We start from the raw sequence: 144,179 nt of genomic DNA on the forward strand, positions 1-144,179 counted from the left end.
TTGCTAGCACGCAGAAATTATTACCAAGTTTCCTTTCTTGCAGGTAATACCTCAGCTGGTGTCCAAAAGGAGAGAATAGACTAAACAGTGTTATTTATTGAATTCTTTTATGTTGTGTCCCACGTTTCCCATTTTCCTTTCATTTGTGCGACCTGGACGGTATAAATGAGTGAATGTGTGAACTAGCGGAAAGCTTAAGGCACAGATTGTAACACTGCATGAATGGTCGTCCTGGCTTAGGGTAGTACCAACCCCCCAAGCGTGAACAAGTTTAGCAGAGACCAAGTTTGCAGGTCAGGGCAAAGATGACACGTAGGCGCGCGTACTGGCTCTGTCAGGTTGGCGCGCCACCCCCACCACGTTTGTAAGCGGAACGGTTAGGCGAATCCGGTTGGAAGAGCACTTGTTTCTGGGTCGTGGTGCTGGACAGACATGGAGACGCAGCTCTCGTTTTGGTAATGTTGACATAGGTATTAGGGTTGTCTCAAATCCGCTCTGTAATGAAGTCCAGATGTTGAAATCAGGTGCGAGATTACCACTGAACCCCATAAGGGAATTGATTTTCTTAATTTACTCGAATTTCAGTAGGCCTTGCGTCAGTGCCCTGTTCAGGCAACGCACCATGTGCCTTAAGCTCACGGTCACGTTACTGCTCTGTGCTTAACGGAAATTCACTCATTCAACGTATTTTAATCTGCTCTTCCATTTACAGTAATATTTTTGGGGATTTTTATTTATTTTCCGTATGTTTTCTTTGTGAATTGGTTTCGCGCCACGTGGTCGGTTGGAGCAACCGCTGCATTGCTAAATTGTAGTTTCGATCTGAAAATATATTGTGCACGATGAATAATCATACGATAGTGAGCGAGTGTGAAATAGGGAAGGGATAATCGTGTGTGTCCATATTTTTTCTGGGCTCTGTTGGCTACTGAAACTTGACCATGTGGGTTGAACTGCGTTGCAGTGATGTTTCTTGTGCACCCCCATAACGATCTGATTTGTTGGCGATGTTATGCGTTAAGTAAAATACTCGTGCCACTAGGAAAAGTATCGGATTTTAATGCCCACTGATTTTACTCCGTCCATCATAAAAAATAGGTGGCAGTGAGCACCCCAGTCGAATTGTGGGTCATGAAAGCAAATAAAAGCTGTATACTGCCTATTAAGCCCTGTATAGGTGCCTTCTGTAGTGGTTTAAAAAAATGCGTTATCCGTTGCGTTCCAATTTTTACCGGTTCATTAAAACCTTCCGCTAGAAATTATTAATACCCTGCAATAACTTGCAGGGGCCAGTAATATCGTGGTCCACACGAATTTAAGAAACCATTTACTGCAGACGGTAGCTTGCAGGAGCGGTTGGACAGGTCATAGCGACGGTAACCTACCTACTTAGGTAGACTTTTACCACCACCAGTACTGGATGGTTACGTTGCACTATACCAAAGAAGACAGTAGCTACAAAATGTGAACAGTACCGAACTGTAAGTCTAATATCACATGCATCAAAAATTCTCATAAAATTAGTTCTGAAGAGAACTGAAGAGAAGGTGGAGGATATGCTGAGTGAAGATTAGTTTGGTTTCAGAAGGGGATTGGGAACAAGAGAGGTGATTCTGGCACTAAGACTCCTTATCGAAAGGCAATGACAGAAAAATAAACCAACTTGTATTGCCTCTGTAGACCTGGAAAAGGCATTTGTTAACGTTATCTGGCAAGAGATGTTCAGAGTGCTGAGGAAAAGTGGAATAAAGTACAAAGACATCCGTGTGATGCTCAGTTTGTATAAGAGTGAGGTGGCGGAGATTAGGGACTGTCACCAGGAACAAGAAGCAAATATTAGAAAAGGGGTAAGACAAGGATGTGCTCTGTCTCCTCTTATATTCAAAGCTTACATCCAGGAAGCTATAGACCAAGTTCGAGAAACTGCTGAGGTGGGTATCAAAATTAGTGGGCTGAAGATAGACATGGTACGTTATGCAGATGGTATTGCTATATTCACGGAGACAAAAGAAGATCTAGAGGAAGTCCTCAGAACAATGGAAAAAATTCTTTGCAATCAGTGTGGAATGAGAATAAACAAGAAAAAGACTAAAGTGATGGTATGCAGTACAGGAGCAGAATATGAACGTCTGAGAATGAGAATTGGAAGAGAGGAGCTGGAAGGGATAGTGGAATTTACTTACCTGGGAAGCAAAATCACAAGGGATGGTAGAAGCTGGAAACAAATTGCGACCAGAATACAAAAGGCCAAAATTGCATTTAATTGGCGGAGGAACTTACTCACCAGCAACAACATCAGTCTGAAAATGAGGAAACGTATCATGAAAGCTTTCGTTGGGAGTGTGGCCCTATAAGGGTGAGAAGCTTGGACAATTGGAAGAGTAGAGAGAAGACGGCTAGAGGCCCTGGAGATGTGGTGCTATAGAAGGACGATGAAGATCAGCTGGAGAGACAAAAAGTAACAAATGAAGAGGTGCTTGGAAGAGTACAGGAAACCAGATGTCTGTGGAGGCACATCTAAACAAGAAGAGACAAACTTGTAGGGCACGTCCTACGACACAACAAATGATTGGAACAATAGCAGAAGGAGCTACTGAGGGAAGGAATCGGCGGGGGTGACCAAGGACATCACACATGCAACACATCATGAATGACGTTGGATGTATCACATACGTGGAAATGAAGACAAAGGCAGACAGAAGAGAGGAATGGCGCTCTGCTGCAAACCAACCTCAGGGTTGAAGACTAAAAGAAATGAAGACCAGTGTTAGAAGTCCGGGTGGGACAGTGGGTCCGTGTGATCCTGTGCACACTACAGGTGAGGGCAAAGGTGCACCGACTCCACCAGGGCCACACCTATGAAAGAAGTGTGGTTGCGAAAAGCATTACTTGGCTATTGGCCACTGCACAGTCGTTAAAAATTCTCTTCGTCTACATCTCCATTCCATACTAAAGATGAAAATGCATTTGACGTAATTGTCAGAACATAGTTACACTTTGAGGATGTGAGCTGGATGGAGACACAGTAAGTTAGTTTGGCTGTACAGACTCACTTCCAAGTGATACAGTGCCATTAATATCTGCAGGTGCATATAATATTTAGAGAAAAAGAAACTGTTTGGCTGGTGGATATTGGGTTTATTAGCTGGAACATCTTTCTTTCCATAATAAGAAAAGGAGTTTGTTATTAATTGCCTTTGTTTAGTAAAGAATTTGCAGAAATTTTACTCCTCACTGTATGATGAAGCCGTAGTATATGCGGAAATGTTCTCCTTGTGTGACTGTAAAGTTATACAGTGTGACTAAGACAGAATTTCTGTTTTGTCTGGATGAATGGCCGTATTCTCTAAACGTAGAAAAATGTAAATTAATGCAGATAAGTAGGAAGACAAATCCCGTAATGTTTGAGCACAATGACAGTGCTGTGCTACTTGACAAATTCACATTGGTTAAATATCTACACATGACATTGCAAAGTTATATGAAATCTAATGAGCACATTAAAACAGCAGAAAGGAAGGTGGATTTTCAGCTACAGTTTACTGGAAAAGTTTTAGGAACGTGTAGCTCACCTACAAAAGGAGACCACATATACAACACTAATGCAACCCTATTCTTGAGTACTCTTAGAGTACTTGGTATCCTCAGAAAGTAATACTAAAGAAAGACATTGAAGCAATATAGAAGCATTCTGCTAGATTTGTTACCAGTAGATCTGATCATCATGAGACCGCTACTGAGACGCTTCATAAACTCAAATGGGAATCCCTAAAGGGAAGACGACACACTTCCCATGAAATAGCCACAGCTGCCTGCAGAAAATTCTACAGTGACCAACATATATTTTGCATAAATATTACAAACACCAAATAAATTAGAGTTCTTGCGGAGGCATGTAAGCAATCTTTTTTTCCCTCGCTTCGAGTGGAATAGAAAAGGAAATCGCTGGTAGTGGTACATGGTATCCTCCACAATACAACATACAGTGGCTTGCTGACTTATGTACATAGATGTAGATGTAACACAGAGTTTTCGGAACAGTATAAGAATGAACGCATTCTCTTGTTGGGTCACTGTAGTGAAGTTGTCACGTGCCAGTGGTGAACTGGTTCAAATGGCTCTGAGCACTATCGGACTTAACTTCTGAGGTCATCAGTCCCCTAGAACTTAGAACTATTTAAACCTAACTAACCTATGGACATCACACACATCCATGCCCAAAGCAGGATTCGAACCTGCAACTGTAGCAGTCACGCGGTTCCAGGCTGTACCGCCTAGAACCGCTCGGCCACCGCGGCCGGCAATGGTGAACTGCCATGTTTCATTATTTACATCAGTGCTATGAGGAATAAATACAAAATCAAATAGGGGTAATGCAGGAGTAGGTTTAATAATGAATAAAAAATAGGAGTTCGGGTAAGCTACAACATAGCCGGCCGCGGTGGTCTAGTGGTTCTAGGCGCCCAGTACGGAACCGCGCGACTGCTATGGTCGCAGGTTCGAATCCTGCCTCGGGCATGGATGTGTGTGATGTCCTTAGGTTAGTTAGGTTTAAGTAGTTCTAAGTTCTAGGGGACTGATGACCACAGTAGTTAAGTCCCATAGTGCTCAGAGCCATTTGAACCATTTGAAGCTACAACAAACAACATAGTGAACGCATTATTGTGTCCAAGATAGACACGAAGCCCATGTCTATGACAGTAGTACAAGTCTATATGCCAACTAGCTCTGCAGATGACGAAGAAATTGAAGAAATGTATGATGAGATAAAAGAAATTATTCAGATAGTGAAGGGAGACGAAAATTTAATAGTCATGGGGGACTGGAATTCGATAGTAGGAAAAGGAAGAGAAGGAAACGTAGTAGGTGAATATGGATTGGGGGTAAGAAATGAAAGAGGAACCCGCCTGGTAGAATTTTGCACAGAGCACAACTTAATTATAGCTAACACTTGGTTCAAGAATCATAAAAGAAGATTGTATACATGAAAGAAGCCTGGAGATACTGACAGGTTTCAGATAGATTATATAATGGTAAGACAGATATTTAGGAACCAGGTTTTAAATTGTAAGACATTTGCAGGGGCAGATGTGGACTCTGACCACAATCTATTGGTTATGAACTGTAGATTAAAACTGAAGAAACTGCAAAAAGGTGGGAATTTAAGGAGATGGGACCTGGATAAACAGGAAGTGCAAAATGGCTGAGCAGGGATGGCTAGAGGACAAATGTAAGGATTTAGAGGCTTATCTCACTAGGGGTGAGATGGATACTGCCTACAGGAAAATTAAAGAGACCTTTGGAGAAAAGAGCTCAGATAGAAACCCAGTTCTAAGCAAAGAAGGGAAAACAGAAAGGTGGAAGGAGTATATAGAGGGACTATACAAGGGCGATGTACTTGAGGGCAATGTTATAGAAAGGGAAGACGATGTAGATGAAGATGAAATGGGAGATATGATACTGCAGGAAGAGTTTGATAGAGCGCTGAAAGACCTAAGTCGAAACAAAGCCCGGGAGTAGACAACATTCCATTAGAACTACTGACGGCCTTGGGAGAGCCAGTCCTCACAAAACTCTACCATCTGATGAGCAAAAGGTATAAGACAGGCGAAATACCCTCAAACTTCAAGGAGAATATAATAATTCCAATCCAAAAGAAAGCAGGCGTTGACAGATGCGAAAATTACCGAACTATCAGTTTAATAAGTCACATCTGCAAAATACTAATGCGAATTCTTTGCAGACGAATGGAAAAGCTGGTAGATGCCGAGCTCGCGGAAGATCAGTTTGGATTCCGTAGAAATATGGGAACACCTGAGGCAATACTGACCCTACGACTTATCTTAGAAGGTAGATTAAGAAAAGGCAAACCTACGTTTCTAGCATTTGTAGACTTGGAGAAAGCTTTTGAAAATGTTGACTGGAATACTCTCTTTCAAGTTCTGAAGGTGTCAGGGGTAAAATACAGGGAGCGAAAGGCTATTTACAATTTGTACAGAAACCAGAAGCCAGTTATAAGAGTAGAGGGACATGAAAGGGAAGCAGTGGTTGGGAAGGGAGTGAGATAGGGTTGTAGCCCCTCCCCGATGTTATTCAATCTGTGTATTGAGCAAGCATTAAAGGAAACAAGGAAAATTCGGAGTAGGTATTAAAATCCATGGAGAAGAAATAACAACTTTAAGGTTCGCCGATGACATTGTAATTCTGTCAGAGACAGCAAAGGACTTGGAAGAGCAGTTGAACGGAAGGGACAGTGTCTTGAAGGGACGATATAAGATGAACATCAACAAAAGCAAAACGAGGATAATGGAATGTAGTCGAATTATGTCGGCTGATACTGAGGGAATAAGATTAGGAAATGAGACACTTAAGGTAGTAAATGAGTTTTCCTATTTGGGGAACAAAATAACTGATGATGGTCGAAGTAGAGAGGATATAAAATGTAGACTGGCAATGGCAAGGAAAGCATTTCTGAAGAAGAGAAATTTGTTAACATCGAGTATTGATTTAAGTGTTATTTTTATTCAATTAACTGGAAGGAAAGTGATTTTTTAAATTTTTATTCCACTATCACGTTACTTTAATCAATGTATTAATTGTTTCAGTTGTAATTACTTCTTCTCATCATTCTTTTTCCACTTCGAATCTTTGTGCATGTGAATTTCATTATTTTCAATTTATCTATCATAATATTTAAACGCTTTAAAATGCCATTTTATCATTCAAAAAAACAAAATTGTGTCAAAAACATATTTTTTGTTACAAGGTGCATAGCTTTTTTGGATGGCAAGTGCCACATTGACATTTACAAAAAAATTCTTATTGCACTATGCACAAAACAACGCAGATGACGAAAGAAGGGTTATAAGTAAAACCGTATGTAGCAAAGTCAGGAATAAAAATAATGAAGGCGATAACATGGACGAGAATATAAGATGATAAAAGGAAAGAAATTAAATCGTAACCAATAAATCACAATAATTAAATTCACATGCACAAGTATCCCAAGTGGTAGAAAATTTTAGGAAGAAAAAATGAGAGCAATTGAAAGAATGAACAGTGTAAATAAATTGACGTTACAAAGAAATAAAAAATGTTATATTTAAAACTGTTATTTGAATAAAAATAACGATCAAAGTGATTTCAATAAAGATTAAAAAATAAAAGAATTCTAAGTCTGTAACGAGATACGAATCTACTCAACGCTCTAGTAGAGATACTCACGAAATTCAGAAATTCTTTTCATCGATCACTCACAGACGAGGTCCCACCTGTGTGAACGACTGCAGGGTGTGACGCCTTGGACCATCACTGCATAATGGTTACAAAAATTCGAGCCCACTCTTGGAGACATCTTCTAGTCAGAGACTCTTCAGTGCTGTGACGTCACGTTGTATCATAGCGACAACTCCTACCGATTTGCGCACACAACAGAAGCGATACAAAGTGTGCAGACGCGACTGTCGATGATATGTGCCACTCTATTGTGTTGAATGAACACCGAAAGATCTGTTTGCGTGGAGATGTGACAGAAAGCTGCTGCCGTGTTTGGAGCTGCCAATAGCTACACGGTGAATGAAGTTGCCTGATTTGTTGGCGTATCAAGGCGTATTTTACAACATGTCTGCAACGAATGATTTCCATCTCGCAAACATGTAATACGGCACAAAATTGCTACAGAAATGTCAGCTGTTAGTCAATGCTTGTCCTTCCCAATCAGTTTCTCAGCCATGATTGTGAAGGGAACTCCACGCAGTGGCAAACTGGAGTAGGAAACCTCGCTAAAGTCCATAAAGTCCATCCCTCGCAACGGCATATAAAGCTGCACGTCTTCGATTTGCCACACAACGGCGCAACTGGACGTTACATGACTGTAGGGAGTAGCACGTTCCGACGAGTTTCGACTTTGCCCTTTTCAAACAATGCAGGCCGTTGATTGGACCGACGGCTCTATGAGGCGTGTAGCCTGCAGCGTGTGGACGGTATAGTTGAGGCTGGAGGTGGTTGTGTGATGTTTTATGGGTGTTTCTCGAACCATAGATTGCGACCATTCAGTCACATTACCTCGAACACCAACGCTGATCTTTATTTCAACATAATCGATACCAAGTTTTGCACTTTCTCCTACACCTTATGATGAGCACATGGTGCACCTTTGCATATTCCAATACGGCAACACATGTTTTCCCAGGGCAGGCTCATGGTTTTCTGGTTTCTTGAAGTTCGGCAGTGTGTCGTACCTCGAACTGTCCGCTACGTTACACGATAACTGTCCCATAACACACGTCTGTAGCTGTTTGTGCAATCATCATTCTCGCAGTCTCACAGCTTTTGGCTCCCAAACATCAGTGAATGTCTCTAGCTTGATCTAGTACACCCGAAGAAACTCTTGGAATCTCTCCCTTGACGAAATGAGGTGGTGCCACACAGTATTGGCTATGAGTCTACGGGGGTCACTAACATTTTGTTCAGTGCCCTTGAAAGCCTACCAGCTTCAACATTTTTTTTTACTGAGCAGTCATTACTTGTGTTATTAGAGTGAACGAACGTCTCTGGAAGATCGCCATAGTTTGTACGCTGAATAGATAAAAAACTGGTACACCTGCCTAATATGGTGTAGGGACCCAGCGAGCAAGCCCAAGTGCCGCAACACGACGTGGCAGGGACTCGACTAATGTCTGAAGGGAACCGACACCACGAGTCCCGCAAGGCTGTGTAAGGGGGTGGAGATCTCTTCTAAACAGCACGTTGCAAGACTTCCCAGATATGCTCAGTAATGTTCATGTGTGGGGAGTGTGGTAGCCAGCGGAAGTGTTTAAACTCAGAAGAGTGTTCCTGGAACCAATTCTGGACGTATAGGGTGTCGCATTGTCCTGCTGGAGTTGCCCAAGTCCGTCGGAATGCACCACGGACATGAGTGGGTGCAGGTGATCAGAGAGGATGCTTACATACGTGTCACATGTCAGAGTCGTATCTGCACGTGTCAGCGGTCCCGTATCACCTCAAATGCACACGCCCCACACCACTGCAGAATCTCCACCAACCTGGTCCCCTGCTGACACGCAGGGTCCATGGATTCGTGAGATTGTCTCCATTCCACTACACGTCCATCAGCTCGATACAGTTTGAAACGAGACTCGTCCGACCAGCCAGCACGTTTCCAGTCATCAACCGACCAATGTCGATGTTGACGGGCCCAGGCGAGGCGTAAAGCTTTGTGTCGTACAGTCATAAAGGGATCACAGTGAGCCTTTGGCTCCGAAAGGCCATGTTCATTACGCTACGCTGACACTTGTTGATGGCCCAGCTTTAAAATATGCAGCAATCGGCGGTAGTGTTGCATTTCTGACACGTTGAACAATTTTCTTCAGTCGTCGTTGGTCCCTTACTTGCAGGATCTTTCTCTGGCCGCAGCGATGTCTGAGATTTGATGTTTCACCAGATTCCTGATATTCATGGTACACTCGTGAAATGGTCGTATGGGTAAATCCCCACTTCATCGCTACCTCGGAGATGCTGTGTCCCACCGCTCGTGCGCTGACTATAGCACCACGTTCAAACTCACATCTTGATAACCTGTCACTGTAGCAGCAGTAACCGATTTAACGACAGCGCCAGACACTTGTTGTCTTATACAGGCTATGCCGACCGCAGCGCCTGTTTACATATCCCTGTATTTGAATACGCATGCCTATACCAGTTTCTATGGCTCAGTGTATTACGGACAGCCAGTCAGTTATTCATATGTTCCATTGACCTCATTCACAAAGAAATGAATAAGATTAAAACTTATTTCCTGAGCTGTTACGAAGTACTTATTGAATGAATTGTGTGTAGTTCTTTTACTTCCAGACATTTATTGTTGTTATGGATCATCTATCGTTTAGCAGTTGCTGAAGGGAAGCATCATTTGGCTGTTAGAAGCATTTCCCTGCCTGCCAGACGGTTTTGTTTCATTCATATTTTACTTTGTCCTATAACGCTGCAAGTGAAGAATGTGTTAGTGTTGGTGTACTGCCCTGTATAACATTATCACTGTATGAAATGACAGTCTTCCTGTCGATCTGCTTCAAGAGCTGGAGGATGGTTCATTTCTATCAGAAAAGGAACACAGTTATATCAAGGAACGAACTTGATACCGTAAGTGAACAGAAACACTTTCAAAAATCTGATACTGAATTAACAACACTTGACATCAACAAGAAATCAGTTATTTTACGTATGTCTTAATCACCCAGTGTTAGTGTGGGCCCTTTCTTCAGTGAACTAACACAAGTTGTAGATAATGTCTCAATTACAAGAGCCAATATGCTGGAATTCAGTATGATGTTGGCCCACCCTTAGCCGTGATGACAGCTTCCACTCTCGCAGGCATACGTTCTATCAGGTGCTGGAATTTTTCTTGGGGAATGGCAGCCCATTCTTCGCGGAGTGCTGCACTGAGGAGAGGTATCGATGTCGGTAGGTGAGGCCTGGTACGAAGTCGGCGTTCCAAAACATACGAACGGTGTTCTGTAGGATTCATGTCAGAGCTCTGTGCAGGCCAGTCCATTACAGGGATGTTATTGTCGTGGAACCACTGCGCCACAGGCAGTACATTATGAACAGGTGCTCGATCGTGTCGAAAGATGCAATCACCATTCCCGAATTTATCTTCAACAGCGGGAAGCAAGAAGGTGCTTAAAACATCAGTGTAGCCTGTGCTGTGATAGTACCACAGGAAACAACAAGGGATGCAAGTCGCCTCCATGAAAAACACGACCACACCATAACACCACAGCCTCTGAATTTTACTGTTGGCACTACTCACCCTGGCAGATGACGTTCAGCGGGCATTCGCCATACCCACACCCTGCCATCGGATCGCCACATTGTGTACCGTGATTCGTCACTCCACACAACGTTTTTCCACTGTTCAATCGTGCAATGTTTACGCTCCTTACACTAAGTGAGGGGTCGTTTGGCATTTACCGGCGTAATGTGTGGCTTATGAGCAGGCGCTCCACCATGAAATCCAAGTTTACTCAGTTCCCGCCTGTCATAGTACTTGCAGTGCAGCTTGATGCAGTTTGGAAGTCCTGTGTGGTGGTCTGGATGGACGTCTGCCTATTACACAGCACGATCCTCTGTCAGTCAGCAGACGAGGTCGGCCTGTACGCTTTTGTGCTGTACGTGTCCCTTCACGTTTCCACTTCACTATCACACCGGAAACAGTGGACCTACGGATCTTTAGGAATGTGGAAATCTCGCGTACAGACGTATGACACAAGTGACACCCAATCACCAGACCACATTCAAAGTCCATGAGTTCCGCAGAGCGCCCCATTCTGCTCTCTCAAGATGTCTAATGACTACTGAGATCGCTGATATGGAGTACCTGGCAGTAGGTGGCAGCACAATGCAGATGTGAAAAACAATGCAATATGGAAAATGTATGTTTTTGTGGGTGTCCGGATCCTTTTGATGACATAGTATATCGTCCAATGTTTGGAAAGAAAGAGATCTTATAAACCTGTCAGAATCTCTTTCAATGTGTATATACACCTTCATAAACACACTGTAAACTGCATGATGGGGATATAAATTATATTAAATTTTACAAATCTTTCTGGTGTTTGGAATCCGTAGGACATTTTATGGACTGTGAATTTAAACATCGTGGCTTGTGGGATTGGAGCAGCACTGAAAACAATCGAGACTATCAACTTTTATTTATTATAAAGCGAATACACTGTAGCTCCTTACTTCAGCTGTACATAAGATGCTACGCTAGGCCACTATCCGTGTACAACCTTTGCTGAACTACCTGCTGATCACCCTCGGCCCCATGCAGAACCTGTAAACAACGTAAGCATCAGCATTTACGATGACGAATATGTAGCAACTTTTCCCTTAATAAAACAACGGATATTGGTATGGATTTTAAAAGTCAAAACTGTAAAGTTCGGGCACATGTGTTGTTACTACCAAAAAATTCTGTACCAGAGAATTAAGCGACATTGAGGTCGCATCCATGATCACATCCATTTGAGTCTCCGCCGTGGCATCCAGACTCAACTTGTGAAGTAACGGGCGAGTTGTGGCGCCCTGGAAATATTCTGTGGCCGGAGTTGGGGCGGCCGCACAGGATGCTCGTCAAAGCCGCGGCCCGGCAGCAGCCACGTGGTCCAAAACGTTAGCTTAGCTACCGCGTATGGTTCACAGCGGCCGGTCCAGCCGCGTGGCTGGGAATTTCTTGGTGACGCTCTGCGCCGGGAGGGCCAAAGATGGCGCACTTCGTGAAACCTTAATGGCAGACATCTCACAGTTCGTATAGAAATTAATAGTAGCCAGATGAATCATGATACGTCAAAAAGAAACGTGTACATTACTATTATTTGCACGTCGATTCTGACGGTGTGATCGGATTTTCAATATCTTTATTAGTTTGAAGTTTAGTACTGACCGTAAATTATACACGTAACACCCAGTAACGAATTTCCAAAATATAAATGCTTCTTACGAATTTGTCGATCGCCGTGTCTTTAGAATCGTATGAGTGTAAACCTAAATTCGTATGATTTACAGGCATGTAACTTGAATAGTACATGAGTTATTGGAGGTCAAAGTGGCCGATTACTATCGATCGCGTCAGGCCATAAGTACACCACAGTTACACAAATAAACGGTATCAGCATGTTTATAAATATATTTATTCACCTATGTCTTTGTTTATATCCGATATGTACTATTCATGAAGAAATTGCTTAAATATTTAGTGTGGTTTAGAAAGCACAGAGACATTAGGCTACTGGCCTACCTTTTGTTGCTATTACTTTGATATATGTTTATTTAATTTGTTTATGTATCTAATAATGTGTGTTAGAGCGTGTTTATGGTCCAGCCGTAGGAATATTTATTTAATTTCAAGTTCTTAAATGTAAATCCAGTATTTCGCATGTGCTTTAATATGTGTGTGTGTGTGTGCGTTGGTTTGCAGACATGGCGCGTGCGCTCGTGGATGGGGAGACTGGATGGGGGCGTCGTCTCCGGAGAGGACACGGGGCAGCTGGTGAAGGGTGCGGCGCGAGGGACGGTCGCACGGGACACGGCAGTTCGGAACAGGACGGCGACGGGCGCGCAGTCGTGGCAAAGACTGGGAGAGCGTGGAGCGGTCTGCGCGTGGTCGCGGCGGGTGGAAATACTCCGTAGTGCCCACTTGTGCACTTGTGAGATTTCCGTGGCTTCTACAGTGGAGACGTAGCGTGCGTTAAGAAGTGAATATCTCGCGAGCTATGCCGTTGTTCGTAACTAATTACGTGCAGTAGGAATCTATTGTTTCCCTGTTATTCAACTTATATTTTATTTAATTGCTGCACCAACGACACCAATAAGTCTTTTGCAGAAATATACCGCATTCTCAAAAGTACTTCTACTATCGTACTCCTCATTTAAAGTCGTTAAGATAGTACCTGCAGTTTTTATTTAATTGCAATCATTCTTTTATAAATTTATATGTTACTTTCATAATTCGCAATTGCCGAGTGATAGAAACCTTCGACCATTCGATTCATGTGTGTATTCTTGTAGTGTACTGTAGACTCAGCAGTATGTGGCAAGCAATGCGGCAACTACGTATCCCAGCCCCTACACAACGAAACCGGCCAAAACTTTTAATATTTCAACTCTGAGTCGGAGGGCGCGTAGTTGAGGGCCACCAACATCATTTCATTTCATACTGTGGGCATGTTTCCCTGAAACTGGACAGAGCCGATTTACTACTTTTTTTTTTATTCATCAGTCTTCTTACTGGTTTAATGCGGCCCGCCACGAATTGCTCTCCTGTGCTAACCTCTTCATCTCAGAGTAGCGCTTGCAACCTACATCCTCAATAATTTCCTGGATGTATTTCAATTTCAGTTCTCCTCTACAGTTTTTGTCCTCTAGGACCGTGGAAGTCATTCCCTTATCTCTTAACAGATGCCCTCCTGTCCCTTTTTCTTCTCAGTGTTTTCCACATATTCCTTTCCTCTCCGATTCTGTGCACAACCTTCTCGTTCCTTATCTTATCACTGCACCTAATTTTCAACACTCGCCTGTAGCACCACGTCCCAAATGCTTCGATTCTGTTCTGTTCCGGTTTTCCCACAGCCCATGATTCACCACCATACAACGCTGTGCTCTCAGAAATTTCTTCCTCGAATTAAGGCCGATGTTTGGTTCTAGTAGACTTCTCTTGGTCAGGAATGCCCTTTCTGCCAGTGTTAATCTGCTTTTGATGTCCTCCTTGCTCCGTACGTCATTGGTTGGTTTTCTGCCTAGGTAGCAGAATTCCTTAATTTCATTTACTTTGTGACCATCAATCCTGGTGTTAAGTTTCTCGCTGTTCTCATTTCTGCTACTTTCGCTACATTTGTCTTTCTTCGACTTACTTTCACTCCATATTCTGTACTCATTACACTGCTCATTCCATTCAACAGATCCTGTAATTTTTCTTCACTTTCACTCAGGATAGCAACGTAAACAGCGAATCGCATCATAGATACCCATTCACCGTAATCCTAATCCTGATCCTTTCTTTTATTTCCATCATGTCTTCTTTGATATACAGTTGGGATGAAAGACTACATCCATGTCTTACACCCTTTTTAATCCAAGCACTTCGTTCTTGCTCGTCGGCTCTTATTATTCCCTCTTGCCACTTGTCACTGTTGTATATTACCCTTCTCTCCCGCCGGTTCTAGGTGCTTCAGTCCGGAACCGCACTGTTGCTACGGTCGCAGGTTAGAATCCTGCCTCGGGCATAGATGTGTGTGATGTCCTTAGGTTAGTTAGGTTTAAGTGGTTCTACGTCTAGGGTACTGATGACATCCGATGTTAAGTCCCTTAAGGCTTAGAGCAGTTTGAACCTTCTCTCATTTTCCTCAGAATTTCGAACATCTTACATCCGTATCGACAAATCCTACGACAATATCTTGATTTTCCTTTAGTCTTGCTTCCATTATCAACCGCAACGTAAAAATTGCCTCTCTGGTGCCTTTACCTTTCCTAAAGCCAAACTGATTGTCATCTAACACATTCTCAATTTTCTTTTCAATTCTCCTGCATGTTATTCTTGTCAGCAACATAGGATGCATGAGCTGTCAAAATGATTGTGCTACAATTCTCATATTTGCTAGCTCTTGCATTTTGCTGAATTAAATGAGCGATATTTTTCCAAACTGGAAAGGGGCAGTTGAGCTTGAGAATGTGATTAAATAACCGACGAAATGTTAACAGTGTAGGAGTTTGAGTATAGAATGTCAGAAGTCTGAATGTGGTAGGGATGTTGGAAAGTCTAAAACTACAAATGCAAAGGCTCAGTCTAGACGTAGTGGAGGTCAATGAAGCGAGATGGAGAGAAGATGTCTCCTGGTCAGACGAATGAAGGCTAATATTAACACTAGCATAAAATCGTGTAGGCAGAAAGTGAGCTACTGCACGCAGTTGAATGCTGGGATCTGTCGGAATTACGTTTTCGTGGAGATACATTGAGTCTCGAGGATAGAAGCCGAGACAATGAATTAAAATTTATGCCACGGCTGGGACTTGAACCGCGGTTTCCCACATGAGGTACGGGCAGTATTTCTCCGTTATATACAAAGCTGGGGTGCTACTTCAATATCGGAGAGCCTCAGCAATACCGACGACTTAAGGAAGGGAAAATTAAAATGGACTGAAGTTTGTGTTAGGGGGGGCATTGAACTATGGTTAACTGTGCACCTGGAGTAGCCACCATCGACGTGGGTAACACATCTGCATAGTAAGCTGGAGATCTGGATTCAAGTCCCGGCTTTAGCAAAAATTTTAATTCATTACTTCAGCTTCTGTCTTTATCAGTGGTAGGAGTTTCACAACAGGCTCGATACTAATAGAACATCAGCAACAGATATTAGGGTATACATGCTAACATCACATGCAGAAGATGAAGATATAGAAAGAGTAAATGAAAATATTGAATAGGTAATGCAGTGTATAAACGCGCTCAAAATATAATAATTAAGGGCGACTGAGAAGCAAGAAAAACCGTAGAAATATAAGAGAGATTGACGGGAAAATGTTGGTTCAGTAGTAGGAATGAGAGACCAGAAAGACTAATTGAATTCTGCAATAGATTTCAGATAATAATACCTGGAACACTGTTCAAAAATAACGAGCGGATATTCTTGGAAAATACCCAGACGCACAGATGAGACAGCATTTCGAAATCAGATACTGGATTGCAAGATGTACCCAGGAGCAGATGTAGACTTAGAACACAAATACGTAAGGATGAAGAGTAGTCTGACTTTACGAGAATCGTCCAGAAGATCCAACGAGGAAAAAGGTGGAATACTGAACCAATGACTAATGATTAGATACGACTGAAGGACTCTAAGGTTGCAAATATTTCGATAATGAATACCAGAATAAGCCACTCAGTTGAAGAGGAACTGGCCTCTCTAGAAGGGGCAATCCCAGAAGTGATTGGTTCTTCTAGAGACTGATAAAGGTACAAGGAAGGTAATACTAAGAAATCTCGAGTGACAGAAGAAATACTACATCAGATCGAGGAAAGAAAGAAAGAATATAAACACTCAGGAAATGACAGGAATACAGCAGTGAAAGTCACTTGGTAATGAAATAAGCAGGAAATGCATGGATACCAAGACGAAGTGGATGCATGAGAAATGGAAAGAAGTCGAAAAAGAACTTGTCGTCGAAAAGACTGATTCATCATTTTGAAAGACAAATACAAACGCAGATGGAATTCAAAGGAAAGGCGTCAACACTAACACGGCAGGAAGAATTCCACGGTCAAATGCCGAGGAGTTAGCGGACAGGTGGAAATACTACGTAAACTCCTGTGCAGAAGTTGACATGTCTCATGATGTGATAGAAAAAATGGAAGTCGATGTAGAACATGTGAACCCATCTTCTCTAGAACCTGTCGTCTAGGGGTAGCAACTTTGACTAGTAGTCAAAACGTCTTCGATTACTTGTTCAAATCCAGCCGCTATATAAATTTCGCTTAGAAATCATCAGCAAAGTTGACCGAAGACTTCTGGCATAACAAGTCACCCTGACTCAGCCAATGGCCTTGTCAAAACTGACGGAGTAGTGGACAGAGATTCAGGGCACTCGCTTGCGCATTGGGTGGGAAAATGCCCCCAAAAAGGCGGAACCATTGGCGATGATCAACAGCATGAGGAATCAGAAAGGAATGGAAACCACTGGGCAAAAGACGCCTGATGTATATCTGCAGGACATGTGACTTTTAACTGTAAAAGTCTCATAATGACCTCTACATTGGCGCCATGATTCTGAACTAGTCCACCGATCGAACCTCTAGGAGGGGACTGCAAAGGGGTAGGTCACCATAACGAAAAAAAAAGATAAAATCAACGAACGAGTAACATTGTTCGAGTCGAGGAGAGTAATGTAAGAACTCTGAATGGGTCACAGGGGTGAAACGGAATGAAGGTAAGGATTTCTGGTCAGGTGAATACATGATAATAGAACAACAGCAGAATATTGTGTAAAGGGAGAAGGATTATGCGTAAATAAGAAAGTAGGGCAGGAAGTGAGCTACTGTGAACTGTTCGGTGATAGGGTTGTTCTCATCCGTTTTGACAGCAAATCAATATCGACAGCGATAGTTTATGTATAAATACCGACGTCGCAATCGAAAAATGAGTATACAGAGGCTGTATAATTATAAGGATATTGAAGGAGTAATTCAGTATGTAAAGGGAGATGAAAATATAAGAAACATAGGGGATTGGAATATGTTTGTAGGGGAAGGAGTACAAGAAAGGTTTACTAGAGGATATAGGATAGACAGTAAGAATGAGAGAGTGCAAAGACTAATTGAGATCTGCAATAAATTTTAGACAGTGACTCTTTTCAACGTTCACAAGAGGAGGAGGTGCACCTGGAAAAGATCCAGATACATGAAAAGATTCCAGCTGTATTACATCGTGGTCGGACAGAGATTCCAAAATCAAACTGAATTGTGAATCATACCCAGGAGCAGATATGGACTTGTATCATAATTTAGTAACAGTGAAGAGTCGACAGAGGCTTAGGAGACTCGTACAGAAGAGTCTGAGCGGAAGGAAGTGGGGTATGATACACTCACGAGTGAAGACACTCGTCTGAAGTTCGCTAAGGAGGCGGGTATTGCGATAAGGAACATTACAGCACGCAGTTCAGTTGAAGAGGAGTGGACATCTTTAAAAACGGCAATCTCACATGTTTACAGTCAGAGAAAGGCACAAGGAAGGTAACTACGATGAAACCTTGGGTAACAGAAGAAATAATTCGATTGACAAACGAAAGGAGGAAGTACAAAGCTGTTCATGGAAAGACAGGAATCCGTACATACTTTAAAAATGGACGTACATATAAGTGTATGTTCCACATACCCACCAAAAATAGTGAACCGATGTCAACCAAACTTTGCACACATACAACGTATTGCCTTGAGATAATCTCTGCAGGGCTAAGAAACGCCTACCTGTCAAAGAGATACGCGTGAAAAAGAAGTGTAGCTCGTTATGCGCGAATATCCATTCTTTATTCACCAGTATTTCAGAATGGGAACAGTTAACGACTTCGAAGAAACATGACACATAATTTCAAAACTTTCTCATGCCTTTCTCAAACCTTTCTCAAACCTTTCTCAAACCTTTTCTCGCTGTAATGATGAAAGTAAAAAGTTGGTAGCTTACTACATTTTCCCTATTCACGCCGAAAAAGTGCCACCTGAATCATGACGTTTCAACCTAAGTAATTGTTTACTACTACCGCTATTCGCAACACACGTCCAAACTAATAAACACGCATGCTGTTGAAATTATCTACAAAAATATATAATTTAGGACACGCCGTTGAGGCGATATGACGTCAAATACAAAGATGAGTGACAAACTGTCGCATCATACACGACATTTTAATTTATTATTTTTATCCTATTAGCTCTACTCGCAACACATTTCGCAGACAGTATGTACATATGTTACCGAATATAAGTACAGAAATACACCGCCGAAAGAAAAAAAGAAATCGCTCCACCAAGAAACACTTGTGCGACATAAACGAAAGTTGGGTCAAATGGCTCTGAGCACTATGGGACCTAACATCTCAGGTCATCAGTCCCCTAGACTTAGAACTACTTAAAGATAACTAACCTAAGGACATCACACACAGCCATGCCCGAGGCAGGATTCGAACCTGCGACCGTAGCGGTCACGCGGTTCCAGGCTGTAGCGCCTATAACCGCTCGGCCACCACGGCCGGCTAAACGAAAGTTGGTAGCCGTGCTTAGACATCTGAACAATGACGTCTATTCGGATTTCGGACCGAACGAGATGGCATATTGGTTAGCACACTGGACTCGCATTCGGGAGGACGACGGTTCAAACCCGCGTCCAGCCATCCTGATTCAGGTTTCCCATAATTTCCCTAAATCGCGTCAGGCAGATGCTGAGATGGTTCCTTTGAAAGAGCATGGCCAACTTCCTTCCCATCCTTCCTTAATCCTATGGGACCGATGACCTCGCTGTTTCGTCCCGCCCCGGATCTTGAGCCAGTCGCATTAGAGTGGCACTAATAGCGTTACTATGAGGCTTCAAATCAAGTTTCCTTTAAATACACGCCGTGACGGTCGTGAGTGTTAGTTACCTTTGATATTGGACCTGGTGAGTAGTTGTTAGTCAAGAATGCCTTTGACAAAAAGGCCAGTTGAGGACCAACACCCTAACTTGTGTGTGTGCTAGACATTCTGGATCTACACCTGGAGCTACAGCCTGTGGTGCGATTTCTTATGACTGCAGGAGCACTCTCGTGGCTATCCCGAGTACCTTGACTGCAAAACTGCATGTCAGTCTCGTGATTCGAACTGTTGTGTGGCCATTCATAAACAGCTCTCCAGGCGGTGTTTTCCAACAGGATAACGCTCGCCCACGTACATGTTCTATAGAATGTCAGCATATTTCCTTGGCCTTCTTGATCGCCAGATCTGTCTCCAATCGAACACATATGGGACATCATTGGACAAGCACTCCAGCGTCATCCACAAACAGCATTAACCTTCCCTGCATTGACTGACCAAGTGCAACAGACATGGAATTCCTTCCCACAAACTGACATCCAGAACCTGTGCAATACAATACATGCACGTCTGCATGCTTACATTCGACATCCTAGGGGCTTACACCAGTTAATTTGTATGCCAGCGTTTTAGCATTTCACATTTCTAATTGCTTTCCTCGCACCTATATCAAACTGTGATACTGCAAAGTTAATGATTTAAATATTTCATCTAAAGAAATTTATTCCCGAGATTTCATATCTCTACATTAATTATTTTATGCTGCTGCGACTTTCTTCCCGTCAGTTCAGAAGACACGACGTCACAAACATTGAGCCGTGGGAAAATGAAAGTGCAGGGCGAATTTCACTAGAGATATAAGTGAAATATGTCTGCAAATACACGTGCAAAATTTTAAATATACGTGAAACATATTTGACTTGCATGTACGCAAGCAAAGCCATAGGTGGAAAGTTTATCCTAAAACGCTGCAACTATTGCTGTCAAATGTGATACACTTGTTAGTTACTCTCTGCATAATAAATACTGTGGCAGTGTGAGCCAGAGCAACCTGCTGGGGTGGGTGTGATAGTGGGCCAGGAGAAGACTGGCAGACAGAGAGTGTGTGAGGAGATAGAGAAATAAAAGGGAAACGACGTAGAATGACAAGAGGAGGGAATGGACAAAGAGGGATGGGGATGAGAAGATGGAGAAAGGAAAGAGGAAGAGATGTACCTTGACAGGGGAGAGGAAGAGACAGACAGAGAGAGTGGGAGGAGACAATGGTCAGGGGAATGGAGGAAGAGAAGAAGGATAGAGGGAGGCGAGGAAAAAGGCAGAGAAAGGAAAGAGGAGGAGAAAGAGTGAATGGAGGAGCAAATGAACAGCGAGAGGGGGGATGAGGAGATGGACAGGATAAGGAAAGAGGAGGAAATGGAGAGAGAGTAGAGGGAGGAGGAGATGAACAGTGAAAGAAGAGTTGGAGGAGATGGACATGAAGAAGGGAGGACAAGATGGACAGAGCGAGGGATGGAAGTGGTTGACGGAGAAACAGGGCAGGAGGAGATGGACAAAGAGAAGTGAAGGAGGAAATAAATGGACGGAGGTGGACATGAACACAGAGTGAAGGAGCGGATGGAAAGGAAGGACTAGCAAATGAACAGAGAGGGGGAAGGGCACATAAACTGGGACAAGAGTAACAGGAGCAGACAGAGGAGATAGAAAGAGAGGGAGAGAGAGGGCGGGGGTAGAGGAGATGGAGAAAGAGGAACAAGAACAAGATGGACTAATAGAAGACTGGAAAAATTCAGTTCTATTTGGTTCAATATTTTACTACGAATTTCAGACCTGTTATCTGGAAACTCTAAACAGGTCGTACATATTCATTAATCATGGTGACGTACAATGTTTTATGTATGTTAACTGCAACGATTGGTAGTATTAATGTAGAAATAAAACCGAACAGTTGAAAAATAAGAATCAATTTAAAAAATAACATAAAATAAAGGGACTTAACTGAAGTTCCAAGTGAATAACTTTCACCTTACATTACTAGATGTGTTACTGGCAGACTCAGAACAACTCGAGGTTTACCGACTAACTACTACACGTACTTCCCAACATATTGTTGCTACACTATTCTACATCACCCACACTCGGCAATCCTCGAATCTGCGCATACCGATGTGGTTGACCGTAGAATTCTTTCGTTTCGTTTTTATTTTATTTTTATTTTTTCTTATTTGTTCATATATATATACGTCTCTGTTAATGAAATGTATATGTGCCTATCATTACCTATAATTAAGGAATCGCTTCTTTGACCTGTTGACATTATTTTGATACTCAGAGGGTCCACTTGATCTTATAGACCGAAAATTAAGCAGTTGCCTTTTAGATATCTGATGTGCCATCATATTGACTTTAGTCCACAAGTGTTGGTCACCTACGATTGTTTGCAGATCGCAGTCTAATTGTTTGCTGTCTCTCTCTCTACCTGAAAAAGGGGCATCTCAGAACGACATGCTTAGCCGAACCTTCACCTCACATTGGTGCGTTACCACATCCTATTCGACAATGATGTGTGGGATATGGACAGTGACCTGTTAATAGGTGCACCACACCTCAAGTAGGGGTAACGTCGCGCAGTTTGAGCCTGTTCCAGGTGCTTGGGAATACGCTGTAAACACGTCTCGTAGTGCTCCTAGGGTCCCAGTCAGACTGCCATTCAATTCCAGGGTCCTAAATGTCTTTTATCAGGAAGATAAGTCCTTGTGATCTCGTACACACGATCACATTGCTCGCGTCCCGACCAATACAGCGGTGCCCTGTAACGTACCACGACATACACGTCATGTAGCCCGAAGATCACAACTAAACCCTCTACAGGTGTAGTGCAAAAGGCAGCGGCGAGCCTCAGAAGTACGCTCCGCTGAATTCGCCACAGTATTGTTTTGTAGCTGCCTAGTCTAAGGCGATGCGCCCAGACGCTGGCAGCAAAGCCCGCAGTAGCTTCGTAATATGGCCACACTACATGCAACGGTAATTTTTGGTCAGCAGTACCAGCATGGGCAACCTTATGCATGATTTTGACTGCTTTCTGAGGAACAGATCTTACGTGTTGTGGGAAGTTTCTTTTCTCGTCTAGAAGAGTGGCTAAATATCTATGACAGATATTACGTCAAGCACCAGGGAAGGATTTCTGGCAAGAGAAAGTCTTCTCTAAGGAAGTATGTATGTGGTTTTATGAACGGCTATAGTTAGTTTCTTGCTCTTGCACCAATGCTGCATCTGGACAGGCACATAATTCACTTTTTCCTCAAGTCTCGCCCTGGAGTCTGCAAGGACTGGTACTAGGATGTCATTTGTGTATGTGACAATATCGTCAATAGCATCTGCCCCATATAACAGAAGTAATAGGGGTTCAGCACTAGGATTCCAGGACAGTGGACCACTTACGGAGACAGTAAATATACCAAGGGGACAATATTACACGTGCCTAAAAGTTTATTATCTGAATAACAGAATTTTAATTTATGCATCCAGAGAGAGAACAGCACCGATAGGAATTAACAGAGATGTACGACAAGAGTGCCGTCTCTCACCCACTTTATTTAATATATATGTCGTACTGACAATATTGTTAGGCAGTCGAATGATAAATTAGTCCACGAATAAAATTAGTTTCTAGAACTACAAATTTACATACTGTACTCTTTGCTGATGGCCAAATAATTTGCCGGGCGCTGTGGCCGAGCGGTTCTAGGCCCTTCAGTCCGGAACCGCGCTTCTGCTACGGTCGCAGGTTCGAATCCTGTTTCAGGCATGGATGTGTGTGATGTCCTTAGGTTAGTTAGGTTTAAGTAGTTCTAAGTCTAGGGGACTGATGACCTCAGATGTTAAGTCCCATAGTGCTCACAGCCATTTGTTAAGTCCCATAGTGCTTAGAGCAATTTGAACCAAGTAATTTACAAAAAATGGACGATTATTTACAATTTACTCTACATCTCTCGGACTCCACAGCTTCAACATATCACAAAATACAACGTAAGTTATGACTTTTTAAGGAAAATATCCAAAGTGTACTAAAATAGTGCTAAATGGAAAATCATTTGCAAAGGGAATCTCACTTTATGCTGTTAGGATATGATGCAATTATCGTAACGTTATATCCACTAAGCTATGTAAGTTTCAAATGATACGTGGCACTATACAGGAAACATTACCCAATGATAGCAAGAAAGATATAAAACCAAATTCTACGAAGTAATGGCAACATCCATCCTCACACGTGGACGTGAGACTTGGAAAGTAACTAAGAAACGCCAAAGGAGGATACAGTCAGCTGAAACGAAATTTTTCAGATAGTGAAAGGATGTACTCATTGAACCCTCTGCCAGGCACTTAATTGTGAATAGCACAGTAATCACGTAGATGCAGATGTACTCTGAGAGAACAAATAAACAGTTCTCAAACGGGGACAGAATTAAATACATTTTGCACCAATGAAAGAATGGAAAATGCGACGATAAAATGAAAAAGCACATTGAAAGAATAAGGCAGAAAGAATAGTTGGACATGTAATATACTTTATGCTGTAGGACAGAGATACAGGAATACCAAGGAAAAGCTCGCATCTGCGAAGGTAGAACAAGCTATAATGTTACTGCCTGAGTTAAAGAAGATGATGAAAGAATATCAAACCAGTGCCGTCAACAGTATTTCATTTACACCTGTGGACTTAACAAGCAAAAGATGAAGAGGTAGAGAAAATGTATGACGGCACCGGATAGGCAACTCAGTATCTAAGGGAGATGTTAAACTAGTAATCAGGGGAAGATTGAATGTTGCGGTAGGGGAAAGAATATAAGATGGTGTTATCGCAAAATTTGGGCTCGGTGGTATGAAGGGGAGAGGAGAGACTAGAGTTTTGTGATAAACATCGGATAGTGGTAGCGAATACACCGCTCAAAAATCATAAAAGCAGGAAGACGTGGCCTGGAGTGGATGCTAGATATCAGCTTGATGACGTTATTGATAGGCTGAGATTCCGAAATGAGATAATGGATTGTAAAATTTAATCAGGGGCAGATATAGACTAAGACCACAATGAAATAAGGATAAACAATAGGCTGAATATAAAGAGAACTATCAAGAAAATTAAATGTGGCAATAACGAGGAGAATCTGAGAATGGGTAGATGTGCTGTAATGAATATTACAGTAGATAGTTCAGTTAAAGGGGAAGGGGTCATCAAAGAAGCTGGAAGTGTGTTCCTCGAACCACTCCGTCACAGTCCTGGCCTTGTGAGATGGGGCATTACCTTGTTGAAAAATGCCACTGCCGTCGGGAAACATGTTCGTTCTAAAGGGGTGTATGTGTTGTGCCATCCAGTGTACGATACACCTTGGCCGTCACGGTGCCTTGCACGAGCTCCATTCAACCCACGAATGCCCGTGTCAGTGGTTTCCAGAGCATAATGGAGCCGCCGCCAACTTGTCTCCGTACGGCCGTACAGGTGTCAAGGGGCTGTTCCGCTGGAAGGCGACAGATTCGCGCCCTGCTATCGGGATGACGGAGAAGGTATCGGGATTCATACAGCCATGCAAGGCTCTGCCACTGTTGCACTGCCCAGTGCTGAACATTCCAGACGAAGTCGTCAGTGTCGTGCTGTTCATATTAGCACAAGCATGGGCCGTCGGCTGCGGAGGCCCATCGTTAGGAGTGTCCGGTGCACTGTGAGTTCAGACACACTTGTGCCCTGCCCAGCATTAAAGTCTCGTGCTAGTTCCGCCACAGTTGGCAGCCTGTCCTGTTTTACCAATCCGCCCAGCCTACTACATCCGACATCTGTAATGGGAGGTGGCCGCCCAACCCTACGACGTCAGGACGTGGTTTGTGCTTGGCGTTGAAGACATTCACCACAGCTCTCCTTGCAGTTTTTGAAATGCTCGTGCCTAACCTCCAGGCCATTGCAGTCTGCCTTCGGTCAGACAGAACGCGAGCCTTTACAATTCAACACACAGACAGCACACTCATTGATACCACATGCACCGTACGTGTGTCCGTTCAGCAGGCATATCTCGCCGGCTGACGCCGCTATCGCCTGGATGGATTTATATCGATAGTAGGCCATTATGTTCTGGCTGATCAGTGTAGGTACGGGTAGAATAACTGAGAAAAAACTTTCTGTAATGGAACAAATATTGTCGGCCGGAGTGGCCGAGCGGTTCTAGGCGCTACAGTCTGGAACCGCGCGACCGCTACGGTCGTAGGATCGAATCCTGCCACGAGCATGGATGTGTGTGATGTCCTTAGGTTAGTTAGGTTTAAGTAGTTCTAAGTTCTAGGGGGCTGATGAGCTCAGAAGTTGTCCCATAGTGCTCAGAGCCATTTGAACCATCTGAAGAAATATTTAAACTGATATTCGGATGAAAGAAGTAGGAAAATACTCGGGAAAAGACAGGAATAAAGCAATATGTACTTAGGAACTAAGCACAGCGATAGCATGTCAAGAAAGCTGCACGAAAATTGCGAATAAATCGAAAAAGAAATGATCGTCGGAAAGATAAATTCAGCATACAGAAAAATCAAAACAACTTCCGTTGAAATTAAATGCAGAAGTGTCAACATTAATAGTGTAGAAGGAGTTACGATGTTAAACGCAGAAGAGATACAGGATATGTGGAAAGACGGTGTTTAATGGCTTTAGGAGGGAAAAGAGCTGTCAGCGACGAGCAGGAAGAAGAAACAAACGTTCATTATTAGAGTCTGAAAGAGATATGGAGGACTTGCGCTTGAATAAGGTAAAAGACATAGATACTCAAGTTTTGCAATTCCTAAATGCGCTGGGATTAAACGCAACAAAACGACTTTTCATGTTGTGGTGGAGACTTTCGAAAATATCATCGGTACAATTCCAAAGGTAGTAAAGGGAAATAAATGTGAGACTTATTGCACAATCAGTACAGTAGCTCAAGAATGCAAGTTTCAGAAACAAATAGCGTAGGATGCAAAAATAGTTGTGGACGTGACCGATGGTTTTGCTTTAGAAAAGGTGAAGGCAGTTCTGAAGAAGCAACACTTAAGAAAAATTGAGGCTCTTTTATGGGATTTGCAGACCTAGGAAAAACGTTACGGAATGGCGAATGGTGAAGGACTATCGAAATTCTGAGAAAATAACAGTGAGCATTACGGAAAGACGTGAAATATACATATGTAAAAGTATCAAAAAGTAACAATTAGTACTGAAGGCAAATGACGAAATGCTCGTATTAACTCTTTCATTCTCACTGTTCAATGTAGCCGCGCGGAGTGGCCGCGTGGTTTGAGGCGCTGTGTCACGGATTGCGCGGCTCCTCCCGCCGGAGGTTCGAGTCCTCCCTCGGGCATGGGGTGTGTGTGTTGTTCTTAGCATAAGTTAGTTTAAGTAATGTGTAAGTCTAGGGACCCCAGACCTCAGCAGTTTGGTCCCTTGGGAATTAATAAATATCTGAACATTTTGTTCGATGTGTACATCGCAGAAGCAGTGACAGGTCGGTCCAGGAGTGGGGTTGAACCACAGAGTGAAAGATCACCAGGGATAAGATTCGCAGATGACATTGTTCATATCAGTGAAAGCAAGGAATATTTGCAGAACATACTGAATAGAATGAACAGTCTACAGAGCACAGAAAATGGACTGAGAGTGAATCGAAGAAAGGCGAAAATAGTGAGGTGAGGAAGAAACGTGGTTTGTGAGAAAGTCTGTTGTTGTCAAAAAAAATTTCCTTGTTTTGAGGAAGATATTTCTGAAAATGTGTGTATGGACTGCAGCTTTGTGTGGAACCGAATGTCGGACGAGAAAATCCCAGAAAGAAGAGAGTCAAAGCGTTTTGGACGTGGTGCTATGGAAGGATGTTGAAAATTAGGAGGACTGATAAGATACGGAATGGGGAGCGGAGAAGATTATATGGAAAACATTTACAAAAAGAAGAGACGTGATGATGGCGCATGTGTTAAGAATCAAGGAATAACTTTTATGATGCTTGAAGGAATTACAGAGTATGAAAATCGTAGGGCAAGACAGAGACTGGACTATACGGAAAGAACAATTGAGGACGGAGGGCGCAACTGCTGCTCTGGGGCGAAAAGTTGGCACAGGAGGGGGAACCGTTGCGGCCACTGGAAAACCTGTAAGGACATTGATCAACGAAAAAAAAAAAATGGCGATTTAGAAGATAGTTGGCCTTTTTAACTGGCATTCTTGCTTACTTCTGCCAATAGAAAGTGTGTCTGATATTCAAATGACAGGAAAGAGAGCGTTGACTACTGAATATATTTGAATTTCCATTAACATTTGCAATCAAAGTTCATCATAAAACCTGTACTGAAGCTGTGTTTCGTTGCCTTCTGCTACCAGACAGTGCTACAGGTTGTCCCATGTTTATACAGAAAAGACGTACAGGAACGTCTTCATGTTCTTACGTGTTTCTTCTCCCCACATTAGTTTAGGTATCTAGTTAGTAAAGTTTTACCGAATACTTTTATGGAAGAAAACTATATCCCTCAAGGAGATGTTTCAACTGTGACGTGGTTTCTGATGGCTATAACTAACAATACCTCAATGGACTGTTCGGGCGCTTTAGTTGCGGAGAGTTTTTCAGTTTTCAATACATCTTTCACAATTGAAGCAAGTACGCACCAACTGCAGATGATTGCTAAGAGACTAGAGAGATGGGCACACAGACCTGGATTCAAGTAATTGTCAAAAAATAAACTGCATGTGTTGCTTGTTAACAGTTCCCGTCATCCTTTCCGTCTTCCAGAACTGAAACTGAGGGACATCTTTTTAAATATGAAGGCGTCGGTGAGGTATATGGGCATCCATTTTCATCAAGCGTTCAAGTGCCTGCCACATCTGAGGAACTTTTGCTCTCGATCCATCAAAGCCCTTGAAATTTTAAATCGTGCAGCACACAGAGTTTGGGAAGAAGATCGAGCAGACCTGCCCCAGTTTTAAAGAGAGTTTGTCTAGTCCCAGCTTCATGATGGATCTCCGATGATCAGACCTTCTAGACCGTCATATTTGGAGGTCCACTGGGTGGGCATTAGACTGGCAAAAGGTGCATTTAGAGCCTCTTCACCGAAGCTTGCCAGCCACCACTTCTGATCTGACGGCAGCTGCTCGCCGTAACAAATCTCCACGGCTGAGGTCGCTAATGCAATCCTGTGCAGTGGCGCTTGACCTGGTGGTAAGGCAGTTTGCATTCTGGTGGCGGAAAAAGTTTTTACTGCCAGTATTTGGGCGGCGAGGGGAGGAGAGGTGGTGGCGTAAAGCTCCTGGTCACCACGCTTTACGCCAGTGTTCTCGTTTGAATACCAAAGCTCTCTGCAGTGCCTCATCAAGCGGGGGCATGCAACACTGTTGATGGTGGTTTGTCTGCTGGATGGGGGTGTTCAGCCTGGTGGCCCCCTTTGTGTCAATCATGAGGAGCAGGCCATGCGCCAGCACTGGCTTTCACCCTCTCCTTTCCCCTGTCATCATCATACAAAACAAAGATCACACTACACACACACCCACCCACACACAATACATACATGGAATATTACAAATATTGTAATGGATCACGTTGTAAATAAAAAGAAAAAAAGAAGCTACTCACTGTGCAACAAGCTTACAAAACGTCTTGTAAAATCTAATTGCCAGCATACCATACTGATTCTCTCCCACTCACAGAGTGGCTTTTCGATAATCGTCTGTGAGCAGTGGGACCATTTGGGAACCGAACAAAGAGCTGTATTTTAAGAGTGGTTGTGGCGAATACTAAGCCTTACAAGACAGGTGGAGTAATTCCCCACTATATTACGTTTAGAAGCCATTACTTATTTTAAATTTGACTGATTTTAAAGATCGTAATTTTTTAGGTATATTTACTAACGTCTTACATGGACACATGAATTTTAAGATTGTTTATTGAAATGTATCTAGACAGAGAGGATCCCTTGGGTGCTCAATGGTTTTCTCTGATTGTGTCCTCAGAGTCTGCCTACCAGATGCTTTCATAATCCGTCATGCTGAGCTGTAGGATATTTGGAAGGCCCTGTATCATATGAGATGATACAAAGGAAACATGTTTCTAAACTGATCCAATACCCTTAGTGCTATACAGGCTCTTCAAAGTAAGCAGGTAGGTGAAAAGGTTTCGTAAAATATACGAACTGCATTTCTCTTGCGGCCACATTGTGGATAGGTGGTGGTGTTCTGCCAGGTACCTGGGCTGGAAACCAGCAGGTAGATATAGAGGTGAAGGAGGCCTGTAGGGAGTGGCAGTTGAAGAAAGCATCATTCCCTTGGAACCTGTGAACTCACCGTTGAGCCAGAAGGTCAGGCGTGAATGGGAAGGTGAGTGGCTTGTCACTTGTCACCGTACTGGACGTTGCTCTTTGTGGGTGGCGTTTTCTCCGTAGAAAGTTCCAGCCATTTCTGAAATTCGTTGAACTGACCAGATTACACTCTAAGCTGTTAGGTTGAAGGGGTTTCAGAGCGGTGTCTCATCCCTTACCAGTCCAACCTTTAGTCAGCTGCAGTTCCTGCTGCTCCATTTAAAATCTTTCATTGTATCGTTCCTCTTTTAGTTGACTGCTTTACAAATCATGATTTAATACATCATAGTGTCTCTTTCTCCTTCTCTCTCGCTCTCTCTCTCCTCTCTCTCTCCCTCTCTCTCTCTCTCTCTCGCTATGTGTGTGTGTGTGTGTGTGTGTGTGTGTGTGTGTGAATTCCTATGGGACCAAACTGGTGAGGTCCCTAGACTTACACACTACTTAAACTATGTTAATAACAACACACATACCCATGGCTGAGGGAGGACTCGAAATTCCAGTGGGAGGGGCTGCATAATTCGGAACATGGCACCTCTAAGTGGGCGGCCCACACAGAGTGGAAATAACGTAAAACATATTGTGACTGTGTACTGGAAACTTGAAGTTTCACTAGAGACTAGCAACTGTCACAGAAAAGCCTTACGTAAAATGTTGCCTGCGAATTCCCAACTGCGTCTTATGTAGAAAGTAATATCAATAGCTGGTTTGGATTGTTTGGTGGATGAGACCAGACAGCGAGGTCATCGGTCTCATCGGATTAGGGAAGGATGTCGGCTGTACCCTTTCAAAGAAACCATGCAGGGATTTGCCTGGAGTGATTTAGGGAAATCACGGCAAACCTAAATCAGGAGGACCGGGTGCGGGATTGAACCGTCGTCCTCCCGAATGCGAGTCCAGTGTGCTAACCACAGCGCCACCTTGCTGGGTTCAATAGCTGGCAGTGCTGGGACACAGTGGGGTGGGGGATTACTCTATCAAGTAATCCAACAACTCTTCCACAGAAGGGAGAAATGTCTCTTTTCATCTCCTTTCAAAGAGTGTCAAACTAACATTCAGCCCAACAGTCGCATCTGTGACTATTTTCTAATAAAACACTAGAACAAGCACTAAAGATTTAATTTAATAATTGCCAACCTCTTGCTTCTTTTCAGAGTCTGTGGTAATTCTGTCCATTTTGTAACGAGAATTTTATAAGAATAGCAATTGTCATGATGTTAACAGTTCTTTTGTATTATTTATTACAGCATAATTCTTGTACAATCATCATGTCCAGCGTACTGGGTGAGTACTGTTCTGGAATGAGACCTCAGGTAGAAGGCCAAAACGATGGACCAAGACATTCTGTAGTAATGATTCAGTAGACATACATAAAAACTTTTGAAGTCAGTTGAGCCGGCCGTGGTGGCTGAGCAGTTCTAGGCGCTTCAGTCCGGAACCGAGCGACTGCTACGGCCGCAGATTCGAATCCTGCCTCAAGCATGGATGTGTGTGATATCCTTACATCAGTCAGGTTTAAGTAGTTCTAAGTCCTAGGGGACTCATGACCTCAGACGTTAAGTCCCATAGTGCTCAGAGCCATTTGAACCATTTGATGCCAGTTGATTACATGGCATGCTCATTGAAACTGGATTTTGATATAACATCTCACATAATAAATAATGCTGTAAAGACACTGTTGCACAACTGAGAACATATCCGCAACAATAACAAAAATTTGGTTATATGGACGATACATACCTCCTACAGGTGGCTTGAATCCCAGAGCTGCAGAAAGAAAAGTAGTGTAAATATATAAAGTCAACAGAGTCTGTTTTTAATAAATATAAATGTACAAAAGTAAATGAGATAAGTGCAGGAGAATAGTATAGTTCTAAGTTTCTTCAGCAATGGCAGTCGCTTTTATACAATAGACACATATCTAAATCATGAAGCAAAAAAGAAAACTTTCTACTGATGGTTTAAAAACTTAATTTCAGACAAATTTCAATTAACGATGTTCTTATTGCGTAATTTTTATCAGTCCTAGTAATCTGCATGGCAACTAATAAGATGAAAAAAAATTATATCAATAAAACACACTCAGCACAGTGCCTATGTGAACAATCAAAACAGCTTTCTATAGCACTCTGGCGTGTTCCTTTCCCTGTTTTGCCCAATCGGAACTAGTTATTCACTTTCAATGCCTTTGAAGTTTATAGGACATTACAGTGAAATCTGTCTTAGTTTTATTTCTTTTGAGTTCAGCTGTCACAAGGCATATCTTGAATTTCATTCATATAAGATTTTCAGACTCATCCAAAGTAACCCTAAATATTGGAAGATATCATTTAAAAAGTCTGTGAGATTTAGAAAAATATGTGAGACAAGATGATACCTTAGTTTTAAACTGTCAAACTTAATTTCCTTTTACCCCTCTCTTAAATTAAGTTTCATTTATATAATAGGCTAAAATTGTAAATTCTGTTCTATTTTCGTCTGTTCTGACTGCAGCAACACACACAGAAACAAGTTTATGTTTCATTTATAATGATATTTAGCCATAAGTCACAAATAATTTTATCTGTGTTTGTGAGGCATAGTTGTCATCTGTCAGTGGCTTAGGAAGGCAAAAGGTTGTTACTTATTTAACAAATAATATTTTGAAGAAAGTTAGGAAAATTTTCCCTAGATACAATTAAAAAAATGAAATTATGCCAAGGCTAATTACTAAAGATAAATAAGGTACACTTTACACTAACTGCGAATAAAGTAAAGCCTTGCATTCAGAATGAGATAGATTCTTGAGCAGAGATGCAACGAGCACTCTGGGACGAAACCCGTTACAGTGTTTGCTGCCCTTATTTGTATATGACATAGCATTCCAAGATAGTGGAATCGCAGATGGCAAGGCAGGAAATTAAAAAATCCAAGACAGGGCAACTACTGAAATATCCAAGATGATGGAACTACCTCACTTCTCCAAATTTTAAAATGATGGGAAATTTAAGAAGCCTACTTATGACAGCGAGAAATTCAAAAAGCCCAGACTTGCGTGTGCTGCCCTATTTTGGATGCGCTCAGTATACCCAAATGGCATGTATATTGCCAATACATTTAGGGGCAGTGTTATGGAACAGTGTCTCCCATAACTGCTCTTTAATCTAATTAATAACCCAGTCATCAAACTAGACTACAAATTCAATTCAATTTTCGAGCGATAAATGAAATTGTACATGTAACTGAAACAAATGCCAGCGATTGTGAATCTAATAAGTTCATCATTACTGCAAGTCTATGCTGATATGTGTAACGTTTCTGTGCAAGGTGGATCTGCTGGCTGGCTGTGGGAAGTCGAGAACTGCACGGCGAGAATAGCAAGTGGTTCGGAAAACTTTTTTTCGCTAAAAGGGACAGAATGCAGCCAGGTACACACTGGGAAGCAGCTGCAGCGCGGGACAGATGTGGGACGCCTTGCGTGGTCACTGCATGGCCATCCGGGAGAAATCTGCATTCTGTAAATTCCATTGTGAGAAGGAGCAAAAAGAATAACTTTTAAAAAGATAGAGGATTGTGGCGGGTTGGGGAAAAAACTGAAGCAGAGAGAAGTATCCACTGGATCCAAAGGAGTCCAGCAATAACTTATGTTGAAATTTAGGGGCAGATATTCGTAGGCACCTGCTACAGGTGTTGAATATCAAAACCTACGACACTTAGAATCCTTTCTACTGCCAGTTGCCATTAGATAATAGAGTGCTGATGTCATACCGAATACTAGCTCTCGGAAGCTAAGTAAGGTTTCGCTACTCTTGTGGAAGATGCAGTTTTACAATGGGACCTGGTGAGCGATATCATACGGCTCATCGTCTGATGTTTATTGTTTCACGAAACCGTGAACAGTAAACGTTTTTGTTTAATGATCCAGGATTGTATCGCCCATCTGAGGGAAGACGAAACCAACTACTCAGTGTTTCAACAAGATGACGCTACTGCTAACACAGCTTACAACACACTATGCGTCTTATGGAAGAGGTTTTTGGCGAAATTTTCATCTCAAAGAACCTATGGCAGCCTCGCTCCTCGGAGTTTATGCCAACAGACCTTTTTCTTCGGGGAATAGCATGTAGTGTACCGCAATCACCCATGCTTGATTCGAGATTTAAATATTGAAATAACTTCATACATGACAAGCATATCATAACCAGATGGACGGAAAGGGATTCCCAACAAAATTAGGCGGGTTCAGCCTTGTATAGTCACTCGTGGATGTCATTCCCAACATAGTGTACATAGTAACCACACAGTTACTTTCTGAGCACCCATACAAACAGTGGCACTCAATACACATATTATATACTCGTTACAGAGGAAATGTTGAAGAAGAAGAAATCCTGACCTCTGCCGCATTCGAGCAACGAAAAAATTCATAGGTGACAAATGAAAATTTCTATCAACGCTGGGGTTCTAAACCGGGTCTTGGAAGATGCATAAACTAACTACGCTACCTTGACATAGCAGTTAGATTCAACTGCGCAGACTACACAAGTGTGCTACCCGTGCTACATCCATATTCCTGTTCGCTGCAGAGCCGGCCATGTTGGCCGAGCAGTTCTAGGCGCTACAGTCGTAAACCGCGCGACCGCTACGGTCGCAGCTTCGAATCCTGCCTCGGGCATGGATGTGTGTGATGTCCTTAGGTTAGTTAGGTTTAAGTAGTTCTAAGTCTAGGGAACTGACGACCTCAGATGTTAAGTCCCATGGTGCTCAGAACCATCTGAACCATCATTCGCCGCACACAACCAAAGTTGCGTCCCCTGGCCCTCTTCCCCCTTTTCGCTCACCGCATCGCACACAGTCCCTTGCAAGGGCGGGTGAGGAGTGCTCTGCACTGAATGATGATGTTAGCCCTGACGGCGCATATACACTGCTGAGCCAAAAGGTTATGACCTCCTGCTTCATAGCCTCTTTGTCCGTCTTTTGAACGAAATACATCACTGATTTCGAGTAACAGGGTTCCGACGTTTTGAAAATTTGGAAATTTGTGGTAAGTTCCTATGGGAGCAAACTGCTGAGGTCATCGGTCCGTAGGCTTACACACTACTTAATCTATCTAAAACTAATTTATGCTAAGGACAACACGCACACACCCATGCCCAAGGGAGGAGTCGAACCTCCGACGCCGGAAGCCATGCGAACCGTGGGAAGGCGTCTAAGACCGCACGGCTACCCCGCGTGGCCCCGAAAGTTTGTCGGCACAGCTCATGTAATTCGCGTAAATAACGGGACGCTGATTTGCTTGCGCAGTGATGGCACCGGATAGCGACTCAGATGGCTACCGTAGGATTTACATCAGACGCATTTGGTCGCCGAGACATCACCGTGAGTTCACTTTATTGCTCCTCAAACCACTGTAGCACGGTTCTCGCTCCGATACACGGACCATTATACTGCTGAAAGATGACATCGCCGTCGGAGAAGACGCCGAGCATGAAGGGATGGCCGGCCGGAGTGGCCGAGCAGTGCTAGGCGCTGCAGTCTGGAACCGCGCTACCGCTACGGTCGCAGGTTCGAATCCTGCCTCAGGCAGGGATGTGTGTGATGTCCTTAGGTTAGTTAGGTTTAAGTAGTTCTAAGTTCTAGGGGACTGATGACCTCAGAAGTCCCATAGTGCTCAGAGCCATTTGAGCCATGATGGGATGCAGGCAGTATGCAACTGCCAATGTGTCCAGAATGAGATTTTCACTCTGCAGCGGAGTGTGCGCTGATATGAAACTTCCTGGCAGATTAAAACTGTGTGCCTGACCGAGACTCGAACTCGGGACCTTTGCCTTTCGCGGGCAAATGCTCTACCATCTGAGCTACCGAAGCACGACTCACGCCCGGTCCTCACAGCTTTACTTCTGCCAGTACTTCGTCTCCTACCTTCCAAACTCTACAGAAGCTCTCCTGCGAACCTTGCAGAACTAGCACTCCTGAAAGAAGGATACTGCGGAGATGGTGGTGGTTTTTGGGGGAAGGAGGCCAGACAGCGAGGTCATCGGTCGCATCGGATTAGGGAAGGATGGGGAAGGAAGTCGGCCGTGCCCTTTGAAAGGAACCATCCCGGCATTTGCCTGGAGCGATTTAGGGAAATCACGGAAAACCTAAATCAGGATGGCCGGACGCGGGATTGAACCGTCGTCCTCCCGAATGCGAGTCCAGTGTCTAACCACTGCGGCACCTCGCTCGGTGATACTGCGGAGACATGGCTTAGCCACAGCCTGGGGGATGTTTCAAGAATGAGATTTTCACTCTGCAGCGGAGTGTGCGCTGATATGAAACTTCCTGGCAGATTAAAACTGTGTGCCCAACCGAGACTCGAACTCGGGACCTTTGCCTTTCGCGGGCAAGTGCTCTACCATTTGAGCTACCGAAGCACGACTCACGCCCGGTGCTCACAGTTTTACTCATATCAGCGCACACTCCGCTGCAGAGTGAAAATCTCATTCTGGAAACATCCCCCAGGCTGTGGCTAAGCCATGTCTCCACAGTATCCTTTCTTTCAGGAGTGCTAGTTCTGCAAGGTTCGCAGGAGAGCTTCTGTAGAGTTTGGAAGGTAGGAGACGAGATACTGGCAGAAGTAAAGCTGTGAGGACCGGGCGTGAGTCGTGCTTCGGTAGCTCAGATGGTAGAGCACTTGCCCGCGAAAGGCAAAGGTCCCGAGTTCGAGTCTCGGTCGGGCACACAGTTTTAATCTGCCAGGAAGTGTCAATGTGTCTCCGATTACTACCACAGGTGCCACGCAAGTGCAGGAGAATGTCTCCCACACCATAACACTGCTCCCACCAGCCAGTGTCAGTGGGTCGCTGCACGTTTGAAACCGCCGTTCACCTCGATGTCGACCATCGACCTAGTGCAGCAAAAATGTGGTTCACCCGAAGAGCCGACACTTTTCCATTGATCGACGGTCGTACCCCGACAGTCCTGTGCCCGCTGCAATCGTAGCTAACGATGTCGTTGCCTCAACACGTGGGGGTGGTGAGCTGCGGAGCTCCGTGTTGGGCAATGCACGATGAGAGGTGTGCTCCGGAACACTTGTGCTGCACCAGCACTGTGCTGTTTCGGCAGAGGTGCCACAGATCACCATCCGTGCTGCTTCACATAGCAGAGAAGCCTCCGACCCCAACGTCCTGTGAAGAATAGTGGACGTCTAGCTATTCAGCGCCTAATAGTAGTTTCACAGTCGAACCCCTTCCCGCAGATGCTCACGACAGTAGCACGTGAACATTCGACCGTCTCCGCCGTTTTAGAGATACTCGTTCACAGGTTCTGCGTAATAATAATCTGCCATTTGTCGAAGTCGCTTACCTCGGTGGATTTCGCCATGTGCGGCGCGTATCTCCGCCATCCGTGGCTGCTCCACTCACGCACTTTCATCACTGCGTGAGGGGCCCGCAGCGCCACCAGGCGGCGTCCAGCGACGCGGTGGACAGTCGTCGTAATGTTTCGGCTTATCGCTGTGTATCTGTGTAAGTGGTGCCTGTTCTTTCGGACATGTCGGGAAGAAAAGACACCACTCATATAGGTTGTAGATGTTTTTGAAGGCCTTTATGGTCAAAAACATCAGATGGTAGAGAGTGCCAAAATTAGCACTGTCCGATCTAGAACTAACGCTCAGCAATGAATACTTGGTTTTGTTTTGTTTACTTTAGCAGTCCAGGCTAATATTGACAGTGCAAAATGACAGCCACTCTTCTCAGTGCACGCCTTATGAGGCATGAAAGTTGCTTCCCCGACTCTGCTTGAGTTTTGTACACTGAATACTCCATGTAGCCACACGGGAAAAAAATACAATTAAGGGCAATATGGTTTATTCGTTTGGATGTTCACGTTACAAATTCTTGACGCAGAGACATAAGCAGTTTGCACGACATGTGCCCACCTCTCTGCCCACTGAAGCCCTCGAGCTGCCTGCAGCACTCACTCACTCTGCATGGAGACGCTCACAACGCGACACTACAGAGCGCCCTGCCCTCTGCGACTCCTTTCGTACTCACAGGGCTCCAAGTTCAGTGTCTGGACGTAAATTTGCTGAGGTGCCACCGCGCAGTTCTCCAACAAACAAGACAAAATTGGCTTTGAAGGTGACAAGACTTCCGAGTGTTGTTACCCAAACAGCATTTGACTAACTCAGCTTGTAGCATAGTCGGATTTTCAATCATGAACACGAGAGTGGAATCTAGCTAGTATCATACTTTTTTAAATGTAATATTGATCAACAAATGCGAACGTTAAGCAAGAAGTTTTGAATAATATTTTTAAAATAAAAGTAGCATCCTTTTATTGACGGTTACTAGATGTCTGAAAATCAATTTAAACTTCTTAGGAATATGCCAAAACGTATTTTATTCAATGAAAAAATTACGTATTTCAATAACACTAGTGAGTCTGTGAAAATGATACTTTCTCATTATCTATCTGATGTATCGGCTTCGTATGCCATATTTCAATTTACTGTCAGCAGCAACGAATAACCAAGATGTTATTCTTACTAAACACTATAGTTCCATATCTGTCAACTGAGATTACACTTTGTTAATAAATATATAAGTTTTTTTAAAAAATTGAAAGATACAGGGTGACGCAGAAAAACAGGAACATTTCCACAATCCAATAAAACTAGAAGTGGAGAAGGAAATAAATTGCATTCATCGTAACTGAAACCTCCCAACTTTGCCATTTAGGAAACATTGATGGCATTTATCATTTTTCTAAAATTACGACCTTTAGATGGCGTCCTCCTGTTCGAATACATTCGTGAAACCTGCAACATCTCAGCTGGCATATTGTGGATTGCATCCCAAATTCTCTGTTTTATCTCGTCCAGGGTTCTTGGTCGAGTCGTGTAGACTTTGCTGCACGAGAAAAGTCACAAACGGATAGACATGGCGATCTAGGAGGCCCGGGTATGTTAACGAATCGTGAGATCACACGGTAGTCAAACAATTCTCGCACGTATGCCACTGATTGCCGTGTAGTGTGTGATGTCGCTCCGTCACGTTGAAACCAGGCTTCTTGAACGTTTGCAAAGTTGTTCAATGCAGGTGTAACGAAAGTTCGTAACATCTCCGCGAACCGATCGGCGTTGGCAGTTATTGTGTTTCGTTGCTCATTTGCGAGACAATACGGTCCGATAATCCCACGTGATGAAACACCACGCCATACTGTCACTTTAGTAGCGTGTCAAGGGCGCTCATGAACGGCATTAGGATTTGCGTTTTCCCAGTAACGGTAGTTCCGTTTGTTCACATTACTTGTGCCTCATCTGACGTCTTCATCGTCATTGTTTATTTTTGTTATCATTTGTTATCATTTGTTGTAATCGGAAATCATGGTCCTTAAATTGTTGCACCATCTGTAGTTTGCACGGATGAAATTTTAAATCAAGATGAAGGATTCTGCGAACACTCTCCCGGGACACTCCAATCGCTGCTTCTTGCTTACGAATTGACGCCGTGGTCTCCGTAAGACAGACTCGCGTTCAACATCAGTGTTCGCTGGAGAACGCACACTTCTTGGTCGTCCTGTTGGTTTCTTTTTGAGGGCAGATCCAGTGTCTTCAAAGTTATTAATCCAACATTTTATCGCGTCTTTCGACGGAACGGCATCATGACATCCTAAATTACAAAAACCTCGAAACTCCCTCTGTGCCGCTAGCAAACAATCATTGCTTTTATAAAACATTTTTATGGCTAACGCACGCTATTGTCCGTTCCACTGACGCATGATTAGGGAAATGGCGAACTGTTTACTTGCTGTCTGTCACGAACCCGCAGTGCTGCCACGTGCGCATGGCTGCCACTACACATTTCAAACTTTCCCGCTATTCTGTGTCACCCTGTATTTATCTTACTAGCGAGATTCGAACCATCGAACGTACTAACGTGCTGAGAAACCGACGAATTCGTCGAAATAATGAAAATTGTTTTTAACTGCACTTGGAGATCTGCTAACTGTGAAAGGTCATATTTCAGGGTTCTTTGTCGTACTGTCTTAGAAAACGTATGTGCGTGCATTGAACTCCATCTGCTACAAGTGTACACAAAATCGGAATCTGTGAGGACCCCTCGTCAATGTAGAATCCTCCTTTTACCACCATCATAACTGTGACCTGAAGCCACTTTGGCACGAAAAACTCCTAATAATTGCCTGACAGGTCTTTCACTGGAAACTGTCCTCATAAACATTAATAAATTATTTCTTTGGTATTGTGTAACGTCACCACATGTACAATCAGTGCCTTCCCCGTACTCTCTGCACTGCCGAAGCAGTCTGCTACCTCTGCAACAAACCACCTCCGTCGCTCGCTAATGGGCGATCGTTGTCGAAATCCACACGCTGTGTGGAAAGGCCACATCACAGAAGAATGTGAGTGTTCCTACTACAGACCCTGGAGGCAAATGAATCCCTTACGCGACTTGCCATAAGATGAAACAAATTGTACTATCTTGCGTACATGGGCGTGTTACAGCGTGTCATGAAATGATTCCGTAGTATCCATCATTTTATTTCCTACTGAAGGAAGTTTTTGGGCAGTATTACGTTAGTGAAGCATCTGTACGAGGCTAATTCGCAAACTAATGTTACAAAAATTTTTTGAGGTGCAAAAAATTTAATTTGTCATAACAAAATTTAGATGCATTGTAGTACAGGTGTTGCATAATTTTTTCACGCGATCACCATTTATCTCTATACATTTTGTCATTCGTAGGACGAGTTTTTTGATTCCTGTGTCATAGACGTCTCCCAACGCCTTTTTCAGTCAGTTCTTCACTTCGATTTTCACATCGTCGTTGTCGGAAAAGTGTTTTCCAATAAGGTGTTTCTTCAATTTATTGGCCGTCCACTGTGGCCGAGCGGTTCTAGGCACTTCAGTCCGGAACCGCGCGACCGCTACGGTCGCAGGTTCGAATCCTGCCTCGGGCATGGATGTGTGTGATGTCCTTAGGTTAGTTAGCTTTAAGTAGTTCTAAGTTGTAGGGGACTGATGACCTCAGATGTTAAGTCCCATAGTGCTCAGAGCCATTTTTGAGCGGTGTGCGGACGCGGGTTCTCATGGAGGGAACAAACTCTCGTTCTCAGCACGTCTGTTTTGTATGGCTCTGCTAAGTTTCTTCAAGATCCCACAACATCTTCCAGCATTTATTGTCCCACCTATTAGCAAAAAATCAATGCACAGAACTCTTTTCCTGTCCCAAAACACTGACACGACGATTTTCCTTGCTATATCCTGGGTTGTGAATTTCATGGCTATAATATCTCCGTTCATCTCCCTTTACAGACCCTCTATATACTTCATTTACCTTTCAGCTTTCCCTTCCTTGCTTAGGACTGGTTTTAAATCTGAGCTCTTCATATTCATACAGTTGCTTCCCTTTTCTCAAGAAGTATTTTTAAATTTACTGTAGGTGGAATCAATTTTTCCCCTAGTGACACAATCCTACATTTGTCCTCTAGCCATTCCTGTCAAACTCATTTTGAGAGACGTTTTTATTCCCGTTCGCTTGCTTTATTTACTGCATTTTTATATTTTCTTCTTTCATCAATTGAATTCAATATCTCTACTATGCCTTGTCTTTCGACCTATTTGATACTCTGCTGCCTTCGCTATTTCATCTCTTATAGCTTAAGGCCTACGATTTTTTTTCTCCGGACTGGAAAGAGATAGAAACATGCGCATTGTTTTAAAATGAGGCCGTGTTCATTGTCAATATGTCCCAGAGATGGCAGCACCATACGGCAGATGGAATTTTACCGCCAGCGGCGAGAATGAGAACTGTTTTAAATACTTAAAATGGCGACGTTTTCCTTACTTGAACAGCGTGCAATCATTCGTTTTCTGAATTTGCGTGGTGTGAAACCAATTGAAATTCATCGACAGTTGAAGGAGACATGTGGTGATGGAGTTATGGATGTGTCGAAAGTGTGTTCGTGGGTGCGACAGTTTAATGAAGGCAGAACATCGTGTGACAACAAACCGAAACAACCTCGGGCTCGCACAAGCTGGTCTGACGACATGATCGAGAAAGTGGAGAGAATTGTTTTGGGGAATCGCTGAATTACTGTTGAACAGATCGCCTCCAGAGTTGGCATTTCTGTGGGTTCTGTGCACACAATCCTGCATGATGACCTGACAATGCGAAAAGTGTCATCCAGGTGGGTGCCACGAATGCTGACGGACGACCACACGGCTGCCCGTGTGGCTTGTTGCCAAGCAATGTTGACACGCAACGACAGCACGAATGGGACTTTCTTTTCGTCGGTTGTGACAATGGATGAGACGTGGATGCCATTTTTCAATCCAGAAACAAAGCGCCAGTCAGCTCAATGGAAGCACACAGATTCACCGCCAGCAAAAAAATTTCGCGTAACTGCCAGTGCTGAAAAAATGATGGTGTCCATGTTCTGGGACAGCGAGGGCGTAATCCTTACCCATTGCGTTCCAAAGGGCCCTATGGTAACAGGTGCATCCTACGAAAATGTTTTGAAGAACAAATTCCTTCCTGCACTGCAACAAAAACGTCCGGGAAGGGCTGCACGTGTGCTATTTCACCAAGACAACGCACCCGCACATCGAGCTAACGTTACGCAACAGTTTCTTCGTGATAACAACTTTGAAGTGATTCCTCATGCTCCCTACTCACCTGACCTGGCTCCTAGTGACTTTTGGCTTTTTCCAACAATGAAAGACACTCTCCGTGGCCGCACATTCACCAGCCGTGCTGCTATTGCCTCAGCGATTTTCCAGTGGTCAAAACAGACTCCTAAAGAAGCCTTCGTCGCTGCCATGGAATCATGGCGTCAGCGTTGTGAAAAATGTGTACGTCTGCAGGGCGATTACGTCGAGAAGTAACGCCAGTTTCATCGATTTCAGGTGAGTAGTTAATTAGAAAAAAAATCGAAGGCCTTAGAACTTGAATGCACCTCGTATATTCCTTTTCCTTGCTCTACTCAATCGCTGCGTAATGCTTCCTCTAAAACTATCAGCAACCTCTAGTTTTTTTAACTTATCCATGTTCCGTCTCCTTAAATTCCTACCTTTTTGCAGTTTCTTCAGGTTTAATTTACAGTTGACTACCAATAAATTGTGGTCAGAGTCCAATCTAACCCTGTAAACGTCTTACAGTTCAAAATCTGGTTCTGAAATCCCTTTCTTGCCATTATGTAATGAATCTGAAACCTTCCAGTGTCTCCAGGAGTCTTCCATGTATACGCGCTACTTTTATGATTCTCAAACAAGGTGTTAGCGATGGCCGCGCGCGGTAGCCGAGCGGTCTGGGGCGCCCTGTCACGGTCCGCGCGGCTCCCCCCGTCGGAGGTTCGAGTCCTCCCTCGGGCATGGGTGTGTGTTGTCCTTAGCGTAAGTTAGTTGTAGTTAGATTAAGAAGTGTGTAGGCCTAGGGACCGATGTACTCAGCAGTATGGTCCCATAAGACCTTACTACAAATTTCCATTGTTAGCAATGATATCCTCTGTGCAAAATTCCACCGGACGGCTTGCTCTTTCATTTATTTCCGTGAGTCGATATTCAATTTTTGCTTTTCTTCCTTTTCCTACTAACAAACTGCAGTCTCCCATCACAGTTAAATTATCGTTTCCTTTAACTATCTGAATAATTTCTTTTATCTCATCATACATTTCTTCCGTCTCTCCATTAGCTACAGAGCTAGTTAGCATATAAACTTGTACAACTATTGTAGGTGTGGATTTAGAGCATATCTTGGCTACGTTAATGCGTTCACTATGCTGTTTCACGTGGGTTATCTGCATTCCTATTTTCTTATTCATTATTACACCCACTCCTGCATTATCCCTTTGTGACTTTGTATTTATAACCCTGTATTCATCTGACAGAAGTCCTGTTTCTCTTGACACCGAGCTTCGCTAAGTCCCGATATATCGAACTTCAACCTATCCGTTTTTAAAACCACTAACCTACCTGCCCAATTAAGGCATTTAACATTCCAGAATCCTATCCGTAGAACGCCAGATTTGTTTTCCTTGGTGATGACGTCCTTCTGAGTAGTTCCTGCATGGAGATCCGAATGGGAGATTCTTTCATCCCCAGAAATTTTTACCCAACAAGAAGCTATCACCATTTAACCATAGAGTAGAGCTACATGCCAAATGGCAAATTACAGCTGCAGTTTCCACTTGCTTTAGGCTGCTCGCAGTACCAGGACAGCAATGCCGTCTTGGTTAGCCAGATGAGTCAATCATCCAGACTGATGCCCCTGCAACGACTGAAAAGGGTGCCGCCCCTTTTCAGGAGCCATATGTTTGTCTGGCTTCTCGACAGGCATCACTCCATTGTTGTTGTACACACAGTACAGCTATGTATCGCTAAGGCAGACAAGCCACCCAAACCGACGGCAAGTCCGTGGTTCATGGGAAACATCGGAAACTATGAACGAAATTTTCGCTCTGCAGCGGAGTGTGTGCTGATAGGAAATTTCCTGACAGATTAAAACTGTGTACCAAACGGAGATTCGAACAAAGGACCTTTGCCTTATGCGAACAAGTGCTCTGCACTTGGTATGAAACTTTCTGGCAGATTAAAACTATGTTGCCAGACTGAGATTAGAGCTCGGGACCTTTGCCTATCGCGGGCAATTCCTCTACCATCCGAGCTAGCAAGCACGATTTACGACCAGCCCTCACAGCTTCAATTCTGCCAGTACCTCGTCTCCTAGGTTCCAAACTTCACAGGAGCTCTCCTGCAAACCTTGCAGAGTTAGCACTCCTGGGAGAAAGGATATTGCAGAGACAGGGCTTAGTCACAGACAGGTGGATGGTTCCAGAATGAAGTATTGACTCTACAGTGGAATATGCGCTCCTCTGAGTCTTCCTGGCAGACTAAAACTGTATGCCAGACCGAGACTCGGGATCTTTGCCTTTAGTGGGCAAGTGCTCTGCCAGCTAACCTTCCTTCCAGGAGTGCTATTCCTGCATGGTTTCCAATAGAACTTTCGAAGGTATGAGACGAGATACTGGCCAAACTGAAGCTGTGACGACGGGGTGTGAGCTGTGCTTGGGTAGCTTAGCCAGTAGAGCACTTGCGCACGAAAGGCCAAAGTCCAGAGTTCGAGTCTCGGCCTGATACACATTTATAACCTGCCAGGAAGTTTCTAATCAGAGAAGACTCCTCTGCAGGGTGAAAATTTCCTTCTGAAAACATCCCCCAGGCTGTGACTAAGCCATGTCTCCGCAATATAATTTCTTAAGGAGTGCTAGTTTTGCGAGGTTCGCAGGAGGAAAATGGTTCAAATGGCTTTAATCACTATGGGACTTAACATCTGAGGTCATCAGTCCTCTAGACTTAGAACTACATAAACCTAAATAACTTAAGGACGTCATACACATCCATGCCCGAGGTAGGATTCGAACCTGCGACCGTAGCAGCCGCGTGGTTTCGGACTGAAGGGCCTAGAACCGCTCGACCACAGCGGCCGGCTCGCAGGAGAACGTGTGTGAAATTTGGATGGTAGGAGACGAGATGTTGGCACAATTGAAGCTGTGAGGACGGTGCATGAGTTGTGCTCGGGTAGCTCAGTTGGTAGAGCTCTTGCCCACCAGAGGCAAAGGTCCGAGTTCGAGTCTCGGTCCGGCTCACAGTTTCATTGGAAACTATGGTTTAACCAACAGAAAATTGCAATATCGCTTCAGAACAAATTAGTGTATTTGCACGTGCTCTTTACGCTTTTTTCTATAACAATCCAGAAGAATTGTACTTGTTTCCCATTGCCATTACGTGAAGTTTTTCGCTATGTTGTATGTGCTTGGAATGTACGAACATAAATTTGTTTACATCATCAGGTACACCAGTCACATAAGTGCAGCTGACTGCTGTGTATTACATCGAACTTCAAGGAGGAAACTCTCTCTCCCCAGGAGACAACGGCGAGGCAGGCTTGGCTTTAGCCGGTAGCAGTGACGGGAGGGCACTGTGTGCAGCCAGCTCTTTTTCGCTTCTCGGCTAAATGATTACGACTGAAACTTTTTCTACCCACAGGACTTTTATCTGCTACGTCCACCTCTTCAATGACCGCGAAGCCCTCGGTTGTGGAATTTCATAACTCTACTGAAACAATTACTCGTGATCATGTGTTACTCAAAGATCAAATCCTTACCTTGGAAAAATCCGACTTCGTAGATATCGATGACCATCTGCACACAAACTTGTCTTTTTCCATCCTTCAGACCCTTCATGTACAATTTATACTTCCCGTAAGGTAAGGCGACGAACTTTTTTAGCGTGATCGGTCGTGTCCAGTACCGATGCATGTAGTAGGTGCCCTGCCAACAGAGGTAGCGATGTAATTACACAATACAGGTTTTGTGACTAAATCAAAACTTCAACTTGTAGGATTATTCTTTGTCAGGGTCTTTACTGAGTATCAGATGTAGCAGTCTCTTCCTGTTTTTTTTCTGCTCCTTTCATAACTTAGACACGCTTATTGCAGTTTGGTCATCATATATTGGCACATGTAAGTTAAGGAAATAACAAAGGAAGTTGAAATTCACACTCTAATAGTTAACACAGCAATGAGTGAACATCCTGATACTTCTCAGGAATCAGTGGCGAATGACAAAGATGGGAACAGGAAAGTCGAAATCTCAAGGCATTCGCCTAACACGAGTGAAATTAAGAAACAGAGGTCAAGATGTCATGGTCTCCTGACCTTCATTGCTCACATATTCCGCCCTCACAATCATATTCTGCACATGAAGACGCTTCATTCGAACCCAAACTCGATAAGATAAAGTCAGTCTTGTATGAATTCATGTAAATTATATGCAAATAACTAATAAGTCGCAAGTGCTCACCGTGGTTGAAATACTCGAGGCTGGCGTACACACTTAGATTCCAGACACGACGCCACAGGAGCTTTTAGTTCGAGAGAGGCGAAACCGCACGCCAGGAGGCCGGTCCCAACCCATCTACGTCGGCCGGTGACCGCCTGCAGAGCAGACAGCGTTTGCCCGAGTGAAAGGACGACCCCGTGTTCGGCTTAAAAGCAAATTCCGCTACACTGTATGGGAGCGCCCAGCCTACGCATTCTTTACACATAGCACGCAGTTTCAGAGATTTTCGCAGTGAGACAGCAAACGCCAAACACCGATACTACAGATTTCCGGATTGGTCGCCGTAAACGAAACGTCATTCTCCCGTTTTAGATGAGCAATGCTGATTGGCAGACGATATTTCTGACGCCTTGAGCTGAAGGAGTAATGGAAGAGACCGAAAGATATACCCCTTCATGTCTGCCGTGGAGAGGCGCCGTTCCGTTGTCGCTCTTGGAGCGAGAACACGTAACGAGAGCGTGCGTGCTCGTACATGTACTCAAAGAGTGAGGAACAAGTCTCTCCTCAGTACTTCACTGGGAGAGCACCTCTGTTGAGAGCGAATCGAAGTGCTACTCTATATTGAGTCCTTGCAATTAAGCGTTGTCCACTGTATTGGCCGACACCCTTATTGTGCGGTGTGAATGGACAGAGTTATAGTTAAACGCCTGCGAGCGAATTTTGAGTGGCATCGCGGTGGACTGGTTATTTGATCGGTGTACCACGCCAATAGTTAGACTAGGGGCGAATAGAAGTCCTTCATCAAGGCGTAGGGAGAGTTTGATTGGCGAAGGTCAATCCAGATAGAACGAGAGTTATCTTATTTGTCAGCAGCGAGCACCGCAGACAGCAGTCATCGCAGCTTACAGTATTGTGTGCTACAGTTCTTGCGAGTCCCATATTTCCTCCACAACAGTACACTTCACTGCATTTCGCACACGACATTCCAGACCGTACCTAGCAACATTCTAAAGGATAATTATTCAAGTTGAGTATCTCCTCCATGTCCGAACAACATCTCTTTGGTTCACTCAGAGACTCCTGGACACTTCCCTTGTTGAGAGCCCTTCCTGGCACAAAGAGACAATGTGGATGCGATCGAACTGCGGTATGTAGGCACGGTTGAACTACAGACAACACGAGCCGTGTACCTCCTTCCTGGTGGAATGACCGGAACTGATCGGCTGTCGGACCCCATCCGTCTAATAGGCGCTGCTCGTGCATGATTGTTTACATTTTTGGGCAGGTTTTGTGACATCTCTGAACAGTCAAAGGGACTGTGTCTGTGGTACAGTATCCATAATCAGTGACTGTCTTCAGGAGTTCTGGGAACCGGGGTGATACAAAACTTTTCTTTGGTGTGTGTAAATTGATACTTAAATATGGAGCTCTAAAACCGGCAGTATATTTACAATGTGAAGCAGATACTTTTATGAGCTGACGGGTTGATATTTTATCAGTCTGTTTATCGAATATCTATATGTTGATGCCATTTAAATATCGATATATCGGGTACTCGATACCTTAAAAAATATCAACAGTTCTATCAGAAAGAGCAGGTGGCTGTTTCTCGAGGAGGTCCTGGCTATACTTCAGTCTTCCGTGAAGACGTATCCGTGTCCACAGGACTGCATGCATTCGTTCCTGGTGTGACGAAGGCTTACAAACACTACTGCGCATCGTCCGTTAAATCATTCAGTCTTAAGACCAGGTTCTCATTCAAAATGGTCGAAAAATCGATTTTTGTTGCATTTTTGAAAGATATTTGCGTCAGGAATGTTGATATACGGTCTTGGAATTGCAGACTAAACATAAGTAACGAAAACACTATTTTTATCAAATATTGATTAAAATTGGCCAAAAGATAATATTCGGTCAGCCATAATGGATTATCCATTTTGAATTTTGAAAATCTAACTTCAGATTTGTGTTCAGCGACATCAAAAGTGTATGATGACATATAGTTTTTACGCAAATTCTGCTAATAATTAATATAAAAGTTCGCCCTAAACTTTAGTCATGGTTTTCCTCGAGAAACGACTTTTCAAAACTGCACGCAGCATAAAATAAAAACGGTTCATCCTATTAGCTTCTAACTTTGACTCCCGAAAAGCAATAACTACTTTTTGTAAAGCCATAAAGAGTAAAAAAAAAATCCAACACAGAGTTCGATTTAGCATTATATCGCTAAATTTAACGTTGTTTCATTGTAGTTAGGCACAAGCTCCCATAAATTTAGTGTAATATCTACTGATGTTATCCATTTTTGATTTGAGATAACTTCTAGAGGCTACACTCTACTTCAAACTCGTAGGTTCTCGATCAGACCTCGATTATGGGCTCCATTTTCTTCTTTTTTGTATCGAAAATATAAAATATAGTTGAACGTATGTCTTTTCATTGTCTCAAAAAAATTTCGAAACTTTGCATATTTTTTGTTCATTTGAATGAGAACTTGTACGTAATTTCCAATGAAATATGGATTCTCATTCTCTGCAAATCAAGGACAACATCAAGACTGCGTGCCTTGTGACGCCGTAGCAGTGTGGTATCTGTTGTGGAAGGGGCATCTGACTTTTTGTCACTGTGGCTCTTGTGTGCGTGGGGTCGCTAGTCTGTTATTCTGCGCAACGGATTAATCTGAGATGTACCTTTTACCCTGTGGCTACTGCAAGATGCAATTTACACCCCCACACCACTACAGAAGTCAGCAGACGCTCCTAAAGAGAAATGCCTGAAAAACTTTTAGCAATAAATATCTTCTGGAGTCCTCCGCTGTAAGGAAATGACACAAAAATTTAGAAAATTTCTTACGTAGCTAGTCGGATACTTGGATACTGGAGTAGTGCTAGTTAGTGTAAGAAAAACATGAAACTAACGAAAATTATTATTTATTTTGCAAAAATTCTGAGAAATCACAATGGCACTTTTAGTTATGAACTGAACTACTGCAGTGGATGACCGCTACCTACGGATTATGGCTCGGAGGAACCCTGACGGCAACGCCACCATGTTGAGTAATGCTCTTCGTGCAGCCACAGGACGTCGTGTTACAACTCAAACTGTGCGCAACTTCACTCCCGACGTCCATGGCGAGGTCCATCTTTGCAACCACGACACGATTATAGTTGGTGGTGACTTTAATTTACACTCGATATGTTGGCGAAAATACATGTTTAATTTCGGAGGTATGCATAAAATATCATCCGAAATCGTTCTAAACGCATTCTATGAAAATTATTTCGAGCAATTAGTTCATGAGCCCATGCGAATAGCAAACGGTTGTGAAGACACACTTGACCTCTCAGCAACAAATAATCCTGAGTTAATAACGAGCATCAAAACCGATACAAGGATTAGTGAACACAGGGTTGTCGTAACGAGACTGAATATTGTAATCCCCAAATCCTCAAAAAATAAACGAAAAATTTACCTGTTCAAAAAGGCAGATAAAAATTCACTTGACGTCTTCCTGATAGACAATCTCCACTCATTCCTAATTAATAAAATAAGAGTAGATCAGATGTGGCTTGAAATCAAAGAAATAGTATTGGCAGCAGTTGAGAGATTTATTCCAAATAAATTAACAAACGACGCAGCTGATCCTCCTTGGTACACAAAACGAGTTAGAACACTTTTGCAGAACCAACGAAACAAACATGCCAAACTTAAACACACGCAAAATTCCCAAGATTGGCGATCTTTTACAGAAGCTCGAAATTTTGCGCGGACTTCAATGCGAGATGCTTATAACAGTTTGAGGCGTGGTAAAAGTTGCTGTTTTGAAGAGCGAGCCGCAGCGCGTGGTGTGAAGCAGTCGCCCTCCGTTTCTGGCGGTGTCGCCGCTGTGGCAGTCGCAGCTTTGGTGTCTCCCTCTGGTGGGAAAGGGGAAAGGTTGCCTGTTCACGTGCATTTAAGGGGCGCTATGAGCTCGCCAGTGGCCCCTTCCGTCCTGTTTCCTCCCCACTACACCTCTCCCTACCTCCCTTCTCCCCCCCAGTCCTTTTGTATTCCCCTCCTCTGCCTACCCCCCTCCCTGTCGCGTCTGCCCCCCACCCCTCTTATGGGTCCTCATCCTCCATCAGCTCCTTTCCCGGTTCCCCCCCCCCCCCCCTTCGCTTTTACTCTCCTTTCCCCCCCTTTTTGTTTTCCCATCTCCTGTTCAGTTTCCCCCCACCTGCTCTCGACTGTGGTGTCACCTTTGCCGACTTTTTCGTGCTGTGTTCTAGTGACTATTCAGTGTTGTGTTGTGAACAGAAACCATGCTGTCGCTGGGTGTGCGTTTTATATACTTTGCGAACAGAATCCAGACTGTCGCCGTGTTTTTTTAATTGTCTATTGTTTCCCCTGTCTGCTCCGTATGTATTTTTATTCGCTTCATCATCCCTCTGTTGTTTGTTTTCATTTCCCCATTTTCTTTTCACCTTGTTACTCACTGAGTCCCCGATTTTATCGCCTGTTTTTTATTATTATTTATTCTCCTGCTCTTTGTCAGAAAACCTGTAGGCTGCAGAGCGGCGTCCTAAGCTGCTGCCAGCCCGCCCCCTTCGGGGGGAATTGAAATTCAATAAAGGAAAAAAAAAAAAAAAAAAAAACTCGCCAGTGGGTCAGTCTGGGTCAGTCTCTCGTCCACTGCTTGCTCCTCTGTCTCTCGTCCGCATTTGTTAGGCAGTTAGTGTCGGTCTGTCGTTCGGAGCTGCCTCTGTCATGTTTCTCGGATTCGGTGTGTGAACGAATTTATTGCTTGAAGAGTAACGGCCAAATTCCTGAAATATGTTTTTATCTTGTCTATCATCTGGAGAGGCGGTATATGTGTACTACAGAGCATGTTTGGCCAACCTTGTATAATTTTATGTTAGATTGCATTTCATGGGTTTTTATTTAAATGGTCATTTTAGTATGCCACCCTTAAACCGTAAGACTTTCTCAGAAGTTAAAATCAAGTTGCACCTTCAGTGGCACGTTTATCTTTCAATTTTAGTCTTTTGTACCACTTTCACCCCTCCTATGGGGTGCATAGTTTGTGTGCTTGTGTGAATTGTTAAAACTTTTACTTTACGGTAATCTAGTGTGTTGCAGATTTGCACCAGTGTAGTCTTTCAGAGGCTGTTGTGAGCGGTCGTAACTACGGCCACGTCAAAAGGGAGCGGCAAGGTTCTCAGCCCGAAAGCTCATACACTCAAAAATTTGTTTCTTTCTGCCTCTGAATAAATTGTAACTTGGTGTTTAGAGGGTGCTTTCTGCTTATAATTTTAAATCTGTTTAGGAATAAAATTCCCATTTGTTGAAAGCAATTTGATTTTGATTTCATAAGTTACTCCCTGGCAACTACTTCCACGCTCACATAGTGTGACTAAATGTGTCAATGTTCTTGATGAATCGCTAGTAAATAAAGTCAATTTTTAAGAATATTCCTTGAAATTAAATCCACAGTTCACAGTTTCCACAACGAAACTTTGTCTCGAAAACTGGGAGAAAACCCAAAGAGATTCTGGTCGTATGTGAAGTATGTTAGTGGCAAGAAACAATCAATGCCTTCTCTGCGCGATAACAATGGAGATACTATCGAAGACAGTGCTGCCAAAGCACAGCCTTCAGAAACCCCTTCACAAAAGAAGACGAAGTAAATATTCCAGAATTCGAATCAAGAACAACTATCAGCATGTGTAATGTAGAAGTAAATATCCTCAGAATAGTGAAGCAACTGAAATCACTAAATGAAAGCAGGTCTTCTGCACCAGACTGGAAACCAATTAGGTTCGTTTCTGAGTATGCTGATGGATTAGCTCCATACTTATCAATCACATACAACTGTCCGCTCGACGAAAGATCCGTACTAAAAGACTGGAAACTTGCACAAGTCACACCAATATTCAAGGAAGGTAGTAGAAGTAATCCACTAAACTTCAGGCCCATATCGTTAACGTCTATATGCAGCAGGATTTCTGGAACATATATTGTGTTTGAACATTATGAATTACATCGAAGAAAACTATCTATTGACACACAGTCAACATGGGTTTAGAAAACATAAAAAATGGCTCCAAGCACTGTGGGACTTAACATCTGAGGTCATCAGTCCCCTATACTTAGAACTGCTTAAACTTGACCAACCTAAGGACATCACACGCATCCTTGCCTGAGGCAGAATTCGAGCCTGCAACCCCAGCAGCAGCGTGGTTCCGGACTGAAGCGCCTAGAACCGCTCGGCTAGGGCGGCCGGCTTAGAAATCATCGTTCCTGTCAAACACAACTAGCTCTTTATTCACATGAAGTGTTGAGTGCTATTGACAAGTGATTTCAGATCGATTCCGTATTTTTGGATTTTCGGAAGGCTTTTGACCCTGTACCACACAAGCGGCTTGTAGTGAAATTGCGTGCTTATGGAATATCGTCTCAGTTATGTGATTGGATTTGTGATTTCCTGTCAGAGAGGTCACAGTTCGTAGTAACTGACGGAGAGTCATCGAGTAAAACAGAAGTGGTTTCTGACGTTCCCCAAGGTAGTGTTATAGGCCCTTTGCTGTTCCTTATCTATGTAAACGATTTGGGAGACAATCGAAGTACCCGTCTTAGTTGTTTGCAGATGACGCTGTCGTTTATCGAATAAGATCAAAACAAACTGCAAAACGATTTAGAAGAGATATTTGGTTCAAATGGCTCTGAGCACTATGGGACTTAACATATGTGGTCATCTTAGAACTACTTAAACCTAACTAACCTAAAGACATCACACACATCCATGCCCGAGGCAGGATTCGAACCTGCGACCGTAGCGGTCACGCGGTTCCAGACTGAAGTGCCGAGAACCGCACGGCCACACCGGCCGGCTTAGAAGAGATATCTGAATGGTGCGAAAAGTGGCAGTTGACCCTAAATAGCGAAAAGTGTGAGGTCATCCACATGAGTGCTAAAAGGAATTCGTTAAACTTTGGTACACGATAAATCAGACTAATCTAATATTTGTAAATTCAACTAAGTACCTAGGAATTTCAATTACGAACAACTTAAATTGGACGGAACACATAGAAAATATTGTGGGGAAGGCTAACCAAAGACTACATATTATTGGCAGGACACTTAGAAAATGTAACAGACCTAGTAAGGAGACTGCCTACACTACACTTGTCCGTCCTCTCATAAAATACTGCTGCATGGTGTGGGACCCGTACCAGATAGGACTGACGCAGTACATCGAAAAAGCTCAAAGTAGGGTAGCACGTTTTGTATTGTCGCGAATTATGGGAGAGAGTGTCACAGAAATGATACAGGATTCGGGCTGCACATCATTAAAATAAGGCGTTTTTCGTTGCGACGGAATCTTCTCACAAAATTCCAATCACCAACTTGTAATAATAGAGAATTGTGAAGGTGGTTCCATGAAACCTCTGCCATGCACTTAAATGTGCAGAGTATCCATGTAGATATAGATGTAGATGAAGCGTGGTACAGATGGGCCCAACAACATGCCGAATGGATCGCTCAGGACTGCGTCACGTTCTCTTCACTGATGAGTGTCGCATATGCCTTCAACCAGACAATAGCCAGAGACGTGTTTGGAGGCAGCCCAGTCAGGCTGAATGCCTTAGACACGCCAGCGAGTGAAGCAGGGTGGAGGTTCCCTGCTGTTTTTGGGCGGCATTATGTGGGGCCAACGTACGCCGCTGGTGATCATGGAATGCGCCGTAATGGCTGTACGATATGTGAATGCCATCCTCCGACCGTTAGTGCAACCATATCAGCAGCATGTTCCTGAAACCCAACAAACTGCCATCTGCTGTCTCCTACCGTCCCGTCAGCGTTACCTCGGTCTTCAGCAAGGTCCTGGAATCCATCCTTACCCGACACATCCACCAGCATCTCCGCCAGCACCGCCTCCTTCCCACTACCCATTGTGGCTTTCGACCGTCCTTCTCTGCCGATGACCTTCTCCTTCACCTCACTCATCTCCTCTCCGAACAGCTCAACTCCCGCCAGTCCACCATCTTCCTCTCCCTCGACTTTGAGCGTGCTTACGACCGTGTATGGCATTCTGGTCTCCTCTTCAAGTTCCAAACATCCACTCTTCCTGTCAACTATGTCCGTCTGATAGGGTCCTTTCCTTCCCAACGTCCTTCCTATGTCAGCATCCATAACACAGATACCTGCACCTTCCACCCTTCTGCTGGTGTGCCCCAAGGTTCCGTCCTCTCCCCTCTTCTCTACCATCTGTATACGGCAGACATGCCACTGCCTCCACCCCTTGTCCACCTTCTCAAGTATGCCAATGACACCGCCTTCCTTGCCCACGCCCCCACCCTGCACTGCTCCCAACACCTTCTCCAATCCCATCTTGACTGGTTCACCATTTGGTGCAACCAGTGGTTGCTCAAGGTGAATCCTTCGAAGACGCAGGTGATCATTGTAGGCAAAGCCACCCCTTCCTTCCGTCTCCCCGACTTCTATATCACCATTTCTGGCTGTCCTATCACCCTCACCCCCACCCTCAAGTACCTTGTCATCACCCTTGACAGTCACCTCCCATGGATCCCCCATCTCTGGACAATCCGAGGCACGCTACCGCCTCCGTCTCCTCGAGCTCCTTTCTGGCCGCACATGGGGTCTGGCCCCCTGCACCATCTTCCACACCTAGAAATCCCTCATCTGCCCTATCCTCTGTTACGCCCCTTCAACCTTTTAGAAATCGCTTCAAATCCTAGAACGCCATGCGCTCTGCCTCGCCGATCGCATCCATCTCCCCTCCCCCATGTGGATCCTGCATGAGCTTATTCCGTTCATGCACCTCCTCCTTTTCCTCTAACCGATACGGATCCTCTACACCTCCCGTAAACTTGATCCCCCTCACCTGCTTGTCTCTCCCATCCTTCCCCACCCCCATCCACTGCTGTGCCCACATCCCACCTGCTATCTCTCCACTCTCCATACCTTCGCCCAAGGTGGTTTCCACCAACTCCCGCTCCCTGGTGATGCCCTCAACCCCTGCATCTAACCCTCCAACCAACTTGGATCCTCCCCTTCCACACCCTGTGTTATTTTCCTGAGGGCACCCTATCTCCCTTCTCTCCTTCCTCCCTTCCTGCCCCCCCTCCTCTCCCTGGGCTTCCTCTACCCCCTACCTTGTTTCCTTCCCCTCCCATCTCCTCTGCCACTGGCATCTCCACCCTCGCCTCTCCCTCCTCCCCCACCTTTTCCCCTTTTGGCAGGTCCCTGGACTCGTACACGTCAAGTGAACATTCGCGCGCCGGAGATCGTCGCCAGTGTTTTGTGTGTACCATCGTGTTAGTGGTTCAGTGTTTCGTCATTTGTGCTCCTTCATTCACGTGCGCCGTTTCTGTCGTCTCTGTTAGTGCCAGAGCGCTGCACTTGTGACCGACTTCATGTATTTTTAAATTTGTGTGTCTACTGGTGTCTATGCACCGTGTTGTTTCGTTTTTCAATGTCTCCACTTGTAATAAATGTATTATCTATGGCCCAAGAGCGGCCTAGTATTGCCGCTGCCGGCCTACTTTTGTGTAAGGTTTCAAAATAACAATAAAGGAAAAAAAGGAAAAGCCTGTGTCGTTCAGAAGTACGATGCAACATTCCTTAGTCACGCAAAGAGTGCTCGTCCCTAAGAACATCGCGTCCTACTTCTGAACTATACGGGCACTGCAATATCATTCTTTTCCAATGGCTGTTCTGTCATCACAGCCTAGTGAGGGTTCAGGGAATGGTTTAATATCTCGCCTGCAGGTTGCGTTCCTGATCGAAAATCGATTGTTGTGTGGGTGTACGTGTTTGTGGTTACAGGGAAAGAAACCAGGATCTTCAAGAACTGGCGATTTTAAACTCCCCCGGGCTACGCGCACGGAAACGTGCAGCTGCTGCTGCTGTTCCTGATCGCACAGCGAGGCGAAATCTCCATGAGGGCTTAAAAACTCTTGCATACACACTGAGACTAGTGTAGACACTTACGACACACATTCTCGCTTCACAGAAAACCACTTGTGAAGCCTTGATCTAAAACTTGCCTCGTGACAGCCTCGTCTTCTCCAGCGTCGAGGCACATTTTCATTTCCCTGGATGCGTGAATAAACAACACATGCGATGCTGGAGTGGCACGAAAACCCAAGAACTTCATGAGGAGCCCATGCCTACAGAACGTGTGACTGCCTGGTGGGCATTATCAAAAACTGACATTATTGGCCCATGGTTTTTCGAAGAGAATGGTAGGGCAGTTACGGTCTCTTTTGAGCGTTATGACCAGATGATTCAGACAGCTACTCTTGCAGGGCTTAAAGAAATGTGTGTTGGGGATGTCTGATTCCAACAAGAAGGCGCCACAGATCACACAGAACGGACGTCAGTGACAATCGTTCGCGAACATTTCCCCGAGCATTTCACGACTTTGAAGGGCGATCTGCAGTCGCCAGAACGCTGGCCACGATTAGCCCGCTGCGACTTGGGGCTGTCTTATGGGGCTACCTGAAACCCTTGGTGTACACCAATCGGCCACAGACCCTGTGTAAACTGCAGAACCATATTCGTGCTGCTAATGCCAACATATAGAATTGCTGGATGCTGAAACGAAACTTCGATTTCGACTCTCCAGATGCACTGAGGAGGGCGGAGGCGACCTTCAGGATAAAAAAAGAAATGTAAAGAAAAGAGAATTAAACTGACATCTTCAATACTTTCTGCTTCATGATTTTTTTAAGGTAAGGAAGTACCTGCGCCACATCCAGAAGTACGAGGGTCATTCGGTACGTAATGCAAGACTTTTTTTTCTGAAAGCACATTGCTTTTGGCAAAATTCCAGTACACCAATTACGCTTGAGAAATTGGAAAGTGAAACTCCTAACATAAAATTTTTGCTTGTAGTAAGGCTAATAGGCATTTGATATGCGCACTTTGTGAGTTATATTCTGTCGTGTTATTTATATAAATAAGGTAGATAAACATAACCATTTGTGACAAAACAGTCTCGACTATTTGGCGAGTGTTACAACTGCTGCAATTTTAAAAAGACGTGTTTCGTTTTACCTAGCAGACAGTGACAAAATAGACGTAATCAAATGGAGAAACCCCGCCAGTCTTGGGTACTACTCGTATTAACAGCTTTTTCAGTGTTAGGCAACACCATTTTAATTTTTCATGTAGCAAAACTTTTCACGAACTTTGATGACGTAATACATATATCAAAAAACATTTTGCATCAGCCCGGGTCCCAGAACTCCTGAAGATAGACGTTGACTGTGGCTATTGTATCACAGACACAGTCCCTCTGGCTGTTCACAAATGTTACTAAACCCTCCCAAAGATGTAAACAACCATGCATGAGCAACGCCTATTATAAGGAAGGGGTCCGATAGCCGATAAGTTACAGCCATTCCACCAGGAAGGAGGTAAACGGCTCGTGTTGTCTGTAGTTCAACCATGCCTAGACGGCCAATACCGCGGTTAGATCGCGTCCACATTGTTACTTTGTGCCAGGAAGGCAAGTGTCCAGGCGTCTCGGAGTGAACTAAAGCGATCCTGTTCGGACATGGAGGATGTACAGACGACCTGTCGATGACATGCCTCGCTCAGGCCGCCCAAGGGCTACTACTGCAGTGGATGACTTCTACCTACGGATTATGGCTCGGAGGAAGGCAACGCCACCATGTTGAATAATGCTTTTCCTGCAGCCACAGGACGTCGTGTTACGACTCAAACTGTGCGCAACAGGCTGCATGATGCGCAACTTCACTCCTGACGTCCATGGCGAGGTCCATCTTTGCAACCACAACACCATGCAGTGCGGCACAGATGGGCCCAACAACATGCCGAATGGACAGCTCAGTACTGGCGTCACGTTCTCTTCACCGATGAGTGTCGCATATGCCTTCAACCAGACAATCGCCAGAGACGTGTTTGGAGGCAGCCTGGTCAGGCTGAATGCTTTAGACACACTGTCGAGCGAGTGCAGCAAGGTGGATGTTCCCTGCTGTTTTGGCGTGGCATTATGTGGGGCCGACGTACGCCGCTGGTGGTCATGGAATGCGCCCTAACGGCTGTACAATACTTGAATGCCCTTCTCCGACCGATAGCGCAACCAGATCCGTTGCATATTGGCGAGGCATTCGTCTTCATGAACGTCAATTCGCGCCCCCATCGTGCACGTCTTCTGAATGACTTCCTTCAGGATAACGACATGAACCCCATCGAACATGCCTGGGATGGATTGAAAAGTGCTGTTTATGAACGACGTCACACACTAACCACTCTGAGGGATTTACGCCGAATCACCGTTGAGGAGTGGGACAATCTGGACCAAGATTGCCTTCATAAACTTGTCGATAGTATGCCACGACGAATACAGGCATGCATCAATGCAAGAGGACGTGCTACTGGGTATTAGAGGTACCGTTGTGTACAGCAGTCGGGACCACCACCTCTGAAGGTCTCGCTGTATGGTGATGCAATGTATGGTTTTCATGAGCAATAAAAACGACGGAAATGATGTTTACGTTGCTCCAATTTTCTGTACAGGTTCCGGAACTCTTCTAACCGAGGTGATGCAATTTTTTTTATACATATGTGTAGATTCTTTCGCAGAAAGGAAAGCACGCCGTGAAAGCTGTAGCAAGATAAGAGAGAAAAATGCTTGGACCTAAGGATTGATGAAATGTGCGGTGTCTTGCTTCTCTCTTGTCTTTATTGCGACGAAGTTGTGCCACTGCACTGTGGCACACCTTAGACCAAATAAGGTGTTTTACATTTCGCCGAATATATATGTCTTGTATATCATACTCTTCAGAAATATGTGCGCTATTTTTGAAAATTCGATTTTTTTTTAAATTTCTGGCGGTCTATCTCAAACTCTCGAGGGGGAGGGTGGGGAGCGGGAAGTCGCCACTATCACGTCTTGGCTCTGGTCCCAAAATATCGTAGATCCGGGGCTGAAGGTAAGTCTGACCTGTATTAGCGTCTTCTTGACATGACGTCAGGTAACGTTAAATTAAATCTTTTTTGGTTGTAAGTGGACAAATTAAGGAGGGCAGTTTTCTGTAGGTAGTGTAACACGTTACAAATCACTTGGTACGAGGGGTAGCAACAGCTGTAACGATGCATTTCGAACGATGAAAACGGCAGCAGATGCGTCAAAATGGTTTACTAATCGCGACTGGTTTCATGACATTACAGTGCTGTCTTCAGGTAACAAACTGTTGACATTCTAGTAAAAAAAAGTCTCTAAAATATTCGTATGGATAAAGAAAAGAAGTCTTCAGACTCGCTGAACAAGATTTTGCACAATTGTCAAGAAAAAGACGACCAGTGGTATTGTAGAAAGGCGTTTCCCAGACATACGTGATACGTATTCTCAGGAAAAGCGGCCATCTCGGAGGCAGGTCTTTCTACGGTTGATTTCGGCACACCAGCACAAGACTCAGAGCACATTTATTACTTTATCAAGTTTTTTCCGTAATAAATCACGTTCAGAAACAACAGCACCCTTCATAAATTCAGTTATAGAAGGAGAAATGACTTACACCACCCACCACTAATCCATACTGTACTACAGAAAGGAATGAGGTCTTTGACGTCATAGCCAGTAATGTAAAGAATTTTATACTAAATAAAATTAACATCAAACGCTGTCTGAAATCGTATCTGCTTGAGTTGTTAATAATCCTTGAGTGTGTGAGTGTGTTTGTGTGTGTGTGTGTGTGTGTGTGTGTGTGTGTGTGTGTGTGTGTGTGCGTGGGCACGTGTGTGTTGTTTTAGAGAGATGGGTGGGAGATGGACAATACAAAAAAAGTGTATTGAGACAGTTAAGAAGACAACCGCACAAAAGGTCAGCAAGTTGTCTTGTTTCTCGGCGAGAACATGCATTACAGCTGCAAAAGTGACTCTCTCCACATCGTAGCGAGAGGTCGAAATTACAGTGCACAGACCATGAAAGTAATTAAACTAAACTCTCACGAAAGGAGTTATGTTACATTCCATGCAAGAAAGTATCCGTAAACTTCAGCTGGTGCGAGTAATGTGTTTTTCTCTGTTCATATCTCTTCTCTAGTTGAAACTGACAACGTTTTCCTTACACATTAGCGTCTGCTCCAGTTTCAGTTTTAGGATCTGATAATTTGCAGGAGAGGTGCTTAACACCAGAAAGGCGTCAAACTGATTAATTTCGAACATATTCCTTTTCTTATTGCCGTTCCTCAAAGTCATCGTAAACGAGTTTCACAAAGCATGACATTAAATAAAACTATACGGAGCTGTTCTAGATGTTCCAGTGTGAATAGCAGCCTTCTAAGTATCACTTTAATGGATATTTTGCATGCAGTTTGTCATCCACGCTTCTGAAGATACTCTCCGTCCAGAGTAGTGATTGGTACTTGCCGGAGGCACAGGCTTCTTGTTGATGCCCATGGGGTACCAGATGTACTCAAAGACGGCCGGGAAGTTAGTCAGCAAGTAGTCGAATGGCTTGGTGAAGGTCAGGTCGTAAAATTTAAGCCATCCACCAGTACTGCCCCACTTGTAAACGGTGATCTCCATCTGCAACGACACCACAGAAAATCATCAGAGAACTGTTCACGAAAACTTTCTCAGTGCAGATCACTTGCAGACAATTTTAGAGGAGATTAAATGGGATCAAGTGCAAACATTTTCACACAGAGAGATGATGATTTATTGTCATCAAACAGCACATGTGGAAACCGAATCACCAAAACCGTCGTTCATCCGAACATGAGTTAACTATCGTATTCGTCTCTAGAAAACTGTACTTATTGATAAAAGCGACAGTAATTTCCGTAACCGTTCTCTTTCCATAGCTAAATTTTTCGTCAACTGTTAACTGCATTCTTCTTAGTTCAAGGGTTTTCAGTTCTTCAGTAATACATAAAGCTACAGTTTCAAAGACGAGGTATTTATGAAATGCCACTAAAACAGCACTGCGCCGAAAATTCCGTTACGACTGTGGACGGAGTGTGTCGCAACGACATTCTTCTGACACACACTTCCGGCGTTCTTGGCCGGCTTCAACGTGAGTAACAAATCGAGGTTCGGATGAATGTCTCCACCGTCTCTTCCTGGACCAGCTGACACCAGCCGTTCTGCCAAACAAGGTGTCGACGTCTGCGACGCTGCTTCCCCCATGCTTAAAACGTAAACGAGTCTTGAGACTCCTCTGTCATCTGTCGATGCTACGGCAACAGCCGCCGTGCGGCTACACGTTGCTGCTGTACATTCTCCTCTCTGTGGCCTGTCTTTTCACACAAGTAATGGGGCTCGGTTTTACGTGAATACAAGTAACGTAACTATTTTTGCGTACAACACCACAGCCATTATTTACAGTTACTAGTAACTGCTTTTTCGCATTACTCATCTTAAATGTATTCAGGTTTCGTAATACCTTAACTGTTTTCGCATGTGCTTGTGGTCGTCGGCAAGCAAATGCGTCATTACCAGCGCAGAAAACTCATCGTCGTCAAACCGGCATCGGAGACGAATTTGCGTACCTAGAAAGGTAGCTACTTACGAGAGTTTACATGTATTCTGGAACCTACACAGCTTACTCTGTTATTGGCCACACTAAGAAAATGAAATTAGCATTCGAAAAATTCCCTCTGTTTAGGAAGACAGAGAATGTCAAGGGCGCACTTTTTGTTTGGCTCTAGTTTTAAAACGCCATAAAAACATTTAGTCGTGTATATGTAACCGTTTGCAACTCTGCACCTTAAATATTATTTTTCTCGCCTTACCCGTGTTTCTACTAGCTGACTGGTGACATGTTTTCCTTATCACAGCATTTTCCATTGCGAAGTGGGGCTGTGGCCCTATACATATTCCGGCCACATATTAAGAGAGTGTTATGATTGTCCTGATGACAATGATGATGGAAAAGAGAAAGTTGTTCTTATTGTGTCTCGTACTATCAAGAGCTTAGTGAGTATCTATGCAGTTTCTTTGCGACAGTACTTTATTATCTAAAGATCAGGGCAGGCGTCTCTTGCTGATGCACTATGGTGACGTCATAAGATCCACACTCGCGACTCATTCATTGCGAATGGCTCTGCACTGCCACATATGCTAGCTCTGTAATGGAGTGGGGCTGGCCTCACATTCTCCTCACTAAAATAATACAGTAAGTGCTCTGACACATTATGGTTTTTGGAAAAAAGTAAATTCTTCGCTATTTCAAAGCGTCTCAATTTTGTTCCACTGTAAGTGTAAAACAGTTTGAAAACGTGGAAATGGCGGATATCTGTTCGACTGTGTTTTACTCTTTGGGCGATAAGCGCAAAAATACTTTTTTAAGGCATTGTCTTCGCCTCGACCAACGAATCACCTGTTCTCTGTTGACAACATGCTGACATTGTTCCCGTCACGTCTTCCACCTCGAAATTCTACAGTAGTCTGTTTCACATTTCTGCTATACGTTAAAAAAAAATACCGCATTTTTTTTTTACTACGAAAAACGAGATTATCATTTGTATTTCTTCTTGTGAAGTGTGCTATTCGTCGCGTTTAAATGACCGACATTGCACAGTTGTACCACAGATTGGCACGATTTGTGTCTCTACATACTCCTCAGAAATCATTGCCCATTCTAATCAGGAAACGTATTTAAATCTTGCTTCGTAACGGTTTGGTTAAATGAATCACATGTGCTTTTACGTAGTTACTGTGTACTGAACATCAAAGTTATAAATCGCTCGTAACGCATTCCGTCATTTTGCCGTACCATATACGAAGTGTATTGGATGGCTGAGAATTCGACCATTACTGTCGCGTCACGTCTAGAAGAAACAGGGTGGGGAAAAACAATTTGACCGAAAGTGCAGAGCAAAAAGGCGGCATCAAATGAAGGAATTTCGGTATTGCAAGTGTCAGTTGAATATTTCGGGCGCTATGGCAACATGGCAACTGTGGTCAGTCTAAACATTTGCTATGACATACTTATAGCAATAAGTGGCGGATCGTTTTTTACTCATTTTCACCTTTTTAAGACATATTGAAACATGAGACATGGACATCTGATTCTCTTCATCTCTAAAAACGTGCAGTGTCCTAAGTCAGCTAAGTGCGATACACGTGTAAGTGGCGCTTTAAATTTATCTTGTTCTCATGGTGGCGGTTGGTTAGTTCACATAGCCTGTGTTTACGTATACATTTTCTGTAAACTACCAGTCATTTGGAGCCAAGACGGTTGTGTGTGGGATTTTAATTACGTTCCGGTGCCGCCGAAAATATTCAGTCGCGAAGCCTAGTTGCTATACTCAAATTTTTGTGTTTCATGCTGCGTTTCCGCGATACACTTTTGGTCAGATTGTTTCTATGCACCCTGTATTACGACGCCGGATGGCAAACTTCACTGAATCAGAACAGCTTAAATATTTCTATTTTTACGAACGCTGGGTGGCTGCCACCCATATTCTGCCACGTCACTGGAACGCTAGCACGCGACACATAAAATCACGAAACCAGTATCAGATCCGCGTAATTACACTGTACCGATTATGTGCATATTTCAACGTTAATCACAAATGTAGATAGCAGTAATGTGTAAGATGAATTTCTTTTTCCGTTAGTCTTCCGCGTCCTGCAACCGACAGAGCTTTGTCGCTGCCTCAGCGACTGATTGTTGCTGCTACCACGCGGAACGATTTCAAAATTGAGTAATGGCGGTTTTCTGAAACATACGAAAACGGGAGAAAAATGTATATGCATCATCTGATCGAGAGTGAATCCATAATTGGCACAGCGACTTAATTTTTAATATTTACGAGCAGCAGAGCCTGGCGTAGTCGTCCAGTTACGAGATGCGTGTCCATTCCGACACGTGAATCGCATCCCTAGTCGCTGGCAGTTGTAACATTGTAATGCATTCAAAGTGTGCTCTTTCGCACTCCGCACCTACATGGACGGACTTGTGTCTCAGCTGCGTCCAGCTGATGGTATCCTACACTCCTAAGAGGGAGACCATTCTGTGAGAAAATCTTCTTGAAAACACCTATAGAAGTTGTCAAAAAATACCTTCAGAACCTTTCCATCCAAGCCAGTTAACGCTTGTGCTACTTATATTATGCTCACTTTAATGACACACGTGGTGCAGAATATGCGTAGCGGTAAGGGATGGAACTTATTTACACCCCACGGCTTTGAAGACGTATGATGGCTAGAAAAATTCCTGTCGAGTCGAGGCGAAACCTTAAACAAGCACATAGGATTAGCAGATATGTTGTCACCACCCATCGATTGTGAAGGTTTAATAAACAAGTTGACAGCGTCGTCTGTTTCGCATCGAGGCGGAATATAATCGCAGTGTGAGAACCTGTCTTACTTCGTGGCAATGTGTCCAGCTGTTTCTACAGACTGCATTCGTATCTGGTAACGGATAAGGAAAAAGATCTATCATCGGCACTAACACACTGCACATGTGAAGAGGAGAAAGTAATTTACTGGAAAGTTGATAAAAATAAAAAAAAAGTCTTGCGTCAGCGATATTATTCTGTCGTGTCTGGGCAGCGCCGAACGCGAGAACGAACGCCACCAAAGCTTTATTTTATTTTACGGCGCCTGTTTGCGTTGTACGGCGCACGTGAAACTTTGGACACACACAGCGTTTCATACCTTAGACCATGGACACACACATGTAGACGGCAAATGCTTCTATCCTTGCCGTGTCGAGGTTCGAAACCAGGTGGATAAGACAGTTGCAGTATTAAGCACTCATTTCAACGACGGATCTCCGTGTCGTATTAGCGTCACACGCGTAGCAATTCAGATAAGCTAATTTCCCCAAGACTCGCAGTGCTAATCCGGTATCTATCCTTGTTGCGTTTGGCCAGGTGGGACGACAGCAAACGTTTCACACACCGTCCTGACAAGTCTTTATTTTCACGAACGACAGAATTCCTGTTCTTGTTAGACTGTGGCTCATTTAGCTGGCCGCTTCTACAGAAGAGCAAATATCGGCCTGGCGGGAAGCATACAGTTTTCTGGCCGTTTCATCGGGAGTACGTGTGATGTGTGTTGTTATGCTTTAAGAACTGACATCTGTGATGTCCGAATTTACACAGAATAAGAGGCTATGGTCCCTGCATACTCCAGTACAGATACCGACAGAGTATCGAGATATGAACGGTGAAGAACCGAATACGTTACTGATGGAGGACGCCCGTATACTGACAAGGGGAGGCCGCCAATTGTGAAATTCAGATTCGATTCATACTGCGCATAATAAAAGCTCATGGCCAGAGGTGTAATGTGGCAAAGCACCAAGATGCACTTCTCAGCCGTTGTCGAGAAAATCGACAGTTAATAGAAACCGTTACCTTGAAGTACTCTCTACGATTACTAGTTTTCTACAGCGTCGTGGCGCAGCGGTAATCGCTCGGATTTGTAATCCGAAAGTCGCCGGATTGAATCTCACACCATGCACTTTTTTTTTTTTTTTAGTATTTGGTTTTTGTAATTCAAATATATATATATCTATATATATTTAAACATTGAAAGTCGTTTGTCGTGGAAAAACTGGCGACTTCGAACATCATTATGTTTTCCGCAAACAAAGTTGTATTTCAAAAATTTTATTCATTGTCTTCATAATGTTAACCACGTATAGATAACGGAAGTCGTAGATACGATATTCCGAAACGAATACGTATAGCGTAAGTCAAACGTTCGAATTAGAATAGAGACCCCACGAACACAAATTCACTGTGGCAGGTATGAAATATAAACTCCGTTACTCGCTCGTTACACTTGAGGGACAGATGTTGATTGGGCCGAAACGAGCCGCCGCATAACAGCGTAGTTGCCTGCTAACTTCGAAAGAAGGTAGATGCGGTCCCTAGCGCAACTTATAACATCGTCGAAAATCAGTGCGGACGGGGGAGCTTTGGTACACCCTGTTAAAAAAACGGAAAAATGGAGGCGGTACAATTGGAGAGCGATCCGCCTTCACCAACATGCATAAGCAATTCATTAATAGCATCACGAGGGTGTGGGAGGGTGACTTTTGGCAAGGGCCACACTCATTCAAAAACCACAGAACCCGAAGACGTTGCTGTGTCATGGCGAGTAAGTGCCGCCATTACAATAAGCACTGTCAACACCCAAATCCAGGACGCGTCTGAAGTGGGAACCATCGGCATCCTGGTCAGCGTCTGTTCACACAATGTGCGGCTGGTCATAATGCGCCAGGAACTAACAATCCCTGGTTCTAAACACCCAGTGGAAACACTGGACCAACTTGATTACAAGCAAGTATGACTCGTGCAAGTAATAACAACATTACCCCAGGTGGTAACCAATCCACCCATCAACAGATGGCAACCAGGAATTCGGATTCTGGGGAACTTGGACTTACACGATTACATCAGAGAAAGTCGGAGCTCTGTGGCAAACTTCCACTTAAAACACCTACATACATTGGAACCTTTAACATAAATACATTAATCCAACCAGGAAAACTTCTAAACCTTACAACAGAACTTGAAAAGCAAAAGATAGTAATACTAGCTTTACAGGAGACACGTTTTACAGATGAAGAAACATCACATTATGGCAACTATCGCATCTTTAAGAGCAAGACGGATAAACGAATCGGAAGAGGAGCCCCCCATCTCGGGATGGCGTTTATCATACACAAGAGCGTGCTCAGCTCCATCAAGGAAGTTACTCCCGTAAATAATAGGATAATGACGATGCGCTTACAATGTGCCAACAAAACATACACAATGGTTAATGTTCATGCTCCCACAAACGGAGACAACAAGAAAAACCCCATAGAAACAGAAAAGTTCTGGGAAAATTTGGAGAATATAATGGCCAAGATTCCAAAAGATGATACAAAAGTTCTACTCGGCGATTTTAATGCCCAAATTGGTAGAGAGAAAATCCACCAAAAAACCGTAGGCAAATATCCTGCACATAAATTTACCAATAAAAATGGTACAAGGCTCGTCGAACTATGTAAGCAGAATAACCTGAAGATAATGTCAACATCTCTAAGAAAATGTCCAAGAAAACAAAAGACATGGAGATCTCCTATACAACAAATTGGCGAGTTTCAAATAGATCATGTGGCGATTTCATACCCAGTACAAAAAGAAATTTACGACGTCCAAGTACGCAGAGGAGCAAACATTGATTCAGACCATTACCTAACTAGAATTAAAATCAAGTTTACAGCACGAAGAAGTCATCAGAAGAAAACAGAAATACAGAAATATGACACCAAGAAGATTAAAGAATCTAAAGTAAAAGAAGAATGGGAGAAGGAAAAGGCAAACACATGGGAAGAATTTCATTCTAAAATCACGCGAATAGCTAAGGAAACTATTCCCTTGAAAAAGATATTCAAACACCCTTGGTGGGATTCAGACTGGGAAAATGCACTGGAAAGGAGAAAAAAGGCATTTCAAGAATATAACAGTAAAAAATCACAAGAAAGTCTACATTTATTTAACGAGGTTAGAAAACAGGTTTCAAAATCTATTAGGCAAGCAAAAAGGAAGTACACAAAGGCACAACTGGATGCCATAGAAGAAAATTTCCAAAACTATAATACAAGAGACTTCTACAGAACTTTCGCAGATAAAATACGAGGATATATCCCTCAAAATTTATGTTTCAGAAAACCAGATGGTAAATTAGCCCTAACAAACCAGGAAAACTGTCAAGTATTGGCTCAATATTTTTCTAACCTACTAAATTGCCCAGAACCTAGTTTAAGGTTTCCCAAAGAAATCAGTGCCAACGCTCAACCGGATTCATTACCACCAACACAGGAAGAAATCAAATGTCATATTAAAAACTTAAAAAATAATAGAACATCTGGCGAAGATGGCATTGTTGCGGAGCTATTAAAAAACCTAGGACCAAAGACGTTGCAAGAGCTCACAAAAATAATAACAAAAATATGGGAAACAGAAAAATTACCAGAGGATTGGAAATGTGCTCTTATTCACCCGTTACATAGAAAAGGAGACAGAACAAATGTCAATAACTAGAGGGGAATCTCACTTTTACAAGTCACCTACAAAATTCTCTCAACATGCCTGCTGAAAAGAACACAAGAGCAGCTGGAACGCCAAATTGGTGATTATCAAGCAGGCTTCCGCCCCGGTCGCTCATGCATAGAACAAATATTTAATTTAAAGACAATATTAAAACACAAAGCAATTAGAAATGCCCCCATAATTTGTACATTTGTAGATTTTAAGAAAGCCTATGACTCAATTGACCTGCAATCTTTGTTTAACATTTTAGAGGAACTTGGACTTGACTCCAAAACACTAAGGCTTATCAAAGAATCACAGACAGACACTGTATCTAAAGTTAAATTCAGGGGAGAAATCTCTGAACCTTTTCTCATAAAAACTGGAGTACGTCAAAAGACAGAATTTTTCTGTACGAAATTCCATATACACAGTTTGAACACAAAATATGGAAAAATAAATAGAGTAAAACATTTTAAATACCTAGGTGAAATTTTGGAGCCAACCGGAGGAGAGAAAGTTGCACAGAAGATCAGACAACAGAAAATGAAGAGAGCATATGGTATGACACATGAAATATACAATAAAAAATGCATCTCCTCGAACACAAAAATCAGACACTACTGCGCAGTAATTAAGCCAGCAGCACTATATGCTAGTGAAACGCTCACACTCCACACAAAATGTGATTTAGAATAAATACTAAAAGAAGAACGCAAAATTATGAGAAAGATTTTAGGTCCAAAATTAACAGAAGAAGGATACCGGATACAATCAAGAAGAACCACAGAAACTATATCAAACCTGGCAGCAGACATAAGAAGGCGAAGATTAAAATCTTATGGACATGTCACTAGACTTCCCCCCACACGACTCACCAACAGAATTCTCACTTACATAGAAAAAGTCAAATCAACAACACCATGGATTAGCCAAGTAAAATTAGATTTACAAAAAGCAAATATTGAACTTAAAGATGTCAAAGATAGAAAAACTTTTAGAAATAAGGTGGAAAAGTGGATTGTATTGTCGGAGAAGGAAGCACTAAAGAGACCAGGAACAAAATGGACAGAAGAAAGAAAAAGAAAACATGGAGAACGAATGAAAGAAGTATGGAAGAAACGACGTCAGAAACCTTTCTGGGTCCATTCGAGATAAGTGAGTATGTATATATATATATATATATATATATATATATATATATATATATATTTGAATTACAAAAAACTAGCCGGCCGAAGTGGCCGTGCGGTTAAAGGCGCTGCAGTCTGGAACCGCAAGACCGCTACGGTCGCAGGTTCTAATCCTGCCTCGGGCATGGATGTTTGTGATGCCCTTAGGTTAGTTAGGTTTAACTAGTTCTAAGTTCTAGGGGACTAATGACCTCAGCAGTTGAGTCCCATAGTGCTCAGAGAAAATTACAAAAAACTAATAATAAAAAAAATTGCATGGCGCGAGATTCGAACCGGCGATCTTCGGATTACGAACCCGAGCGCCTACCGCTGCGCCACGACGCTGCAGAAAACTATTAATCGTAGAGAGTATTTCACAGCAACGGTTTCTTTTAACTGTCGATTTTCTTGACAACGGCTGAGAAGTGCATCTTGGTGCTTTGCCACATTACACCTCTGGCCATGAGCTTTTATTATGCGCAGTATGAATCGAATCTGAATTTCACAATTGGCGGCCTCCCCTTGTGAGTTAGAGATCAACATCCCGTCGTCTCAAAATCTTCGCCATTCGTAGAGTTTTACACCTGACGACCGACATGCGTCCCTGCTTTCAACCCATGGAAGGATTCTGAAGCAGGTTTGGTGCGTAGCTTGTGGAGCCAGTTGGGTTAAAATTCGCCCTTTTGAAAGAAGAGTGTCCAACCATTACTCAGTGCGCCGTCACTGGGCAGACTGTAACGACTTTTGTTTCACGTGCGTTTGTGCCGGTCTGCAAACACTTGCATAGTAAGCAGTGCTGGTAATTCACTGCCGCCCACGCAGCCCGGGAAACGCACAATACGCAGATGTAGACACCTACTTTGGGAAATTAACGCACATTCTGTACTCATCGCGGCAGGCCTCGTTACGTGGTACACAACCGTGACGTCACAACACGGACACACTAGCCCTGTTTATCTCGGCCGACTCTGCAGCGTCACACGTGCAGCCCCTGCCTTCGACAGAGCTCGGCCTTACAGTCTTCTCACTAAGACGATGCGTTTAGTATTGCGAAAGATTTGTCCTATTATTAAGTTTTAGCGTTTAAATGGTGTACTGTTTGTTCTGCTACTGCTTTAATATGTTATCTAAACATATAAATGGCGTACATCCAATCGATCTTTAGGAAAACGGGGATTACATGTTCCAAACGCACAAATTTCCATCGCTTTATTTTCTGCGTCGACAATCGAATCGCACAGCCTTTGTTGCCAAAGAGTTTTCGCTGTGGTTTGCTTCCTCCTCTGCGAAGTAGTGCTGTGATTTCTTACACATTCCATCCACGTATCAAATCAGCATGAAAGTTGCCCTAATGAGAATAGAGAAGAAATTTAACATTACTAGGTGCTCGTACGAAGTGTGGTGTCCGCTCTCCGACGTGTCCGGAAAGTCCATACCAGGAAACCGCACTACAAAATGGCACGCATTGTGTATGTTGATAATCTTTAAAAACCGTGTCCCAATTACGGCAAGCACAGTTGCTAAGCTAAAACTAGTGTGTACTAATAAAATGTTTAATATGTCTCCAATACACTGACTTTACATAGGAAAGCGTCTCACGTTGAATTGCTAGAACAATAATTATAAGAGGTGGCAATGTTATTTACGCACTATCTTTTAAATAGATATGATGGTATCTGATACTCAACTACTAATGCAAAGAAACGTACTGATGATAAAATGCTTTAAATTCTTGCTACCATTTAATCTTTAAAATTTAATAATTCTCTTCCTGTTAATATTTAATTAATTAAATTACGTCGTTCAAATTTCGTAACGCTGACGGACTTTAAAGTTGTTCAGTCCCTGTTTTGTTTTCTGTCAATAGTTGCGAGCCAGCGATGGTGCAATATTGTTCGCTTTCAAGTCTACACATTTATAAAAATCAGGTCCAGGAAACACTTTTGTGATCACGGTTGCGATTCAGACGGTATTCGCGTAATTGTACTGATTAAGAGTTATCGTTTCCGAAAGATGCAGGTTCGATCAAAGCTGTGTGCACTTTTGCGCGTATAATGAAAATATTCCTAACACGTCGCGTAACAAAAAGTAACATGCGAATGACAACCGTGGTCAAACGAAGAAAATATATGATGACATAAATGTTCTTCGCTGTTATTCAGGACAGGTTTAGATTAAACACCGCAATTTTCAGTCTTTTTAAATCACACTACGATACGCTTTAGAGATATTTGTTTTGAATAACTTGTATTTACCTTTTCTTATACAATACGGCCACTGTCCGTAAGGATTATCTCTCTCTCTCTCTCTCTCCTTTTTATAGCCTTTATACATTCACATTACATACTTCGATTAAGAAACTTTTCTTTCTCTACCGACGAGTACGAGAACAAACTCCGCCCAGACAAAATGTCTTACATGGAATTAGTTCTCACTTAAGAATCATATATAGTTTCGTAGTACAAACAATGCTAGTTTATTCCGTGCATTAGAAACTCTTTGATTCACTGAGCACAAAAATTAAAATAATAAAATTATAATTACATTTTTAATATAGTCAGTTATTCTTTATTTTATGAAAATAAGGTTTGACATTGTCGTAATATTATTTTTCATCGTTGTAGCACTGTAACGTACTCTGAATATTTCTGTGAATGACGCATACTACTTTTCTTTCGTTCCGACCGACGCTTCGACGTAAATATCGAAACTGCTTTGGAGTTTACCCACGTACGGTTCCAGAGGCTACATGTAGCAGCTTTCAGTCTAATCAGGACTGGTGACAAATGAAGCTGTTTTGTCTTCTGGTGTTCAGAAACTGATAGCACCTCTTTGTTCCGACAGACTATGCTTGACCGTTCCTACACGTGGACCACAACGTCACACGCGTTTTGCTCAGGTTGTGCCGCAGGTGTATATTGAGACCAGAAAGGAAAGAAGGATGAAATCATTATATATGAGTTCCTCTCTTTCACTTCTGTGCCTGTTATTCAGTTCTCGCCGTATGCGATGCTTTATTTGGGAAGTAAGGAGCGTCTCTAGTTGGTTTCGGTAGCAAACTATTGCCCACAGCTGAGAAATGGTTCAAATGGCTCTGAGCACTATGGGACTTAACATCTATGGTCATCAGTCCCCTAGAACTTAGAACTACTTAAACCTAACTAACCTAAGGACAGCACACAACACCCAGCCATCACGAGGCAGAGAAAATGCCTGACTCCGCCGGGAATCGAACCCGGGAACCCGGGCGTGGGAAGCGAGAACGCTACCGCACGACCACGAGATGCGGGCTGCCCACAGCTGAAACTCAGTTTCCAAACCACATCTGCCATGAAATGAGGTCACCTTTACTAGTGAGGCGATGAAGCGATTTCCCAACTCTGGGTAAATCTTTTTACTTTCATTGCCTAGGGGAATTCACTGAAAGACCATAGTGTTGTCTCCCTTAACCCATAGAAAACATGATAAGAAATATTACGGTCTTCCGATTAAACTTCATCATCGTAATCGCATTTCTTTCTCGTTCACCGCTCTATAGCTCTTCGCTATGAGATAAACGGTCAACTAAAATGACGCGTTGTTTATAAATTGCCACGAAACCTGCTGTGGGCCGAAAATTCCGTTACAGCTGGGAACGGAGTTGCTCGCGACGGCATTCTTGCGTCAGACGCTGTCCGTGTTCTCGCCGAGTTAAACTTGAGTAGCGGTTCGGGATTATCTTATAAAGTTCCATGGCTCTTCTTTTGGTGACCGTATCATTGTCATCGTGCTGCCAGGGAAGATCCACTGTCGGTGTTGACGGGCGAGGCGAGGCGTAAAGGTTTGTGTCGTGTGGTGATCAAGGGTACACGAGTGGGTCTTCGGCTCCGTAAGCCCATATCGATGACGTTTCGTTGAATGGTTCGCATGCTGACACTTGTTGATGGGCCAGTATTAAAATCTGCAGCAAGATACGGAAGGGTAGCACTCCTGTCACGTTGAACGATTCTCTTCAGTCGGCGTTGGTACTGTTCTTGCAGGGTCTTTTTCCGGCTTCACCGATCTCGGAGATTTCATGTTTTACCGGATTCCTGATATACACGGTACACTCGTGAAATGGTCATCCGGGAAAATCCCCACTTCATCGCTACCTCGGAGATGCTGTGTACCATCGCCCATGCCCCAACCATAACGCGACCTTCAAACTCACTTAAATCTTGATATCCTGCCAAAGCAACAGTAACCGACCTGGTAACTGCGCCAGACACTTGTTGTCTTATACAGGCGTTGCCGACCGCAGCGCCTATTCTGCCTTCTTACATATCTCTGCATTTGAATACGGAAGCCTATATCAGTTTCTTTGGCGCTTCAGTGTATGACATGGGAAATATTTCAGATCCTGTCATATTAAATGACAAATGTGTCATTGCTATGTAAGAGCATAATGTAAGTAGACTTATATTACTGCTATATATGTACAGCTGTCATTTTGTAGAAATAGATGTACATACAATCGTTTGTTCCTGTGTATCAAATGCCACTGGTGATGTGTTATTAACCCGAAAAATCGATTTTGGCAAATAAAATAGTTCTAATGCAGCTCATGGTGTACGTCTTTCTATAAACTTTGTTTCCTCTTTATCAGACGTGACGTATTTCTTATTTGGCTAAGAAATTCGAGTTCCGCGTTACGACGGCAAACCACTTCAAGATCAAACCAGACAGGTGTTGTAACTACTCCGAAAATAGTGCAACACCGTCGTGCAACTGTGATTCTACCTCGATAAATTGCTACTGTTACATTAAAAAGAAAAGGAAAAAAAATGTCGATATCTATTTCTCTGTAATTAAACTAAACTCTGCCCGAACTGGTCATAAAGCCCCAACGGTACAGACCGGTCGCCGTGTCATTCTTGGCCAACAGGACTCACTGTATGCGGATATGTAGGACCATGTGGTCAGCACCCAGCTCTCCAGATTAAAGAGACCCGAACCGCTACTTCTCATTCAAGTACCCCCTCAATTGGCCTCGAAAGGGCTGTGTGGACTCCGCTTGCCAACAGCGTTCGGTAGACCGGATGGTCACCCATCCAAGTGATAGCCCAGCTCGACAGCGCTTAACTTCGATGATGTGAGGGGAAGCGGTGCTGCCACTGCCTTCTCTGTAAGTAATTAGCAATGAAAATACGCTAAGCGCCGCTTAGTGAGTGCTTCCTCACAATTCACCCAGTGGAAACGATATTACGACATGAACGGCTTCGGAAGCAGGTGAGGTGCAGAGCTTAGCCTAATCGCCCCTTACATCGGACAACACGCGTGTGCTCCAGAGCTGAGCGACGCTGCCGGCGAGCGCTCACCTCGCAGTCGTCCGCCAGGTAGTCGTAGCTGGTGGTGAACTCCCCCGTGTAGGCCGTCTCGTTGGCAGCCTCGTCCAAGATCAGCGACACGTTCACCAGCATCCCCGGGTATTCCCCGTCGTCGCAGGCTCCAAAGTCCACGGCCTTCATAGCGTACGGGCCCTGCCGGGCGCAAACAATACATTGCAAGTGGTCTTCAAGCACTCGTGTCGACACAACGAATGTTGTTCTGAAACCAAGAGCTGACAGAACAATACGTTGGTGCTTCATCTACACTAATATATAGGATGATTTCTGCACCATGTACAAGCTCTAGGGGTTGACCGAAGAGAGGATACAGACCAGAAAAGGTCTAATTATGCCCGGAAGTGTACGGTTTCTATGCTAGAGGCCATTTATTCAACCGTACGAGGGTCGTTCAGTAAGTAATGCCGTACATTTCTTTTCTCACGACATATTTGTTGTTAAGAGTCAGAATTTGTTGACACTAACAGAGTGATTATAATTAAACTTTCAAAACGCTGTAGAAATAACACCTCTGGTCACAATTACGTCAATTTGCAACGGAATATTATCGGAAAAGGAGGAAAACGTACGGCAGAAGAAGAAAAATTGTGTGAAGATTGACCAGTAGATGGCGCTGTATGTGTCAGAATACGTAAATGGAAACACCTGTCATGGGCACGACCCAGTCAAGTTGGTATAAACACGCCGGGTGTACGGCTTTTACTCCTTCCGCATCTGCAACGTTCGCCGTGACTGTGTCAGTGCAGGATCGCGCTCTAGTCGTAAAGCTGCATTACAAGAATGATGGCTGTGTACACGTCGCTCTGCAGAAGCCACAGTAATGCGGGTGGAGACGAGTGGTGGAGTGCAAACGTGTGGTGCACGGAGAACTGCCAGAACGTTGGACACACCCGTGAGCACGGTGCGTAAAATCCTACGAAACATTCTTCCTTGCTATCCATTCAGAATTTCGGATGCGGACGAGTTGCTTCCTATTGACCTGCCAGCAAGAGAGACCTTTGCTTTAGAATTTCTTGCTCGCACGGAAGTGGTCAATGATTGACCGTGCAAGATTTTGTGGACAGATGAAGCCCACTTTCATCAGACAGGATATGTCAGTACACAGAATTGTCGAATAACGGCAACGGAAAATCCACAGGCAAATCAACCAGTACCACTTCATGCTGAAAAGGTATCTGTGTGTTGCGGGTTTACGGTATCGTTTTTCATATGGCCATAATTTTTGTAAGAGACAGCTGCTTCTGCTCCTGTTGTACCGTCACTGCTAAGTGCTATCAGTGTCTTTAAATTCCAGCTCTCCAACAGCGTGGATGTGTGGATGAAATCATTTTTATGCAAGATGGCGCACCTCCGCACAGTGAAAATCCAATTAAGCAGCTGCTGAAGCGCCATTTCGGAAATGCTAGAATTATCAGCCGCCATTTCTTTACAGCCTGGCCGTCTCTATCACCTGATCTTGATCCGTGTGACTTCTGGCTGTGCGGCTGTCTGAAAGATGTTGCGTCCCGTGTTGAGACTGCGAACTTAGCTGCACTGAAGGCACGCACTGCGCAACACATTCTGAACGTGATCCCGGAAACACTTTGAAGAGGTGTGGAACATGCTGTTTCTCCATTTCAACTGAAACGGTGGACAGCATATTGAACACGTTTTCCTCCAGTCACAAGGAAATTAATAATCCGATTTCATTATTATTGATGCTGATTATGCGGTTATTGTCCTCAGGACGATTGAAAACTGATTTTTCTCAATCCATGTGATATGACCTTGTCATGGTGGATGGGCTTACGTAATTAACAGTATGACACCTATACACCAATGCACATTGAGCAGTACAGATTGTTTGACGTCAAACGTACACCTTAGGCTTTGTTGTATGATTCATTTGTAGTCGACCTCTATTAAACTAGGACGCTTACAGCGCCATCTATTGCTACGTTCTGTAACTATTTATTTTTCTTCTACAATAGATTTTCCCCCTTCTCCGCTAATATTCCGTTGCAATTTGATTTTATTCTGACCAGTGGCGTTATTTCTGCAGCGGTTTGAAAGTTTAACTTTAATTATAGTCACCCTCAAGAATAATATAATAATTCCAATCCCAAAGAAAGCAGGTGTTGACAGATGTGAAAATTACCGAACTATCAGCTTAATAAGTCACAGCTGCAAAATACTAACACGAATTCTTTACAGACGAATGGAAAAACTAGTAGAAGCCAACCTCGGGGAAGATCAGTTTGGATTCCGTAGAAACACTGGAACACGTGAGGCAATACTGACCTTACGACTTATATTAGAAGAAAGATTAAGGAAAGGCAAACCTACGTTTCTAGCATTTGTAGACTTAGAGAAAGCTTTTGACAATGTTGACTGGAATACTCTCTTTCAAATTCTAAAGGTGGCAGGGGTAAAATACAGGGAGCGAAAGGCTATTTACAATGTGTACAGAAACCAGATGGCAGTTATAAGAGTCGAGGGACATGAAAGGGAAGCAGTGGTTGGGAAGGGAGTAAGACAGGGTTGTAGCCTCTCCCCGATGTTGTTCAATCTGTATATTGAGCAAGCAGTAAAGGAAACAAAAGAAAAATTCGGAGTAGGTATTAAAATTCATGGAGAAGAAATAAAAACTTTGAGGTTCGCTGATGACATTGTAATTCTGTCAGAGACAGCAAAGGACTTGGAAGAGCAGTTGAATGGAATGGACAGTGTCTTGAAAGGAGGATATAAGATGAACATCAACAAAAGCAAAACAAGGATAATGGAATGTAGTCGAATTAAGTCGGGTGATGCTGAGGGAATTAGATTAGGAAATGAGGCACTTAAAGTAGTAAAGGAGTTTTGCTATTTGGGAAGCAAAATAACTGATGATGGTCGAAGTAGAGAGGATATAAAATGTAGGCTGGCAATGGCAAGGAAAGCGTTTCTGAAGAAGAGAAATTTGTTAACATCCAGTATTGATTTAACTGTCAGGAAGTCATTTCTGAAAGTATTTGTATGGAGTGTCGCCATGTATGGAAGTGAAACATGGACAATAAATAGTTTGGACAAGAAGAGAATAGAAGCTTTTGAAATGTGGTGCTACAGAAGAATGCTGAAGATTAGATGGGTAGATCACATAACTAATGAGGAAGTATTGAATAGGATTGGGGAGAAGAGAAGTTTGTGGCACAACTTGACCAGAAGAAGGGATCGGTTGGTAGGACATGTTCTGAGGCATCAAGGGATCACCAATTTAGTATTGGAGGGCAGCGTGGAGGGTAAAAATCGTAGAGGGAGACCAAGAGATGAATACACTAAGCAGATTCAGAAGGATGTAGGTTGCAGTAGGTACTGGGAGATGAAAAAGCTTGCACAGGATAGAGTAGCATGGAGAGCTGCATCAAACCAGTCTCAGGACTGAAGACCACAACAACAACAACCCTGTACATGAACTTGTCTTGTCCAAGTCCTACTTTTCTACATAGTCTCCATCACGTTCTATGGCTGCACGCCATCGTTGTGGAAGAGCATCTATTCCCTGCTATTAAAAGCCCTTGTCCTGTAGGCGAAGCCATGTTTTCACTGCATGACTGACACTCTCTTCATCTTCCAAGTCTGTTCCCCACACAGAGTCTTTAGGCGGCCCAAAGAGATGCAAGTCCGAGGATGCAAGGTCTGTACTGTAGGGTGGATGACGCAATGATTTCCAACCCAATGGGGCGATGTCTTCCCGGGTTCTCACACTTGTGTGTGGGCGTGCATTATCGTGTTGGAGCAAGTTTTATACTGGATTCTTGTCCGATCGAACACATCCGAAACGGTTCTGGAATTTATTCGAAGTCTTCACGTACGCCTCTGAATTGATGGTTAACCGTCTTGGAATCACATCCACGAGAATAACATCATCAAAATCTAAGAAGACTGTCACCATGACTCTTCCAGCAATGATGGTTGTCTTGATTTTTCTCTTTTGTGGCGAATGAGGATGATGGCACTCCATGGACTGCCTTTTTGTTTCCGGCGCAAAGTGGTGCATCCAGCTTTCGTCCCCTGTAACGATCCATGACAGAAGTGTGTCTCCGTCGTCTTCTAAACGCTCCTACAATTCAGATGAAATGGTCTTTATTTGAATCTTGTGGCCCGCTGTGAGCATTCGTGGAACCCTTCGTGAGCACCTCTTTGACTATCTGAGAGTCTCCATCATTGCAGACGCTCTTCCAATGCTGACCGACAACAGTAGAGCCAGTTGTCGAGTTGTGATGCGTCGGTCGGCACGAATAATGGCATCCACACGATTCAGCATGTCTTGAACAGTGGCTGCTACAGGACGTCCTGAGCGGGGCTGATCGTGGAGCTGTGTTTCAGCATTTCCTGAGGCTCTAACTCATCACCCAACTGTACTCCTATGAACTGCAGCATCGCCAAACACTGCAAACAAATGTTTATGGATGTTCACCACGGTTTCTGTTTCTGCACACAAGAATTCAATAACGCACGCTGCTTGTAACGTGGGTTGTATGTAGAAGCCATTTTGACGCTGTACTACGGCTCTGCCACTTGCCACAACGGTTCTAAACCTCCCGGCCCAGGGAACAAACATCAAATGTGAAGCACCCACTAGGACGTTTGTCTGTGTATTTTAAAAATTTTAAAAAAATGTGGGACGTTAGTTACTGAACTACACTCGTACATAGTTGCAGAGACTGCGGTATAATACGCGCTGTCGCATGTAGCCGCAGTTACAATATGTGTTGGAAACGTTTCCCGTGTGCCTCATCTCATCCGTGTACGCGCTGCAGCGTGCTCTGTGTGACACGTCCGCACTGGCCAGGCTGCACCCGGACAGTGTCACAGGCAGCACGGATACACTGCTCCAGCGTCTCCACATCTGGAGTGGGCTCTGCCTGCGTGATGCTACTGAGATGACCCCCTAACCAGAAACCGCACGGGTTGAGGTCCGGTGAACGAGCAGGCCATGCGACTGGAACCACCCCGCCTCGATGTGACCCACCAATAAGGGAGGACAAGACTCAGACGCGTCCGGGCGTTGGCGGCGATGTGAGCTGGAGCATCTGCATGTAGTAGCCGTACAATTCTCCGAATCATCGACGGCACTTCTTCCAGCAGGGGGGATAAAGTCAGCCACAGGAAGTTCCGGCCTGTTATGTGTCTTGGAAGGAAGATCGATCCCAAAATACGGTCGCCAGTTATTCCGGCCCACACATTCCGGCTGCACCGACGCTGGTCATTCGCTGTCACCATACGCTGCGGGTTCTGCATAATATGGCACAGATGACTGTCCCGAAAACTGATGATGCCACTCCGCGTAACGGTAGCCTCATCTGTGGATAGGATGGATGACACAGATCCCGGAATCGTGGTTGCCAGTCGGAGAAACCAGTGACAAAAGCTGATCCCGATGTGGAAAGGCTGCCGCTAGTAAGCCCTGCACACGCTGTCATAGGGTAGCAACAGTTGTCATCGAGAATGTCCCACACGGTCGTCTGACGCACCCTGTACTGGGGGTGGGGGGGTGGGGGTGGGGGTGGGGGCAACTTTATGGTACTGACACGGCAGTCGCCTTCCACAGTGTTAGTCACATTTTCCTCCAAGTCTGGTGTCCAAACATTTGGGGTACGTCCTTCATGATTTCTAGCTTCCTGAAACGACCCCGTCTCAGACAAACGGCGAAACACTGTTGCAAACATTGAGAACTGTGCAAGAATGAGATTTTAACTCTGCAGCGGAGTGTGCGCTGATATGAAACTTCCTGGCAGATTAAAACTGTGTGCCGGACCGAGACTCGAACTCGGGACCTTTGCCTTTCGCGGGCAAGTGCTCTACCAACGGAGCTACCCAAGCACGACTCACGCCCCGTCCTCACAGCTTTACTTCTGCCAGTTTCATTGAGAGCTGTGGTTGTTGGCGGGAACAGATCTGATACAACGTTACTTCCAGCAGCCCGTTGCTATTTGCCTTTCCGTAAGTAGACACCATGTCGGCAAGCTCTCGATTCGAATGTAGGAGCATTGTGAATGACGCTCCATCACGTCCACTACAGGGTGAATCAGCAAGAGAAGTGAATCGGACACAACGTTACCAATTACTGTGGCTTGAGAGGGCGCTAGGGCATGACATACGAGGAACAGTACCACCCTCTAGGAGGAAACCATGCATTCTCTGTAACGATTCAGTAAGTGGCCTCTAGCATCGAAACCATGCCTTTCCATACACAAGTCCGTTAGACTATTTTTGTTCCGTATCCTCTCATCGATCAATCGCTAGAGTTTGCACATGGTGGTAAAAATCACCCTATATAAAGGAGAAACATTCTTTAACATTGTTCCCAAAAATCATTGTGATCATCTGATTAGCAAAGGCAACCCTTTGTTGCACAGCTCGTACGGGTATGGCCTGGTGCGTTTGAATTTTGAATGGAAACATGTGTAGGCTCTTTCTCAGTATTTTCTGTGTGCTGGAACGCTTCAAACCAGTCTCAGATGCAATTCTACGGACAGATGACATTGGATTTCGCTGAATAATTCCAGAAACTTTGGCGATATTTTCAGGCGTAACTGCGGTTTGCTTGCGGCCAACATGCCCCACTAGATCATCAGTCACGCTGCCTGTTCGTTGAAATTTTGCGAAGAGTGTACGAATGGTTTTCGCATCGGATCCTTTTGGAACATTAAATCGTGCTTGAGAACTTCGCCTTGTTGCCGTAGGACTCTCTTCTAACCTGTGGTACTCTAGCACCACAAAAACGCGTTGTTCAATGGAGTACATGGTTTTAATCTCTTCCTTCGGTACGCTAACCTCCTTTCACGTTTCAATAGTGGAACATCGCTCTGGGCTTCGGATCACTATTTATACTAAGTATTACGTATGGCGAATTATAGCGCCATCTGCTAGCAGCTTTTGTAACTAATATATCAAACTGCTGTATAAACTTTCTTACAGCTTTCACAATAAACATACCGTTTACTGCATTCCTCTATCGATCTTTCTGCTGGCCGAAGTGGCCGCGCGGTTCTGGCGCTGCAGGCTGGAACCGCGAGACCGCTACGGTCGCAGGTTCGACTCCTGCCTCGGGCATGGATGTGTGTGATGTCCGTAGGTTAGTTAGGTTTAACTAGTTCTGAGTTCTAGGGGACTAATGACCTCAGCAGTTGAGTCCCATAGTTCTCAGAGCCATTTAAACCATTTTCTATCGATCTTTCTTTTCGAGATATTTAATTTTGAAATCAGGGAGTCCTTTTCTGGACACCCTGTAAATAGGGAAAGGGAGAGAGCCGCAGGAAAGTGCGCAAGTGAGCTGCAGGACAAGCAGAGGCAGACGCTCACGACGGAAACGGAATTAACAAAACACATCGAAGGCTATTTCCGAGATGTTCCGTCGAGAAGCGACAGACGACGCGGCGACTGCTGGAATTCTGCAGCAGACGAGGAGCGTGCTGACAGACGCGGACAGGCCGCTGCTGACAGAGAATGTCGACGAGGACGACGTCACAGAGACGATGGAGACCAGCGCCAGAGCAACAGCACCGGCCGCCGACGGCATCCCGCTCCAGTTCTGCCCCTCGTACTGGGACGTACGGGGAGTGCAGTTCACGGAGATGGTGAACGAGATACTCGATGGGGCGCAAATTCCACCTGGGCTGGCCGAAGGGACCGTAACCCCCATCCCTAAGAGGAGAGCCGCCCGCCGAATTGAAGAGTTTCGCCCGATTACGCTCCTCAACGCCGACTATAAAGTAATAGCGAAATGCATCGCAAACAACCTGAAATCGGCGATGAGGAAAGTCATGAGTCCGTGGCAAACATGTGCGGTAACAGGGAAAATATATATTTGACGCCACATGCACCTACAGGGACATAATAGCACAGGCAGCCACCACCAGAAGCGCAGGTGCCATAATTCCGGTGGGCTTCAACAATGCCTTCGACAGGATCGATCACAAATACCTCGTAGACTCACTAAAGAGACTCGGGTTTGGGCAAAAATTCATCACAATCATCCAAAGGTACTAAGTACTGGGAGATCGACAGTAATAATCAATAGTTGGAAAACAAAACAGATAAAACTGGACAGATCCGTGAGGCAAGACTGTCCACTGTCAATGGCTCTATTCGCTACAGCACTGGACCCGCTGCTGCGGAAACTCACAAATGACATCAGAGGATTCTCCGTAGAAGACAAAGCAATAGCATGTATAGCCTACGTTGACGACCTAGGCATCTTTATTGAAGATCAGGAAGATATTGGCAGAGTAGAAACCATCATGAACACATTCCAAAAAGCGTCAGGCGTCCAAACCAACAAACAGTGCTACTGCCGATAGGGAATCAACGACTCAAACCAGACAGGCAGTGGTACAAAATAGCATGGTACCTGGCGCAAATCTTGAGCATCCCGGCCGAAATTGCGCGAGCACTTAGGAGCGCAGTGTACTGCCTGTTGTGGCGTCGAAATATATTCAAAGTGGCGCAAGCAACGTGCTCGCTGCCAACGAAAGAACGGGGCTAGGTCTAGTTGATATAAAGACCAAATGTGCAGCCATTCTACTAAAACGAACGCTCGCCATCCAGGACAATAACCCTGACAGCGTCACAGCCAACATCATTGCAGGATACAAGACCGCATCAGGAGAAGCGCCGGTCGACACGAGGCAGAATGCGACACGTCAGGCTGCACTACGCCAACAAAAGTTACGTTCTGGACCCAGTGGCGAACCCCAGCCACAGAACAGCCAAGAGAACACGCTGGGCCCTCAGGGGGAAGCCGGCAAAAAACAAAATTGAACACAAACTGCCGCAATACAATTGGAAACAAATATGGGGAAACGTCTCGGAAAACGTGTTGCCTAAACATGCGAAGGAGACATGGTACAAAATAGTCAACGGAACGGTACCAACCAGCCAAAGACGACGGAGATAAAACTCGTCGCAAGTGACAAGTGCGACGAATGTACCACGACCGACAGCCTCGAGCACCGATTCACGTGCGGGAAGCGTGCCAGCAGACGGTGGCCCACGTCGGCAGAACGGCGCCGGGAAGCACCACAGTGGAGGGAACCACCGCCCCAGGCTGCAACCCACTTCCACGACCCAAACGACTGGCGACTCTCTGGATCCTCGCCATGACAGCACACGCCGTCGTAGCTGGCCTCCCTGGTGGACCTCTGGGAGGAGAACGAGACGGCCCAGGAGCACACGCGCTACCGCGAGAACTTTACAAACTTGCTGCAGATTCCACAGCAGACAGCGACCGCCAGAGTCCTCCCCGGCCTGTGGCCCTCAGCACCACCACCAGCCAGCCACCTCACCTCACCACACTCACCACGAGAAGAACGCGTGCACTGAGAGTGATTGAGTGCAACAGAAAAGATAGTGCTTTCTCCTCTCGTCTCAAATAGTGTAGTAGTATAAAATTTTTCTTCTTAGTGAAATCAGTGATAAAAAGTGCTTCTCACCAATCATCTGTCATGCTCGCAGTCAAATGAGTGTCAAACGTATGCCCAGTAGTACTAACAGTGATTCTTTTCCTCATTATTTGCACTATATTGTCTAGGATACAAGCATTACTTAGTGGAACGTGCCAACTACTCATAATTTTTTTGAATGATTTCCTGTACTATGAGCCCTATAAAATTTATATTGTTTACTCACACTTTACTCTCTGCTTCTCTTATATAACGTGACATAATTTTTTTCTTTCTTCTTCAATTTATATATAGTCTGTAGCACATGTATAAAAATTTCCTTCTACTTCTGCTCCATGTATCATGCTGATGTTTTCCTTCATACTGTCCCACATAACAGTGCAAACTAGCGGAAGAGATCACACCAGAATACACAGTCTGAATGTGGCATCACAAGTGCATGACATACAGAAATTTGAACTCAAAATCAATGTGTCGATGCTACGTATAAATTACTATGCCTGTCCTGCAATGTTTTACCCAAACAAAAAAGACGACAAATGGCCATGTAAAATGGTTCAAGGAACAACAATAAGAGAAACACGAAAAACGAAACATATATACAAAGGAAAACCTATAAAATTTCGTTAGGGCCTTACGTTACCAGTAGGACTAGCAACATGCTTTGCAGATAATGTCCAAACTCGGTTACTGTTTCTATGTGTTATCACCATGGTCTCATTAATTGTTTCAACTGTTTATTTCTTATTTGTCTAACCACGTATATGTTGAGTTCAGCAGTAGAAAATGTTGTAAATTTAAGATACATGCGACATAAGAAACGGTATATATTACAGTACGAAATGTCAGAATGAAATTATCAAATAAAAAAAATGCGCCCCAACCCAGGGTTGAATCCCCAACCTCCTGCACGCTAACCCAACACTCTACGCACTGCACCTTTTTTCTTTTTTTCATTTTGTTCGTTGTTGTTCAAATTCGTTGTTGGGCCCTTCATTCAGTTTTTTTCATTACAGAGGCAAACCAGCTCTCTGACCGAACACGCTGAACTACTGTGCCGCCACACGAAGTGCTCAGCACAAGTAACATGTGCTGTTAGAGGTAGTTACTAGATATGTGGCTATAGTGTTGCCAGATTGCCACTCTTTGACGACCTTTTTCCGCCGGATGTACTCGCCGGACGAAATTTTGTGAGAGACTCTTTTTATCCCTGGTATGTGAGGAGTCACGCTGCGAAACCCAGGTGCACGAATTTCACTTCGCCCTGTATAATAGAATAGATGTGCTGCATTGATGGTCTCTTTTGATCTCCTCATTGTGGTCGGTTTTAGGGTAAGAGAGCAAGGCATTTTTAAATAATCAGACAAGTATTTAACATGATCAGTTGTATATTGCCCTTTCATGAATTAGTAGTTAAGAGAACTACTTCATACTGTTATCTTACCACACAGTGTGCAAACAAACGAAAAATTTGGTGTATTCTGCAGTTTTGTAATTGTTTTCCGTAGAAGAATTTACAACAAACTTGAAAACAAAATCCAAAACAGAAAACAAATGAGTCTCTTACTTTCGTATTATGAGTTATTACACTTTAGAGCGCCATACCTCCACAGAGATCGAAGTAGCAAATTTGGCTCTGGACAAAATTTCCGGAGTAGGATGCATATCCAGTTCCAACGTATATTTAGCGACTGCGAAGCACTGCCGAGTTAGCTAGTCATTAATGTAACAGTATTTCACCAAAATGTTTCCCTAATAGAGGATGTACCAAAATTCAACGAAAAAATTCTGAGATAGGAAATTAAGTAGAACATCGAAATATTTAACGAGTTATTCGGGCAGTAACAAAAATCTACAGTAAAAATTGCAGCACACATTCCTCATATGTAGACGAAGAAATCATGTTATATGAAAATGGGTCTTGGATCGCTTTCTTTGCTTGTTACATCTGATTTTCACCAACTCGTTAATGACGGGAAACACACAAGAGCAGAACATTAGAATCATGGGGGACGTGCACTCTTGGCGGCGTCTGATTACGTAGTGCACCGCCAGTGTTTTGGTTTACACGTCCCTGTTGCCACGCGACGTACGTCATTGCTTGTTTTCAGTTAACATCAACTTTTCCTGCGTTCAGTACGACCGTTGCCGGCACACAGGTTACTACGTAATCACAGTCGGCCGCTGTGGACGAGTGGCTCTAGGCGCTTCAGTCTGGAACCGCGCTGCCGCTACAGTCGGAAGTTCGAATGCTGCCTCGGGCATGGATGTCCTTAGGTTAGTTAGTTTTAAGTAGTTCTAAGTTTAGGGGACTGATGATGTCAGATGTTAAGTCCCATAGTGATTAGAGCCATTTCAACCATTTTTTAAAGTTAAGGACAGACGTGGCTGGTGCAATGGCAGTGTACACAAGTTCAGAGATGGCAGATGCCCGTTTGATGTATGGATCAGCTGACGGCAATGGCGACCGTGCTCAGTTTTGTAAGTAGGCTGTTTGTTTTCTTATTGGCAACGTTACGTAGCGCTCTGTATGAAAATCACTGCCTGTGCTGTGTGCAGTCTGTGGTTAGTTTGCATTGTTGTCTGCCATTGTAGTGTTGGGCAGCGGCAGCTGGATGTGAACAGCACGTAGCTTTGCGCAGTTGGAGGTGAGCCGCCAGCAGTGGTGGATGTGAAAAGAGAGATGGCGGAGTTTTGTAATTTGTCATGAACTGCTATATATATATTATGACTATTAAGGTAAATACATTGTTTGTTCTCTATTAATATCTTTCATTTGCTAACTATCCCTATCAGTAGTTAGTGCCTTCCATAGTTTGAATCTTTTATTTAGCTGGCAGTAGTGGCGCTCGCTGTATTGCAGTAGTTTGAGTAATGAAGATTTGTTCAAGCGTTGAGTCTAACTTTTGAAGATTTTGTTCCATTGTGTCTAACTTTTGAAGATTTTGTCCCATTTGTTTCTGATTTTGTTCAAGCGTTGAGTCTAACTTTTGAAGATTTTGTTCCATTGTGTCTAACTTTTGAAGATTTTGTTCCATTGTGTCTAACTTTTGTAACTTTGTCCCATTTGTTGCATTAACTGTAATAACAATGCACTGGTGTCTGAAACATGTTCCTCAGTGCTTTTCGGCAGTGAAGTTGCACCGGCAACATTCACATTTTGACAAGCAGAAAATGTGTCTTGACTTATTTGAGAAAACGGTGAGGACCCAAAACCTAAATCTGCAGTAGTTGCAAAATTGTGTCCTGTCATTCCCGATTCCTGAGGTGAGCTGTTGCCGACTGATCGATCGATAATACTTCCCTGTTCACTAATTGTTTCACTCTCTGCACCATTGTTTGCCGCCCGCTCCATTTCCATATGCATACTTACCAAATTACTACTTTGAACATTAGTTAATTCATTACACAGTGGCGCTAACACACTGCTTTCGACTTCACTGTCATTTCTCAGTTTACTTTGGAGCCTAGTATTAGGTTTTTCACACCCCATGATTGTCACAAAATTTCACACGACAACACAGAAAAGCACAATTTGAAGAGCACAATAAGAAAACACATTAACATAGCATTGAAAATGATATCTCGTTAATTGCAAGCGCAGCTGCGAAATAGTTGGTGCAAATTTACATGCATGCCACAACTGTTTTACTGTACAACAATGAAAGACTGCAACTACAAAGGAGATTCTCTCTACAATTACGCACTAGCAATAAACTAAAGCTACACTAATTACACAAACTACAAGAAAAAATCAGAAGATTCCAGTGAGGTATCCTGGCAGGGTCGACAAATGAAACGTCCCCTATGAACAATTATACATGACTGTGCCTAAACTGACACACAATATTTTTTAGCGCAACGCAATCTGACTTTCAGTAATCCCTACAAAAGAATGGTCCTGACTAACATTAACCTATACCTTTCACAAATCACTTACCTCACAAAAATCTTCGTTACTCGAACTACTGCAATACAGCGAGCGCCACTACTGCCAGCTAAATAAAAGATTCAAACTACGGAAGGCAATAACTACTGATAGGCATAGTTAGCAAATGAAAGATTTAAATAGAGAACAAACAATGTATTTACCTTAATAGTCATAACATATATAGCAGTTCATGACATCCAGTGTTACAAATTTCAGAACTCCGCCATCTCTCTCCCCACATCCACCACTGCTGGCGGCTCACCTCCAACTGCGCAACGCTATGTGCTGTTCACATCCAGCTGCCGCTGCCCAACACTACAATGGCAGACAACAATGCAAACTAGCCACAGACTGCACGCAGCACAGCCAGTGATTTTCATACAGAGCGCTACGTAACGTTGCCAATAAGAAAACAAACAGCCTACGTACAGTTTTTGTACGGGAAGAGATTTCCAGGACGAATGTGTCCCGACAGGTAAACGTTTTAAGCCCCTGATCGTCGACTCAGGGGGCGTGGGGCGTTTGGGCCTGGTACTCGCGACCGTGGGAGGCCTGGGAAGACGAGGGCACCGCAGCGGGAGGCGGCTGTCGGCGGCGACCCTAGCGTCAGAACAGGACGTGTAGATCTAGCACTGTACGATGGCCAGGTGAGTCTGACACGAGGAACATCTACATCTACATTTATATTCCGCATTTGAAAGCTCTTGTATATGGAACCGCAGTAGAAGACGTTCAAGAGCCTCCGTGCCCATGTTATGGAAGGCAGAAGGACCGTATGCAATATTCCATCGGTATATCAGCGGGTCCGAGATTCACTATGACAATGCATCAGGGGCATATTGAACACCTCCTGTGAATTGCATGTAGTATGGTCGTTCGTTCTGTCCATTTGTGTTTCCCGTCTTAATGAGTAGTAATATGGAAACAAAGTGTTTCCAGACTCATGTTCAGACAAAAACATTTTCATCACCTACATGTGAGGAATGTGTTCTGGCATAACCACAAGCGCCGGCATCAGGATGAAGAACGCAGGAGCAGAGAAGCCAGTGAGAGGACGTCGAGCTCGCTGACTAGGACCGCACCACGACAGGAGCGGCCTCTACAAGAGGAGAATACAAGCGCCGCTCCTGCCAGCCTTGGCCACGCAGTACCAGCACAGCAGCAGAGTCGCCACCCCAACTGTTGTACTGAGACAAGTGCCTCGTATCAATAGCTTACACGCACATTGTATAAAGCATGTAGCCCATCGCCTGCGACACGCAATTGTAATACAGAGTTAAGTATTGTCAGTCTTCTTTATTGTAATAAAAACTATTAATGTGATTTGCTTGAATTGTTGTACAAACCACAGCAGCACCCCGTCTCCAGGCCACAAGTGGCCCGTCGGGACCATCCGACCGCCGTGTCATCCTCAGCTGAGGATGCATACAGGAAGGGCGTGTGGTCAGCACACCGCTCTCCCGGCCGTTACGATGGCTTTCTGAGACCGGAGCCGCTGCTATTCGGTCGAGTAGCTCCTCAGTTGGCATCACGAGGCTGAGTGCACCTCAAAAAAATGGCAACAGCGCACGGCGGCCCGGCCAAGAGCGCTTAACTTCGGTGACCTGACGGGAACCGGCGTATCCACTGCAGCAAGGCCGTTGCCGAATTGTTGTGTAGCAGTCCGAGAAAGCAGCATCCTTTCGGCACCCTATAAGAGACGAGTGGGCAGGACAACACAGAATGTGTCCTGTGATTGGTGCTATGCATTTTTGTTACACCCTGTACGATCCAATGCATAAAAACTTTTTTTCAATAGTGGTCGAAGATGAGTCTTTCTGCGAAGTCATTTGGACGGAATTAATTGGCTGAAATGCACTCTAGTTAGTCATTGGATGTTTTTTACCAGCCATCCGATTCCGCCGTAACTGCAGTAGAGTCATCAAACAAAGTGTATGCACGGTAGCGCAGAATATTATTCGGAACCGTATTTACTCTACAATGTACACATTCATTGTAGGTGGTATGGGCAGAGAGTCCTAGGAAGTACACTGCGCAACACGATTAAAAGATAACTTTTTCGGAACCCCGTAAAGGTCTCTGACTGCAATGTATATGCTTGAAATGTTGCTCAAAGGTGCCTACAATCATCCTCTTTAGTGGTGCAGAAGTGGGCCGCCCTCCGAAGTCTCCTTCTGGCTCGACGACGCTTCCAACAGCGAGGTATCGACACGGGCGAAAGAAGGGCCAGATCTCAGCAGAAGTTCACGTGACTTGTAAAGTCGTTTAAAGGTGTCACACCGGCGCCAAACTCCACCACAACGCTTTCCAACGCAGCCATGGGCGTGTCACAAGATGAGAAGTCACAGCCCTTAAACACTTACGGCTCTCGGACTGACGCTGGGGTCGGGTGTACCTTCGTCATCGACACGCGTGCCTTTCGATATCGGCTTCCGGCACTCTGCTCGGTATTTACAGCAGAGCTCTTCGGCCTGTATCGGGCCACGGAGTACATCCGGCGACACAGACTTTTCAGTTGTGTCCTCTGCTCAGACTCTCTCAGCGCCCTTCAAAGTCTACGTGCACTGTACACTGGCCATGCCTTAGCGCAGCAGGTCCAGGAATAATGTCACTCGCTCACTCTTAGTGGAACCAGTGTGATGTCTATGTGGGTCCCTGGTCACGTCGGTCTGCCAGCAAACGAGGCTGCTGACGCTGCTGCCAAAGCTGCAGTCCTCGTACTGTACCTCAGCCAGCTAGTTCCTGTATTCCCTCCGATGATGGCTGTGTTGCCCTCTGTCAGCAGGTGGTGTCCCCTTGACATCTCCAATGGTCCTCCCTTCACGGGAATAAGCTCCGGCTTATTAAGCCTCTCCCAGCAGCTTCCACGGCCTTCTCTCGACCCTCCCGCTGGGAGGAGGTCATTTTAACTAGGCTGCGTATCGAGCACTGACTTTTTAGCCATCGTCATTTGATAAGTGGCGCTACCCCTCCACTTTGTACAGATTGTGCCCAAGTTTTGAACGCTATTTCCTGACGGAATGCCCATTTATTAAGCGTTTACGTTCCCGCTTGGGTTTGCCGTCTGAGTGATCGGCCGTTTTAGCCAATGACGCGCTGGCTGGCGACCGCCTTTTACTTTTTGTCTGCCAAAGTAATATGGCGAAGGCCACTTAATTTTTAGTTTTTCGACGTCCGTTTCTGTATGGTGCCTTTTTTAGCCCTTTCTCCACGTCGATGTTTCTAGCTGTCTTCTCTTATGTCAATTGTGACTGACATATAGTCGTTTTTTAACTCCTCTTCGTATTCTAAAGTTCTGACCTGAGCGCGTATGACTCCAGTTGTTTTTTACTCCCTAAAGCAAAATAAAACCACAAAGCAAAACATTTCGCTCCCTCTTTTTGGGCCCCTGCGATGTAGGTCAGAAACGCGATGGCCGGCATTGAAATCACGCGGTTTTCTTACGACCGACCCAGGGAAACATTTCAGACACGCTACCACTTAGAGTGGAAAGGGGAAAGCCTCAGGGGGTAGCACAAAGGGCGTCAATGAATCCACCTCTTTCCCTGGGCCGCTATTTTCTACACATTTCGCAGTCGAAAACGACAGCTAGATATTCTTGACTACCAGTGCTGACGCACTCGGACGTTTCAAGCCTTCTGCATGGACTCTGTAACGCTGCAGCTCCATTAAACGCAATCGCACCCCCTTTTTAGTGCAGTGCTACCGCTATTTTCTCTCTTGTGTACAGGGTGGACCCACATTCGACGATATGCGAACGTGATCCGAAGCAGCCAAGGGCTTTTTATACTAATGTTTGACATGCTCCTCTGGTGTGCTCACACAGAGGTGCGACATTAATACAGCTGAAGATAAAACGGTAAAGCATCCCTCCAAGACCCCGCAGTTTTCCAAAACCGTTGTGGCACCTGCGCACATTTAGCGAAAATTTTAAAAATGCATCTTCATCGAGGAAACTTGTGAAGCAGCGTGAGGCGCCTACAGGTAGGCAACCGTTTGAGACATCTCTGAGTTCAGCGGTAACACCGATCCCCGAAGTTAAGCGCTGTCGGGCTGGGCTAGCACTTGGATGGGTGACCATCCGGTCTGCCGAGCGCTTTTGGCAAGCAGGGTGCACTCAGCCCTTCTGAGGCAAACTGAGGAGCTGTTTGAATGACAAGTAGCGGCTCCGGTCTGGTAAACTGACATGCGGCCGGGAGAGCGGTGTGCTGACCACATGCCCCTCCGCATCTGCATTCAGTGAGGCCTGTGGGCTGAGAATGACACGGCGGCCGGTCGGTTCCGTTGGGCCCTCCAAGGTCTGTTTGGACAGAGTTTCTCTCCAAAGGCTTATTTCTGATTATTCAATATATGTAGGCGGGCAGCTTTGAGTGTTTTACCGAAATGGTGGCTCTTGGAGGGACCCTCCGTCATTTTATTCTCACATGTGTCAATTTCATACCCCTCGTCATCACGCCACAGGAAGGCGTGAACTGAAAAAAGGGTAGAGTTGAAAAAGTATAACAACCCTTTGCTTCTTCGTATGACGTTCGAGTTTGGTTGAATCGTTTCCAACAGTCCCTATTGGCTCCATCCTGGACACAAGAGCGAAAATGACGGTGCTACTGCAGTCCGAAGGGGTGCGATCACGCCTTAGGGGATGCAGCTCCACAATGTCCATACAGAAGGACTGAAACGTCCTAGTGTGTCAGTAGCGTCGAAGTTTGTCGAGAATATCTAGCTGTAGTTTTCGACCGAAAAATGTGTGGGAATTAACGTCCCGAGGAAAAGGGTGGGTTCATTGATCTCCTTTGTGCCACTCCTTGAGGTCTTTTATTTTCGATTCTGAATGGCGGTGTGTCTGAATCGTTTTGCTCGGCCACTCTTTAGAAAATCGCGTGATTTCAACATTGGACGCCGCGGCTCTGACCTCCATCTCAGGCGCACCAAAAGAAGGGGTTAATTCGGGGTAAGACCAGCCGTTACGACCTTCCTATCGCGTGACGCTTCGGCGGTGGCGTTGGACAGAATTGTGGCGAAATTGTGTCCCAGTGTGTCGTCATTAGCCCCCTTTACGCGTCACAGGTCACACGAATATTCAAGAAAGGTGGTAGGAGCAATGCAGTTAATTACAGGCCCGTATCATTAACGTCGATATGCAGCAGGATTTTGAAATGTATATTGTGTTCGAACAATGAATTACCGCGAAGTAAACAGTGTATTGACACACAGTCGACACGGATTTAGAAAACATCGTTCTTTTGAAACACAACTAGCTCTTTCGTCGCACGAAGTGTTGAGTGCTTTTGACAAGGGATTTCAAACTGATTCCGTACTTCTGGATTTAAAAAAAAATGGTTCAAATGGCTCTGAGCACTATGGGACTTAACTGCTGAGGTCATCAGTCCCCTAGAACGTAGAACTAATTAAACCTAACTAACCTAAGGACATCACACACATCCATACCCGAGGCAGGTTTCGAACCTGCTTTTGACACTGTACCGCACACGCGGTTTGTTGTGAAATTGCGTGCTTATGGAATATTGTCTCAGTTATGTGACTGGATTCGTGATTTCCTGTCAGAGATGTCCTAGTTCGTAGTGACTCACGGAAAGTCATCGAGAAAAACGGAAGTGATTTCTTGCGTTCCCCAAGGTAGTGTTACAGGCCATTTGCTGTTCCTTATCTATATAAACCACTTGGGAGCTAATATCAGCAGCCGTCTTAGGTTGTTTGCAGATGACGCTGTCGTTTATCGACTAGTAAACGCATCAGAAGATCAATACAAATTGCGAAACGGTTCGGAAAAGAAATATGTATGGTGCGAGAATTGGCAGTTGCCCTAAATGACGAAAAGTGTGAGGTCATCCACATGAGAGCTAAAAGAAATCCTTTGAACTTCGGTTACACAATAAATCAGTCTAATCTAAAGGCCGTAAATTCAAGTAAATACCTAGGTATTGCAACTACGTACAGCTTAAATTGAAAGGTACACATAGAATATGTTGTTGGGAAGGCTGACCAAAGACTGCGTTTTATTGGCAGGACACTTACGAAATGTAACAGATCTACTAAGGAGACTGGCTACACTACGCTTGTCCGTCTTCTTTTAAAATACTGCTGCGCAGTGTGGGATCCTTATCAAATAGGTTTGACAGAGTACATTGAAAAAGTTCAGAGAAGGGCAGCAAATTCTGTAGTATCGCGAAATATGAGAGTGTCACTGAAATGATACTGGATTTAGGCTGGACATAATTAAAGCACAGGCGTTTTACGTTGTGGCGCTATCTTGTCACGAAATTTAAATCACAAACTTTCTCCTCCGAATGCGAAAATATTTTGTTGACGCCGACCTACATAAAGAGGAACGATCCCCATGGAAAATGAGCTCGTACGCAAGCATATAGGTTGAAACGTCCCCTTTGAGCAATTTGTACACGACTGTGCTTAAACTGACACACAATATTTTTAGCGCAACGCAATCTGACTATCAAAAATCCCTACGAAGGAATGGCCCAGACAAACATTTAACTATACCTTTCACAAATCACTTACCTCACAACAATCTTCGTTACTCCAACTACTGCAATACAGCGAGCGCCACTAATACCAGCTAAATAAAAGATTCAAACTATCGAAGGCACTAACTACTGATAGGGATAGTTAGCAAATGAAAGATATTAATAGAGAACAAACAATGTATTTACCTTAATAGTCATAATATATATATAGCAGTTCATGACAAATTACAAAACTCCGCCATCTCTCTCCCCACATCCACCACTGCTGGCGGCTCACCTCCAACTGCGCAACGCTACGCGCTGTTCACATCCAGCTGCCGCTGCCCAACACTACAATGGCAGGCAACAATGCAAACTAGCCACAGACTGCACACAGCACAGCCAGTGATTTTCATATAGAGTGCTATGTAACGTTGCCAATAAGAAAACATAAACAGCCTACTTACATAAAGAAAACATAAACAGCCTACTTACATAAAGAAAACATAAACAGCCTACTTACATAGCCCCCATGCTCCCCACAAAAAATTTTACAAAATATTTTTGGGCAGTGGCCAATACATATTTGTTAAAATTTTTCACCATCGTAATTACAATAACAAAGAAATCAAATGCACACACTTATTGATACAATGTTGGTCAAAAGCTAAAATTTTCTCACAGTCCATAAAGACAGTCCTGATCATTCATCACAGTGAAACTGCCGTTTCTTTTCTCAAAGTCTGAGCAGTAAAAGACAATGCACACGGAAGTAGTGGATTTTCATGCAGTCTTGAAGAAGTAGTGTTGTCCTTCCAACGGAAAGACAGTGCTGACTCTTGACATGCTGACAGGTAATGGGCTACAACAGAGCAAACCCACAGCAGAGTCATTCGACGTTTTGACGAAGATTGGTAGGTAGGTCATCACAGAGCAGACCCACTGTAGTCCTGGTAGAGAGTATGGTATTGGTGGGTCATCAGAGATGCAGACCCACTGTAGTCCTTGTAGAGATGGCCAGCAGCTATCTGCTGCGACTGTGCAGGTGCACAATCACCATCGAAGAGTCTTGCGGAGAATATAGCAAGTCCATAAACCACCACTTGTGCACGCACAAAGTTTTTGGAATTGTTCTTAGAACCAGCAATGCTGTTATCCAATCCCTTGATGAATTATTAACACACGTGCGAACACTATCACTCCCTACTTCTCACATATTGTCCATATACTATGACCAACAGAAATGTGTGCAGTGAAATGAATGCTTACAAGTTACTTAATTTGATGAACTGGTGTCAATTACAATGTTATAACATGAGAATACAATTACAAAGGTACTAAATACATCATTAAAGAACATAACAATACAGATAACATTTGTAGTACAGGCTTTACAACAGAATAGAAATAAACAAATACATCAGTGTTACAGGAATTATGACATAAGTAAATACATAAACGATCAGAATAACTTTTGAAACATCAACTTTACACATGAGCATTAAAACAAAACAGAATAAATAATGTCTAAGCATCTTTACAAGGTAAATAACATATTATTAATGTCAATTATATTTGAGGAGAACAGTATTCCTCATCATAGTGAATGTAGCTTAATATTAAAAGAAAAAAATTCTATGAAACTACACAGAGACAGGAAGAAAACGAATACACAAGTGTACACAAAAACATAGTGGGATAACACAAAAGGAAAGGACAGGGTTTGTTTTACTGCAGTATTTTGCATGGAGATCTCCCTTCGTTCATCATTATTCCCAAAAGCCCTATGTAAGCCTGCTTTCTGTATTCTGTTCACATCCTCTGTCAAAAATAGTTTTTCTCCACTGTACAGTATCCTTTTTTTTTTTTTTTTTGCCCAAACCATTTTCATATAGCTTCTCAATACATTTCTTCCAAGTCATCATAGTTAGTTTCTTATATAGTCTACCCCCTCTTAAGCTAACTTAAATCTGCTGAGCTCAGATATATATACCAAGGGACGAGGCAATGCAGCATCACATAAAACAATTAATATAAACAGCAATGAAAAAAAACACAGATTTGCGAAGCAAGCAGCATTAAGAAATTAGCAAAGTAATTGTAATATTACAACTAATATAAGGCAATGTGCAGCAAACAATAAAAATAAATAAGTAGTAAAACTGGCTTAACAGAATAATACAAAGTCAAATTCAGTAACACTATACCTGGCAAGCAGCAGCAACTTATACCTAAACATGACATAGCTCAAGCAGAAAAAATATTACAGTAAAAACAACAATGCAGATAAGGGAAATGTATATTCACATCTTAATGTCTATGTAATTAAAGTGGTGCACCACAAATTATTCTACAAATAATTACCAAGTACTTGAAAAGAAAATTATAGATGCAGTTACTGTTATTAGTCCCTTCTTATTGTTCTTTCCATTCCAAAAGCTCGTTTTTCGAAGAATGTGGATCATAGAATAATTATTTAATAGATCTGTTGACAGAAAGTGTTCACATTAGCAAATGCATCTAAGTTTATTTTATAAAATTAATGCTGCAACACAGCTGGAAAACAGGTATCAAATGAAATAAGCAATTACGCAAACCAAAGCATAAAAATATCATTCAGTAGTCATGTGACATTTCATAAGTTAGTAGAAATTCTCTCAACTCTCGTAGAAAGACGCTTGTCATAATCAGGTGGGCAGATGTAAGTATCCTTCCAAGTAATGAGGGTGTCGAATTTGCAATGTTTTCTCTAAAGGAATGTCAATGGTGAGGATAATGGCCTCCCTTTTTTTTTCTTTTCTACCTGAGCATCTGAAAAGGCTTGTTCTCCAGGCGTCTGACACAGCTGCGTGCCCACGACGCATTACGTGCAGGTGGTCACTTAACTTTCTTACGGAAATATTTACGACAGCAGTTTCCGCTACAGTGACAGTCTCATATAAAAATATTTCACAGGTCAAGAATTTGCGTTACAAATCTGTAGAAACCAAATGCTATTGATATAACAGTGTCCAAAAAATTTTCGTCGGCATTGTGCTACATTCACGCATTTACATACATTTCATAACTCTTAAAGAATGTTTCTTGGTTTCCAACATCCTTTTTCACAAGTCAAGAGTCCCTACCCACTATTCATTACTCCTTACCTTATTCGTCGACACTTCTTCAATATTTCATCATAACAGATACATAGCATAATCAAATAACTCATATAGCATCAGCTTATGGATCATAAACTTACCTCAGCAGCATAATACATATAGTCATCGTAATAATAACATCATAACACCTCAGTCAAATCTCAAAATCGTCGTAGCTTCCTCCAATAATTTCAAAACCTAAAAAGAATTCTCTTCTCATTTAAATAGTGTCATCTCCCTCAAACATACTTTAAAAATCATGATCTCATACCAAATACATCATTCAAAGCTCTCATAGTATCACAATGGGTCCGAAAAAATATGAAAAGTTCACAAAGTACAGACAAAATACAAATTCTTAAGTGTGAAGTTATCCAACGGTGTAATTGCGTAAACATGTGTCACTGATGTAAAAAAAAGTTTATCTCTCTCAGTTAAATGATCAGATAGCTGTGTAATTTATGTATTAGAGAAATATGGTACCGATGTGTAAAGTTGTATAAGCAAATACCATATTAGCTAGGGTTCCTTGTGGTTGCCACACACATGGTACACAAAGTAAGCGTGTACCACCCCTGAGGATTAATGTAATTATACCCTCAGGTGTTACAGATTACGAGAATGGAATGAAATGTATCACGGAAAACTTTCTTTGTAATTCAAAAATCTTTAAAAATAAATGTTTTAAGTACAAAATCAATCACTCAAATACATGTCCCATAGCGCTAAATGTGCGTCTTGCTGTAAGAAAATCTCTGTGGAAGTGTCGTAGTTATCGTCCTCCAAAAGCTAAGTTCTGCAGAAGTCAATGTGCTTACCTCATGATAAACAAAAGTGAAATGCTTTGCGTATAGATATCATACTTATTACGCTTATTGCCGTGATGAAGAAAGTACTGTGCTGTAACGCATTGTTGTGCTACAGAAAAGGCTGTCTCCTTGTAGCTATACCACAAAAGTTACTACTAAAACATGTTTTACTTTCCAGAATAATACAGAAAAACTGTGCAAATATAAAACAGAAACACCACAAAAGCAACATTGTAAATTGATGCTCATTAGTAGCGTCGTGATAAAATCGTGTAGCTGTCACATAAACTAACCACTGTCTCATCTGGTATCTCACTGAAAGTACCTTAAATCCAGAATCCACTCTCAAGCAAACCAAAATGTTGCATGAAAATTTCATTAGCAGTGCCGGTATATGTTCCAAGTATGTGAGCCTTATAGTCGTTACATAATCGTGCAACTAACAAGCAAGAATGCACACACACAATAACACTGTGTCGTCTGTTCACAATAACAATGCATTCGTAATTTCTGTTTAAATAAGTTCTCTTGGTTCTTGACTGGATATTTAACTTCAAACAGTGTTGCATGTTAACAGTTTCTTAAGCATACTAGTAACGTGGTGAAACGTTTTATGGCAAAGACAAAGTTAAAAAGAGATTATCTGTCAATAAATGGTTTTACATGTGAGATGTGGTGTAACCCTTTGCTCTTCTCAGTACACAGAGTTTCAACTTGAATGAAATTATCATGCGGTATCGTCCGTTTAGAATCCTGGAATTTTGCTCAAGGTTAGCGTCAATGTTATTTTTCCCTGAGCCAGCGGGCGCAAGTGGCTGCCGGCGGTGCGAGTCATTGTCTGTTTCTTTGTTGGCGCGCGTCGTTATTGGGATTAGGAGACCTAACTTCTACAAATTCACCGTGACGATGCAGTTCAGGTCTGTCGTTACGATCATATCGTCTGTCGTCATGTCGGTAGATTCCATAGTTTCTTCCTTGTCGGTCACGTGGTGGAGAATTTCTCCCTGAACCGTAACTGCGCGCTGGACCGTTGCGTCTAAAGTTATTCTGTCTCCCTTGATAATAATTGTTTTGGTTCCCATATTCTCTGTTTCTCTGATTATCTCTGTGATAGTCATTAACGCGGAAAGGTGATCTTTCCCTGTAACTATTACTCTGCCAGTGGTTGTCATATGGGTGGTGTCTGTTTTGGTCACGATTTACGTTGTAAGAACAGGTTTGTCGTGGCCATTTATTGTTTCTGTCGTCACGGAATTGTGACGGATGTGACCTGTAGTGATTGTTTTTCCTGTTTTCGCATCCCGCGACTGTCTGTGTCAATTTCTAATTCTTGTAAGAGTCCCTGAAAAGCTTCAATGTCGTCTTTGCAACGTCCTGCCAAAATAATATGTCGTAAATGTTCAGGCAGTTTGATTAAGCAAATGCGGATGAGTTCTGAGGGGCTGTATGGGTTTGACAGGTACTGATTCTTGTGCAACATGTCTTCAAAATATTTGACAAGACTGGAAAATTCAGATTGTTCAAAGTGTTTCATCATCATGATACTATGTTTTACTCGGTTTTGTGTAGCTTGTGACCAATATGCTGAGAGGAACGCATGGTAAAATTCTCCTTCACTGTGGCAATCGTGAATGACCGATCACATTCTTACAGCTGGTTCATTCTCTAAGTAGCCACACATAAATTCTAACCAGTGCTCCAATGGCCAGTTGGGAGGAAAACAATGAGAGAATTGATGGAGCCACGCTTGTGGATGAATGTCGTTGCCAGAATTCTTAAATGTTTTGAATTTACGTGTAGTAATGAACAGCTTATAGTCAAAATCATCGTGTCGGCTAGTAGCATGTCGGTCACTGTTACGTCGTGTCGGCGGTTCGATCTCAAAATTCGGTGCACATTGCCAATTTCTTTCATAACTTCCGAAATGCCCTGTGTTATTATTTTGTGGCTGTTCCGTATTTCTATGTCCCTCTTCCCGTAATGGAGCGCGAGTGTCCTCTGAAATACGTAATTCTTGTATTACCTGTGTCAGCTGATCTTGTACTTCCCGGATTTCTCTTTTGTACTGTGTATTGATTTGATTTTGATTTTGTTTGAATTTTCTTATTTGTTCATACTCTTCTGTGTCATTAAAGACTACCGGTTTTGTGTCATTCAGATTATCATCTACCTTCACAGATAAATTATTTAGCTGATCCGAAAGTTCAACTACTTTCTCTGATAATGGACTAATTTCCTCCATGTGTCTTTCTGAACCAATTTTCAGAGTATCTACTGTGTCCTTTAAGTTTTCCTGAGTTTTTGGAAGTTGCGTAACCGAATCGGTAGATGCAACTGAGTCCATTTTAGCTTGCAAGGTCTCATGATTTTCATGAACAATAGTTTGCAGTTCTTTTATGGCTGCTTCGTGATTCTGTAATGCATTTTCATGACGCGAAAAAATAGGTTGGAAATGCTCACAAATTTGTGTTTTACGTCATTACAGACTTTTTGACATTTCGATTCAATGTTATGTAATTCAGTAGTTAAATTTTCACGTGTTTGTTCAAGTGTGGTGTCTAACTTTTGAAGATTTTGTTCCATTGTGTCTAACTTTTTAAGATTTTGTCCCACTGTGTCTAACTTTTTAAGATTTTGTTCCACTGTGTCTAACTGTTGCTGTGTTTGTCTCTGGTGTTGTTCCATTGTGTCTAACTTTTGAAGATTTTGTTCCATTGTGTCTAAATTTTGAAGCTTTTGCTGTGTTTGTCTCTGAGTTTGTTCCATTTGTTGCATTAGTTGTAATAACAATGCATTAGTGTCTGGAATCTGTTCCTCTGCGCTTTTCGGCAGTGCATTTGCACCGGCAACATTCACATTATGACAAGCTGAAATTGTGTCTTGACTTATTTGAGAAAACGGTGAGGACGCAAAACCTGAATCTACAGTATTTGTAAAATTGTGTCCTGTCATTTCGGATTCCTGAGGCGAGCTGTTGCCGACCGATCGATCGATAATGCTTCCCTGTTCACAACCTGTTTCACTGTCTGCACCATTATTTGCCGCCCGCTCCATTTCCCTACGCACAATTACCAAATTACTACTTGGAATGTCTGTTAATTCATTACACAGTGGTGCTGATAAGCTACTCTCGTTGTCACTATTATTTCTCAGTTAACTTTGGAGCCTAGTGTTACGTTTTTCACACGCCATTATTGTGACAATATTTCACACGATAACACAGAAAAGCACAATTTGAAGAGCAAAAATAAGAGAACACATTAACATAGAACTGAAAATAATATCTAGTTAATTGCAAGCGCAGCTGCGAAATACTTGGTGCAAATCTACGTGCATGCCACAACTGTTTTACTGTACAACAATGAAAAACTACAAAGGAAATTCTCTCTACAATTAAGCGCTAGCAATAAACAAAGGCTGCACTGATTACACAAACTACAAGAAAAAATCATAAGATTCCAGTGAAGTATCCTTGGCTAACGGTCGACATATGAAACGTCCCCTTTGAACAATTGTACAAGACTGTGTTTAAACTGACACACAATATTTTTAGCGCAACGCAATCTATCAAAAATCCCTACAAAGGAATGGCCCACACAAACATTTAACTATACCTTTCACAAATCACTTTCCTCACAACAATCTTCATTACTCAAACTACTGCAATACAGCGAGCGCCACTACTGCCAGCTAAATAAAAGATTCAAACCACGGAAGGCACTGATAGGGATAGTTAGCAAATGAAAGATATTAATAGAGAACAAACAATGTATTTACCTTAATAGTCATAATATATATATAGCAGTTCATGACAAATTACAAAACTCCGCCATCTCTCTTTTCACATCCACCACTGCTGGCGGCTCACCTCCAACTGCGCAAAGCTACGTGCTGTTCACATCCAGCTGCCGCTGCCCAACACTACAATGGCAGACAACAATTCAAACTATCCACAGACTGCACACAGCACAGCCAGTGATTTTCATATAGAGCGCTACGTAACGTTGCCAATAAGAAAACACAAACAGCCTACTTACATAAAGAAAACATAAACAGCCTACTTACAAGGTGTTCACTGTTTCCGCGCGCTATACGAGATTGGAAAAATAGAGAATTGTGAAGGTGGTTCGATGAACCCTCTGCCATGCACTTAAATGTTATTTGCAGAGTATCCGTGTAGTTGTAGACGTAGATGAGGTCTGTCTTTTTCTTCGCCTGTGTTGACAGCCTGCTGTTGAAAGCGTCGTGCAGGTCGAGGGCAATATCGCAGGGGTCGACGCTTCTCCACCATTACTGAGGAAGGCTGTAGGCACCTCTGGGCCACATTTGAAACTTCTGCGTTGCAGTCGGAGACGTTACGGGGTTCCGTAAAAGCGGTCCTTTAATTCTGTTGCGCAGTATAGTGACTGAATACGTTTTGTGAGCCGGCTGGAGTGGCCGAACGGTTCTAGCCTCTACAGTCCGGAACAGTGCGACTGCTACGGTCGCAGGTTCGAATCCTGCCTCGGGCGTGGATGTGTGTGTCGTCCTTAGGCTAGTTACGTTTAAGTAGTTCTAAGTTCTAGGGGACTGATGACCTCAGATGTTAAGTCCCATAGTGCTCAGAGCCATTTGAACCATTTTGAACGTTTTGTGAAGACGGTCTTCAACAGCTAGTTTTACAATCCAGCCGCGTGGAGTGGCCGCGCGGTTTGAGGCGCCATGTCACGGATTGCGCAGCCCCTCCTGCCGGAGGTTCGAGTCCTCTCCCTTGTTCTTAGTTCGTAGAATAAGTTAGTTTAAGTAGTGTGTAAGTCTAGGGACCTATGACCTCAGCAGTTTGGTCCCTTAGGAATTCACACATATCTACAACCCACACGCAATGAAATTATTTTAGACCTTGCAGTTACAGACAGGCCTGAGCTTAACGACAGTGTAAGTTTAGAAACAGAGATTAGTGATAATGATGTCAACATAGCTTTGATTGTTATCGAAGTTCGTAAACTCAACAGAAAGACTGGGGTACAAATTATGCTGGAAAGAGCAGGTAAGCGGCTATTAGCTCCATACTTAAATAGTGAATAGACAAATTTAGTTCAAATATTATTGAAGCATACGAATTATTGCAAGTTTTAAACTCACTGTAGATAACATTCTGGAGTATTATGTGCCTAGTAAATGTATCAAGGGCGGGAAACACAGCTCAATCCTGGTTTTATGAGAAAATTCGGAAAATACTGAAGAAGCAGAGATTGTTGAACTCTCGGTTCAGAAAAGGAGGTGCAAATGTCGACCGGCAAAAGTTAGAAAGAAATTTATGGATCTTGAAAAAGATCGAACCGTGAAGCGTAAAACTCTTCCGCTGTCGTACGTTAGCGAAAGATCTTGCCGAGAATTCGAGAAAATTCTCGACCTATGTACACCAAATGGGTCGCAGGCCTGCAGTCAGTCACTCGTCAAAGACAATAAAAGGAAAGGAGAAGTTGCAAGTGTCGAGTTAAAAAAAAAAATCACATAGCCTGGTATTCCATAAGCATGCAATGTGATTACAAGCCGCCTGTGAGGTACGGTGTCAAAGCCTTATGGAAATCTTAGAAATACGGAATGAATTCCAAATCCCTTGTCAACAGCACTCAACACTTCAAGTGAGTAAACAGCTAGTTGTGTTTCACAAAAGCGATGTTTTCTAAATCCATGTTCATTGTGTGTCAATGGACAGTTTTCTGCGAAGTAATTCATAATGTTCGAATACAAATATGTTCGAAAATCCTACTGCATATCGATGTAAGTGATACGGGTCAGTAACTTAATGGATTATTCCTATTTTCTTTCTTGAATGTTGGTGTTATCTGTGCAACTTTCCAGTCTTTGAGTAGGGATCTTTCGTCGAGTGAGCGCTTGTGTATGACTGTACAGTATGGAGCTATTGCATCAGCATACTCTGAAACGAATGTAGTTTGTGTTGAGTCTGGACCGGGGGACTTGCTTTCATTAAGTAATTTACGTTGCTGCACTACCTCCGAGGATATCTACTTCTAAGTTGCTCATGTTGGCAGCTGTTGTTGTTTCTAATTATGACATATTTACCTCGCTGTGTGTAGTAACTCTACTTTAGCAGCACTGTCATCGGAAGTATTTCTGTTGGTATCGCGCAGAGAAGGCATTTATTGCGTTTTTCCGCTTGCATACTTTACGTACTAACAGAATCTCTTTGGATTTTCTGCCTTGTTTCGAGACAAAGTTTTATTGTGGAAACTACTGTACGCATCTCGCATTGAAGTGCGCGCTAAATTTCGAGTGTCTGTAATAGATTGTCAACCTTGTGGATTTTGCTTTCTTTTAAATTTGACACGCTTTTCTCGTTGTTTCTGCCACAATATTGTGCACTGTCTTGCGTATAAAGTCGTTTGTTAATTAATTTGGTATAAATCTCTCAATTGCATTCGATATTATTGCTTTGAGTGCAAGCCACATCTGGTCTACACTTACGTTGTTAATTTGGAAGGAGAGGAGATTGTCTCTCAGCAAAGCGTAAGTGAATTTTTATCTGCTTTTTTGAATAAATATATATTTCCTTTATTTTTGAGGATTCGAGCGTTACAGTATTCAGTTTCACTACGACCACCCTGCGTTCGCTGATCCCTGTATCCGTTCTGCTGCTCGTCATTAACTCAGGATTATTTGTTGCCAAGAGGTCAAGTGCGTCTTTACAACAGCTTACTATTCGAGTGGGCACGTGAACTAATTACACGAAATAATTTTCAGAGAATGCGTTTAGCACAATTTCGGATAATGTTTTATGCATACCTCCGTATTTAAATATGTATTTTCGCCGACATATCGAGGGTAAATTGCAGCCACCACCAACTATAATTGTACGAGCCGGGTACGTGTTAGGAATTAAACTCAAGTTTTCTTTGAACCTTTCAGCAATCGAATCATCTGAACTGGGAGGTCGGTAAAAGGATCCAACTGTTATTTTATTGCGCTTGTCAGAATTGACCTCTACCCATACTAACTCACATGAAGTATCTATTTCAGTTTCTACACAAGATAAACTACTTCTAACAGTAACGAACACGCCGTCACCAAAGGTATTTATCCCATCGTTTCTGAACACCGTTAGGTCCTGCTCAAAAATTTCGGATGAACTTGTCTCCGACTTTAGTCAACTGTCAGTGCCTATAACGATTTGAGCATCAGTGTTTTCTATTAGCGCCTTCATCTCTGGTACTTTCCCAACACATCCACGTCAATTTACAACTGTTATAGCGATGGTTCCTGGTAGATATCCAGGTATCAGCAAGACGCAGTTATTCTGCATGAAACATTTATTGATACGCATACTACACTTACGCGTCAAAGAAACTGGTATAGATATGTGTATTCGAATGTAGAGATATGTAAACAAGCAGAATATGCACTGCGGTCGGCAACTCCTATGTTGGACAAGTGTCTGGCGCAGTTGTTAGGTCGGTTTCCGCGGTAGGTTATCAGGGTTTAAGTGAGTCTGAACGTGGTGTTAGTCGTCGCGCGAGCGATGGGACACAGCATCTCGAGATAGCGACGAAGTGGGAATTTCCCCGTGCGACCATTTCACGAGTGTACCGTGAATATCAGGAATCCGGTACAATATCAAATCTCCGACATGGATGCGGCCGGAAAAAGATCCTGCAAGAACGGGACCGAACACTACTGAAGAGGTGTTGAACGTGCCAGATGTGTAGCTCTTTCGCAGATTGCTGCAGATTTCAATGCTGGGCAATCTAAAAGTGTCTGCGTGTGAACCATTCAACGAAACATCATCGATATGGGCTTTCGGAGCAGAAGTCCCCCCTTGTGTACCCTTGATTACTGCACAACACCAAGCTTTACGACTTGCCTCGGCCCATTAACACCGACATTGGACTGTTGATGACAGGAAACGTGTTGCCTGGTTGGACGAGTCTCGTTTCAAATTGCATCGAGCTGCTGCAGCACTTCTGCGTGCTTGCGGGGGCCCTACACGACATTCGGCAAGTAAACCAATTTATTTGGCTCTTCAGTGCTCTCTTAACAGCAAAAAATACGCTGTCGCCAAATATATTTATCCTGTCCTTTCGGAACAGGATTAGGTCCTGCTCAATGATTTCGGCTGAACTTATCTCCGACTTCAGTGCCTATTACCGTTTGAGCATCAGTGCTTTCTGTTAACACCTCGAGCTCTGATACTTTCTCAACACATCCACTACTGTTTACAACTGTTATACCAATAGTTCCTGGTAGATGAACAGTTGTCAAATGGTTCAAATGGCTCTGAGCACTATGGGACTTAACATCTGTGGTCATCAGTCGCCTAGAACTTAGAACTACTTAAACCCAACTAACCTAAGGACATCACACACATCCATGCCCGAGGCAGGATTCGAACCTGCGACCGTAGCGGTCGCTCGGTTCCAGACTGCAGCGCCTAGAACGGCATGGCCGCTCCGGCCGGCTCCGTGGTGGTAACCGAAGGCGTCATGGTGGCAGCCAACTACGTGAACACTGTTGCGGACCACCTGCATCGCTTCATGCTTGAAGTCTCCCCCTACGGCGATGCCATCTTTCAGCAGGACAACTGTCCGTGTTTCAAGAGTCAGAGTTGTGGTACAGTAGTTTGAAGGGCATTACAGTGAACTCATATTGACGTCTTTGCCAGTAAATGTGCGTGATCTGCACCTGTTGGAACACATACAGGGCTGATAGTGGCTCCATAATGGTGTGGGATGGCTTTACATGGAATGGACTTGGTCCTATGATCCAAGTGAATCGATCATTAACTGGGAATGGCTGCGTTCTGCTACTTGGAGACCATTTTCAGGCATTCCTTGACTTCCTATTATCTGACAATAAGGGGACTTTTATGGATGGCAATACCCCATGTCACCAGGCAACAGTTATTTGCGATTCACGTGAAGAACAATCTGGACAATGCTGTTCCTCACGCACTGACATAGTTATGTTACGCACCGCCATCTTGTACGCTGCAGTCTGGAGCCCTCTCGCACCAGAGAGAGGATTGCAACTTACGCCAGCGAATAGGCGAAGTCGACCAAGTAAAATGCGTGACGTGTAATACCACAACCGGTATTCAGAACAGAACACAAAATTCGGAAGAAATACTTTTCATTACGCCCTAGAAATTTTGTAGCCAACCGCATTGCCGCAGTGGTAACACCGGTTCCCGTCAGATCATCGAATTTAAGCACTGTCGAGCTAGGATAGCACTAGGATGGGTGACCATCCGATCTGCCTAACGTTATTGGCAAGCGCAGTGCATTCAGCCCTTGTGCGGCAAACTGAGGAGCTACTTGATTGAGAAGTAGCGGCTCTGGTCTCGTAAACTGACGAACGGCCGGGAGAGCGGTGTGCTGACCACATGCCCCTCCATATCCGCATCCAGTGACGCATGTGGGCTGAGGATGACACGGCGGCCGGTCGGTATCGTTGGGCGTTCCACGGCCTGTTTGGACGGAGTTTAGTTTTTTTAGTAATTGTTTACTGTGTGACTCTTTGACATAGGTTCGAGCAACTGAAAGAAAGACAAATGTTCAGCTTCAACTAATATGGTTCGGTCTCCTTAATTTTTAGTAAACGAACCTATCTGAGGAACGAACGGAAACATACGACCCATTATACTCCGTCCACGTTTCTGTAGCAGTCAGCTTAACATTTGCTCACGTACAATCGAAATGGCTGTGCTCAGTTCGACTACACTTGAATACCATTTGCCGTCTTTACGGATAACTCATTCTAGCTTTACTACGGAATTCCGTTGCTGTTACGATGAGAGGCAGTGACGAAACGACTCCCTTTCGGATTTGGAAATGTTGCGTGCATTATGGCAGTGGAACATTCGGGAGTTACGAAATGCTGATGAAAATCTTTATAACGAGAAGAGGTGCTTCCCTAAGGAGCCAGACACGATGTGGGACACCCTCAGACCGACGCCGACTCGCGTCCATAGTATAGTCATCAATCGATCCCACCCCTCCTTTCTTATTTAATGCCGTGTCGGGTACAGGTCACACTTCCGATTCCAGCAATTATGGGTTACCTGTTTTTGACCAACCTACACGCGTGAACAAGTGATTCCATGAGCTGTATCATACCTCAATCATTTTTTGAAGTGCAAAACACAGAACCACGCGGCTGCTACGGTCACAGGTTCGAATCCTGACTCGGACATCGATGTGTGTGATGTCCTTAGGTTGGTTAGGTGTACGTAGTTCTAAGTCTAGGGGACTGATAACCTCAGATGTTAAGTCCCATAGTGCTTAGCGCCATTTTTGCAGGCCACAGGGAGGTCTCCATGCAAAACTATTTTTCCGGGGAGGGGCCCAAATTGGAAAGCTAATTTTACCTACGGTGACTTTTTACGTTATAATATAAATACAGTCTCGATTAAATCTTTCAATAGATCGGTCAGGTCGACAAGAATCGACTCTCTGTTTTCATTCGCATTAAATGATCCATGAACGTGTTAATAGCACAAACTAGATGAATATTTAATTTACAGCAGTGTTACTGAAGTATCAATCTCACATAGTACTCTCTTCGCTGTGCCTTTTTATACAATTTTTCCGGGACTGGCTGGTTAGTGCGCGTTACCACTTACATGAGTCGGCACCTTCGACGTTTATTATTAATTTATATAACCTTATCCCTTATTTAGGTCTTACCTTTCCCTAGTAAGACTGTCATTTAATTATTTGATGTAGCCTATCTAGACAGCAGAAACACGAAATAGGATCATGAGGGGGGGGGGGGGGGTAGTCTTGTTTATTTGTTTTTATATCGAATTGATGGACACGAATTCTGTCCAATGTTGTGCTTAGGAATAACGAGTGATCAAACGCCGATCGCTGTGACTTAGAATTTCAGATATATTTACTTGAAAACGACTTTTTTGCCGGCTATGGAAGAGAGGCATCTTTAAAACTGGTTAAATAAATTTGTCTTGCTTAGAAATTATTATGGCGTGGATGAGATGCTTAATGACATTTCCGCTTTTAAAAATTGAAATTACAAACTAAATGATTCGCATCACTCGCATTAATTCCAGTGATTGGAGATGCTATGGTGACCTTCTTTGTATCTGCAGTACAGTTGAAGTAAGGATACAAGATAGTGAAGCGCTGGTTTACCGCACTTCCTTCTTCACTGATAACACACCCGCACTATAACAAACAAATTGGATCGAAAGTTGTCTTACGAGTTGGTCGATGAATAAAAGCTAGTTAAGTGACTCCGAGAGAATGTCTTAACTTTTTATGTGGTTGGAGATGCTTACTTTGACATGATTGGACAGGGGCTTTGAGATCATGCTCGCTTGTATAGGTACACTCCACCTGACAGTTCCTGCTGAATTCAGTCACTATTTTGTGTTCTACACGAAAGACATCTATTTAATTTATACAAGTTTTCGAACAAAGGTTCGAAAGACCTTGGGTCTATTATTTCCTGCTCGGAAATGGCCCAGATGCAGCCTTGTGTGTCTAAGTATGGCACTGAGACTTGAGACAGGAAGATAGTTACCTGAAACGTATCCTCAGATGATTTATTTATTTCCAACTACACGGAAAACCCTGCGTGAATACAGATTTAGTGATGAAACTGTCCACCATCTACTCTGCTTCACAAGAGTTTTAGCCTCATATAGGTTGGTGAATCTGCTGTTGTTCATCAACTTCTTTACCCCTGAAACTCTTTTCACTTTCAGTCATAATCAAGATTGAATAATATTAAGAAAGTACACTGGAGCACCAATGAAACTGGTGTAGGCATGCGTATTCGAATACAGAGATTTGTAAACAGGCAGAATACGGTGCTGCGGTCGCTGCGAAAACAGGTGTCTGGCGCGGTTGTTAGATGGGTTACTGCTGCTACAGTGGCAGGCTATGAAGATTTAAGTGAGTTTGAACGTGACGTTGTAGTCGGCGCACGAGCGATGGGACACAGCGCCTCAGAGACAACGATGAAGTCGGGATATTCCCGTATGACCATTTCACGAGTGTACAGTGAATATCGGAATTGCAGTAAAACATCTAAACTCCGCCATTGTTGTGGCCAGGAAAAGATGCTGCAGGAATGGGACCAAAGATGACTGAAGAGAATCGTTCAACGTGACAGAAGTATAACCCATCCGCAAAATGCTGCAGATTTCAGTGCTGGGCCGTCAACGTCATCGTGCGAACCATTGAACGAAACAGGTACCCTCGATGGCTGCTCGACACAAAGCTTTACGCCTTGTCTGGGCCCATCATCACCGAGACTGGACTGTTGATGAGTGGAAACATGCTGAGAGGTTGGAAGTGTCTCGTTTCAAATTGTATCGAGTGGATGGACGTGCACAGGTATGGAGACAACCTCAAGAATCTGTGGGCCCTGCATGTCAGCAGGGGACTGTTGAAGCTGGTGGAGGCTCTGTGTGGGCTGTGTGAAATTGGAGTGATATTGGACCCCTGACACGTGACAAGTACATAAGTATCCTATCTGATCACCTGCATCCATTCACGTCCATTGTGCATTCCGACTGACTTGAGCAATTCCAGCAGGACAATGCGACACCCCCTACGTCCAGAATTCCTACAGAGTATCTCCAGGAACAGTCTTCTGAATTTAAACACTTCCGCTGGCCACCAAACTCCTCCCCAGACATGATCATTATCGAGCGTATCTGGGATATCTTGCAATGTGCTGTTCGGAAGAGATCTCCACCCCCTCGTCCTGTTACGGATTTATGGGCAGCCCCGCAGGATTCGTGGTGTCAATTCCCTCCAGCACTACTTCAGACGCTACTAGAGTCCATGCCACGTCGTGTTGCAACACTTCTGCGTGCTGGTAGGAGCCGCGCACGATATTAGGCAGGTGTATCAGTTTCTTCGGCTTTTTCATTGTACTCAGTTTAAGCCCAAACATTTTCGGAGGGGGGGGGGGATGGAGGGGGAGGGTGCGTCCGCAACCTCCTCCCACCTGCATGTGGGACTGATCACAGTTTGGAAAAGCTCCAGTAGTGGTAGTCACGTAGAACCGCAATGATGAGCCGTAAGAGGGGGAGGTCGTGTGAAATTCCACGGGGAAAAATGCCGTCGTTTGAGCGGTTGACGCAGAGAAGAAGCAGGGCGGGTACTCACGGCGAGGGCGATGTTGGCGCTCGTGATGCCCGACACCGCCGCCGCCGCCGCCGCCAGCATCAGCAGCGCTCCGGGCCCCATGCTTGGAGCCGGCGCGTCTCTCTACCTCTCTACGCCTGCCTCTGCCTCCGCCTCCACCTCCGTTCTGCGCTGTCCCGGTCGCAGTGCTGCGACCCTGCACTGTCTGTCGCCCCCGGCTGTCCTGCTCTTTTGTAATTGCGCCGCCAGATGCCACAAAGCGGTCCCTGTGAACTGCGCGCTTGTCCACCGCCGATACCATCTCTCCCCCACTCCTCGTCCATCGTATCTGTGTGACCCTGTCCTTCTGCGCTTCCTGTTTTGCTGCTTGTGTCAGCTGTTGGAGTATAATTCGCCGCTGCCACGTTAGCGTGGTTTGCTAGTGAAATGGAATTCCTCATTTCATTTCCCAACGGCCTTCTCTCTTTTTCTTTCTAATTTCGGAAGTTTGAATTGTCTACTACTCTTCCTTGTCAGGTCAGATGAATGCTTTGACTCCACAAGCATTACTATCGACACACAAGCCTGTAAAACTGGTACTGTGGTATCAGACATTTACTTTAGGAAAAATTTTTATTTTTCTGATTACGATTACAATTGCATACATTATTATACCGCTATCCCAGAACACTGTACCACTTCCAGGTTCTCTACATAGCGGACTCCAGTGGCAACAAAAATTTCATTTTCAATATTTCGCACAATTATTCGCCGTATATAGAAATTTAATATTTTTTCATAATCTACTCACTAAGAGGTGACAGGAGTGATGGTATAGCGGCATGCACATAAACAGATGTCGATAGGATCGCATACACGAGGTACAGCTGCTGTAGCTGTCATTTGTACTCATTTGTGTGAAAAGGATTCCGACGTGATTATAACCGCACGCGGAAAATTAACGGACCCTGACGGCAGATGGTAGATGCAGCTAGACGCATGTGACAATCCACGTACCGAAATCATTAGGGAATTCAATATCCCAACACCCACAGCGTCAAAAGTGTCCCGAGAATACCAAATTTCGGGCACTACCTCTCAGCACGGAGGACGCAGTGGCCGAAGGCCTTCACCTAACGACCGAGAGCAGCCGCGTTTGTGTAGAGTTGTCAGTGCTGACAGACAAGCAGCAGTGCATGAAATAACCACAGAAATCAGTGTGTCACGTACGGCGAACGCATCTGTTAGGACGGCGAGGCGACATTCGGTATTGATGGGCTGTGGCAGCAGACGGCCGGCCAGGCTGCTTTCGCCAACAGCACGACGTCGCCTGCAGCGCCTCTCCTGGCTTCCTCACCAGACCGGCTGAAGCCTAGACGACTGGGAAACCATACCCTGGCCACATGAGTACGGATTTCAATTGGCAAGATCTGATGGTAAGTCCTGAGTGTGGCGCAGATCCCATAAAGCAATAGACCAACAAGACACTGTGCTAGCTAGCGGCGGCTCCACAATGGTGCGGTCTGTGTTTACATAGAGTAGACTGGGCCTTTTAGTCCAGCTGAACCGATCACTGACTTGAAATAGTTATTTTATTCTGCCTGGAGATCATTTCCAGCCATTAATGTTGTTTGTGGTCTTCTTGAAGTCTGGGGGTATTTCGCCTATCTCATGCATCTTGCACACCAGATGGAACAGTTTTGTTTTTGTCATGGCTGGCTTTCCCAGAAGTATCAGAAGCTCTGAGGAAATGCCGTACGGATCATTGTCAAATTGTTCTCGCGGTATCGTATCCTCTATCTGACATTCATTTACATCTTTCAAGCTAATTTCCCTGCAAAGACCCTCTATACTCCTTCCAAATTTCAGCTTTCTCTTCTTTGCTTGTTACTGGTTTTCCATCTGAGCTCTTGATATCCATACAGCCCCTCTTCTTTTCTCCAAATATCTCTCTAGTTTTCCTGTAGGCGGTGTCTACCTTTCCCATTGTTATATATGGGTCTATTTACTTACATTTGTCCTTTAGCCATCTATGGTTAGCCATTTTGCACTTACAGTCAGTCTCATTTTTTAGATGTTTGTACTCCTTTTCACATGCCTCATTTGCTCCATTGTTATATTTTCTCCTTTCGTCAATTAAATTCATTATATCCCGTAATATCTAAGGATTTCTCCTAACCCTTTTCTGTTTATCTATATGATCCTCTGCTGCCTTCGCTATTTCATCTCTCAGAGCTACCCAATCGTCGTCTACTGTACTCCTTTCACTTGTTTCAGTCAATCGATGCCTATTGCTCTCACTAAAATTCTCAATAACTTCTAGTTCTTTCAACTTATCAAAGTCCCATCTCCTTAATTTCCTACCGTTTTCAATTTCTTTAGTTTCAATCTGCAGTTTATAACCAGTAAATTAAGAGAAACAACAGATTTACATCATTATACGTTTTTATACAGAGTCATTGAGAAACAGATTAATGAGCAGATGGGCATAGACATGGTAACTAATTCAGAGTGGAAGGAGAGAATTACACCCTGCACTTTTCATAATGAGTGATTAACGCTTTTAAGGTCGAAAACAGAGCGAGGTCACCTACCTGTGACTGGAGATTATTGGTCTGAAAAGAGATGAGTATAGGACTCAGATAATGTTTACGAAAAGCTCCTGCTTGTGTGTGCGGAAATAAACGAACCGTACTTGATTTATGTATGTGAGGTTTGGAATGTCTGAGTGGGTAATAACAGGATTAAAGGCGTGGTGGGGAGATACGGAGGATATCCTGTAAATTGAAATGGTAATGAGAGAAGAAGTTTTTTTTACATACACTAACTTCATAGTAACTAAAACGTTCTTCCGAAAGAAAACTATTCATAAAAACACTTGGCCCAACACATGAGATAAATGAGTTATATATTTTAGTAAGTGAGTTGTTTCTTTCCTTAGTGTAGCACATTAAAATTTTCATGCAGTGTGATATTTTCAGAGACCATTTTTTGCTATGGCCAAAACAGCATTTCTAATATAGTGAAGGAGACTCGTGAGCTCATCCCCTACAGATAAAGAAAAATCAATCAATTTTACATTACAGTTTTTAAAAGATCCTTCAGCTTCAGATCTCTACCACCAAAGATTGCATTATTATTTAGTAAATTCACCTACACAAAATGATGGAATCGGGAACATCAAATACTGCATAAATAAGACAGCAGTTGAAGCAGTAAGTAAGCGAACTAAATGGCGAAAGGAGAAAAGAATTGTAATTTGGAATGAAAAAATTAAAGAAATAGTTTAACAGAAACAAAGACTATACGAGTGTTTGGTGCAGTGATCAAGCAAGCGAAAGATATAGACCGATGAGAAGAAAGCAGAATCACTAACAAGAATGGTCCATTATGGTTGTTACATTTGAAGCACAGACACAATGTGATGTTTATGACAGATAGCACTTTGCTTTAACAATGTTAAGAGACTAAAACAGATACGATGTAGAACAAATAAATGTAATATGTCAGGAATAATGGATAGAAAATTACAAGAATCTGTAGTATAATCCACGGGCAAGTAATCATTATGAAAATATAACTGATTATGTTAACACTGATTTAATAAGCCTAGAAGATACAGAATATTTTACTGAAAAAGAAAATTGTGGGAAAACTAAAAGAAATAGAGTAGGATTGTACTAGCAGAATATGGTATGACGTATATGATATGCAAGCTTGAAGAGGAATACAATAAGGCTGGCCTGAAAATTACGGTTAGTTGGTTGATTCAGTGGAGGGGACCATAGAGCAAAGTCATCTGTCCCATCAGATTAGGGAAGGATAGAGAAGGAAGTCGGCCGTGCCCTTTCACAGGAACCATCCCAGTATTTACCTGAAGTGATTTAGGGAGATCGAGGATAACCTAAATCGGGATGGTTGGACACGGGATTGAACCGTCATCCTCCCGAATGCGAGTCCAGTATGCTAAACACTGCACCACCTCGCTCAGTGCCTGAAGGCGAACATGAAGAAGTGTGAGTAGTTAGCCCATTGGAACGGAAAAGTAAATAATTTGGAGGTAGATGAAAAAGCGATTGGCGGTATGGAAAAGGCAAAATGTGGTATTATTTAATGAACAGAGCGCAAGTAATGATGAAATCACAAGTAGGTTTAATAAAGAAGGAACTGTAAGAAGAGCAATTAACTCTGTTCTGAGAAAAAAAGATCAGAAGAGAATGTATAAACCTGCAGTGCAGAATGTAGCAGCCTTGAGATGGAGTGCTTAAGGCGAAGCTCAAGCTGTACTAGGACGTGTAGAATAAGAAATGACGCTATCCGACAAATGGTGAAAATGGATGGGGATATCTGTGACGACGTCGAACAGAAACAGCTTATGTTGTTTGGCCGTGAGGATAGGATGAACTTGGTGGAACTTGGTAGTTATACCGAATAGCATACCAAGGTGGAAATAATCCCAGTGGAAGGAAAGACGTCGCTCACAACGCAAATGGGAAAATGATGTGGAGGAGGCAATGGAAACACGGAATATGAACGTTGAGGAAACTCACGACAGAAAGGCGAAGATGCGGCGCCAGCCAAAGATAATCCACAAGAAGAAGAAGAAGAAGAAGAAGAAGAGGACAAAAATGCAAAAAAATGTCCAGGACTTGATGGGATAAATATAGAACAGGTCATACGTGTTTGATTACTGATTTTGTTTTATTTATACATCTGATCAATACCCGCTAACTGAAAGCTAGAATTCCAGAACATAGTTATACAGCAAAAAATGTCTCCAGTGTTAAAAAAAAAAGGGGGGCATCTCAGAAAAACTTCAAATTACGAAAGTTTCACATTGTTAAACAGTGCCTACAAAATATATTTAGCTGTATTAAATAACTGCTTAAAGAATATGAGAGATCTGTTGTTTATAGAGCCTTCATAAGTGTAAGGTAATGTAGCAATAATTTATTTACAGTGGAAGAAATAATACAAAGAAGGTAATTTAATTTACCAACTTACCCAGATTTCATAGATTTTGAAAAATCATTTGACAGATTGATATGTAGAGTAAGTGGAAAATTATTGCAGAACGTGGATACCCAAATCATTTAATAAACTGCATCAAATGTCTGCGTAGTGGAACTTACATTGTTCTTGACGCCGCGAATTAAAGAGGGTAAAAGATTTTAATAAAACAAGGTTCAAGACAAGAATTCATTTCGTTGCCTCCTCTTTTTAATGTTTATACAGACGATGCCATTCGAAAATGGAAAGAAAGAGCACCGAAAGGTATCCGAATAAACAGGATTTAATGTTGTCGTACTGTACACTGATGAGCTAAAACATTATGACTACCTGCTTAATAGCTTGTTTGTCCGTCTTTGGATCGAGATACAGCACTGATTCTGCGTATCAGGTAGTTTGTCGGTAGGTTTTTGGAGGTACGGCATTAGATGTTTACGCACAGGCTGCGTAATTCGCGTAAATATGGGGTCGCTGAATTGAGTACGCGGTGATGGTGCCCGACAGCTATCCAGATGGGTTCCACAGCTTTTACGTCGGGTGAATCTGGTAGCCGAGACGTCAACGTGAGTTCACTGAAATGCTCATCAAACCACTGTAGGACGGGTCTGACTCCGAGGCATTGGCAGTTGTACTGCTGAAAGATGACATCGCCGTCAGGGGAGACACCGAGCTTGGAGGGATGCAGGTGGTTAGCAGCTGTCGGCGTGTCTTCCATTGCTACCACAGGTCCCATGCGAGCGCAGGACAACGCCTGCCGCAGCGTAACACTGCTGCCACCAGCCTGCGTCTGTGGGGCGCTGCACGTCTCGAGGCGCCGTTGACCTCCCTGGCGGGGTTTTTGGAGACGGCCGTCGACCTAGTGTAGCAGAAATCTGACTCACCCCAAAAGCCGACACTCTGCCATGATCGACGGTCGAATAGCGATGGTCTGGTGCCCACTGCAGTCGTAAATGACGATGTCGCTGTCTCGACACGCGCACACGTAGCGGTGGTCTGCTGCAGACCTCCATGTTCCACAGTGGACGATGAACGGTGTGCTCCGAAACACCAGCATTGTGTTGTTTCGGCAGAGGTGCCACTGATCATCACTTGTCCCACTTCACACAGCAGACACGCCTCCGAACCCCACATTCTGTGAAGAGTCGTGGACGTCCAACCACTTAGCGCCTAGTAGCAGTTTGACTGTCGTTCCGCCTCTTTCTGTACGTGCTCACGGCAGCAGCACGTGAACATTCGACCAGCTTCGCCATTTTCAAGGTACTCGTAATCTGTTATGGATTTCCCCATTCGAAGCCGGCACCTTCGCTAGGGTGATCCCCCGTCCGAATCTGGCTGGATGCAACGTCACGGTGGTCGGTGGTCATAATGTTTTGCGTTATCAGTGCACGTGCTGTCGGCAGGGCACTAATGTTAAATTCTGAAGACAAACTGCTAGAAGCAAATTCGGTTGTTTTGAAAATCAGCCTTATGCAAACACAATTAGTTTATTTTCGCATTTAACCAGACATGTTTCGACACCTATGTGTCATCTTCTGTGGTTCAAATTTTTTATTTCTGTAAAGTACAAAGTGAAATTTATAATAATTTAACTGTTGTAGACCTAAGAATTGCGGTATGTGCAATTTGCTTTGCTTTGTTGACACGCACACCTTAAAATTACATCGGTAAATCAACTGCGTTGTTATACACCGGTTTTCGTGATCTTTTCCATCATTTTTGGACAGCATGTCATCTGCAATCTAGGCACGAAGGAAATTTAAGGCGTATTTCGTGGGTAGAGGTAATGTTCGTCGTGTTGCGTGTCTGGTTGGTGTCTCGATCAGCAGCTACTCAGTGCACTGTTTTTCAAACAATTTTCGTTCGCTAATTCACTCCACCTGCACTTACAGAAAAATTGGCGAAATGTGTTCTGAGCAGAAATTTCTGACTCCATTCTTAATGAGAGGTGTTATGTTATTGCCGCTGCTCACTTTCAAGAGGAGCTTCTAACCTTAATAAAATGCGTACAAGAAGCAATCTATCCTTTAAATTTAGTTTTAATGAATTATAATTTTAAGATAGTGAATGTTAAATACCGAGAAAATCTTAGGAAGTTCAGCAGTTTAGTTTTCTAGGGATCTATACCTGCAACGAAGATAAGGATGTGTGCAGCAAACTTCAGAGGTATCAGGTTGTAAGCAGAAAGTTGGAATCCACGCGTGGAAGCTCGAAAATGAAATTCTATAATGGGACAGGTGCATCTCTTCCACGGTATGGCAGTGGATCCTGGGCTCTGCAGAGAAAAGATTCTAACCACGTTCAAGTGGCCGAAGTGAATTTCTTACGAGCAGTCAAAGAAGGCATTAAGTTGGCCATGGTTCCTAAATATTTTATAATAAAAAAGCACTCCGTCTTCAGGCCACGAGTGGCCTACCGGGACCATCCAACCGCCGTGTCATCCTCAGAGAAGGATGTGGATATGAGGGCATGGGGTCAGCAGACCGCTCACCCAGTCGTTACGATGGTATTCTTGACCGAAGCCGCTACTATTCGGTCGAGTAGGTCCTCAATTGGCATCACGAGGCTGAGTACGCCCCGAAAAATAGCAACAGCGCATGGCGGATGGAAGGTCACCCATCCAAGTACCGGCCACGTGCAACAGCGCTTGGCTTCGGTGATCTCACGGCAACCTGTGTATCCACAGCGGCAAGGCCGTTGCCCAAATATTTTACAATAAAAAGCAAAGCATAAAAGTACGCTCAAAACTGGGACGAATAACTGAACGAATGAGAGAAACAAGGGATGAAAATATGGCCTTACAGTGCAAAGCCAGAGGAAAGGCGGACGTAGGAAGGCCAGTTAAAAGATGGAAAAGAGGACAGAACAGGCCGACAGGTCCACTGTGTGAAAAGAGGAATAAGAAGAAGAAATGTGGCTGTAGTGGTAGATGTAACAGGGAATTTTTATATTTGTAACTGTAGTTTGCTGTGGTAACAGTACTGATAGCAGCATATATAGAGTCACCAGTCAAATTAGTGAATGTAAGTTGAAAAGCGAAAACCTGTTGCTCTAATACTGTCACAATCAAGGAAGACCCGACTGAGAGTGTGGATGTTAGGCGCTTAGATCCGAACAAATCAAACTTTTTTTAAAAAAGCAAATTGATGAAAACAAATTACAAATGAAAATGAAGGTCCTTTAACGTGTAAGTAGTGGTACGTTTCAAGAGTAACATTACTCGACGTTACCCGTTCAGCCGCAGTGACAGCCTCCAATCTTGTCCTGAAGCGATCGCACGCAATCTTGAAACAGCGACATACGAGCGAATGCTGCTTGGATAGCGGTGCGAAAAGGTGCGACATTCGGGTGCCTCGTCTTACTGGCAACTCTTTCGAATGCGCTCCAGACGTGTTAGCCGAGGGGGTTCCAATTCGAACTACTCAGGGGCCAGAACTCCTTTGACCGGAACACGTCAACAGTATCCGAGAGCCGCTTCTGGACTAAATGGCTCGTATGACGTTCTCCTCTGCCGTCCGACGCTCTGTTCGCTCGTTTACATTCAGTACTGACGCCAGTTTCCCCAGCGACAGCCACTTTCCTCCGAAATCGGCGCCTCAGCCTTTTCGATGACTGCCGCTATTCGTGACACGCGTTTGCTCGGAAGGGGTTTCCTCGCCGGTTTAGCGGAACCTCCCCCCAGACTTCTCCGAAGCATTATTCTCGGCCACGGCAGTTGGTCTCGCGTAGCCGAAGAATCGAACTATTTCGGAGGGCGAACGCCCAGTGCGAAGAGTTTCCATAATCGCGGCTGTTTGGTTGTACAGGGCGCAGTTGCGGCGCGGGAACTCCCTTGTTTGAAAGGCGCGGCACGCAGCGCCTGTTACTCACTGTTGCGTGGGTTTCAGAGCAGTCAAAAGTGCGGGACTTTGGGTTTTTTAAAGGTTAGTTTAGAAGCGAACACGCAGTGGGCAACGCAGCGGCGATCATGCAGGCCGTGGCGGCCTACTTGTCCTACTTGTCGAATGGACGTTCGGTCAGCAGAACTCAGCGTGCATTCAGGAAACAGTTCCACATCGCGCCTGCAGGCGCGTGATGGGAAATCAGTTGTTATGCTGGTAGACTCCTTCACGGATACTGGAAGTGTGCAGATAAAGAAACCAGGACCTCAAGAACCAGCAGAACGCCTGAAAACATCGAGAGGGCGAGCACATCGATTTTGAATTCCCCTCAAGCGATCTGCACGCAGAGACGCTGCCGCCCTCGCAATTTCTGAACGCACAGACGAATTCTTCACGAAGAGTTGAAATTTCACCCGTATAAACTGTCAGTGGTGCACTCACTTCATCCACGTGATGAGTGTGAAGTCTCGATCGGTGAGCTGCCTCGTGACGCCTTAGCGTTCTCCAGCGACGAGGCGCATTTTAATTTGTCTGGCAGCGTGGATAAACAAAATATGCGGTATTGGTGAGGCACGAGCCTCGAGAACTTCACGAGCGGCCCCTGCGTACAGAACGTGTGACTGTTTGGTGTGCACTGTCTAAAGCTGGCATTACTGGCCCACGGTTTTTCGAAGAGAACGGTAAGGCAATGAAGGTCACTTCTGAGCTATGTGTTCAGATATTCGAACACTTTATTCTTACAGAACTTGAAGAAACGGATGTGGGTGATGTCTGGTTCCAACAAGATGGCGCCACAGCTGACACAGCACGAACGTCGATGACCGTGTTGAGGGAACACTTGCCCCTTCTCCTCATTTCTTTCGGGGCGATCTCCAGTGGCCAGCACGTTCGCCAGATTTATCGGCATTGCGACTCTTTCTTATGGGGCTGTCTCAGATCCAATCGTCAGCAAATGCTGGATGAGCTGCGGAACATTATTCGTGTTGCTATCACCGACATCGACAGAGACATGTTGGAAAAAGTGGACCGCAACCTCCTAGTTTTACTCTCCAAATGCATTGGGCAGAACGGAGGCCACCTCCAAGAAACCATTTTCAAAACTTAATGGAACAAAGCTTTAGATGTCACTCTTTGTAAAGAAAGAAGAATTAAATTGGTGTCTCTATTACTTTCTGATTTTTTTAAATGAAGTTCCCAGGGCGTACTCTGTACCCGTGCGTAACGTCTCTGCCATTTTGAGGTCCTGACCGTTTATTAGATAGCCACGGCTTTCACGAATGCCAATCCTGACCTCCGGCGGAACTGCGATACGGCGGGAAATCCAAATAGACATTTGTCCGGATTTAAGCGCCGCACGCTCTAAAAAGATGCAATGGGTAAACTAAGTGTAGGGGTTCATATAGGTAGTCACTTACGCGTTAGTGTCAATAGCGGAGAGAACTAAAGATAACAAAAAAACCTGTGAGAGACATTGTAAACTTATTTCAGTACTCAGAATAGATAGAAGAAAGAAAGTAAAATAAATTAATTATCACGGAAATCCACATAAATTTAGGTTTGTATGTAACGGTCCGTCGTTGTTATTACGAAAGCGGATTGCGGTAAATAAACAAATCAATAAATGACTCGTAGTTGAGGGAGCTCTCAGCCGAACACCAGGCGAGCTGAGGTGATGTAGTGGGGACCCCAGCGGGGACAGCGTCGGCAGGGAAGCTCCAGGAGCACCATTTGCCTTTCGACAGGGGAAACTTCACAGAAACAGCGGTCAAAGCCAGTCTGCGCCAATTGTTTGTAATTTTAAACCCTGTACGAACTATGAAAGGATAACGCTTGCACTGTATACAGTGAAACTGAAAACTGTACGGGGTGCCTAAGCTGCCGCTGATCACAGGCGATGCTGTTAAGCTCCATCTTACGTAAATCCGACTGTTGGAACCAAAATTTCGAGCCGAGATTTGACGAAAGAAACTTAAGGTAGTGCCATTCTCCCACGAAGCAGGTTGCTTATACAGAACACTCGTTGGATCCGTTACTGTAAACTGCTCTTCCCTCTGCGGCGCTTGCCGAGTCGGTTAGCGGAACAAGTAGAAACGGTTCGAAGAAGAAGTTTGCGAATCGTCTCGGGTTTGTTTGGTTAGGCCGAGACCGCCGGCAGGTTGCTCGGTAAACACTGCGCGTCGCTCGGATCCTTCAGAACACCGAGAGTCTGCGGTCAAGTGCAGGGCACTCTCGACGAAGCCTGCCGTGGGAGGATTGCGCCAGCGGCTAAAGGTAATCGTGCGATCTCCAGTGGCCGATCCAGTACCGAGTACGAAACACCTCCAACAACAACTTGCACGTACAGATTACTATTCCGATTTTAGATTCGGATCTCACAGCGCCGAGAAAGACGCGTCACCATCATAGCATCTACGTTTAGTTCAGCGTTTCTCTCACATACTTCTGTGAAGCAGCGAGTAATACACTGAAGCGCCAAAGAGACTGGTACACCTGCCAAATATCTTGTAGGGCCCCCGCGAGCACGCAGAAGTGCCACAACACGACGAGGCAGGGACTCGACTAATGTCTCAAGTAGTGTTGGGAATTGACTCCATGAAACCTGCACGGCTGTCCGTAAATCCGTAAGAGTACGAGGGGATGGAGGTCTCTTCTGAACAGCGCGTTGCAAGGCGTCCCAGATATGCTCAATAATGTTCACGTCTGGCGAATCTGGTGGCCAGCAGAAGTGTTTAAATTCAGAAGAGTATTCCTGGAGCCACTGTGTCGCAATTCTGGAGATGTAGGGTGTCGCATTATCCTGTTGGAATTGCCCAAGTCCGTCGGAATGCACAATGAACATGAATGGATGCACGTGATCAGACAAGATGCTTACGTACGTGTCACCTGTCAGAGTCGTATCTAGACGTTTCGAGGGGTCCCGTATCACTCAAACTGCACACTACCCACACCATTAGAGAGCTACCCCCAGCTCGTACAGTCCGCTGGGTCCATGGATTCATGAGGTTGTCTGCATACCCAGTCAAGTCCATCTGCTCAATACAATCTGAAACAAGACTCGTCCGACCAGCAACATGTTTCAAGTCATCAACGGTCCAATGTCGGTGCTGAGGCGTAAAGCTTTGTGTCGTGCAAGTCATCAAGGGTTCACGAGTTGGTCTTCGGCTGCGAAAGCCCATATCGATGATGTTTCGTTGAATGATTCCCGCGCTCACGCTTGTTGATGACCCAGCACTGAAATCTGCAGCAGATTGTGGTTGGGTTGCACTTCTGTCACATTGAACGATTCTCTTCAGTTGTCGTTGGTCTCGTTCTTGCACGATCTTTTTCCGGCAGCAGCGTTGTCGGATATTTGATGTTTTACCCGATTCCTAATATTGACGGTGGACTCGTGAAATGGTCGTATGGGAAATTCCCACTTCATAGCTACCTCGGAAGTGCTGTGTCAAATCGCTCGTGAGCCACTATAACACCACCTTCAGACTCACTTAAATCTTGATAGGCCGGCAGGTGTGGCCGAGTGGTTCTAGGCGCTACAGTCTGGAACCGCGGGACCGCTACGGTCGCAGGTTCGAATCCTGCCTCGGCCATGGATGTGTGTGATGTCCTTCGGTTTAAGTAGTTCTAAGTTCTAGGGGACTGATGGTCTCAGAAGTTAAGTCCCATAGTGCTCAGAGCCATTTGATCCAAATCTTGATAACCTACCATTGTAGCAGCAGTAACCGATTTAACATCTGTGCCAGGCACTTGTCGTTTATATAGGCGTTGCCGACCGAAGCGCTGCACTCTTGTATGCTTGAATGCCCATGCCTATACCGGTTCTTTTGGCACTTCAGTGTATACGAGGCGCTGGGAGTCAAAGTTGTACAACTCAATTTTCGCACTTCTGAGAAATGAAAGGTTTAGCGTTTCGTTTAATGTAAATTCACTCTTTATAGTAATACATCTGATGATATGTATAAATGAAGTGTTATAATTACGTTCGCAACAGACGTTTTACTTATTTATTGTCCTTAAATTTTGTAGTCCCTAAGAGTTGGAGAACCACTTTCCCTGCCAGAAATTCACTCATAGTGCAAGGTAAAGTGGTATAACACAAGAATTTTAGCACACTTGTTTCAAAGTTTTGGTGAAGTTGAATACCTGACAAGGAATACGCTGTCTTTTAATCTCCATAATTTCAATTTATTTCTTAAACGTAAATACAAAGTGATACAGTTAACGCGAGTCTGCACTTGTTGCTCACATTATGCACCTTTCTCTCACAAATTGATTTAAAATAATTGCATTATTGTTGTTAATTATTAGAATGCTACCTACAGAGTGTGTCTAATAGTTCATTAGTGCGTTGATCTATGGGTTATAAACAAATTGTTGATTCGAAATGTCGAAATTTCTAAAAATGTGATTCTTCTCATGCAGATACTTGAGGAGACTTCACAGTGCAGCATGTCTGTTTACTCAGTTTCACCGTCCGCATCACCTTCCTCTGCCAAACGCTCACCGTGTTCAGGTGCAGATTCCTGAGCCGAACTTGCACTTGTCAGTTGGTTGACGAAAGCTTGGTGCACCGACGCGGTGTACGGGAGAAGTGTCGTCACATCTCTCCTTCGACACGGAGGGCAAACTTACCTTATAAAGACAATTTCTGCCTTACTTTAGAGCGGAAATAAACACGCAAAACAACACAGAACAAGTGGACCATGGGGCCTTGCCACTTGACTTATACCACTATTCCCGCGAACGCACTTCATTCGGCGTGAAGGGAGAATGTACAATATGTGATCAAAAGTATCCGGACACCTGGCTGAAAACAACTTATAAGTTCGTGGCGCCCTCCATCAGTAATGCTGGAATTCAATATGGTGTTGGCCCACCCTTAGCCTTGATGGCAGCTTCCACTCTGGCAGGCAATCGTTCAATCACGTGCCGGAAGGTTTCTTGGGGAATGGCAGCCCATTCTTCATGGAGTGCTGCGCTGAGGAGAGCTATCGATGTCAGTCGGTGAGGCCTGGACGAAGTCGGCGCTCCACAACTTCCCAAAGGTGTTCTGTCGGATTCAGGTCAGGACTCTGTACAGGCCAGTCCATTACAGAGATGTTATTGCCATGTAACCACTCCCCCACAGGCCGTACATAAGGAACAGGTGCTCGATCGTGTTGAAAGATCGAATCGCCATCCCCGAATTGCCCTTCAACAGTGGGAATTAAGAGTGTAGGCCTGTGCTGTGATAGTGCCACGCAAAACAACAAGGGGTGCAAGCCCCTCCATTAAAAACACTACCTCACCATAAAACCAATGCCTCCGAATGTTACTGTTGGCACTACTCACGCCGGCAGATGATGTTCACTGGGCATTCGCCATACCAACATCCGGCCATCGGACCGCCACATTGTGTACCGTGATTCGACACTCTACACAGCGTTTCTCCAGTGTTCAATCGTACGATGTTTACGCTCCTTAGACCAAGCGAGGAGTCATTTGGCATTTACCGGCGTGATGTGTGGCTTATGAGCAGCTGGTCGACCATGAAATTCAAGTTTTCTCACCTCCCGCCTAACTGTCACAGTACTTGCCGTGGATCCTGATGCAGTCTGGAATTCCTGTGTGATTGTCTGGATAGATGTCTGCCTATTACACATTACGACCCTCTTCAACTGTCGGCGGTCTCTGTCAGTCAACAGACGAGGTCGGCCTGTACGCTTTTGTGCTGTACGTGTCCCTTCACGTTCCCACTTCACTATCATATCGGAAACAGTGGACCTAGGGATGTTTAGGAGTGTGGAAATCTCGCGTACAGACGCATGACACAAGTGACATCCGATCACCTGACGACGTTCAAAGCCCGTGAGTTCCGCGGAGCACTCGATCCTGCTCTCTCGCGATGTCTGATGACTACTGAGGTCGCTATATGGAGTACGTGGCAGTATGTGGCAGCACAATGCACCTAAAATGAAAGACGTATGTTTTTGGCGGTGTCCGGATACTTTTGATCACATAGTGTATTTAGAGCTCTCAAGTGGGTCCGTTGCGAGTTATTGTTGCGCTTTTCCCCACAACAAATTTCCATGCATTGTGAGTAAACTGAGTGTTATAGCTCAGAGACTAAATTTTTATTGCTAGACCAGTTTGGTTCTCAGCGGCTCTCATCTACCAGCAGCATTGCAGGGGATCTCCAACTGAATTGCCATAGCACCTCAGTACTGGACAAAATGGAATTTCTGTTTGAAACCCAGGCACAGGCGCTTTAAGGGGGGTAGGACGTCAAAAATTTAAATAAAATTCGATTTTTCACAGGTATGCTTCTTTTGTAGCGAACATCTTCCTAAATAGTTTGATGTATGAAACATAGATATTTGAGACATTATAAGGCACATTATTTGGTCTTAAGTGTACCAAGATGCAGCGCCAGCATTCGTCCTTCATACGTAAGTGTATTTCGCTCTGTAAACTTCGAATGTTTATATTCGTGCCAGAGACTGCTATACGTGAAACAAATGACTATTGGTATTGATACTTTCTTTGACGAAATGTCTTCATGGTTATTCCCAAAACACAAATGAAAATTTTAACCACTGCGTATAAGAAAGAGATACAGGAGCTGTGGTCTAGGGTTAGCGTCGTTGATTGATGTTTAAAACTCCTTCGGTCCCGGGTTCGAATCCAGCCGCTGCTTAAACTTGGACTAATAATCAGCATTAGCGGCAGAAGACTTCCGGTATAGGTCACCACCATCATTCCGCCAACGGCCTTGTCAAAGAGGGCGGAGGAGGGGACAAAGGTTCAGGGCTCTCTGTCGTTCTAGGAGTGGGAAACTGTCCCTAAAGGCGGAAGAGTCAACAAAGATCAACGGCATAAGGATGCAGAAGGCAATGGAAAACACTGCATTAAAGAAACGGAACGTGTATCCACAGGACATGTGGCCTGTAATTGAAAAAGTGTCGTGATGATCTCTCCTTCAGCAAAAGATTCCGGAATATTCACCCAGTCGCATTTCCAGCATACTGCAAATAGGGAGGTTACCGTGAGAAAAATTTTGAATAATCAACGAAAGGGTAACGTTCTAAGAGTCGGGGCGTGGAATGTCAGAAGCTTGAACGTTGTAGGGAAACTATAAAATCTGAAATGGGAAATGCAAAGGCTCAATCTAGCTGTAGTAGGCGTCAGTGAAGTGAAAAGAAGACTAGGATTTCTGGTCAGATGAATATAGGATAATATCAACAGCAGCAGAAAATGGTATAACGGGAGTAGAATTCGTCATGAATAGGAAGGTAGGGCAGAGGGTGTGTTACTGTGAACAGTTCAGTGACAGTGTTGTTCTTATCGGAATCGACTGCAAACAAACACCGATAACGATAGTACAGGTGTACATGCCGACGTCGCAGGCTGAAGATGAAGAGATAGAGAAAGTGTATGAAGATATTGAAAGGATAATACAGTATGTAAATGGGGATGAACATCTAATAGTCATGGTGGACTGGAATGCAGTTGTAGGGGAAGGAATAGAAGGAAAGGTCACAGGAAATATGGGCTTGGGGCAAGGAATGGCGAATACTCTGTTCAAGAATCGCAAGAGGAAGAAGTATACTTGGAAAAGGCCGGCTGATACTGGAAGATTTCAGTTAGATTAGTTCATTGTCAGACAGAGATTCCGAAATCAGATACTGGATTGTAAGGCGTACTCAGGAGCAGACATAGACTCAGATCACAATATGTGAACTGCACAGTAGGCAGCACAGTTGAAGAGCAATGGACATCTCTAAAAGGGCCATCACAGAAGCTGGGAAGGAAAACATAGGTACAAAGAAGGTAACTGCGAAGAAACCATTGGTAACAGAAGAAATACTTCAACTGATCGATGAAACGAGGAAGTACAAAAATGTTCCGAGAAACTCAGGAATATAGAAATACAAGTCGCTGAGGAATGAAATAAATAGGAAGTGCAGGGAAGCTAAGACGGAATGGCTGCAGGAAAAATGTGAAGACATCGAAATAGAAATGATTGTCAGAGGGACAGACTCAGCATACAGGAAAGTCAAAACAACCTTCGGTGACATTAAAAGCAAGGGCGATAACATTAGGAGTGGAACGGGAATTTCACCGTTAAATGCAGACGAGAGAGTGAATAGGTGGAAAGAAGACACTGAAAGCCTCTACGAGGAGGAAGATTTGTCTGATGTGATAGAAGAAGAAACAGGAGTCCATTTAGAAGAGATAGGGGATCCAGTTTAGAATCAGAATTTAAAAGAGCTTTGGAGGACTTAAGATCAAATGAGGCAAAAGGGAAAGATAACATTCCATCAGAATTTGTAAAATCATTGGGGAAGTGGCAACAAAACAACTATTGACGCTGGTGTGTAGAATGTATGAGTCTGGCAACATACCATCTGACTTTCGGAAAAGCATCATCTACACAATTCCGAAGACAGCAAGAGCTGACAACTGCGAGAATTATCGCACAATCAGCTTAACAGCGCATGCATCCAAGAATAATATACAGAAGAATGGAAAAGAAAATTGAGGATGCGCTAGATGACGATCAGTTTGGCTTTAGGAAAGTTAAAGGCACGAGAGAAGCAATTCTGACGATGTGGTTAATAATGGAAGCAAGACTAAAGAAAAATCAAGACACATTCATAGGATTTGCCGATCTGGAAAAAGCGTTTGACAATGTAAAATGGTGTAAGGTGTTGGAAATTCTGAAAAAAGTAGGGGCAGGCTATAGAGAGAGACGGGTCATATAGCCGGCCGCGGTGGTCTAGCGGTTCTAGGCGCGCAGTCCGGAACCGCGCGACTGCTACGGTCGCAGGTTCGAATCCTGCCCCGGGCATGGATGTGTGTGATGTCCTTAGGATAGTTAGGTTTAAGTAGTTCTAAGTTCTAGGGGACTGATGACCACAGATGTTAAGTCCCATAGTGCTCAGAGCCATTTGAACGGGTCATATACAATGTGTACAACAGCCAAGAAGGAATTATAAGAATGGACGACCAAGAACGTAGTGCTCGTATTAAAGAGGGTGTAAGACAAGGATGTAGTATACTGTTCAATCTGTACATAGAGGAAGCAATGATGGAAATAAAAGAATGCTTCAGGAGTGGAATTAAAATTCAAGCTGAAAGGATATCAATGATACGATTCGCTGAGTGAATGTGAAGAAGAATTAAATGATCTGCTGAACGGAATGAACAGTCTAATGAATACAGAGTATGGACTGAGAGTAAATCGAAGGAAGACGAAGGCAATGAAAAGTAGTAGAAATGAGAACAGCGAGAAACTTAACATCGGGATTGATGGTCACGAAGTGGATGAAGTTAAGGACTTCTGCTACCAAGACAGTAAACTAACCAATGACGGACGGAGCAAGGAGGACATCAAAAGCAGCCTAGCTATGGCAAAAAAGGCATTTCTGGCCAAGAGAAGTCTACTAATATCAAATACCGGCCTTAATTTGAGGAAGAAATTTCTGAGGATGTACGTCTGCATTGTATGGTCGTGAAACAGGGACTGTGGGAAAACCGGAACAGAAGAGAATCGAAGCATTTGAGATGTGGCGCTGTAGCCGAATGTTGAAAAGTTGGTGTGCTGACAAGGTAAGGAATGAGGAGGTTCTGCGCAGAATCGGAGAGGAAGGGAATATGTGGAAAACACTGATAAGGAGAAGGGACAGGTAGATAGGACATCTGCTAAGACATGAGGGAGTGAGTTCCATGGTACTAGAGGGAATAATGAATGTTGTGAAGAAAAAGATTCCGAGCTTTTCCGCTCTAATGTTTTAATCATGTCACCTGAAGATGTGGTTTTAACGACGTGACACCGGTAGAGGTATAGTAATAAAAGACCAAAATACAAATGAAGCGATTGAAAGTGTCAGTTTAGCTTCTTTTTCAGATAAGAGGGAAGGTCATTTACATATATCAAGAGCAGAAGGGGACCCATGATAGAACCCTGTGGAACATCTAAAGTAATTTCACACCAGTAAGCCGAAGGGGGAAACTTCAAGATGAGAAACGTGTTCCATGTGGGGACAGCTTTAACTGAAGGTGTGTTCCAAGCAGACACCGCTATTACGCACAGGTACACAAATGGCGCATTTAAGCGCTTGCAATTCTTTGCAGTCCTCAGGTGCCAATGTCGGAAGTAAGTCTGCCTTCGTAGCCAGGTGGTCGGCTTCTCTAACTGCTATGCGGAGGCCTCGCGTTCAGTTCTACATTTTTTTTCCTCGGTCGGAGAACTGGGATGGGACTCATTCAGCCCCGTGATGCCGGCTGAGGAACCACTCGGGTGGGAAGCGGTCATTCCGAGGGCGATAGAGAGAGGTCGCTGACCCCACGCCTCGACCTCACAGGAGTCGCGTTCGCGCCTCAATTTGGCGCCACCGACGACCTTCCGTAGGGCTAGATAGGCCGGTAGCCCTACCCACGTACGTGCTTTTGTCGTTTAGACTAATCAGGAGCAAGTTATCTACATTACATGCCACATAACACATTCACATTCTGTAGGACGCAATCCTGGAAACGAAAACACATCCTGACGCGACGTACATCGCGTTCGCGTGTTAATTCGGTCCGGTAGGCGTCCTTGCGCGGTTTACAATAGGCCGGTAGCGTTATCTACACACGCGTGGCTTTAATTGCCTCGCTAAACCAGTAGCCAACAATGTGGCTGCAGCGCTCCAGAGCACACGAGCTGTGTCGGCCGCGTCACCGCGTATGCGGTGGCTCCTCCGTGCCTGTCGAAAAGCTCAGTGAAGTCATCACAGTCGTGTCAGAAACAGCCAATTACATCACTGCTGCTACATATTGCCTCTACCCGCACTACATCTGAAGCGAGTTACGTCTTCCGTCTCGGAAGTAGCAACCTCTGCTGAAGGTTCTCCAGTCCTACTCTTCCATCAGTCAGCAAGTAACCTACCTCTTCGCTGTTCGTACACTGATGAAAAAAAAATCACACCACTAACAAGGTGTTGTGCGACGGAAACGAAACACAGTAGGCGTGTTTCTACATCTGGAAGATAACGTCTATTGGAATTTCGCGCCAGTTGCACGAGAGTGGCGCTAGTCTGAGGATGCAGGTTCAAATACACGCTGCAACGGTCGTGAGCGGCAGCCACGTTTGACATAGCAAGTGGTGAGTTGACGTTACTCAAGACTGCCTTTAACCCTAGAACGGTCGGGCGACAAATAACTTCAAGAACGGTCAGGCTGGATCTGTACGACGCAATAAATGAAACGCTTATAGCAACTGACAAAGAGTATATTTACATCAAATGACGAATTTTTAATTTGTTCAGGTAGTACTAAATGCTATAGTGATGTTATTTTAACTTTTTAATCATACAATAATTGTAAAAAGCCTGAAAAACATACTCCTTAGCAGTACTAAATGTAAGTAAAGTGGAAATATAAGTAATGAAATTTGATTGAAGTACGAATATAAATAAGAATAAGTTGTAGAACTAAGGGGTAAAAATGTTGAATTCTCATTAGACAGGGTCACAACTATTGAACGACGTGAAATGAAATCGTCATAACCCCTGAACGGTTTGCGTCAGGACAATCAAACTGCACCGATGGCCGCGGGGCATGCTGTATGGTTTCGTTTGGTTATGAAGCCTACTCTCATTTGGATGGCTTCGTCAGCAGGCGAAACTGTCGCATCTGGGGCACTGAGAAGCCGCATTTCGCGATCGAGAAGTCTCTTCACCCTTTTAATATTTTTGTGGGATCTAAAATTTGAAAACCTCTCTCACACCGGCCTGATTTAGCTTCACTGATCAGTATAGTAAAAACATGCGTATATTAAGGGAATTTTCATTCACAGAGCAGGCTTATCACATTCACACAGTTCAATACTGTTCTATCCTGATTAAATTAAGCTTAACTTAAATTCCATAAGGCAGTGAAGCAATTTCGAAGCCTCGGTGCGACGAAAATTGTCAGTCGATCTCCTAAAAACATTTGTAATAATTATTAACTTTCGGTGATCACATGGGGAAGACCGGGGATCTGCTGGTAAGACCGTGTTAGCCTATTTAGTGGAAGTAATAAACTGGATATCATGAGCGTACAAAACGGCAGGTTCGTCCAGTGTAAATCAGACGTTCCCCACTCATCCCGTGCAACACTGCGTAGTAAGCAGACACTGTCAGTAATAATCAGTTAAATAACACGCGAACACACTGACTTTTGTTTAGTTCATGTATTAAATTCCTTCTCATACAGAAACTCATCAAGATGGCGACTAGCTCAACAATACCTACATATACATCTTCGTTCTTTCACGGCTAATCGGCAAGCACCCCTTCATTCTTTTCATAAGAGAAAACATAGAAGCAGAGAAGCTATTCCATGGAGTAAATGGACGCTCCAAGGAATAATAGGGCTTGAAACTACTTTGCATTGATAATCATCGTATATTAAAGTTTAGGAATCGGTAAGATAAGAAGAGATATTTCGAGATATGTACTGAGTTATATAATTTATAAAATTTCTGAAAATATCGCGGAGAGACCGCTGCAAGAGACATTAAATCGTTCCTCGCAGCGAGCAAAGTTGATACGTATCCACTTTGCGAACTAACTATTGGCTTAGCTAACTCGTTAGAACTTGTGGAACATACGTTCCTATAAATTTTAAGAAGTTAGTAAGATTTTTTGATTACAAGAATTGAAAGAGATTTGGTATAGGTAACACCGATCTTCGCTACCTAGATACCTAGTTGTTTCTTTCACGTGTACTGGGGCATACCCGCATCCCACGTACACAACCAGGGAAGATGGACTTTTATAGTTGTTAATGAGGTCTACCTATTCAGGAACTGGCCTTCACTGGGAAACCCCGGAGAACCTGGAGGCTTAGACCCCAACTAGGTATCACAGACGATAGGAAAGACAGAATAATTTAGAAATTTGAGAGATATTCTGGATTTCATAGGAAAGATAAAATCTGCCTCATAGCCAAAAAAATCTTTACACATGCAAATTTTTACAATCTTCTGAAAAATTTTCTTCATCAATGTCTTGCTGAATTGCGGTGACTCTGATCGAACAGGAACATGGGACACGGCACGGAGGACAGGCGTCGCATTGGCGTACCGGACAGGAGACGTAAAGGATTTGAGAGACCAGAAGGAACCTCGGGAACAGGTACACAGGATTGTGGCGTGAAACAATCGAAATTCATCTAAGGAATGGTCAACTATTAAGGATTCCTGGAATAGAAGGGCTAGTCGAATTTCTCCAGATTGGACCTGATCCATCCAATCTTCCATCTGAGGAACGGGAAAATCCATTCGTCTTATACTTTCCACACCTAGTCGTCTTAATCGATACTGTAGTTGCACAATATCGCAACTCCAGATCGAAAAACAATTTTTGAAAACATGGATATTTTCATCCATCTTCTTGAATAAGCCAAAAGGCTCTAATCCAAGTTTTAATTTTTTTTTGTGTTTCGTTGGCTTTTCCAGGTGGAAGTAGATCTGAATCTTTCCTAATTTGGTTTCAAGTACGAATGTGGATAGCATGTCAGAATATTAAAAACTTTATTATTTGAGACAATTTCCAAAAAAATTATAACTTATTCATACATGATTACAATGAAATTTGCTGAAAGAGAACGTTTAATTAAGTCTTGCTGCATGACCTCTCCAGCTGAAATTAATCTTTGTTAGTAGTAATTGACGATCAAATTTTTCTCTTTTATACTCCGATTGCCGCGTTTTCTCATGAACATATATGAATGCAATATAACAATAAACAAATCCAACTGGAAAATGACACATTATTGTAAATTCAATGAAGAACTTTCTTATTAACTCTAATTTTATAAACACACACGAAGCTAGTTAATTAAATTATCTTGAATAGAATTTAGCTCGCTCCAAAAAAGTTCATTTTTTCTCCTGTGAACTGTCAGTTTACAAACACTAACTTCACACGCAAGCGCCGTATTCCATCACATAGTTTCAGTAAACTTAGTCTCTGGAGATTAACACTCCCTGAATGTATATTATTTCACACGCACAAGCTTCTTTGGTGATCATCGCGTAGACAGATAACCCATAAGTCTTCACAGCAGCAATAGCTACAGTTCTATTTACTTTTCTAAATATTCCTATACTATCACAGAAGCTATCGTTTACTGTTCATTAAACTATCACAGATGCTTGGCATGCTGTCATTTAACCTATCACAGTAGCTGAGGCATACTGTCCTTCGCACTTCAATTTTTTTTCAATACCCAAATACTTCATACAGACTTTTCATTTAATTTGAAACACTTTCCTTAGAAGTACCTCTTTAGGTCTACATGGGGAGATAATCCTTTTATTCTTCCACTTTGTGCACTTTTCGCCTTACATTTGGGAAGTAACAGTAATATCTCATCTTATTAGCACACTTTACAACACCAACATGACCCCAGGTCAAATGTGGAAACCAAATTAATCGTTCTTCATATTCTTCGGGTATGCAGACACACCACTTTGGATTCTCAGTCTTCCCAGATTCAAAAAATAAAATATTATTCACAAGCCAGTAGTATTCCAAATTGACCGTAGGATTTTGTTGATTGAATTGTCGTATTATAGCATTCCATCGTCGATCCTTCTTCTTAAGCTGAGCCATCGTCTTACATAAATGAATATAATATAACTTGTAATTATTTTCTTGAAGAAGAAGAAGCACTGGAAATTCTGCCTTATTATTTACATCCATTTCAGGTGTTATTCCTTCTGGAGATCTTGACAACTCGTCAGCTATAATATTTTCTTTTCCGGCTACATGAATAATGTTGTGACTTGGCAAGACAGCCAAGTCACAATGAGAGGAGGCCGAAATGCACGCTATAAGCTCACGCAGACTGGCGTGAGGTCTGGAACAGTTAAGGGAATTTTTAGTAGCAAATAAAGTACGTAGTTGATATAATACTTTAATCCACAATTGGTGTACATCGCTCTTGACGGTACATGTTATAATCTCAATATCAAATGCTATGGCGCCTTGCTAGGTCGTAGCAAATGACGTAGCTGAAGGCTATGCTAACTATCGTCTCGGCAAATGAGAGCGTAGTTGTCAGTGATCCATCTCTGGCAAAGTCGGCTGTACAACTGGGGCGAGAGCTAGTAAGTCTCTCTAGACCTGCCGTGTGGTGGCGCTCGGTCTGCAATCACTGACAGTGGCGACACGCGGGTCCGACGTATACTAGCGGACCGCGGCCGATTTAAAGGCTACCACCTAGCAAGTGTGGTGTCTCGCGGTGACACCACAAATAATTTGAAACTATTCTTGCAGCGCCAGCTTCCACCTTGACAAGCGAGGATGCAGCAACTTACAAGTTTGTAAAAAGGCTAGTGATTGGTGGTCACAATACACAGTTATCCTTGAGCCCTATACATAATAATTGAACATTTTTAAAGACCAAATAACTGCTAAAGCTTCCAATTCCGTAGTGGTATATGCTCTTTCACAGGTGGATAAAACTCTGCTAGCAAAAGCAACTGGACAAAAGGTTTTTACACCATCAATATACCTAATTTGAAATAAACAAGATCCTAATCCCACATCTGATGAATCAGTGGCTAAACAGAATCCAACATTCATATCAGGGTGGTATAATAACGGAGCACTTATCAGTTGATCCTTAATTTCACAAAAAGCCTTTTCACAATCATTAGACCATTGCCATGGTACATCTTTCCTCAGGAGCTGGTTTAGTGCTTCAGAGTTCATTGCTTGAGTTTTAATAAATCGACGGAAAAATGAAGCCAAGCCTATAAAGCCTTTCAGTTGTCTTCTGTTTCTTGGAGTTGGAAATTTTTTTATCGCACTAATCTTCGCTTCTATTGGAAGAATGCCTTTGGCATTAATGATATGTCCTATGAATTTAATTCTCTGTAGAGAAAATTGGGTTTTGTTTTAGATTTGCAGTTATACCAGTTTGTTTGAACACAGCAAAAATATGAAACTTCCTGCCAGATTAAAACTGTGTGGACGACCGAGACTCGAACTCGGGACCTTTGCCTTTCGCGGGCAAGTGCTGTCTCATTCTGGACAGCAAAAATCCTCATAAGTTGTACATGTTCCTCCCAAGTTTTAGAGGCAATTAATAAATCGTCCACAGTAATTGTTGTTCGACTACGTACTTCTGGTCCAAAGGCATAGTCCAACGCAGAAATAAAAACTCCAGAGCTGATAACGAGACCCAACGGAACGACCTTGAACTGATAGCTTCTCCCTCCATATATAAAAGCAGTATATTTTCTTGAGTCCTTGTCTGACTGGACTTGCCAGAACGAACTTCTCAAATCAATACTGGTTAAATAGGATACATCTTGAAATTTCTGTATTAACTCATCTATGTTCTCCGGATGCGTGCGCACAGGTACTATAATTTTGTTAATTTCCCTTGCATCTAATACCAATCGAACTTTTCCTCCTGGCTTTGGTACAACAGGCAGCGGAGAACAATATGGGCTGTTCGACGGTTCAATAAGATTCCAGTTTAACATTTTTTGTATCTCTTCCTGAACTGGTGGTTTTAATCGCCAGGGAATGGGATAGTGTGTGCGGCAAAATGTCTTATGGGGCTTAAACTGTAATGTGCAAACATATCCTCTAATAATTTCGGGGTTTTTATCGAAAACTGACTCACACTCTGTTAATATATTGAATAATTGTTCCCTCTGACTATCCGTTAGGCAATCTGACTCAGCAATCTTCTGTTCGACTGTTTGTCTGAAATCCTCTGCTTGAATTGACTTGATCGGTAGTCGGCACATATTATTATTTTCAGCACAAATCAACTGCACAGCAGCACCACGTAAATATCGCTCATACACTGCCTCCTTTCTCAGTAAGATCAGTGTAACAAATTGATCTTCGATTTTAAAATGCACCTTTTCTTCTACCAAGTCCAACTTGCAATTGCAGGCTTGCAAAGTTCTAATGGCAAGAATACAATCTACTAACAACTTTTCCACTACAAGGAATGTGCATTGTTTAGCTACATTTCCCAATTTTATCTCTATAAGCGTTTGTATCTTGACGTTCCGGTATTTTGCTCCCACTGCACCTATAACGCGGCAATTTTGTACTGGTAGGACAGGGGTTTTCTTAATTTTACTAATTCTGCGAAACAAAGTTCCGGATACTACGTCTGTAGATGAAGCTGTGTCCAATACAACATTGGTTAAAATTCCTCCCACTTCTGTGATGATCTCAGACACAGGAACCCTTTTATCTTCGACTACACAGGCCTCTAAGTCTCTCGTCAATTCATCTGTCATTAATTCGCCTTCATCATATCTCAACATTGCCACGGAATTAATTTCGTTTAAAACAGGTTTGCCCCTTTTGTATTCCCCGGCCGACTTTACGGAGCATAAAGCGGCCCTCTTCAGTTTAAATGTCGATTATTATTTCCTCTTGAATCATCTACTACTTTTGTTATGACTGGTTGTGTTATTTGCTTCAAATCGAGGCTCAGAATTTCTGTACGCATTATTATTGTTTGTAAACTGCTGGTTCTGATAATCTCTTGCATTTCCAAACATTGGGTTGTATCTGCGGCCTGTCCGATTGTCTCTGAACCTGCCCCTCGCAGCACTGTTATTGAAATTTCCATTTCCGTTGCAATTGTTTCCGTTGAATCTCTGACTGTTCCTAGTATAATAATTATTAAATCCGTTTCCGTTCCGGTTTGCGCTTGGCGCCTCAATCGCTCTCCTCTGCATAAGCGGTTGTCTTGGCCGATGTTCATCTTCCTCGATCATATCTATAGTGTCAAGCGTAGTCATGAAAGAGTCAAGGTCATGCTCGTTAATATACAGCATTCTCTTTCTGATGCTGGCCGGAAGTCGAGATTTTAATATGTCAACACGTCTTGTAGAGGCATAGGCATATCCCAATACCGCGATTTGTTTATATATTTCTGAAAGTATTTCTTTAAAGACCCACGTGAAAAGGAAAAAGGTTCCGGGTATAATACCTCCTGCCTTAAACGTTCTTGTACTCCTTCAGACCAGTATTTGGATAAAAATGCTCATTCAAAATCTTCATATGTGTCCCAAGTTGATATCATATCAGATGCCCATATAGCTCCTGACCCCTCAATATAACCGGTCACGAAACTAACCTTTTGCCACTCACTCCAATTTTTTGGCAATACTCCCCTAAAACTGCTTATAAACACTACGGGATGAACATTTTTCTTGTCTGGGTTGTAGATCTGGAACTGACGTTGTTTCAGCATTTTCTCCTCAGTATTGCTTTTACAATTACAGTCATTATGACTACCCTCATAGTGTTGTGATTGATGTTGATTGCAAAAACGAACGTGTGCATTAATGTCCCTTTCTGTACTTGATCGGTTAAATAATGTAGCATCATTGATAGATCTCGTTATGGGTTCATTTCCTTGCGTGGAACGCAAATCTTCACGAGATAGTTTTAAAAATCGCCTAGTTGTTCTCTGGGTTCTCGCAAACCTTTATTAAATAAATTTTCTTCAGAACTCTCGGTTATATACTGTTTTTTTTTTTTTTTTTTTTTTTTTTTTTTTTTTTCATCAGTCTACTGACTGGTTTGATGCGGCCCGCCACGAATTCCTTTCCTGTGCTAACCTCTTCATCTCCGAGTAGCACTTGCAACCTACGTCCTCAATTATTTGCTTGACGTATTCCAATCTCTGTCTTCCTCTACAGTTTTTGCCCTCTACAGCTCCCTCTAGTACCATGGAAGTCATTCCCTCATGTCTTAGCAGATGTTCTATCATCCTGTCCCTTCTCCTTATCAGTGTTTTCCACATATTCCTTTCCTCTCTGATTCTGCGTAGAACCTCCTCATTCCTTACCTTATCAGTCCATCTAATTTTCAACATTCGTCTATAGTACCACATCTCAAATGCTTCGATTCTTTTCCGTTCCGGTTTTACCACAGTCCATGTTTCACTACCATACAATGCTGTACTCCAGACGTACATCCTCAGAAATTTCTTCCTCAAATTACGGCCGGTATTTGATATTAGTAGACTTCTCTTGGCCAGAAATGCCTTTTTTCCATAGCGAGTCTGCTTTTGATGTCCTCCTTGCTCCGTCCGTCATTGGTTATTTTACTGCCTAGATAGCAGAATTCCATAACTTCACTGACTTCGTGACCATCAATCCTGATGTTAAGTTTCTCGCTGTTCTCATTTCTACTACTCCTCATTACCTTCGTCTTTCTCCGATTTACTCTCAAACAATACTGTGTACTCATTAGACTGTTCATTCCGTTCAGCAGATCATTTAATTCTTCTTCACTTTCACTCAGGATAGCAATGTCATCAGCGAATCGTATCATTGATATCCTTTCACCTTGTATTTTAATTCCACTCCTGAAGCTTTCTTTTATTTCCATCATTGCTTCCTCGATGTACAGATTGAAGAGTAGGGGCGAAAGGCTACAGCCTCGTCTTACACCCTTCTTAATGCGAGCACCTTGATCGTCCACTCTTATTATTCCCTCTTGGTTGTTGTACATATTGTATATGACCCGTATCTCCCTATAGCTTACCCCTACTTTTTTCAGAATCTCGAACAGCTTGCACAATTTTATACTGTCGAACGCTTTTTCCAGGTCGACAAATCCTATGAAAGTGTCTTGATTTTTCCTTAGCCTTGCTTCCATTATTAGCTGTAACGTCAGAATTGCCTCTCTCGTCCCTTTACTTTTACTAAAGCCAAACTGATCGTCACCTAGAGCATTCTCAATTTTCTTTTCCATTCTCCTGTATATTATTCTTGTAAGCAGCTTCGATGCATGAGCTGTTAAGCTGATTGTGCGATAATTCTCGCACTTGTCAGCTCTTGCCGTCTTCGGAATTGTGTGGATGATGCTTTTCCGAAAGTAAGATGGTATGTCGCCAGATTCATATATTCTACACACCAACGTGAATAGTCGTTTTGTTGCCACTTCCCCCAATGATTTTAGAAATTCTGATGGAATGTTATCTATCCCTTCTGCCTTATTTGACCGTAAGTCCTCCAAAGCTCTTTTAAATTCCGATTCTAATACTGGATCCCCTATCTCTTCTAAATCGGCTCCTGTTTCTTCTTCTATCACATGAGACAAATCTTCACCCTCATAGAGGCTTTCAATGTATTCTTTCCACCTATCTGCTCCCTCCTCTGCATTTAACAGTGGAATTCCCGTTGCACTCTTAATGTTACCACCGTTGCTTTTAATGTCACTAAAGGTTGTTTCGACTTTCCTGTATGCTGAGTCTGTCCCTCTGACATTCATATCTTTTTCGATGTCTTCACATTTTTCCTGCAGCCATTTCGTCTTAGCTTCCCTGCACTTCCTATTTATTTCATTCCTCAGCGACTTGTATTTCTGTATTCCTGATTTTCCCGGAACATGTTTGTACTTCCTCCTTTCATCAATCAACTGAAGTATTTCTTCTATTACCCATGGTTTCTTCGCAGCTACCTTCTTTGAACGTATGTTTTCCTTCCCAACTTCTGTGATGGCCCTTTTTAGAGATGTCCATTCCTCTTCAACTGTACTGCCTACTGCGCTATTCCTTATTGCTGTATCTATAGCGTTAGAGAACTTCAAACGTATCTCGTCATTCCTTAGTACTTCCGTATCCCACTTCTTTGCGTATTGATTCTTCCTGACTAATGTCTTGAACTTCAGCCTACTCTTCATCACTACTATATTGTGATCTGAGTCTATATCTGCTCCTGGGTACGCCTTACAATCCAGTATCTGATTTCGGAATCTCTGTCTGACCATGATGTCATCTAATTGAAATCTTCCCGTATCTCCCGGCCTTTTCCAAGTATACCTCCTCCTCTTGTGATTCTTGAACAGGGTATTCGCTATTATTAGCTGAACTTGTTACAGAACTCAATTAATCTTTCTCCTGTTTCATTCCTTGTCCCAAGCCCATATTCTCCTGTATTCTTTTCTTCTACTCCTTCCCCTACAACTGCATTCCAGTTGCCCATGACTATTAGATTTTCGTCCCCCTTTACATACTGCATTACCCTTTCAATATCCTCATACACTTTATCTATCTGTTCATCTTCAGCTTGCGACGTCGGCATGTATACCTGAACTATCGTTGTCGGTGTTGGTCTGCTGTCGATTCTGATTAGAACAACCCGGTCACTGAACTGTTCACAGTAACACACCCTCTGCCCTACCTTCCTATTCATAACGAATCCTACACCTGTTATACCATTCTCTGCTGCTGTTGATATTACCCGATACTCATCTGACCAGAAGTCCCCTCCCGGAGATCCGAATGGGGGACTATTCCGGAATCTTTTGCCAATGGAGATATCATCATGACACTTCTTCAATTACAGGCCACATGTCCTGTGGATACACGTTACGTGTCTTTAATGCAGTGGTTTCCATTGCCTTCTGCATCCTCATGTCGTTGGTCATTGCTGATTCTTCCGCCTTTAGGGGCAATTTCCCGCCCCTAGGACAAGGGAGTGCCCTTAGCCTCTATCCGCTCCTCCACCCTCTTTGACAAGGCCGTTGGCAGAATGAGGCTGGCTTCTTATGATTATTATACTCGGTTAGCTCTAGGCGTAACTTCTTCGCATTTTCATTACTCTGTTGAGTGACTTGCTCAATTTGAGCAGCTAATTTTAATTCTGTCTTTTCAATTCTGAATTTTCAATTCTTCCGCAGTTTTATTTAATTTATCATCAAGTTTCTGAAAACTCTCTACTAATTTATTATTTAATTCCGCTTGATTAGCTTCTAATTGCTCATTCAACTTTGTTTGATTAGCTAGTAATTGCTCCTGGACTTTCACTTGATTGGCTGCTAATTCCACTTTCACTTGATTGGCTGCTAATTGTTCATTCATTTCCCTTTTAGTCTCTATTTGCGCTTTAGTTAAGTCTGTTACATTTTTTGCCATATCCCTTTTAGTCTCTATTTGCGCTTTAGTTAAGTCTGTTACATTTTTGGCTAACAGTGTTAACTGCTGCATGATTACAGTCAATGGGTTTATTTCGTCCTGCTCAGATGACATCGAAACACTTACGCTTTGTTGTGGGACCTGATTAATATTGCCGCTAGGCGCTACTTCAGTTGACAAGGTTGCTACATAGAAGGTTGGGCCAATGTGTTCGGCAGCGATCGGGCGCTTCCGTGTGACGTCACTGTCGAGAAGCGTCAGCAGCGCGAGACGTTCGCATGCGGCACTATTGCGCTTAAACTAACATTAATTCACGAAAAGTGAAGGGCAATATAATGAATTATGGATTGGATCGAAGCTTACCAATACAGGGACTGAATGGTAATACCTGCTACGACTGGGAAACTCTTATATTGTCTCTCTGGCAATAATAAAAATAAAACCAAAGATTTGTGGCTCCCCCTCAATTTATATTCTACTACTCAATATTTTTTGTTAGATAACAACAATCTGGTATGCTTCAGTCCCTTTTTATATATTTTATAATTTTTAATAGTACTGGAAACGCAACAATTACAAGAGCTTTCAGCTTACTAAACACATTTTGTGCATCACAGTCGGCAATAGTGTGTACCATCTTTTTCATGCAGGTATTAGGCAGCAACCGAACGTATACCCAGTTAGTTGGGACATTACTACACATAATGATACAGAAGCCTGGTTTAATGACTCACATTCAAAAATTTTAAGATGAATTTAAATATCTTAATCAGATCTGGAGGGGACTGCAGAAGCTCTCCACCTGTGTGCTGCTTTCTGCTGCTGCTGTGTGGCTCTCTGTGCCTTTGCAGATGTGTTGAAGTGCCTTATCCGGATGAAGGTTCTGGTTTTAGCGTACACTGTGATGACCTCTTGAGGAATAGTTGGAAACTTCCCAATTAAGTCTCGTCAGGTTTCTGATCACATTGCCGTCTTTACACAGACTGCTGCCATGAAAATTTAAAAAAAGCACCTCTAACTGCTTAACAACATCAAACCACACATCTGAAGGGATGGTTAAGCCACCACCGAGACAGTTTCTCAATCCACCCAGAACTTGCACGGTCTTTTGACACTTCGAGTGTCTTACCACTACGATGACCAAGTGATTTGTCAATGCAGGCG

The 144,179-nt window shown here is 43.6% G+C and overlaps 1 protein-coding gene across 1 annotated transcript; it reads right to left on the reverse strand.

Moving 5' to 3' along the window:
• Positions 1-11,739: 11,739 nt before the first annotated feature.
• Positions 11,740-112,414, reverse strand: LOC126439761 (uncharacterized). Its single transcript, XM_050090586.1, has 6 exons — positions 112,246-112,414; positions 75,302-75,463; positions 61,181-61,339; positions 46,102-46,267; positions 31,694-31,720; positions 11,740-11,836 (listed from the first exon to the last, which is right to left on the reverse strand). The coding sequence occupies exons 1-6, from the start codon at positions 112,324-112,326 to the stop codon at positions 11,814-11,816; spliced, it is 618 nt and encodes a 205-aa protein (XP_049946543.1). The 5' UTR covers positions 112,327-112,414; the 3' UTR covers positions 11,740-11,813.
• Between the last annotated feature and the right edge of the window lie 31,765 nt (positions 112,415-144,179).

Source organism: Schistocerca serialis, unplaced genomic scaffold, assembly GCF_023864345.2.
Source record: "Schistocerca serialis cubense isolate TAMUIC-IGC-003099 unplaced genomic scaffold, iqSchSeri2.2 HiC_scaffold_1343, whole genome shotgun sequence".
Lineage (NCBI taxonomy): Eukaryota > Metazoa > Arthropoda > Insecta > Orthoptera > Acrididae > Schistocerca > Schistocerca serialis.

Excerpts from the sequence above, each read along its gene's own strand:
- LOC126439761 (XM_050090586.1), bottom strand. The coding sequence starts at position 112,326 with ATGGGGCCCGGAGCGCTGCTGATGCTGGCGGCGGCGGCGGCGGCGGTG. Across the intron at positions 75,464-112,245 it reads GCGCCAACATCGCCCTCGCC|GGCCCGTACGCTATGAAGGC; the intron begins GTGAGTACCCGC and ends TGCGCCCGGCAG. Across the intron at positions 46,268-61,180 it reads ACAAGAAGCCTGTGCCTCCG|GGCACCTACTACATGCATCG; the intron begins GCAAGTACCAAT and ends CTCTGTTGGCAG.